Source organism: Sinohyriopsis cumingii, chromosome 5, assembly GCF_028554795.1.
Source record: "Sinohyriopsis cumingii isolate HCF-2022 chromosome 5, ASM2855479v2, whole genome shotgun sequence".
Lineage (NCBI taxonomy): Eukaryota > Metazoa > Mollusca > Bivalvia > Unionida > Unionidae > Sinohyriopsis > Sinohyriopsis cumingii.
This window is the reverse complement of record NC_142965.1, coordinates 146,730,443-146,874,621: the sequence shown is the minus strand read 5'-3', so window position 1 is coordinate 146,874,621 and position 144,179 is coordinate 146,730,443. Positions and strand designations below refer to the sequence as shown.

The window sequence follows — 144,179 nt, the reverse complement described above, 5'->3', positions numbered from 1 at the left end:
AAGGTTCCCGTTGTTCCCGTTAGAGGAGAATTTCAGGAAGGGATTAGGAAGCAGGTAACTGATGCAGCTGCTCAATACAATGGTCCACAATTGTTTGTCTCCTTGTTGCAAACTCAAATTGGCGATGGCTGCACCGATGACACAATACACCACGAAGGTTTGGCAGAAAAAGACGATTTGCGTTATAGGCACACGTTCTCTATACCTCACCCACAAGGGTTGTTTTTGTAAATCTTGCAGAGAAGAATTGGGTGAAGGAGTGATCGCAGTAGCTAAATCTGTGTGAAAGGGAATGATGGTCACTTCTTTTTATAGTCGATGACGTGCGAAGCGTCGATCCAAGAATGATAACTGGTCGGATATCCTTTCCAACGTACTTTGACTTATTTGACACGTCGTTTGCCCACTTTATGGTTTCTGCCTTTGACAATGCCTTTGATGTCGTACACGTCGTCTTTTTTGGTGACACGACTTGATTTGAAATAAGTACGGGCTAGCGTTTTGGTGAGTACTTAACATCCATGGCTGACTTGCTGAGCACCTTTTTCCTCCTTTACCACGCTCGGACAGAAAAATGAGTGTAGTGTGTAGGTCCCTGTATATAAGGAGAGTGTCTTAGCGTCAGAGTATTCATTCCGCTCTCAAACGATCAAGAAGATGGAAGAGTCAGCACAGATCGACCTGCTGGTCAAATATTTGCTAAAAGTCATACGAAAGCATAATTCACATGCGAAAGTGGCAACAAAACTTACTTTTTTGGTCGTTGATTTGATGAGAGTCATACGAAAGTGTGTAAGTGCTAATGAAGTTTGCTATATCTGCAAAGGTAAATGGGTATTTGTCTCCAGAATACCTGCTTCGTCTAAGAAAAGAGACAAAAGTCAAGATACCTAATATCGTTGTCAGGAGAAAGGACACTGGAATTCAGAGTGCCCTACGAGAAAAGAGAAGAAACAAAAACAAGACGAAACAGAGAAGAGGGATTCAGAGGAAGAAGAAATTGAAGATGATGAAGAACTTGTGCCAGTAAAGACATGGAAATGGAAAAATTGACAATGTGAGCCGATGCGTTGGCCCTGATGTGAAATTTCATACTACCTTCTAAAAGAGAATAGACCAAAAGAAAATGTAAGTGTCTCTTGGTCTTGACATTGTATAATAAGGATGGCGTGTTTTGTTTTTACTCACACTTTATGAAATTGTGCTCTTTCACCTCTCTCTATCCCTCTGGATCATGTTTTAGTTAGAATTGAAATGGAAGGATGTTTTCCTTCACGCACGCTCTTTAGGCATGCAAGTCGGTAAACAATAGTCAGTCTATTCATCCATCATTTTGTGTCTTGATGTTTCCTAAATCACACATTGATGCCATAAAATAACGGGTTAAATGGGTTTTGTAGTGTTGGGAGTGGGGGGGTGGGGTGTAGGTGTTTGGCAGAGTTGGTCATTGCAGGTGAGGGCTTAGGTGCTTTCAAAAATCTTTTTCTTCTTCACTCTGTGTTGATGGAATATAATGGGTTATTTTCTTCACTCTCTGTTGATAGTATATATAAAGGGTTATTTCTTCACTCCGTGTGGATAGTGTATAATGGTTTTCTTCTTCTTCCCTCTGTGGTGCGTGTGTGTGTGTGTGTGTGTGTGTGTGTGTGTGTGTGTGTTCGCGTACGTTGTGTAGATCATATATTTGGTTGTTTTTTTTCTTCTTCCTCCCGAGTGTGGATAGTATATTTGGGGTTTGTATGCGTTAGCGACGTTGTGTGGATAGTATATTTGGCGTTTGTATGCGTTCGCGTACGTTTGTGTCGATAGTTTATTTGGGGTTTGTATTATCTCCCTTCTGTGTTGATAGTATATTTGGGGTTTGTATGCGTTCGCGTACGTTTGTGTGGATAGTTTATTTGGGGTTTGTATTATCTCCCTTCTATGTTGATAGTATATTTGGAATTTATTTTTTCCTCTTCCCTCTGTGTGAGTGTGTGTGTGTGTGTGTGTTCGCGTACGTTGTGTAGATCGTATATTTGGTTGTTTTTTTCTTCTTCCTCCCGTGTGTGGATAGTATATTTGGGGTTTGTATGCGTTAGCGACGTTGTGTGGATAGTATATTTGGGGTTTGTATGCGTTCACGTACGTTTGTGTGGATAGTTTATTTGGGGTTTGTATTATCTCCCTTCTGTGTTGATAGTATATTTGGGGTTTGTATGCGTTCGCGCACGTTTGTGTGGATAGTTTATTTGGGGTTTGTATTATCTCCCTTCTGTGTTGATAGTATATTTGGGGTTTGTTTTTTCCTCTTCCCTCTGTCTGTGCGTGTGTGCGTGTGTGTATGTGTGTGTGTTTGCGTATATCTGCGCGCGTACGTTGTGTGTGTGTGGGTGTGTGTGTATTGGTCTCTGTTTGTTCCTATAAAACTCACTTTGTCCCTATCAGATACACTCTACCTACCTACCTGCAGTAGCGTGTATTCAGGTCAGCCACTTGCAGCACTGTTGACATTCATCCCCTAGTGTTCAGTACAGTGACGTCACTGACGCTGCCAATTTCGAGATTATTAATATGGACTTGGGGATTTCCATAGGTTGTAGCTATACATATGTACTAGAGTTCATAACAGGAACGTCACTCAAGCTGAGGCTATGAAAAGATAATGGGATTTTCCAAAGGAATAACCCACAAGTTGTAGTATAAATAGATAGTGAGATTTCATAGGAATTTTAGCTGATTATAGCTATAAATAGATACATGGGTGTTTATCCATGATCGTCACACAAGTATATATATATATATATATATATATATATATATATATATATATATATATATATATATATATATATATATATATATATATATATATATATATGTATATATATACGTATATATATAGGTATATATATATATATATATATATATATATATATATATATATATATATATATATATATATATATATATATATATATATATATATATACAGATGTTGCATTATGATAAAATCAATACCAAAGTGCCCTATATGCAAAAGAGCTTATTTTACTAAAAACCATGTAATCACACAATGCGAAAAAAGGAAAGACGAAATAATACAATTAATTATAGCGATCTGCAAAAGAGAACGGTACCGAAGGAATGACATACTCTACCTAGATGGAGATTTTGACAAAAGCACAATTTTTAAGCGCATTGAGTACATAATAGTGATCAGGATGGCATGCAGGCAAATAATACAAATAAACAAGTAGGCTTAATAAATATATGTATAACTTTTATGGAAGGGGTGTGAGACACTATGAGAGGTGGGTGGGAGGGGGAGGTTTGGTTTGCTACCAATTAGGGGTGTGCTACTGCCAGTCTGCGGGCCAGAGCCCCCACCTCATCCCTCAACTCAGACACGTGTTCTCACTCTCTTTAAGCATCCAAATGATCAAATTAAGAGCCAGTTTAAATACAAATAAACAAGTAGGCTTAATAAATCTATGTATAACTTGTATGGAGGGGGTGTGAGACACCATGAGAGGTGGGTGGGAGGGGGAGGTTTGGTTTGCTACCCGTTAGGGGTGTGCCACCGCCAGTGTGCGGGCTGGAGCCCTCACCCCATCCCTTAACCCGGACCTAAATTAAAATGTACTTACGTTATATTAGGGTTAAGAAAAAGAAACCAATGGATGGGACAGGGAATCTATGTGTGGGGTAAGTACGAGGCAATGACGTCATGGGGCTATGTCACACAGCGCTACGCGAAGTGAACAGGCCCAGGAAATAGTCTGGGGTGAAATACCCCACGTAGAAAACTAGCAGACCATACAAAAAACAGGGGAATAGGCTACTTTGCAACTAATAATCTTATATACCTTTCCTATCTAACTATACAGCTCCCTTACTGTATAGTTCTTTTCCCTCCTATGGTAATTTCTTTAAACCAGTTTGGATCTTTTGGTTAATAGGTTAAATAATAAAGAGGCGGTGTAAATGGAGTCGGGAGAAATACAATTAAATAAAGAAAGTGTTGACCCCCACTCGAGCACAGCCGGCCTCATTCTAGAATTTAACAAATGCGAGGAACGACACATACCAACACGCATATAAAAACAATAGTTTTTTTTTAATGACAAACCTTTAGTACACCTTTCACTCGCCGGAATTCAAAAATATTAATAAAAATTTTTAAATATCTAAATTTTATTAAAATTATCAAATAGATCTGTGATAGCCAAATACAAATATATATTAAGACAACTGAGATGAACTGAAAATGTCGTGCTGTCCCAACACGAAAACTATGTAGCACACACACAACATAGCATATATACACACAGCACACAAGGGACGTAGTAGATCCCTAGCCAAGGTCAGCTAAGAACTCAGGGGAGGGATTTCGAGCAAGCTGCTAGAAACCGAACTCGGATGAACAAACCTATAGATAACACTAGGACATAAATACCCCATCACAAATTTCTTGCAACATTTTTCTTAAATCAAAATTCTTTTTAAAAACAATAAACAATCAACATACCTGGTGGAAACAACAACACATTAAACACCTTTTCTTGTGTTCTGGGTAAGGGGGGGGGGAAGCATCTGTCCGGTGTCCCCCCCCCCAAAAAAAAAATGAATAGAGTTACACTTACATACATGTCAGTTGTGCTAAGTAGACTTACTGGTTTTTCGGTTGTACCTATATAAATGTCAATTATGCCAAACAGACCCACTGGTAGAAACAGGCCAAAAATAAGATTGTTAAACTTATCCTAACATTATCACCTTTCCTTGAGATCCGTGTGTAAACAAGAAAACAAAATGAGTGGGGTTTCATCGATTAGCCAATTTAATAAATTCTCCAACAAAAGCGATTCCTTGACTTCTGTGAGAGACATATATTGAGGCAGCTAATGAAGAGGAATGAATTATAAGTTTCGTTTGAAAATCGAACAATACAAACAGATCCCGCAAGAGAAATATACGCGAACTTTGTATGTGCTGTGAATAAAAGATCATTTATAGTTTTAAATCGATTCAGATAATGTACAATGAAACGGGACAAGGTGATAATTAGGTGTCAAGAAATTTGCCTCAATCCACTTCTAATAGCCCATTTGATGGAATAACTATTCATTTATTCATATACTTCTATATAAGTTCAAATACAAAGTAAGGACAAAGCATTTGAATTATAGTGAACTTTTCGTAGATATGGTAGCACATGTATTGCTGGCCGTTGGATATATCGCGTGTGTCGAATGATATGTGTTAGTCTGTATAGCATTTTCAGTTACCAGTCAGTGAAGTATATTTTCCATCACGTCATAACTTCTATCGGCAGTACTTGTGATCGTAATAGAAGTGAACTGAAGAGGTGATTCAAACTTTATATTTTTTTATTCGCTATCGAAAGACCGAAAACTCAGTGGAAGCCAAGGCGCTGTTATAAATATTTCGTACAAAACATTGCAATAGATATTTGGAAAGTGAACCTTTGAACTCTGTGTCTGAACTATTACTGCAAAAGTTGCATACAAAAGGTAAGAAAATTTACGATATCACAAAGTACGTATATCAGTCATTAATCAATCAATCAACCAATCAATCAATCAATCAATCAATCCACCAACCAACTAACAAATCGATCAATCAATCAATCAATCAATCAATTATGTGATCAATGAATTATGTAATCAATCAATTATGTGATCAATCAATCAATCAATCAATCAGTCCGTTGGTTTGTTGTAATTTAAATTTAGCAAATCACCATTCACCTGATAGATTCAAATATTTATATAGAAAACAATACAACACGGCAGGGATGTACACATTTTGTAAAAGTTAGCTAGCCCCGGGACAAGCTGACTGGCAAATTGATTTTGCTTTTGGGAAAATTGAGCTTGCCCCAAAAAATCATTCTAATCAAAGTTCAAAAGGATCATGCAGAATTAATTATGCATCCGGGAGGAAAACAAGAAAAATATGTCCATCACTGAAATAGCCAAGAACCTGTCAATTATTTTATTCTATGAGGTTCTTCTGGGGTTTGTTATATACACTCACGTGTCTGTCAGTCCTTGTGGTAAATGGATTTGCTATCCCGTTTTCGCCTTGAACAGTTTAGGGATAATTCCTGCAGTGGCTGCAGAACTGATTCATTTGCTGAGGCATGGTGTAGCCATTGATATTCATTAATCCACAACGACGGAAACTTTCTTGCACGTTTGGCAGTATCATGCTGCTTATATTCTGAGTAAAGGATTCATCAGAGCTAGAAACTTCGTCACGTTTGGCAGTATCATGCTGCTTATATTCTGAGGAAAGGATTCATCAGAGCTAGAAACTTCGTCACATTTCAAATCTTGCCTAAACATATAGCAGACTCGTTTTATCAACTGCATCAAGAGGAGTGAAAACTAGACTACTTAATGATTACGTTATACTTGCAAATGAAAGATTTGTGAACTCTTGACTTTATTAATATTCTTCACAATTGTGATATAAATACCATGAAACCACCGACATACATGATACTATTTGACAAGCCAACTTTTGAGATTGAGAACATTTATTTTTATCCATTTAATTGCTTCCCAAACAATATTTACTTATTGGACTCCTATTAATTACCACATAAACAAATGATCATAAGCACTTCTTATGGGTGATACATTTCCGGTTCATCGATCATGCTTTGCATGAATTCCTGCTGGATACTCGCTGGTGGCGAGTGTCTTTAATATTCAAACACACCTGTCAATGAAATCTCGCAAGTTGTATTATTAACAATTAATGTCTTACCTAAAGGGGGCGACATGCATCAAAACATTCTTTATATTTGGCAGTAGTTATGTGGGATAGGATAGCGACAATGGGAATTAGCATTACAGGACCCCTTGGGAACATATAGCGACAATGGAAATTTAACATGGAGAAAAATCGTGGGAACATATAGCGACAAGGGAAATTTAACATGGAGAAAAATCGTGGGAACATATAGCGACAAGGGAAATTTAACATGGAGAAAAATCGTGGGACTGTTGAGCGACAAGGGGATTTGAACATGGAGAAAAATCGTGGGAACATATAGCGACAAAGGAAATTAACAAGGGATTTTTTTTTTAAATTTTAAAAAAAATAAAAAAAGGGGTAGGCAATTCAAAGACTATCTCTTTTCGAGAAATATGGCTGGCCCTGAAAAGGGCCTTTGGTTTATGTTAATATGCCCTTAACATAAAGGGCATTTGCGACATCTTCTTGTCCTCAAACTTCGTCTTACAGCAGGGCCATACATCAGAGTCCTCTTGAGGCAACCTTGTCTCTCTATATAGACTCTTCTTATCCACAGGCTGCTGCTGGTCCTGTGGACAACGGTCCACTTGGATCGGACATACATGAGTATGTCCGTCCTGAACATCATTGTTGACACAAGGGTTGAAGATTCAACGTCGGTCCACATGTTGAGGCTCCTACAATAGGTGAATCAATGCACTGAACTGCGCTTATTTATAGGGACAGGTAGGATTGAAACGGATTGAATTCATTCACCAATCCGAACACGCGTTACAGAATTCAGTCAGCCCGCATCCAATCCGAAGAGAGCAGTCTGTGACGTCACGTAGTCAATATAGATCTGTTAGCGCTTGTGTGCAGTCAATCTATGCGACAGTGATTCAACATGACGGAAACTCAGAAAACGATCCAATGGGGTGCACCAGCAGCGGAGACCGCCCAAGGGAACCCGGACTTACTTTCAGAAGAGGTGAATTGGGATTTTGTCGATTTTCTCTCCTCGCAAGAATTTGTTCCGGAACCTTCGTTACCTTCTTCATTACCGCAAGTGGAGAATTTTAGACAGAGACAGAAAGAAGAATTGGAGAAATTTATGCAACGACAAAAGGAAGCGGAACAGGCTTTTCTCTTACAGCAACAGCAACAAGAAGAAGAGGTAAGAAAAAAACAACAGCAAGAAGAAGTAGCAGCAAAGAAACAAGAGGGTGAAAATCAAACGGTCACGGTACTGTTGGATATTTTAGCGGAGTTAAGAAGTCTGAAACAAATGTATCAGACTTCTTTATCACGACCGAAGAGAATACGACCTTCCCGAGCTAAACACGTCAACCCTGTGACTAAGCCTACCGTACCACCCTTAGTGATTTCAACCCAATCATTATCATCATCATCAACATTACGCAGTCCAGAAGTAGGCCTTGGCCGTGGCAAAGGCATAAGACAGTTAAAGTTGATTGCTTAAACTCACCCCTACATCGTAAAAAAGGCCCTTTTCAGGGCCACCCACATATCTCGAAAAGAAATACAATTTCAATTTGCCAATAACTCAAAAAAAAATAACCCACCCATTTTACCCTTATAGTACGTGTCTGTGTATGAGTGCGTGAGTGTAGCTTCTTATTTTAAAATCATAACTCAAAGACTCTTACCTTATATCATTCATTTATTCTTTTCTCCATTTTTTACAATCCAATTCACAATTCACAACACAACACTTTAATATAAAGTTCATTGACTTCTTCTTTCTCCTTGTTTAGTCTCTCTGTTTTTTGAATTTCTTCACCGTCACACTCTTTTCCTCTTCTTCCTCCTCACTTTCTTCCCTTCTTCTTTTCTTCTCCTGTTTCTTTTTCTTCACCTGTCTGCTTTCTTCCTCTGAAGAATCCCTCTCTTCTTCTGAAGAATCCTTCTTTTCTTCTGACTCCTCTTGTTTCTTTTTTGGGCAATCTGGAGACCAATGTCCTTTTTCTTTACAATAATAACAGGTATCTTGACTTTTGTCTTTTTTAGCTCCTGTTTTTTGACGGTCTGGACACTCTGAAGACCAATGCCCTTTCTTCTGACAGATATAGCAAGTATCTTGACTTTTATCTCGAAAGGAAGGAGAGTAGTCCGTAGGCTGGTCTGAAGAGAATTTTCTAATGACCCCTCGCAAAGCTCTGACGAAACGTTCCATCTGGTTAGTCTCTTCCATCGTTGTGCTCGGCTTGAGAGTGAAATGAATAGTGAAAGGACAAGACACACACCCTTTTATATACGCTGGTCTGCTATGACTATAAAGTAGCTCATGGTGTTTCAACTTGAGTCATTTGACTTTTTGCTTTCAAGATGAAACGATCCCATTCATTCGAGAAGAAAGAAGAAAAAGAAAGTAAGAGGCAGAAACGTGATCTATCGCCTCGTACCAGGGCTGAAATCTTGGCACAAATTCATGCCAGTGATTTTGAAGAGGACATGAGTGAACCAGAATCAGAACCCTCTAAACCAAGTTCACCACCCTTAGTCAACCCTGAAAAATACTATTCCATTCGAGAGACGGAAAAGCGCTCCTCTAGAAAATTTAGAACCACGGCTTACAAATACACGGTGAAGTTTAAAGATTTCAAGTCCGAAGTACCGTTAGAGAAAGCAGAAGGGTTCATCACCGGAGTGTGGGATTCTCTGCTCACTGCACTCAAGCGACAATGTCAACCCAAAGAAGACGATCGCTTGAGACTTTCCATACAACACGACGGTTTGAAATCCCCTGTTTGGATCGAGTTTAGCACCCCTGCAGAATTGACCGCTTCCAAAGTCATGGACAAGATTCAACACGTGCAACAATCTAATGACCAGTTTGACATCACCGATGGAAAAGCCACATTGGACATGACCCACGTCTCTCCTCCTCAAGGAACCGGACGCAAAAAGATGTTATTGGTGAATGACCTTCGCAGCATTAAGCGTAGCCTTGTCCAAATTCACAATCCTCATGACCAGATGTGTTTAGCCCGTGCCATCGTGGTGGGACGAACCTATGTCAACAAGAACGACACGGTAGAATGGAAAAGAACCTGGAAAACTATTCAACGATCCGATCGAGCCAAACAACGAAGTGAAGCAGAACTCCTGTTACGACAAGCTGGCATGTCCAAAGACACACCCTGTGGCATACCTGAGATGCAAAAATTGCAAGATGCCCTAGCTCCACGATACACCTTGAAAGTGCACCCTCAAGAAGTGCGCGGGTCTTTGTTGTTTCGAGGGCAAGATTTTAAGGACGGAAAATACATTCACGTTTATCATCACGATGACCATTTCGATACCATTACCAGTATCACTGGATTCCTAGGATACGGTTATTATTGTGAGAAATGTGATTATGGTTATAACAATCGAGAGCAACACAAGCATTGTGGATCGAAATGCCCAGGATGTTTGGCCTCTCCACCCTGTCTGAGCGAAGAACCAGTGCCTTGTTCAACTTGTCTGCGCACGTTTGTCAGCCCTACCTGTTACCAACAACATTTGAAAACACGAGGTTCACAGAAGAAATGTGCTTGTCAACTCCTGAGATTGTGCTCTACGTGTGGACAAGGCATACTTACCAACAATGCCAAGGCACACGTATGTCGAGGAAAGAAAAAATGTCACATTTGTCACCACATCGTGGACTTGGAACACCAATGTTACGTGCAAAAATACCAACCCCCACCAGAGAAAGAGGACGGTCACAAGAAGAAAGGCAATTTCATCTTTTTCGATTTCGAATGCATGCAAGAGACTGGCATTCACATCCCTAATTTCTGCGTGGCTCATCGAGCGTGCGAGAAGTGTATTCAAGAACCTATCTTCAGTCATTGCCCTCACTGCAGCAAAATTCCTGGAGGGCGTGAAAAAATCTTTCGAGGACCGAACACGTTAGCCGATTTTGCCCAATGGGTCTTAGACCCCGTCGACAAGACATGGAGCCAAGAGGACATCGAACGTTACCGAGATTGTCATCGTCATGCCACAGTGATGGCTCACAATTTCTCCGGATACGATGGACAGTTTCTTTTGAGGTACTATACGGAACATGGCACCGAACGTCCTAAAGTCACTTTGAACGGAGCCAAAATCATTTTCATGCAAGTGGGACAAGTGCAGTTTAAAGATTCGATGAGCTATTTGGCCATGCCTTTGAGCCGAATGCCTAAAACGTTTGGAATGACAGAAATGGCTAAAGGGTACTTTCCACACTTTTTCAATACGGAAGCCAATCAACACGCCGTTCTACCCCATTTACCTGAGGCTCACTATTACGACCCCGACAACATGCGTACCGAACAACGAGAAGCTTTCTACGCTTGGTACCAGGCTCACGCCTCGGACCCTTTCGACTTTCAGGAAGAAATGCTAAAGTATTGTCGTTCCGACGTGGACATTTTACGGCGTTGCTGTGGAAAATTTCGAGAACTGTTCATGGAACACGGAGGGGTGGATCCTTTGAAAGAAGCTTGCACCATTGCCAAAGCGTGTTCCCTAGTGTATCGACAACGATTCATGCCTGAAAACACCGTGGCTGTCATCAGCCCTCAAACGACCCACTTTGTCAAACGTCAATACTCGGTCAAAGCCCTACGTTGGTTACATTACTTGTGCGACAAGGAAGACAAGTGGATTCAGCATGCCCGCAACGGAGGGGGCGAAAAGACCATCGGAACATATTCGGTCGATGGCTGGGACTTAGAAAACCCCAAGATCGTGTACGAGTTTAACGGTTGCTTATTTCACGGATGTCCCGTTTGTTATCCTGACCGTGGCACTAAAAATCAGTTTTTGCAACGAACCATGGAAGACTTGTACCAGGACACTTGTCAGCGACGCCTAAAGTTAGAACAGCAAGGATACCAAGTGGTGGAAATGTGGGAACACGAGTACGATCACCGTATGAAAACCGATCCCGAGTTTAAACGCCTCGTGGAAAGTTACCAGTTCATGGACTCGCTGAACCCGAGGGATAGTTTGTACGGAGGAAGGACCAATGCCACCTGTTTGCTGTACCAAGCCGACGAAGAGAACGGAGAAGAAATCAAATACTTGGACGTGTGTTCGCTGTATCCCTACGTGTGCAAATATTGTCGCTTTCCCGTAGGGCACCCGCAATTGTTGACGGAACACATCGACCTGGTCAACATTCGACAATACGAAGGCTTGATCAAGTGTAAAGTTTTGCCTCCCACGAACCTATACCATCCCGTCTTACCTCACCATTGTCAAGGCAAACTGATGTTTCCCTTGTGCCGTACTTGTGCCGAAACGTGCAACCAAGACCAGCCTTGTCATCACAGCCAGGAAGAACGGGCCTTGACGGGAACCTGGGTCAGCGTAGAATTGTTCAAAGCTCTGGACATGGGATACCAACTGTTAGAAGTGTACGAAATTTGCCACTTTCCCAAGACACAACAATACCACAAGGGTGACCCCACTCAGAAAGGCATTTTCGCAGACTACGTGGATGCCTTTTTGAAACTGAAGCAAGAAGCCAGCGGCTATCCTTCCTGGTGTCACACTCCCGAAGACCAAATACAATTCAAAGAGAAATACTACGAACAAGAAGGCATCACTTTAGACCACATCGAGAAAAACGAAGGCAGGCGATCGTTTGCCAAAGTGATGTTAAATTGCTTGTGGGGTAAAATGGCACAACGCCCGTGTTTACCCAAGACGGAATATTTGACAGAACCTTCCCGCTACTTTCAGATGATTCACGACAAAACCAAATTCATGAAACACGTGGACGTCGTTCGCGAGGATTTGATCTTAGTCAATTACGAAGAAGATCTGGACTTTGTACAAGACGACCCCTTTGGAAATGTCATCATTGCGGCTTACGTGACAGCCCATGCTCGCTTAAAATTGTACGAAGCTTTAGAACTGTTAGAAGAACGCGTCCTGTACTTTGACACGGACAGTTGCATTTACATCCATCACCCGATTCAACAGCACCCTGACATCGAAGGAGACCGTTTAGGAGCCTGGACAGACGAGCATCCCGACGACAAGATTCTAAGTTTCGTCAGTGGCGGTCCCAAAAATTACGGCTACGAATACCGGGACAAACAAGGAGAAGTGCACACGACGTGCAAAGTGAAAGGACTGACTCTGAATTATCGTACCAGTCGAGTGGTCAACTTTGGGGTATTGAAAGAAGCCTTGCAATCGGGAGAGGATGGAAACTTTAAAGTGACCACCTATCAACCGAACAAGATTGTACGTTTACCCACTCACCACATCGTCAGTCGACCTTTGGAAAAAGTTTATCAAATCGTGTACCAGAAGCGAGTTCGACTTCCCAATCATTTCACCTTACCGTACGGTCACGTCGGTATTGGTCTGTATATAAAAAGGAACCCTAGGCAAGATCGATAGTTCATTGTGACTACCAAGACCGAGCAAACAAGATGAATACTTTGAAAGAGACATCGTTCCAGTTTGGGGATTGTAAAAAAGTTGTATCTTCCTCTAGTGTGACTAATACTGGATGGATAAGACCCAGGCATTGCGACGGAAAATGTCCGGAAGGAGACTGCGATTGTCCATGTGGTTACCATTGTAATTGCGTAACGGAGTTTGCAGACGAGTGCGATTGTGAGCCTTGCGATGGATACAATGCTGTACGTTGTGACCTGAGCGATGCCGTAAAGCATCATGGGAACTTTAGTACCCCTACCCCTGTCATGGAAAGTGATGCTGTGCGTGTCAAACCTGTCGGATGCGAAAGTGATGCCGCTCGTCCTCTTGGACATTTTACTGGGTTTCGTTTTAAAGGGGAATGTTCACCTTCACGTCTACCCCCCTACGGATGTCATCCAGCCTTGAGCAAACTCCTACCCATGTCACTCAACCCTCATCGAAACGAACCTGTGAAAAACGAATATTCGTTTCCTGTGCGTTTGTCGGAATACTGCGACTTTGAAAATCGTCTTCAATCGTTCAAAGGAAAATGGCCAAAGTATCTGGGAGGACCGACCCCCGAAGAATTAGCCAGAGCCGGATTTTTCTACTTGGGCGAAGGAGATAAAGTCAGGTGCTTCAGTTGCGATGTGACACTTCACCACTGGGAACCGCAAGATTCGGCCTACGTAGAACATGCTCGATGGTCACCGAATTGTCATTACTTACCCTTAGTGGGACCGAGACATTGAAGTAACTTCTTACCATAATCATCTGTTCATGGATACTTTACAAGAGAACATTCGTGCTTTGCCTGTGGAGTTGAGAGAACGCATTTACCGAGAGCTGGTCAAAATACAAGTGAAACGTAAAGAACAATTGCATCCGTTACGTCACCGGTGTTTGAACCACTGGTACCTGAAGGCTATACAAGGACTGATTCAATTGAAAGTGTTCCATCGGACAGACATTGATGAACGACCTCCTGGTTATAAAAAGGATTGGTTTGGTATGGACGATTGTAGTTACTACATTGTAAACGTACTGCATCGAATTCCAGAGGAAGAGTTAACGAATTACCAACATCTTGAACACAATGTCAACTTAGTGAAAGAGGAAACTTCTGAACGAATTGTCATGTGTAGATTAGTGACTCAACGATTTAAATTCGACACTGAAGTGAAACCATGTTTGTGCAAAGAGTACATTTCTTGTGTCAGACCAAAGAGGATTTAGTATGACCTATTCATGGATACTTTGCTAGAGAACATTCGTGCTTTGCCTGTGGAGTTGAGAGAACGCATTTACCGAGAGCTGGTGAAAATACAAGTGAAACGTAAAGAACAATTGCATCCGTTACGTCACCAGATCTTTAACCACTGGTACCTGAATGGTATAAGAGAACTGATTCGTCAGAAACTGTTTCAGTGGTCAGACCTTGTTCAACACTTTGAGTTAGTGAATGATCGAAATGTTCATGATTTTGGTTACTTCGAGATTCACCTACAGCAATACATTGAGGAAGACAAGTTAAAGGATTATCAACATATTTTACGTGGAATCCACTTAGAGGAAGAGGAAACTTCTAAACGAACTCTGAAGTTTCGGTTACAGTATGCAAGATTTAGATTCCCTACTGGAGAACGAAGATCTCTGGCTAGAAAGTACGTGTATTGTTTCCGAAACAAAGAGACTATAAAAACAGGCTGCCATGCCACGACTTATGTCACATGTCATCCAACAGATTCCGTGGAAGGAACTCAATGACCATATTCAAACCGTGGATCATTACCATCGATTATTACAAGAACTGTATCCATTCAATTTGGGACGACAAGTGGTGTGTGTCTTAGTGACTTGTTTTTTGGGATTTCGTTTACCAGCCGATTCTTTGTGGACTCTTTACGATCAGTACTTACCACCTCCATGGCCTTAAATGGTCACGAAAAACTCCTTTTGCTCAAAGCCTTGCGTTTTCATCTGGATACTTCTCGACCTCTACGGGAAAAAAAGATTCGTCAACTTTTAGCTACCCAAGACGTGTATGACGATGTGTGTGTAGCTTGTGACTTACATCCCCATTGGACAGATGTCCGTGCCTGGAAAGAATGGGATTTTGAGGCTTGGACCCAAGAAGTGGCCCAGTATGCACGAGAGTTGTTCAAGGAAAAAAGTTACTTTTCAACCCGTGTTAGTGACGGTGCCAGAAGAACCCGTCACCCAGGACAGGACTGTCGTGGACAGACCTGAAAGACCCTTTCGGGAGGACACTTGTGTGACCTTACCCCCTGTTGAACTGGTTAGAACATTACCCAAAAGATGTGATTGTTGTACAGACACTTGTGTTTATTCCACGTTCATCGTTATCATGTGCCTTTTATCCTTGTACTTAAGCCTTTGGCTTTTATGTATTTTTGTCTTTCGTATTCATGTTTGATAAAAAAACATTCAATAAACGTGTTCTGAAAAAGTATATAAACTCTTGTCTTGTTTGTTTTCGTGTCACAAGTGACATTTCTCACACCATGGCTACCTCTGCTGTCTCTGCTCCCTCTTCCTCTACTGTCAAAGTCATCGACGAACACTTAGATCGTGCCAGTTGGGAGGCTTTGTATCTTCGCCATCCCTTTAACATGCTCATTGCTGGACCTAGCGGTTCAGGCAAAACCGAATTCGTCAAACGTTTGATCGAACATAAACATCATTTGATCGATCGGCCCCCTCAACGGATCGTGTGGTGTTACAAAGAGTGGCAATCGGCGTACAGCCTCTTGCGAGAAAGTCAAGGCGATTCCATCGTGTTTGTGGAAGGCATTCCTAAAGAAGACGACGGCATCGTCTCTGACTCCCGTCAAACCCATTTGGTCATTTTCGACGACATGTTAGGAGAAGACGAAGAAGAAATTAAATTGTGGTTCACGCGCAAAGGGCATCACCGTAATGCCAGTGTCGTTTACATCACCCAAAATTTGTTTCAACAAAGTAAAGCCCATCGCACCATCAGTCTCAATGCGCATTACGTGGTCTTGTTTAAAAGCCCTCGAGATAAATCGCAAGTGCAAGTCTTAGCCAAACAGTTAGGAACGCCTTGGCTGACTCAGGCGTACGACGATGCCACTCAAACGCCACACGCCTATTTACTCGTCGATTTGAAACCTACGACCCCCGAGGATTTGCGATTTCGTACCCACTTGTTTCACCACTGGTGCCAAGACGGAGGGCTTGTCCTGTACACGTCTCCGTCCTCGACTTCATTTCACTCCCCATAAAAAATCTATAAAAACCTCAGACCCTTTTTCGTCGGTCTCACACAGTGTGAACATGACGTCCCTTCAGTCGCATCTTCCCGTCAAATTGATTCGTGCCTTGTATGGCATCAGTCGAGAAAAAAATCCACAAACACGAGCCCGTGTCTTAGAAGCTAGTCTCAAAGAAGTCTTACGATGGTTCACGGTGACGGCACGTCAATTACTCCAAGGAATCATTCAGATTCCTCATCAAACCAAACGCTTTTTCGATCGAAACAAAGTCGCTTTGGTCCAACTGGCCGATCCCCGCATCGACACTCAAACCAAAAAACAAATCATTTTGAAACCTGGAGGGAGCGGTACTCTAGGAGGGGTCATCATTCGCTCACTCTTAAGATGGGATCCTAATGCCCCCAAAGTTATCCCCAAGACAAAAGTCCAACGAAGCCCCAAGAAGAAAAAGAAAAAGACCAGGTCCCCAAGAAGAATAACTTCTCCAGTGGCAGGACCCTCCTCTTACCAGACACCACCCCGGAAAAAGAAAAGAAGCCCCCAGAAAAAGAAACAGAGAAAAAGTCCCCAGAAAAAGAAAAGTCCACAGAAGAAAACTAGTCGCAAGAGAGGCACTTCGGCCAGGACGCAACCTTACACTCGCAAACCACGACCTGCCACGGTAGTGACTGCGTCTCCGGCATCCTCACGTTCATCCACTTCTCCGTTGATGACACCCAGAACTGAAGAGTACTTGGAGACGTTGATCACACCAAGAACATCTCCGTTGATGACCCCCAAAAGAACTTCCCCAGTGGCAGGACCCTCCAATTTAGTGGCAGTGGCTGCTGCTCACAAAGTACCTTCTCCCAAAATCAAAGTCCAAGAAAGATCGGGCATGTTACAAAGTTTACTGGATTTGTCCAAGCAAGAACTGGCTCGATTTAGTCCGTTGCGTACCCCTGCACGACGTGTCATGCCTGTCCTCAAACTGATAAAACGTAAAGACAATCAGTGGCGACGCGTTCCAGTATAAAAAGAGCCTGTGACCAAGTCGGGGTATCAGTGAACTTGTAAAAAAGATGTCACCTCCAAGAAGCCACAAAAGAAAGAGACAAAGGCAGACGCGTCATCCGACAAAGCGCTTAGCCAAGCATCGACATTACCCTAAGAAAAGACACAGTCGTTCCAAGAAAAAGAGGCGTCAACAAAGGGGAGGATTCCTTGGCGATTTTGGGAAAAACATTGTCACCTTTATGACAAAGCGATAGTCCCAAAAAAAAGATAAAAGGGTGTGCGTTAAGTCATCGACGTTAGTGTCTGTTCGGTGAATGTCCCGGAACCCACAAGCAAAAAATGTCACCCTCCAGAAAACCCCAAGGAAAGAAAAGGAAAGGACTGCCACCACGTTTAGCTAAACATGGGGACCTGTTATCTGTCCTGTCCAAAGCTTCTTCACCCCTACGAAAAAAACTCATTCAAACGGCCTCCAAAGAGGTCATCGATACCGTGTGCGAATGTTGTTTGAACGTTTTGAAAGGCACGATCCCTTTGTCCAAACACCAGAAACAATGCTTAGGCAAACATCGTCACGTTCTTCGCCAAATGGTTCAAAAGAAAATTCCCATTCGTCAAAAAAAGAAGATGTTGGTCCAACGTGGAGGTATTTTACCTCTCTTGTTAGGCCCCATACTGAAAGGAGTCTTGGGAACCATGTTGGGAGGACTGATGGGAGCAAGATAAAAAGGCCTCGGAAGTTCCAAGATCTCAGAATCGACCCCTGACAACCCCATGGAAGGACGAAAACTAGCTTTAGTGCCTTACAAACGATGGATGGAATACCATCGGTGGCAAGAACAACGCACCCCGCATTTACCTCCCAATCCCCATTTGAGCGAGATGTCCCAGTTACAACACGAATTGCAATCCTTGATGGATCGCCAAGATTTGTCCGAAACAGAAAAATCGCAAAAGTACGGTCAACTCTTGCAAAGACTGCAACTCTTTCACCAGAAAGCTTTAGACGAAACAGCTTTACCCACTCTAAAAGATTTTAAGACCTTGATGAAAAGTCCAGCACCATCATCATCATTACCACCACTACCATCCCCATGGGTCACCAGAGATGCTACCCCACAAAGACCTGAGGAAGAAGAGATGCGCGAAGTGTTTCAAACACCGTCAGCAGCTCCCATTTCGAGTAAGATTGCAGCATCCTTGTTGACTCCGTCCCCCACACCCCAACGAGAAGAAATGAAAGCTTGGGTTAAAAAGATGATGTCCACGCCTCCTTCGACAGAAGTGAAAAAGAAAGAAGGGAAACCAGAAGCGAAAAAAGAAAAGAAAACCAAAGCCATTCCATTGCCACCTCCACCACCACCACTACCTTCTACTTCTACTCCCGTAGCCCATCGGACACGTAAATCCGTTTCCAAACCACCCTTTCGACCCACCCAAAGTAGCATCACCGAAGAGTGGGTGACTTATTAACACAGCAAAAAAAATGGAAAAAGTCTTAGCTAGCATTTACTACGATCCCTCGCATCCTGCAGGTTACGCAGGAGTTCAAAAATTGTATCGTGCTGCCAAAACGCGACTGAAAAGTCTCCGTTTACCTCAAGTGCAACGATGGTTACAAGAACAAGCTACCTACACTTTGCACAAACCCATTCGACGCAAGTTTGCCAGAAGTCGCACCCAAGTGGAAGGCATCGATCATCAATGGCAAGCCGATTTAGCCGATGTCTCTCATTTGGCCAGCTACAATCGTGGCTACAAATATTTGTTCTGTGTCATCGACGTCTTTTCCAAATTTGCTTGGGTCGTGCCCTTGACTTCCAAATCGAGCAGCGAGTTAGTGCGAGCCCTGCAACGGGTGTTGAAACAAAGCGGTCGTCACCCTCTTCGATGGCAAACGGACAAAGGCACCGAATTTCTGAACCAAGCTTTCCAAAAAGAATTAAAGAAACGTGACATTCATTTTTTTACCACCGAGAATCCCGAAACCAAAGCCAGCATCGTGGAACGTTTTCAACGCACTTTGAAAGAACGCATGTGGAAATATTTTACGCATCACCACACTCTGAAGTACATCGACATCTTACCGCATCTGGTGCAAGCGTACAACCAATCTTACCATCGAAGCATCGGACGTGCCCCGCAAGACGTGACTCCCGACAACGAAGTGCTGGTGTTCGAGCGTCTGTTCGGTACGTCCCCGACGAGGGCTGTCCCCAAGAAAAGTGGAGAGTTGACCGTAGGAGATTGGGTGCGCATTGGCAAAACCAAACGCACTTTCGACAAAGGTTACTTACCTAACTGGACGACCGAATTGTTTCGCGTCACTGGACGAGTGCATGGCCGTCATCCTGCCGTCTATAAATTGGAAGACATGAACGGAGAAGTGCTCAAAGGAACGTTTTATTTGCCCGAGTTACAACGTGTCACCAAAAAAGAAGACGACGTGTACGACATCGAAAGCATTCTCGAACGCAGAACCCGTAAAGTGGGCAAACGACGTGTCAAAGAAGTCAAAGTACGTTGGAAAGGATATCCACCCAGTTTCGATTCTTGGATCGACGCTTCGCAAGTCATCGACTATAAAAAGAAGTGACCATCATGCCCTTTCACACAGCAGACGCAGCTACGTCGACCACTCCTCCTTCACCTAGTTCTTCTGTGCAAGATTTACAAAAACAACCCTTGTGGGTGTGGTGTGGAGAACGTGTGCCTAAAACGCAAATCGTCTTTTTCTGCCAAATCTTCGTGGTGTATTGTGTCATCGGGGCAGCCATCGCCAATTTGAGTTTGCAACAAGGAGACAAACAATTGTGGACCATTTTATTGAGCAGTTGCATCGGTTACCTGCTTCCCAATCCCTCCCTGAAATTCTCCTCGAACGGGAACGTTGTGTCCAGTGCCAGTGCCAGTCACCACTCCAACAACCACAACCAGAACCCCATTTTGGGCGGAGACACACCTCTGACGTCCAGTAATATCCCCTCGGACAGCCACAGAACTCTGGAATTATGAGTCACCAAAACCAATTTTACTTAACTTTACCCAGTGACAGTTCCATGGAGGTGTTTCCCCACAACACGTTGTGCTGTTACACAGCCAAATTACCTCAAGCCATCCCCTTAGATCACGAAGCCCATTGGGAAGTGGCTTTAGTAGAAATGATTCACCCTACACAAATCCAAAACATCACCGAAAAACAAAACTTTTTTGAGGTGGAAATCCTGAACCAACAATTACAAGAAGCCATGACTGACATCGGGTTTTCAGGGATCACAAGACCAGCCAGCAAACCAACCTTCAGTATCTACACCGTGAAAATTCCAGCAGGGTTTTATTTTAGTGGTCAACATTTGGTGGACACTATTGTGGACAGGTTCGAGTTCGCCTTTGGCAAAGCCCTGAACAAAGCCAAAAAAAGTGTCACCCTGGAGTACCATAAAGTGGCTCGTCGCTTACTGATGAAATTTCCAGATACGGACACATTGTCCTTCAGGTTCAATGGTATTTTGTTTGAAATTTTGGGTGGACATTCAACAATGGTCACAAACAATTGGAGCCCCAAGATCAACAGTAATATGGATTTTTACAAAGCTTTTGGAAAACCGGTAGAACTGAACCAAGGAATGAATTTAATGTTCGTGTACTCCGATGTGGTGGAGTATAACGTGGTGGGACACACCTCTGTGCCATTACTGCGTGTCATTCCTTTCAAAGTGGATTCTACCACGAACGTTGACGAGGAAGGTGGAAACACTTACCACGTCCACCGCGAATTTGTCCATCCTCACTATTTGCCGGTCAGCAAGTCGTATTTGGACACGGTCAACATTAGTATAAAAGGAGATTTGGGACAAAATATTCCATTCACCAAAGGAAAAGTCACGGTGAAACTCCATTTTCGAAAACGGTTCTCTCACGACTCGTAAGTCATGTATCCAGTGTACCGAGGGGTGGCTCAGCAGCGAGGACACGGTTTAGGAGACATGTTAAAATCGGCCTTTCGTTCGGTGGCCCCGGTGTTGAAACCGATGGTGACACGCGGATTGCACGCCTTGAAAGATGCGGCACTGACGCAAGGCAAAGAATTTCTCCAAAATGTCATCATCGACAAACAAAACCCTAAAGAAGCCTTCATGAGGGCAGGCAAAAATGTCTTGCTGCAAACGGGCAAAGACATTTTAGGCCGACGAGACACACCTATAAATGCCCTGCACGCTACCGAGTCAAGCATTCAGCAAGGACAAGGCAGAAAGAGACGAAGAAGAAAACACCCTTTCACCAGACTTCAAGCTAGAAAGGCCAAGAAAAGAAGAACCGTTCGAGACTTAGACGTTTTCGATTATTGAGAAAAGAGACAAAAAAAATGATGCACCGAGAATCTTGCGCTTGTTCCAAGACGGAACTGGATCTGTTTGCCATGCCCCCTACCATGATGACGATGCAAGAATCCCAATGGGTGGAATTTCACCCCGTCTCCTCATTGACAGCCTCAGCTCCCATCGAGTTTGAAATCAAAGGACAGCCCGAAGATTACATCGATCTGAATAGCAGTTACTTGTACTTGAAAGTCAAAGTTGTCGATGAGGACAATTCGACCCTAGATGGCGATGAGGTAATAGCTCCCGTCAACAATTTCATGCATTCCTTGTTTAGCGGAGTGGACTTGTACTTGAACAACAAACTGGTCAGCAGCAGCATGGATACTTACCCTTATCGAGCGTACCTGGAAAATCTCTTGACGTACGGAATAGATGCCAAGAACACTCATCTCAATGCCTGTGTGCTATGGGAAGCTGACGAAGCAGGCCAGTTTGAAGAATTCGAAATTATTACAAAGGATAAAGATAAACCATACAATGAGGGATTTACAGAACGAAGAAACAGAATCAAAGATGGACAGAGTTTAGAACTGATGGATCGTTTACATCTGGACATGTGGTTACAAGAGAAATATTTGCTAAACGGGGTGAATGTCCGCCTGAGACTGAATCGTAGCAGTACCGCTTTCCATTTGATAGGTAAAACTGCTTGCAAAACTGTCATCGAGGAAGCCAGGCTCTACGTACGACGCGTAGAAGTGTTACCTAAAGTGGGTAACGACATCAGTCAGACGTTGAGCAGAACGACCGCTAAGTATCCCATCCGACGCGTGGAAGTGAAAACCTTCACCATTCCCAAGGGACAACGATCCATGATCGAAGATCATCTGTTTCAAGGACAGCTACCCAAACGTTTGATCGTTGGTATCGTCGAAAATACAGCCTTCAACGGAGATTTGGGTAAAAATCCTTTCCACTTTCAACACTTTGGCGTGTCCAAGATCGAAGTCAGTCGCGATGGCAAGACCTTGTGTACCCGACCTTTCGAACCTGACTTTGAGAAGAAGAATTACTTGAGATCGTACTTGTCCCTGTACGAAGCCACCGGCCAGTTAGGAACCAACACCAGTCACGGTATTACGTACGAGGATTACACAGGAGGCTATGCTTTGTGGGCTTTCGATTTCACTCCTGACCAAGGCAGCGACGAGGGACATTTCCACCCTATAAAATCTGGCCAGATTCGTGTGGAAATTCAATTTGCAAACCGAATCCCTGATGAAACGGTGAACGTCATTCTGTATGCAGAATTCGACAATACCATAGAAATCAACAGTTTGAGAGAAGTCATTCTAGATTACTAGAAACCATGGAAGACTGTTATCCCTCTTTACCTAGTGGAGAAACTTTGGACATGAAATGTGAGGAGACTGTGGAAGAAGTGATCATGATGAAGTCAAGATGGCCAGAACAAGAAGCCCATTTAGTCTCCTGTTTTGCCAAACACTTGGTCGACAAAATGACGGAATTGATCAAGAAAAATTGTTATGGATGTCAAAACGATCATCCCAGTCAAATTCAACACGATAAATGCCTGATGTTGAGTCAAGAAGAAAAATTGGACGAGTATCTGGACGAAGCTTGGAGTCTCATCTCGAACAAAGACGTGTTGCACCAGTGGTATAAAGACTTGCGTGAACATTCTTGTCCACCATTAACCACTCAAGAGATCCATCGTATCGAAGCTCTCCTGAATCAGAGTGAGGAAACAGAACGAATAACCGTTTATTCGTCAGACATTTTCAAGCAAAAAGTCAGGATCGAATTGACGACTTATTATTACCTGTGAAGAAGAAAAAAACACAAATCAATGGATACCTGGGAACTTTATTACCTTTTGAACCATAGTTCGTATACGGCTTCTTGGAATCCTGTCGTCTGTGCTAAAGATGAACTCCCTCATCGCAAACCTAAAGACCATCAAGCTTACGTGATCAACACGGACGAAAGTCATCTCCCAGGAACCCACTGGGTAGCCGTCTACTTTCCTCAAGAAGGATGTGTGGAATATTTCGATTCGTACGGATTGCCCCCTTTGGAAGACGATATCATCGACTTTATGAGAAGAAATGCTCAAACCACCCGATTCAATAATGTGAAATTACAAGGCACAGATTCCTTGGTGTGTGGACAGTACTGTGTGTATTTTCTGCATCATCGCAGCCTGGGCTATTCCTTAGAACATTTAGTGACTCATTTTGATCCTCGTTCTTCTGCTAGAAACGATGTGAAAGTAGATCGATGGTTTTGTGACCATTATGCTTATCTTTTGTCTCAAGCTAGGAAACGTAGTGTCCATCAATGGCCTAATGATTTCCAACAGTGGAAATCACAATTTCATTCACAATGTTGTCAGCCCTGTTTAAAGTAGATTGTATTTGAAGAAAAAAATGTTTGTGATTTGAAAAAAATTGTTTGATGTTATAGTGTTGGATTATTGTTAAAAATGTTGTTGTTTAGTGTTAAGTGATTTTTGAATAAAAAAATGTTGTGTTTTGAAAAAATGCTTTTGTCTTTTGTTTAGCTATAAGAATGTTGAATTGATGCTCTTTCATTTCTTACTATCCCTCTCATGACACTCACTGAACGTTGCGGCTCGAAAACCGTGTGGGGGATGTTTTCCTTCACGTCCGCGCTTTCACTTTAAGAACCGGGGTTGTTTCCAGTCTAACCATCCATTGTCGACTCATCCTCCTACGAAGATGTGCTCCAAACTAGCTAAGCTCAACGAAGCCTACGTGAATTTGCATAGGGTCAGACACAGTCTGATACCGAAGCCAGAAGAAATAGAGAATGTGAGAATGTTAAAAATCACTGAAGACCTGATAGAAGAGCTCTTCAGAGAAGAAGTGAACAGGGAGAAAGAAGAATGGACAGAGAAGTACAGACTTCAAAAACAGCAGCAACAGCAACAACAACAGCAGCAGCAGCAACCTGAACCTGACAGAGGCTTTGTCGATTGCCGTATCGACACCAAAGAGTTCTTCTTCTCTTTCCGAAGAAGCAGACCTATTGCCAGAAAGTCTATAATCAGAGGACATCGCATTCTTAGAAACTAAAAAAAGAATGCCATAGCAAAACAAAAAACAGCCCTTTTCAGGGCTACCCAATACTCTAGAAAAGAAATAACTATTAATTTGCCAATGTGTGTAGGTGGAGTAGTGTGTATATAAACACTAACTCTTTTATAAAAAATGTGAGGGTATGTGTTTGTGTGTTTGTGAGTTTGTGTTTGTAAGAGCTCACGTAACTTGGTATGGATAGTAGATTAAAATGATGTTAGTTTTTTGGCTGTTAGAGGTGTATATTTGGGGTTAGATTGGATTGCTTTGCGTATGTGGATAGTCTATTGAAGTGATTAATAAAAAATTTTAGAATAGTGAGTGAGTGTTTCTTTTAGGTCCGCGCGTTGTTGTTGATTTTGGTCACGATCTAGGTAAGATCCATTTTATGTTTTTTAGGGGATGTTTTCCATCACGTCCGCGCTTTCACTATAAATTGAAACTCGTTCGGCAGTCCAGCTACCCTTGTTGATTGATCAACACAGCCAGAAGAATGACTAGCAGAATAGTGAAACTGTTAGAACTCCAGATGCACCTGGAATATGCCAGGCGGATAGTAAACGAACTATCAGCGGAGGCTATAGTAGAAGAAGCAAGAATAAAGAAGGAAGAAGAGGAGAGAAGACAGAGGGAAGAAGAAGAAAAGAAAAGAGAAGAGAGGATGTCGTTCAATATTCCCGAGACAGAGGATTGGGGTGTTGAAGCGAATCATCCTCCCTCTGCGCTCCCCAGAAGAAAGGTGAAAGAAGACTGGGGAAGAAGATGCGTGTGCGGCGCCAGGCCAGGACGGTGCAACCATTAGATAGGTGCATCTGGAGTTTAAAAAAACAGCCCTTTTCAGGGCTACCCAATACTCTAGAAAAGAAGTAACGATAGATTTGCCAATGTGTGTAGGTAGAGTAGTGTGTATATAAACACTAACTCTTTCTTAAAAATTGTGAGGGTATGTGTTAGTGTGTTTGTGTTTGTAAGAGCTCAGGTATGTTAGTGTGAATAGTAGATTATGGGTTTCTTAGCGTATGTGAAGAGTATAGTTGGGGTTATATTATATGAAATGAAAAAAGTGGGGATGTTTTCCTTCACGTACGCGCGTTGTTGGGTCATGATCTAGGTAAGATCCATTTTATGTTTTTAGGGGGATGTTTTCCTTCACGTTCGCGCTTTAAGTATAAAACTAACAGTGTTTGCCATTGGAGCCCATTCTACGGAATAAGCAAACAAGAAGATGCCAGCAGCTTCAGCTTTGTACAACAACCTTATGGGAAGTTGGTATTGGATGGTGGATGGATTGAATGTAGCAGAAAGGCTTGAACAGGAATGGAGGCATGCAGTGACAAAAGACTTCGTCTCAAGACAAGTAACCAGCCTCCACTTAGCCATCGATATAGTAAAAGAAATGATAGAGGATGAGGAGAAGAGAATCAGAGGTTTAATTAACCCACCGTATGTGAAAGTGGGTAAGTTGAAAGAAGCGATAGTTTATGTGACAAGTGTAAGGTGTTTTTTAGAAGACATTGTGGAATGGACAGATTGGTGTTTCGCGAAGTGGGGCTTAGACAAGCTTAAGAAAGCGGAAGAAGTAATGAGGAATGTGCTGACCGAAGAGGTCAAGAAGATCAAAGAAAAGTGGTCAAAGGAAAGAAAAGAAGAAGAAAATAGAAAGAAAAAGGAAGAACTAGAGAAACTAAATGCAAACTGGATGAAAATCCAAGAGAAGTTCCGAGCCATGGGTCACCCGGACTGGTTGCCGGAAACAGAAAAGAAAAAGAAGAAAGGAATGATGGACAAAATAAGAGGATGGTGGAAGAAGTTAAGAAGTTAAAAGAAGAAAAAACCCAAAGGCCCTTTTCAGGGCCAGCCATATTTCTCGAAAAGAGATAGTCTTTGAATTGCCTACCCCTTTTTTTATTTTTTTTAAAATTTAAAAAAAAAATCCCATGTTAATTTCCTTTGTCGCTATATGTTCCCACGATTTTTCTCCATGTTCAAATCCCCTTGTCGCTCAACAGTCCCACGATTTTTCTCCATGTTAAATTTCCCTTGTCGCTATATGTTCCCACGATTTTTCTCCATGTTAAATTTCCCTTGTCGCTATATGTTCCCACGATTTTTCTCCATGTTAAATTTCCATTGTCGCTATATGTTCCCAAGGGGTCCTGTAATGCTAATTCCCATTGTCGCTATCCTATCCCACATAACTACTTTTGGCTAACAAACTGCCTGAGGCTAGGTAGGAGACCTGAACGTCGGCTAATCCTGGTTACGACCACATATTACGATCAAAATGTTACTGATGAATTAGAATAGCCATGTTTATTCCTTTTTTGTCAAAACTGGCTTGGATTATTAAGGGAACAATGATAAACCCCAACTCATTTATTTGGACTTGCCCGTGGGCACGTTTCTTGGAAACTTGAGCTTGCCCGAACCGAATAGGTGCTTCCCAGTAAGGTCACTAGCAGACGATGTTCAACCCATTTACCTGGACGATGGACACCGTGGCAGTTTCTCCTTTTATGGAATCCCCCAAACCGATCACTTTGAACAAGGCACATTGAAGCAAAATCAACTTATAAATTAAAAATATAGATACTAACAGAAAGCCTGATTTGCGTTCCGTTTATGTATGTGTTTTGTAACAGTATCTTCACAATCAGTTAATTTATTTCAACTTCCAAACACCATATAAACTCAACGGTAGATCTGCTAGCATACCACAAATACAGCTGATGATGACGTCATTCGGGGTCTATCTATATGAGCTTGTTCCAGGAGTCGAGCAGCGAAGTCATGGGGGGGGGGGGGGCGGGGGGGGGGAGCGGAGGACACTGAATTTGCATGTGCTGTAAAATGTAAAATTGCTGTTGCCTATATACGATTATTAACAAGCCCGTCAAGTTTTGCGCCCCCCCCCCCCCCAAGTTTTCTTTAATTAGCCTCTTAACTGCGACAGAATACATAGCCCGCTCAGGTGTTCTAGTGGGTAGAGCGTCCGTCTCGAAAGCGGGAGGTCGTGGGTTCCCGGCCGAGTCATACCAAAGACTTACAAAAATGGTACTAACAGCTTCCTCGCTTAGCGCTCAGCATTAAGAGGTTAGTGTTAGGACTGGTCGGCCTGGTGTCAGGATAATGTGACTGGGTGGGACAGCATGCTACATGTCTGCGGCATGCTGCTCCAGTGCTGGATATCACTATAAACTGCCACACTGCAGACATCGTAACAATATGACTGAAAAATTGTTAAAGCTGCGTTAAAATCCTAATCACACACACACACACACATACACACACACACACGTACACACACAACCCGTTCTTCGCTAGCCAAGAGTCGTCGAGGCTTTATACAGTAATGTAGAGTTTAGCGTCATAGCGGGTCATGCCAGTGATATATTGTTTTAATCTTTATTTTAATATAAATTCTAAAAAATTGGTTGATGCTGTTTAAGCCAGGCTATTCATTCTTTAATAAACTTAAGCATGCGCACGGCACGTGTCGTTATATAGCTTCCATCGTTACTTTCTACGCTTTTCGTTCTTTCAAAAGCAAAATCGTGTCTATCTTTAGGGAGATCCTTTGCTTGACATATGACCCTGACCTTTTAAATCAGTAGCTGGAACATGTTGACGAAGAAAAATGTAATAAGTTTCGAAGATATGGTTCTTCGGCAAAAGGGGTGAGTGTTGGAGTGCAGGAAGGCCTGTGCAATTACATTATTTTAACTTCTAATGGTCGATTTTAATCTGGGGTTTGTAAATTTTGATAGGATATCACAGGCGTGGGGGTTGTGGTTTGTTGTTTTTATTAGGGTTGAGGCATTGATATAAATAAAAGATCGCATCAAATGACCTGGAATCAGGGAACGAAAAGTAGTCTGCAGAATTTATCGATGTATACAAAATTCCAGATAATTATCACGTGGCCATTTACATCCATTAATACACACACACACACACACACACACACACGCACACACACACACACACACACACACACACACACATATATATATATATATATATATATATATATATATATATATATATATATATATATATATATATATATATATGTATGTATATATATATATATATAAGAAGACCTTTATTATTGTATAGACAGTTTAAACAAATTCCATCCAACAATAAAATTTACATTATATATAAGAAGACCTTTATTATTGTATAGACAGTTCAGACAAATTCCATCCAACAATAAAATTTACATTCAATGTGTCTAAAATTAAAGTATCATTTTTGGACGTGGAGGTCGTGAAAAATGAAAATAATGACATCACTATCATGGTTAATGTTAAAAACACGAATATTCATCAATATGTTGAATATTCTTCAAGCCATCCTAAATCATGTAAAACAGGATACCATATAGTCAAGCAAAACGATATAGAAGAATTATTTCGGATGACGCTGTTTTTAAATCATCTTTGACAGAGTTGGGTCAGCATTTGTTAAATAGAAATTACCTATTGACAACATGAATACTGCTTTCCAAAATGTATTTTCTCTTATACAACTTGAATCTTTACAATACAAAATCAAAATAGAAATGAAGATATCATTCCTTTTGTTATTGAATATAATCCAAGTTTGTCTAATATATGTAAGATTATCAATAGATATTGGGATTTATTAAAATTATCATGTAAAGAAAGTGTTAAATCGCTACACGAAAGCAAACCCACACTTGCTTATAAAAGGACTTAAACTGTTAAAAGATTTCCTAATTAATTCTAAATTAAGAAACATCATACAAAAAGGATCATCAACTAAATGTAATAGACCTAGATGTTCCCACTGTTATTTTATCAATGAAAATACTCTTTCAATAGTAATAATACGAAAGAAACTTTTAACATGCGTTGTGATACTAACTGTGCATCCAATATATTGGACAAACCAGTCAACAAATATCTAAACGTATGAACCAACATAGATCAGATATAAAAAATTATATCGATCAATCATTTTCATCTCATGTTGCAGCACATTTAAAAAAAAATTTCCGTACATTGCAAGATTTCTCCTTTCAACCTATTGTTATTGCTTATTCTGAGATGGAACGTCTGCTAAAAGAAACACATTGGATTCACTGTCTTAATACGGTATATCCAAAAGGTCTAAATTCCGAAATACTATACGACGTCCATTAATCATAGTATTATTTATTTAATTATGTCCCCGTTTTACGATTAGTTAAGGATATTTTTATATTATTCTAATTTACAGAATAACTTAAGCATTTCTAAATTAATTCTCAATACATTATGATCAATTATTTATAAAATACTTGATTATAAGTATTATGTACACCGTAATTTTTTACAATATAAATTGAGTTCTGATGAAATATTGTGCATTTATCAATAATATATCAAGATATAATATATTATTGTTTTGTCATATTTATTTATTGATTTTATTTTATGTTTGATATTTTTTATAAATGTGCATTATACATAATAAAACTAAAAATATTAATAGGACCGTTTATCTCAGTTTATTCATAAATTTTAGAGATAGTTATCAGTAGCAATATATGCATCTTTAAGATCCAGTTTTATGTATTGCTATGTATAAAAATATCATTAATCTGTGCTGTATATACATATTTCCATGTCACTTATTCGTTAAAAAAATAAGACAGTTAGGTTAAAAATGTAAACTATGACGTCATCTTGTTTATGTCATATTGGTTATATCATTGATCACTTAGAAACAGAATATATTTAGTGACGTAAGCAATGATATTAAATTCAGTTTGAATTCAGTCTGATGAAGCAATAAAGAAAACCGGTCAGACATTCTGCGTGTTGGTGTTGTTTATTATATATATACATGGTGGGAGGGTGATAAAAGGAAACGTAAACACTGATAGGTAGCGTAGTGTGATACAAGTCATCTTCAACACATAAATTAGCTGTGAACTGCAACATACTTTATATCAAAGAATGCAATTATTTTAAAATACCGTAATATCAAGTTAAAACAGCCATTGAACCTTTTGTATTTCAATGTCCCCATTTTACATTAGCAGTTGTAAAAACGTGATTAACATTTCAGTCTTTCCTGCTATCATTGTATTTTTAAGGAGAGTAGTTTTTCCGTCTTCCTTTGCCTTTGCAAAAATGAAACAATATTATAACACCTCCAAACAGATTTTATGTCTATTGCATCTTATTTCAACATACAAGCGATGTAAATTTATATTGTCAGTGTTAAGCATGGTCGTAGTTGAAAATAAAAGTGATGGGAATGCCTTTTGTCAGTATTAAATATGGTCTCATTTCAAAGATAAGCGATGTAAATTTCTATTGTCATTAGTAAACATAGTCTTATTTCAACATATGAGCGATGTGAATGTCTATTGTCAGTGTTAGGCGTGGTCTCTTTTAAATATGAAATCAATGTAAATGTCTATTGTCACTGTTAAGCATGGTCGTTGTTCAACATATTTGTGACGCGAACTCCTATTATTACTCTTCAGCATGACCCTTTTACAATATACAACCGATGTGAATTTATATTGTCAGTTTTAAGCATGGTCTTCTTGCAACATATAAGGGATGTGATCTTCCATTTTCTGTTTTAAACATGGTCTTCTTCCAACAAATGAGGGATGTGATCTTCCATTTTCTGTTTTAAACATGGTCTTCTTTCAACATATGAGGGATGTGATCTTCCATTTTCTGTATTAAGCATGGTCTTCTTTCAACATATAAGGGATGTGATCTTCCATTTTCTGTATTAAACATGTTCTTCTTACAACATATAAGGGATGTGATCTTCCATTTTCTGTTTTAAACATGGTCTTCTTTCAACATATGAGGGATGTGATCTTCCATTTTCTGTTTTAAACATGGTCTTCTTTCAACATATGAGGGATGTGATCTTCCATTTTCTGTATTAAACATGGTCTTCTTTCAACATATAAGGGATGTGAACTTCCATTTTCTGTATTAAGCATGGTCTTCTTTCAACATATAAGGGATGTGATCTTCCATTTTCTGTATTAAACATGTTCTTCTTACAACATATAAGGGATGTGATCTTCCATTTTCTGTTTTAAACATGGTCTTCTTTCAACATATGAGGGATGTGATCTTCCATTTTCTGCATTAAGCATAGTCTTCTTACAACATATAAGGGATGTGATCTTCCATTTTCTGTATGTTCTTCTTACAACATATAAGGGATGTGATCTTCCATTTTCTGTATTAAGCATGGTCTTCTTTCAACATATAAGGGATGTGATCTTCCATTTTCTGTATTAGACATGGTCTTCTTTCAACATATAAGGGATGTGATCTCCCATTTTCTGTTTTAAAGATGGTCTTCTTTCAACATAAAAGGGATGTGAACTTCCATTTTCTGTATTAAGCATGGTCTTCTTTCAACATATAAGGGATGTGATCTTCCATTTTCTGTATTAAGCGTGGTCTTCTTACAACATATAAGGGATGTGATCTTCCATTTTCTGTATTAAACATGGTCTTCTTGCAACATATGAGGGATGTGATCTTCCATTTTCTGTATTAAGCGTGGTCTTCTTACAACATATAAGGATCTTCCATTTTCTGTATTAAGCGTGGTCTTCTTACAACATATGAGGGATGTGATCTTCCATTTTCTGTATTAAGCGTGGTCTTCTTACAACATATGAGGGATGTGATCTTCCATTTTCTGTATTAAGCGTGGTCTTCTTACAACATATAAGTGATATGATCTTCCATTTTCTGTATTAAGCGTGGTCTTCTTACAACATATAAGGGATATGATCTTCCATTTTCTGTATTAAGCGTGGTCTTCTTGCAACATATAAGGGATATGATCTTCCATTTTCTGTATTAAGCGTGGTCTTCTTGCAACATATAAGGGATGTGATCTTCCACTTTCTGAATTAAGCATGGTCTTCTTGCAACATATAAGGGATGTGATCTCCCATTTTCTGTACTAAGCATAGTCTTCTTACAACATATAAGGGATATGATCTTCCATTTTCTGTATTAAGCGTGGTCTTCTTACAACATATAAGGGATATGATCTTCCATTTTCTGTATTAAGCATGGTCTTCTTACAACATATAAGGGATATGATCTTCCATTTTCTGTATTAAGCGTGGTCTTCTTGCAACATATAAGGGATATGATCTTCCATTTTCTGTATTAAGCGTGGTCTTCTTACAACATATAAGGGATATGATCTTCCATTTTCTGTATTAAACGTGGTCTTCTTACAACAGATAAGGGATTTGATCTTCCATTTTCTGAATTAAGCATGGTCTTCTTGCAACATATAAGGGATGTGATCTTCCATTTTCTGTATTAAGCGTGGTCTTCTTACACCATATAAGGGATATAATCTTCCATTTTCTGTATTAAGCGTGGTCTTCTTACAACATATAAGGGATATGATCTTCCATTTTCTGTATTAAGCGTGGTCTTCTTGCAACATATGAGGGATGTGATCTTCCATTTCCTGAATTAAGCGTGGTCTTCTTACAACATATAAGGTATGTGATCTTCCATTTTCTGTATTAAGCATGGTCTTCTTGCAACATATAAGGGATGTGATCTTCCATTTTCTGTATTAAGCGTGGTCTTCTTCTAACATATAAGGGATGTGATCTTCCATTTTCTGTATTAAGCGTGGTCTTCTTGCAACATATAAGGGATATGATCTTCCATTTTCTGTATTAAGCGTGGTCTTCTTACAGCGTATAAGGGATATGATCTTCCATTTTCTGTATTAAGCGTGGTCTTCTTACAACATATAAGGGATGTGATCTTCCATTTTCTGTATTAAGCGTGGTCTTCTTGCAACATATAAGGGATATGATCTTCCATTTTCTGTATTAAGCGTGGTCTTCTTACAACATATAAGGGATTTGATCTTCCATTTTCTGAATTAAGCATGGTCTTCTTGCAACATATAAGGGATGTGATCTTCCATTTTCTGTATTAAGCGTGGTCTTCTTACAACATATAAGGGATATGATCTTCCATTTTCTGTATTAAGCGTGGTCTTCTTGCAACATATGAGGGATGTGATCTTCCATTTTCTGAATTAAGCGTGGTCTTCTTACAACATATAAGGGATGTGATCTTCCATTTTCTGTATTAAGCATGGTCTTCTTGTAACATATAAGGGATGTGATCTTCCATTTTCTGTATTAAGCGTGGTCTTCTTGCAACATATAAGGGATGTGATCTTCCTTTTTCTGTATTAAGCGTGGTCTTCTTTCAACATATAAGGGATGTGATCTTCCATTTTCTGTATTAAACATGGTCTTCTTACAACATATGAGGGATGTGATCTTCCATTTTGTGTATTAAGCATGGTCTTTTTTCAACATATAAGGGATGTGATCTTCCATTTTCTGTATTAGACATGCTCTTCTTACAACATATGAGGGATGTGATCTTCCATTTTCTGTATTAAGCGTGGTCTTCTTGCAACATATAAGGGATGTGATCTTCCATTTTCTGTATTAAGCGTGGTCTTCTTACAACATATAAGGGATGTGATCTTCCATTTTCTGTATTAAGCGTGGTCTTCTTACAACATATAAGGGATATGATCTTCCATTTTCTGTATTAAGCAATGTCTTCTTACAACATATAAGGGATGTGATCTTCCATTTTCTGTATTAAGCGTGGTCTTCTTACAACATATAATTGATGTGATCTTCCATTTTCTGTATTAAGCATGGTCTTCTTTCAACATATAAGGGATGTGATCTTCCATTTTCTGTATTAAGCGTGGTCTTCTTACAACATATAAGGGATGTGATCTTCCATTTTCTGTATTAAGCGTGGTCTTCTTACACCATATAAGGGATATAATTTTCCATTTTCTGTATTAGACATGGTCTTCTTACAACATATAATGGATGTGATCTTCCATTTTCTGTATTAAGCGTGGTCTTCTTACACCATATAAGGGATATAATCTTCCATTTTCTGTATTAAGCGTGGTCTTCTTACAACATATAAGGGATGTGATCTTCCATTTTCTGTATTAAGCGTGGTCTTCTTACACCATATAAGGGATATAATTTTCCATTTTCTGTATTAGACATGGTCTTCTTACAACATATAATGGATGTGATCTTCCATTTTCTGTATTAAGCGTGGTCTTCTTACACCATATAAGGGATATAATCTTCCATTTTCTGTATTAAGCGTGGTCTTCTTACAACATATAAGGTATGTGATCTTCCATTTTCTGTATTAAGCGTGGTCTTCTTACACCATATAAGGGATATTATCTTCCATTTTCTGTATTAGACATGGTCTTCTTACAACATATAAGGGATGTGAAGTTCTATTGTCACTGTTAAACATGGTCTTATTTTAATCGACGTGAACTTCTATTGTAAGTTTTAAACATGGTGTTATTTCACCAAAAGAAAGCGATATGAACTTTGATTAACATTCGTTAAAAACCATCTTATTCCAGTTATTATAACGAGAAACAATTTTTTTTACATATTCAATGTCATCTTAATCGTCTTGTGTAAGGTGTGTCGGTTCTTAAGATTTTATTTTCTTCACATGTGAAGCCCACAAATGTTTATACCTGTCGTAAAAATCGATCTCCACGAGCTGTAATTAATTATCCTATGACACGCGTGTGTCATTAAACTGATGTAACAATTTTGAAGATACATTTATTGACTGGTATTACCGTACGATTATTTCAATTTCATTGGTATGATTTTCACCAAAACAATAAATAATCATATCGTTAATATAATATTGCATGTGATACATGTTAGATTTATTACCATATGAAACCGTATATTAACAAAATAATTATATAATGAAGATATACGTTTTCATAGTCATTAATTTATTATTATATGAATGAGCCTACTTATTCTGCAAAGTCCGACTAAAAATTACATTTTTTTGAAAAATGTTTTATTTCACATGTTTTATTTCACATCTTGAGGTTATCGCCCTCACCTTTGAAGATCATAGTATTTATGCAAATACCAATGGAGATCATTACCACGTTTTAGCAGGCAGACTTAAAAAGGGACTTTTTCAAGCTTCAAACCTTGGCTCCAACAGTATATCACGCACCTTTCAAAAGGTTCCGAGTAGCAACAGAGACATAAAGGCACTTTAGAAAAGACATTGTTCGCTCCAAATGAAAGACATTCATGACTGCAATACATTTTATTCTCCAGCATAGGTCATAGTGCCTTTAGAAAGGTAATGTTTGCTCAAAATGAAAGACATTCATGACTGCAATACATTTTATTATCAAGCGTATATCAGGAGTATGTAGTATCACAAAGCTGTTATTTACACTTACTATTGTGGTCGGTGCAGAGTGTTCCGAATGTCGCCATGTACCCGAATGACCGGATCCATGAATCGAATTTACCGATCTCCTTTTAAGAGGGCCAGTGCCATAGCTATAAGCGCGACATAGAAAATAGCTCGCCTAGCAGCATACACCTTTCTTGCAAGATTTGATTAGACGAATATATAATTTTTACGGGAAGCTGTTTTCATGAATTTCTAAATAATCATTCAGGCATTATTTTATATATGTTTGAGGACACGTCGCTTTTTCCTATGAATCTCTTTGAAATGTTGGTATTTTGACAAACAACATGCCATGTTTTAGTTATTTCCTGGCGTTTGTGAAAATGTTAGGTATATACGTATATTCTTTTGTAAGGAAGCTAATCATCCCACATTTTTCAGGAGCGCGCCTGTTTTGTATCTGAACTTTACGCACTTTTTTCAAAACCACAAAATATGTTCTCATTTTTGAGTAAGTGTGTTTCATGGTAAATCTCATGTTTCTATTACATCAATTGTGTAGCTGGTAAATTGTTAGCTTCAATATCGATACTTTCTATTTCTACAAAAGGTTTTCGAATGTCAGCACAATGTCTTTCCCAGCATCAGGTATAGTGTAAGCCCACTTTACTACAGCTTTTAGATTGCTGTTGTTGTTGTTGTTGTTGTGGGGTTTAACGCCATTTTTCAGCACGATAGGCTATACATGACGGCCAGTATTAATGGTGGAGGAAGAACCCGGAAAACCCTGGAAAGAACCACCGACCCACGAGAAGCTACTGACAAGCTTTCTCACATGCCCACATTGGCTGAATCTTAGACTCGAACCGCCGCAGACAGAGGTGAGATGGCAGTGATCCGTAACGAAGAGCGCTTTAGACCACTCGGTCACTCGGGGCCCCTTTTAGATTGCAAGTTATACAACAGTTTTACATGGAATATTCATGTCTTATAAGGTTTCGTCCATTTGATTTTCGGGGCGTTGGCAGGACTGTGATTTTCTCTTGCGCTGAGATATTTTGTCAAGACCATATCGTCTTTCAAAATAATATAATGGATATAATATTGTATTATTTTGATTTAAATCAGAGAGATATATTTTTTCCAACTATTGCCAGACAGAAATGAAACAAAAACGTGCCAGGCCCCTGTCTCATTGAAATGTTGGTCCTTAATATAATTGCGGTATACCGTGGTACTTATCGCGGTATGTTCTGAAACTGTTTGCGGTACCCAGCTCTAATCAATAGTATCGCTAGAAAACTACAGACTTCGGTATGAACGCTTCATATTTGTATCGCTAGAAAACTACAGACTTCGGTATGAACGCTTCATATTTGTATCGGTAGAAAACTACAGACTTCGGTATGAACGCTTCATATTTGTATCGCTAGAAAACTACAGACTTCGGTATGAACGCTTCATATTTGTATCGCTAGAAAACTACAGACTTCGGTATGAACGCTTCATATTTGTATCGCTAGAAAACTACAGACTTCGGTATGAACGCTTCATATTTGTATCGGTAGAAAACTACAGACTTCGGTATGAACGCTTCATATTTGTATCGGTAGACTCTCGAATGTCTGGACAACGTGTATCATAACAGTATTCACTATGGTGTAAGCTTAATCATTGCACTTCCGTGGCTGCTTTCCCTTTTGTTCAACAATTAGCATACACATAGCAAATTCATCTACTGGACATTTTTGGGGTGGGTGGGGTGTGAATTTGAGCTGAAATATTTTCTCTCCTTTTATGTCAAGATAATCCATATTTTGTCCAAATAATATAATGGATATAATATGGTGATATTTTTCTCTAAAACATAGCAATACAATTTTTTCAGCTTTCTGGGCATACCATATTTTGTAGTTCGCATGTTACTAAGTATTTATGTGTGTGTGTGTGTGTGTGTGTGTTCTGAACGAACAATCTAGGCTTTTAGTGGCGCTTGATTCCAAAACAGATTGCATATTGACACACAAGTTGGAAACCGGCACGCATACAAAAACTACAGCAGCTCCCCACCCCCCGAAAAAAAAAAAAAAAAAAAAAAAAAAACACGTTTCTCTACAATTCAACCTAAAACAAGATTTTCCTCACAGATCGGGACAGCATATCTGCTCAATTTTAAAATACATGTAAAGAAAATATTGCAATAATAGCATAGGTTCTTTGGATAATTAGAAGATTGAGAAGATTGCATGTTCTTGACTAACCCATAAATACCAAGAACGATTTTAAGCACTTATCCTCTTTATGCCATCCTAATTTAATGATCCTCGTTACGCCTTATTGTAAGTATGACCTTTTAACATTTCTGTCAAACCTAAACTACTTATCCAGTCGATTAATAATAAATTCATTTACCTTTCCTAGTGACGACTGAAGTGTCACTTGGCTTTAAAATGACATCAATGCAACTTCCGTCTCTATTACAACTGACTGAAGCAATTATCCATATCATGTCCTTTTCTGAAAGTTGTCGGTCACTTTACGTATGTCAAGATTATTATTGCTAAGCATTGCGTATCGAGCATAAACAAGATCAGTTCATAAAGCACAGCGCTTTTTTGAGTTTGAGTTCGAATGGACCGACTCACGCCCGATAATTAACTTCACTGCGTTTCCGTCATACAGTATCGTACTTGTTGCTGACTCCAAGTTCAGGAAGTGGCTAAAGAATATTTTAGATCTTCATTACACACTGTTTACAAAAATGTATTCAGGAATTCGAAGCTGTCTTATAGGCAATGTTCTCTATCCTTTGAGAAATGTCTTAATCTTTTGAACATTTAGAAAGACAAAAAATGACTAACTCGTACATCAGTGATTCATGCTCCTTTTTCCAAATTGTAATGTCTGAACTGAACGCTTTGACTTGAATTAAATCAGATTACAAAGACGATTGGACAAGAACCTGATGATGCTTCCACGTTATTAGAATAGCTCTGCGTCACAGCCACATTCTTACGTCGCAGGCGGCATCCATTCGTTTCGGTTTTGGTACCATTCTCATCGGCCTGTATACATACTGTAATTGATGGATTTTGCTAATACTGTGGATGATGCATTATAAGATAGTTACTTACCTTATGAATACACCTTTATTTTCCATTTGAACTTAAGGTCAAAGTCATGTATACAGAAGATTTATGATAAGGTTTCCGTTACATGTTTTCGTTGCTTACATTTCCTAAATCAGTTAATGGATGTAGTTCATACTTAGTACAAATGACTATTCAGGAATGATATTGTAGTAAATTTAGAGTATGTACACTTGGTTGTAGTGCCCCGTTTTAAGCAATTGTTAGATTTGTGTGATTACTTGTTTGATTATTGGAATTCAGCGCCATGGAAATATTCCTGGCCCGAACTAATGAGCTAATGAATAGGAGCAAACGTCACGGAGTGAAGTGTTAGTGTGTTTCCATGATGTCCCGGTTCATTAGTAGTGAATTCCGACCAAAACCGAATGAATGTCCCTGTCTTAAAATAGTACATATTAAAATCTAGTGGTATACATTGGTAGCGTGACTGCAAGGACAGTACTTACGGTACCCTTAAATTACACAAGGGCATAAATAAAAAGGGACTTGACAGACACCGTTTATGTCGCCATGTGGGCGAATATGGTGCAGTTATATCGGCGAAATGTGCCTGGAAAGCATCATTGACTGGCCTAAGGTGGCGGAGTTAAAATAGTTCCCATTGTTAGGGAGTACTCATATATGTTCTAAGGCGTGAACGGTTGGTGGTACGAAAACATAATGATGCCAAAACACGCAGATGTACGGTTGATAGATAGCTGGCAGTTTGGTTTATCTGTGGTCTTGCATTAATTAGAGGAAAATTTAGGTATAGAATGGACACGTCGGGCTTTCTGATTTACAACTGAGGTTGTATGGAAGTCTTTGGAAAGTCGGGGAAACTTATGACTTCTAGCGAGAATCGCGCCAGGGTTTGACAACCGCTCGGTCAAGTAAATACCCGTGTGCGTGTAACAATATTTCACACTAAGTAGTAATCGCTAGTTCCTTTTAATTTTTCATTTCCTTATGTTTTCAGTGGCTAATCGAGAAATAACAACCATTGAATCGATCGATTTAGTTCCGAGAATGCGAAAACCAAGAATAGCGAAAAATCCCAAGGAAGTTAAACGTTTTAAGACAAATATAATGAAGAGGAATTTCTGACGTGCTTTTAAAATAGAGTATATAATGATATGTATGCCTATCTATGCGATAGCATCCAACGGCACAAAAATTAAAAGTTAAATTACCTAAAGTAAAAATCAAACATTTTAAGGAAACCGTTAAAAAAAAATAAGCGCAAACGTGATGAGGAAATGGATTTCTAGCGTGCTTTCAAAATAATTATGTATATACAGTGGCACCTCACCTCAGCAAAATATTGGTTATATGGTACCTTTTAAATGCAACGTTCCATGTCTGTAAAAATAAAAACTAAAAACACAGAATCACTAAAAAGTTAAACTTTTCCAAACAATCGAAAACCATGAAGAAGGAAACTGGATTTTATTATTTTTCACTCAAGCTGATTGGAACGTGAGTTCTCAGGCAGCGAATCCAACAGGTCTCCTTTTATCGTCTGGTTTCAAGGTTCCAGTTTTGATTGCGAGCTATTCCCGTCCGAATAAAATAATAATAATAACTAAGACTGGATTCTTGTTTGCCAGGAAATAATGTGAACGTGTTACTTGGAAATCAAATAAATACGGTAAACCAATACAGTTTAGCAGAAAATGGTTTGCAATCGGCTCCACAGCTTGTCTCAACACAATAATCCGTTGTATATTTGATTGGAAGTGTCCTTGATCAATGTAGGTGTTTTGGTCTGTATACGTGCGTACCTGAGAGAGAGAGAGAGAGAGGTGAATGTAAATGTAAATCATTATATACATTGAACAAATCTTCGCTGAGTTCCTGCCAAAACTTTCTTATCCATGTCTTTGGATTTCCCTGTTCCAGACTGACGCTTAGGATAGAGCATTCTTCTATTATTTCTTACAAGGCACTGTTGTTGGGAAATATGGCGTCCCATCAACATTTTTATCGTCTTGGAAATGCTAAATGTTTCTAAAGGGTTTTATATCCTTCTATAGAGAATACATAAATTTAGTTCAATCAGATTGTTACTTGTTAACAAGGATTACTGTTTACATTTGTTAACAAGAATTACTGTTTATAGTTGTTAACGAGGAATTTTGTTTGTAGTTGTTAACAAGGATTACTGTTTTAGTTGTGAACAATGATTACTGTTTTTAGTTGTTAACAACGATTACTGTTTTTAGTTGTAAACAAGGATTACTGTTTATAGTTTTTAACAAGGATTACTACAACAATTACTGGGATTTTTTAAAATATCGATTACTGTTTTTAGTTGTTAACAAGGATTACTGTTTATACTTGTTAACAAGGAGAACTGTTTATATTTAACAAGGATTACTGGTTATAATTGTTAATAAGGATTACTGTTTACACTTGTTAACAAAGATTACTGTTTATTGGTGTTAACAAGGAACACTGTTTATAGTTGTTAACAAAGTTGACTGTCTAAACTTGTTAACAAGGATTACTGTTTATAGTTATTTACAATGATTACATTTTATAGGCTGGACAATTTGTCCTTTTTATAATAAAGCCACAAAGAACATTGCTTGCACCCATGACGCTTAATGGCATCATCAAAGGTGTGGTTTAAATGTATTATTTGTATACATCGGTGTAGGATAGGAACATTCCACTCTAGGGTCAGACATTTACGTCAAAATACGAGATTTCTTTCTGTATGTCGTTCCTCTACAGTTACTGTTGGAATTAATAAAATGCCCAGATCACCCACTTAAGATACTGTCAAAATCAGAGATATATAGAAAGGTTGTTATAAACAAGTTCTACTAACTTATAATAGTCCGTCCCCGGCAATCATATAAGGATGAATTAAGTTATTGAAACTTAAGTGTAAGATGATATCTGACCAACTCTATTGTCATTCATTAATTGGAAAATACATACAGACAGTGAATGAAAGAAATTTATAAGTTGTGTATAATCTTTCTAAAGAAGATAAGTATATTTTTGTACTTTTAGTTTTTGTATGACAAAACAGTATATGTCGAATTTGAAAGGTGATCCTGGTATGTAACGAAATTTATATTGATATATTTACATCGCCTTTGTCCTGTCAAGGGCAAGCATTTGAGTGGGATATATTATTGTGAATAAAAGTTGCCTATGATATTAAGCTCTCTGAAGATGAGCCGACATAAATGGACAGGTCCTGGATTCGTATACATGGTCTGGTCCAGGATTCTGGATTAATATATATGGTCAGATCCTGGATTCTTTTATATGCTCAGGTCCTGGATTCGTATATATGGTCGGGTCTTGGATTAGTTTATATGGTCCGGTCCTTGATTCGTATACACGGTCTGGTACTGGATTCATATATATGGTCTGGTACTGGATTCATAAATATGGTCTGGTCCTGGATTCATAAATGTGGTCTGGTCCTGGATTCACGCATATGGTCTGGTCCTTGATCCATATATATTGTCTGGTCATTTATTGTACTGTTTTGGTTTAAAACGTGTCATCAGCAGCCCATATGACGTTTACAATTGCCAGTTTTTAATATTGCACTAAGCAGTCTATAATGTATACATATCACAGTATATCTCTATAATATATACATATCACAGTATATCTCTATAATATATACATATCACAGTATATCTCTATAATGTATACATACCACAATATATCTCTATAATGTATACATACCACATTATATCTCTATAATGTATACATACAACAGTATATCTCTATAATGTATACATACAACAGTATATCTCTATAATGTATACATACCACAATATATCTCTATAATGTATACATACAACAGTAACCTATAATGCATACATGCAACAGTATATCTCTATAATGTATACATACCACATTATATCTCTATAATATATACATACCACAGTATATCTCTATAATGTATACATACAACAGTATATCTCTATAATGTATACATACCACAATATATCTCTATAATGTATACATACAACAGTATATCCCTATAATGCATACATACAACAGTATATCTCTATAATGTATACATACCACAGTATATCTCTATAATATATACATACCACAGTATATCTCTATAATATATACATACCACGGTATATCTCTATAATGTATACATACCACAGTATATCTCTATGATGTATACATACCACAATATATCTCTATAATGTATACATACCACAGTATCTCTCTATAATGTATACATACCACAATATATCTCTATAATGTATACATACCACAGTATATCTCTATAATGTATACATACAACAGTATATCTCTATAATGTATACATACCACAATATATCTCTATAATGTATACATACAACAGTATATCCCTATAATGCATACATACCACAATATATCTCTATAATGTATACATACCACAGTATCTCTCTATAATGTATACATACCACAATATATCTCTATAATGTATACATACCACAGTATATCTCTATAATGTATACATACAACAGTATATCTCTATAATGTATACATACCACAATATATCTCTATAATGTATACATACAACAGTATATCCCTATAATGCATACATACAACAGTATATCCCTATAATGTATACATACAACAGTATATCTCTATAATGTATACATACCACATTATATCTCTATAATATATACATACCACAGTATATCTCTATAATGTATACATACAACAGTATATCTCTATAATGTATACATACCACAATATATCTCTATAATGTATACATACAACAGTATATCCCTATAATGCATACATACAACAGTATATCTCTATAATGTATACATACCACAGTATATCTCTATAATGTATACATACCACAGTATATCTCTATAATATATACATACCACGGTATATCTCTATAATGTATACATACCACAGTATATCTCTATAATGTATACATACAACAGTATATCTCTATAATGTATACATACCACAGTATCTCTCTATAATGTATACATACCACAATATATCTCTATAATGTATACATACAACAGTATATCCCTATAATGCATACATACAACAGTATATCTCTATAATGTATACATACAACAGTATATCCCTATAATATATACATACAACAGTATATCTCTATAATGTATACATACCACAATATATCTCTATAATTTATACATAACACATTATATCTCTATAATGTATACATAACACAGTATATCTCTATAATGTATACATACCACAATATATCTCAATAATTTATACATAACACATTATATCTCTATAATGTATACATACAACAGTATATCTCTATAATGTATACATACAACTGTATATCTCTATAATTTATACATAACACAATATATCTCTATAATGTATACATAACACAGTATGTCTCTATAATATATACATACCACAATATATCCCTATAATATATACATACCACAGTATATCTTTATAATGTATACATAACACAGTATATCTATAATGTATACGCACCACAATATATCTCTATAATGTATACATACCGCATTATATCTCTATAATGTATACATACCACAGTATATCTCTATAATGTATACATACCACAGTATATATTTATAATGTATACATACCAAAGCATATCTCTATAATGTATACATACCACAGCATATGTCTATAATGTATACACACCACAGTATATCTCTATAATGTATACATACAACAGTATATCTCTATAATGTAACACACCACATCATATCTATATGATATATACATACCACAGTATGTCTCTACAATATATACATGCCACAGTACATTAAATATTACTTTATTGTTGTTCATAAACCTCATTTCGGTGTTTGTAAGCAGAATAGATGTGCATTCTAAAGGAAATGAACTCCAGGTGGCATTATCTATTTTAATTTATCTGCATAACAGACAAATAATAAATCTTCGGGAGTTGTTGCTCATAAGACTTCGAGATTAAATTTGTGATAGCGACCAACACCTATAAAGAAATTTGACACTCTTGGTGTTTGATAAGTTGAAGAAATCAGACGTGAGAGAGGTGGAATACTTCATTTACTAAGTGATAAGAAATAGTAAGGTACAAAACACCTCTGTCTGTCTGTCTTTCTGTCTCACGTTTGTTGTTATTTTTTTAAGTCTACAGTAACTAGCGATTAAAGATATATAGACATAGGACATTTGTTTCAGTCAGATGGTAGATATTGGTATAACATTATAGGTTATACAGTCAGGACAAAAGACCGACGTGTTTATTTATAAAAAGAGAAGTATGTTTATTCGAATAGGTAAAAGCAAGCCATCTGAAAAGATACGAAACTATCATAAAACACAACAAAAAAGGTTTAGCTAAGTGATTAAAAGACTTTAGCGTAGCATTCACAATTATGTTACTGAAGTTGTGATCTTTTATCCGTACTAGACTTACCTGTACTAGACTTACCTCTACTTACCTGTACAACCCTTACCTGTACTAGAATTAAAGAAAGGATTTTCATTATGTGTCTATATGATTCCTCCTTGCCTTAACAGTTAAACTGGTATTTCTTACATTATAGTAATTTTAACAGAAATCAATTACATGAGAAATCGATATGCATTTTGTTAAGGACATTTATAATGAAGTGGTATTCAACCCTGTCATACCTAGATGCATCTAGCGTCTTACTAAGAGATATTCTAAAAGCCTGTAAAATCTACTCTCTTTCATTAAAATAAAATCAAACTGCATATTTGTTTTCCCAAGATATTCCTATATCCCATGGTGTGTGACATTTTAAGCTTTTATTGATTTTAGTGCTAGGTCATTCCTAATTTCAAATGCGACGCAGTTTTGAGTTTTGATATGAAGTCAAAACAAGTAAGTGATTACTGGATTTTGTTATCTTGTCAACATTATATGCATGAAGATAAATGACATATAAGTACGTAAGTATGAAATGTTCAACATACATCAACATTTTTAAATAACACATGCATTTTCCAAATAGTAACAACCTGGTTAATAACCGGCAGTGCTGTTAAATTACACATTTTCATTTTTCTAAATTGTGTTAGGTCTGACACCATTATAATTTTAAAAAGATACAAATAGTAATGAAACGCATTATTTAAAGGTAGAGTATGCATATATTTTAAAATTCATTCGAAGACAATTTGATAATATTTACAATAGTTAATTCCTAACCGTTTATACTGCTAAGTAGATTCTTTATCATTTTTTTAATACTCTGAAACCTCTCAGTTGCATTACTTGCCTAGGTCACTGAAGGTAATCTTTAATTGATTTATACTTACATGTAAATCTGGTATGTACGCTGCGGTATTCAAGTTTAAAGATTTTTTTATGTACTTTTTCATTTACAATTTCTTGATTAGAATTAATCCTTCCTGTATTTTTTATTATTGTTTTGCAATGTGTTATTTATTTATTTATTTATTTATTTGCCTGCACCAAATTTAGCGACTTGATTGATACTCAAATAAACGATGACAAATGGTGATGAACTAGGAATAATCAATCGATTTGTAAACTGACGTTGTATGGACATTGTATTATATGTGCAAAAAAAAATGCTTCACAGTGACTAAAGTTAACGAAAGTTATTGAATTTAAAATCATATGCAAGTGGGGAAGACTGAGGTCAAATGAGGTCAAATATCCTCAGACGGAGGGAATAGTTACCTTGAACGCGTAGGCATTAGTTAATGGTAGCTAATTAAATAGTACCTTAATCTCAAATTGACTTTAATATTAATTAGGATTTATAGTTGTTGATTACCTTTGATATAATTATTCCATTCCAACTATGATTCCAAAATTAAAACAACTATGTTAACTAATAATCAATTACTTGACCACTCCTATGTTAAACACGTCTGTCATATTGTACTGTATAGAAACTGAGAGTCCCTTCTCGACCTCTGCTGACAAAAGCAATCATTCTACTTGCGTTATTTTACTCTTTGCTTCTGTCACATATGATAGGTATATAACATTATCTGAAGTATGTTCAGACCATTTAAATAAACTTTTAAAAATGTCGATGACTTTAAACACGCATATAAATCTGATAAGAAAGGTGGATAATGCAAATGTCATTACACCAAAAGAAGAAATTCCTTGACAATACATTGGCACAAAGAAAGGGCATATAAGATACGATTTGCATGTTTAAAAACATGTATTTTATATATATATATATATATATATATATATATATATATATATATATATATATATTTCTAGTACATGTAATAACTGCAAAGAGCTAAATGATACGAAATACAGGTGTGGTTGTGTAATTCATATATTAGTCTAAAGTACTTTTTGATAATTTTATAAAGGTTTGCACTGTGAATATATATGTGTGTTGATTTTATAATAGTACATAGATTAACCGAATAACAACGACTTAACTGTGAGTCACTAAGGTGATGTTAAAAACAATAGAATGCCATTGAGATGTATACGTTTAACATTCTAATGAAAGTATCCAGATATCTGGATATTGCCACTTGCATGGTACCAACAGTTGGAAAAATGATTGAAGAAAAATAATTATTTATACCATTAGATTTAGTTCTAAATCGCGTATGCCGGACCAACGTATAGCCACAATCAAAGGAGTTATGTATGTGTCCCTATTCACTTGACATGTGGAAACTTTGAATAGATGAATAGCTTATATTTTTTGTTGCCAAAGATTTCCACATTTGAATCTAACAAGACAGAAATGAACTTTGATACACGGTTGTTCAACATAAATGGTTTCGAAATGTCAAACAGCATTTGATGACCGAGCGATGTAGATATCATTGTCACCAACACGGCCAGTCCAGTGGTAGGCAAACTATGACCTTAGTAACCCCAACCCCCACCTTAGAGAAAGAAAATTTAATTCCGTCAAACTTGGCGCCGTTTAAAGCCTGGCGCCATGGTTGACCGCCTAATTCACCTATAAGCATGGGCCAGCCCTGGTCACACATAAAAAAGGTAGAGTTACAATTTGCATTTTTGGATCTTAATTTAATTTAAAGGCTGCTCCGTGGAAACTGAAAGAGAAATGGAAATGAAAGTATTGAATCCTTGATACATTTGATGAGGATGCTTTACAAGAAATATTATCATTGTTAGAACGTCAACAATGGTCATGAAATTGATATAAATTCAGTTATCGTTTTAGAAATACGGTCCAATTTTCAATAGCGGTCTCCTCTATAATTCGGTTACCTGTGTTTACAATGCAGACAATATAATGCCGTTTTAACCTAATTAAGTACAAAATTAGGTGTATATAAAAGTCAACTGTGTATATTGGTAAGTAATATACGTGTTTTTTCTTAACATATCTTAGTACACATGAACCCGTTTATTAAGGTCACCTGTGTTTAAAGGTCAGTTAACAAAAGTTCCTTTTGAAGGTAACTCAGTGCATATTTACCTGTATATAAAGGTCACCTGCGCATAAATAAATCAGTTTTTTGTTTTTGTTCTTATGGCTGGCTGTTTTAATTAAGCTGACAGAGAACGTTCAGTTCATAGTTTTATACTTAGGAAAAGTCACTTCAAAGCTCTGCCGAAATTCCATCATTATATAATACAATATTCCTTTAGCGTTTTGACTGTCACCATCAATATACATTCCCATTCACCTGCCGCAAAAATGCTGAACAAATTAATTGGGTACGTAATATGTTTGTGTTGTTTTCTTTTCTCTTGCTTTAGGCAAGATCAATAACTCTTTAAAATACGGAAACAATTCCTTATATTAAAGCTCACACAAAGACTTGACCAGGTGACAATTTACGGTAAACTGCATTCAGATCAGACAAAACTATGACAAAGAGTTAGTCATAAAGAGATTCATTGAAGATTAAGGGCCACAAAGTTCTTAAGCTGAGTCCAAATAAGAACACATCTATAAAACTGGTTATAGTTGTCTCTGATTTCGAACATTAAAGGCATTTGAAACAGTTATAGCTTTAGCTTTGCATCAGATTATGTTGAGATCCGACATTTTTTATTAGGGGCCACCATGAGTAGATATACGATCCAAATCAGCCCATCTCCTTAGTAACATCAACTAATTTAAGGTTTATATTCGCACATAAATTAAAGAAAACCTAAGAACAGCTGAACAAATGGTCACGAACCTTTACAATGTCTATACTAAGTCGAGTAATGCAATATTTCTGTAAAATGTAGTTGATATTTTTTGATCGTCGAACTCAAACAATACATTTGCTTGAAATCAAAGGAAATACATTTATTTGTTTTTAAAAATAGCCCAATTTAAAATATTATAAATAGTAACAAACGCATTATACCTCTTTAAGACTTTCATGCACCACTTTTTGACTGTTCCATTAAGTAGTACGTTTTGTATCACTGGTCTGTAAATGAATCTAACGAAACTATTTGTAACCTTCAAACTCTATTGGTTCTTTTCTTCTTTATTTTTTTTTCCACTGTGCCTTTGGGGTGTTTTTTGTCTCAGGTGGTGTTTCCATGGAATCCAGATCTCATTTGTCTATCTCAAGTGTTGTTTCCATGGAACCCTAATTTCATTTATCTCTCCCACATGTTGTTTCGATATAATCCAGATCTCATTTAAATTTTCTTGGCATCAGTCCGTCTGCGTAAGATGATTATGCTGTAACCGTTGGTGATGACTTATTTGTTTGCTTATACTGCATTTCCTATGTTACAAACAAATATTATGTCCTGGAAACAGGACCTGTAGCAAGTGTCACAGCTGTGGCCCGTCGTTTGATAGATCTGGGGGGCACATTGCTTCTCGCATTGGCATTTGCAGTGTAACTGGTCCAGCCACTGTTATACTTGATGCTGCTCGCCATCCCGGAGCTTGCGGTTTTAGTCGTCTCTGTTGCTTGCCAGTATTTGTCATTCCACGCAACTTTTGAAGCGTTTTTCTTTGCACTGGCGACTTCGCTGTACTTCCTTTAAATTTGCGTGACCAAAATATGCTGAGGTTTCACAAAGCAACACCAAACAGAATGTTTTCTTTTATGGAATAATTTGCTCCTGTTTGTTAAAGGAGGGTGTGACATGGCTTAAACACAGCATGCGTAAATGGTGCACTTAAAATACTTGCAACATGAAATTACTGATTTACTTAGCGTCGAAATACGCCAACAATTGAGTATTAAACGATACATTTTATCATTCAAAACGTTATTGCTATGCGGTTGTAAATTGGACACGTAAAATCACTGCAAAAATGATATACTACTTTAGCAAGTGTTATACCATTAGGAATACACATGCAAAATGAGGATGACCAAAACTCCCTTGTAGCGTTCTATACAGAGCCATCAGTGTGGTCAGTGGTATTGTTACCATTAGTGTGGTCAGTGGTATTGTTAAATTGGGGAGAGACAAATGGGACTTAATCTTTCACAAAGAATTTAAATGTTGTACTTTATCTTTCCAATTGTGAATGTTGCCTATCTTTTTTTAGCGACAGAAAATCGATATGTTTTATTATACACGTTGTCGCTATTTGTATTTCAATTGTGAAACACATTACACTGAGTTCGATTTAATATTTAATTTGTAAAATCTGTTATGCCACTATGCTCATTAATAAATAAATATATAAATTTACGTCAGTTGAAAAATTATCATCTCATAAGAGGAAAAATTGCTCTTATTGCTTTCTCGCTAAATTGTTCGAAACCTTTCGAAAGCAATAGCCAAAGTGTTAGAGATCTTAAGTGTATTTGATGCGAACATTGCAACTGGCTAAGCCCAACCAAACCACATAACTGTGTTTCTCTGAAGCAACAAACCGTGCAACTGGCTAAGCCCAACCAAACCACATAACTGTGCCTCTCTGATACAACAAACCGTGCAACTGGCTAAGCCCAACCAAACCACATAACTGTGCCTCTCTGAAGCAACAAACCTTGCAACTGGCTAAGCCCAACCAAACAACATGACTGTGCCTCTCTGATACAACAAACCGTGCAACTGGCTAAGCCCAACCAAACCACATTAATGTGCCTCTCTGAAGCAATAAACCGTGCAACTGGCTAAGCCCAACCAAACCACATAACTGTGCCTCTCTGAAGCAACAAACCTTGCAACTGGCTAAGCCCAACCAAACTACATAACTGTGCCTCTCTGATGCGACAAACCTTGCAACTGGCTAAGCCCAACCAAGCCAAAACACTGTGCCTCTCTGATGTAAAACTACACATTATAAAGCCAAATAGAAGAAAATAATGAGGTTTAGATTATCCAAAATTATGGTACAAATAACACATGAATAAATAAAATGTCATCTTGACATACGTTTTATATGTTTGTTCGTAAATTGTTTTATATAATAAAAAGTTCTGATTCTGTCTTTCGGTGTGTGATGAAATGGGCTTGAATGAATACTAGTCTTAATTTAAAATTACGAAGACACGAGGACCCAAAGGCGAAAAACATTAATGAGCTTAAGATATTTCTCCGTTAGAATCTCATTGGAATACACGCTGGAGAGAGTACTCGATGAAACTGAATCTGGAATGTGATTGTATGTGCGGAATGTGAATTCGTTGTGCGATACTTTGACAATTCTGACCGCATTAAATGCATGTCCGCATTAAATTCATGTCCGCGTTAAATGCTAGTCCGCGTTAAATGCATGTCTTTGTGATGTGACGGCATTTTCCATATCCTCATATCCCTCTATATTATAGGCTAGACCAATCCCAATCACAGACATAATTGCAGCTTATGTTGATGGCTGGCAAGCCATGCTTTGTATGTTGGTGGCTGATGGGACATGACTTGTATACTGACGGTTGATGGCCCATGATTTGTATGTGGTTGGCTGATGGCCCATATATGTATATTGATGAGAGCTGTCCCACGATTTGTGTGCTGCTGGTAAATGGTCCTTAATCTGCATGTTGGTGGTAGATGGCCCATGATTTGTATATTGCTGGCCGATGGTCCATGATTTGCATGTTGTTGGCTGATGGTCCATGATTTGTATGTTGGTGACAGATGCGGTAAGATCTGTGTGTTGGTGACTGATGGCACATGATATTATGTTGATGGTTGATGGCTCATGGTTTGTATATTGGTGGCTGAAGACCTATGATCTTCATTTTCGTGACTGATCGCCCATCATTTGCATGTTGGTGGCTGATGGCCCATAATTTGCATATTGGTGATTGATGGCCTATTATGTATATGTTGGCGTATGATGGCCCATAATGTGTATGCTGGTGGCTGGTGGCCTATGATTTTTACGTTGGTGACTGATGACCGTTGATATCTATATTGGTGACTGATGGCCTTTGATTTGTATGTTGGTGGCCGATGGCCCATGATTTGTATGTTGGTGACTGATGGCCTATGATTTTATGTTGGTGGCTGATGGCCCATGATTTGTATGTTGGTGGCTGATGGCCCATGATTTGTATGTTGGTGGCTGATGGCCTATAATTTTATGTTCGCGGGTGATGCCTATAAGTTTTGTGTTGGGAGCTAATGGCTTGTGATGTGTATCCTGGTGGCTGATTGCTCATGATTTTATGTTGGTGAGTGATGGCCTATAATTTGTATGTTGGTAGCTGATGGCCGATGATTTTATGCTGCTGTCTTATGGCCCTTCATGGGCTTGAATGTTTTTCGATACTTTGGTTAAGTTGAGTCAGACTCTTTAAGAGCTGTCGGTATGAAATTTATAATTGTCAATCAGGAATTACATTTTATTGTTGTTCTGGCAGTAAACGCTTGCGGCGTTTTTAAAATAAAATACTAACAGGTGACATTTTGACCCGGAACTCGTGTTCAACGGTGCAAGAGTTTAAAAAATATGGTCCCTTCGTAGAGAGAACAAATATCATTTTGGATCACGTAGACTCGAAACAGTTCACTCTAGGATTTCTACTCAACATAGGTAAGATAATATAAACTGTACACACTGACATGACTATCTCTGTCTGTTCGTCTTTGCATCAGAATATAGATATTTAATCAATATTTTAATTGATGTAGATAAATAGAAAATGAGACTTTTCTGTGAATATGTACATTGTTGAGCATAGATTTCAGTAAAAAGCGGGTTGACTGTTTCTTAGAGCAATCGTCAATACATTTGTCTCCTGGTCAGATGACATAGTTAGAGCATACAAATGTACTATATATTCTGGTTAGGGTGACATAATTAGATCATACCTATGTAATATATAGATGATCTGGGTGACATAATTAAAGGATACCCATGTACTTTATAGTTTGGTCAGGATTACATAATTGGAGCATACTATGTAATATATAGTTTGGTTAAGTTGACATACTTAAATTATACCCATGTAATATATAGTTTGGCCAGTATGACGTAATTGGAGCATACCATGTAATATATAGTTTGGTTAGGATGACATAATTGGAGCATTGCAATGTACTGTATATTCTGGTTAGGGTGACACAATTAATTCATGCCCATATAATATATAGTTTGGTTAGGGTGACATAATTAAAGCACACCCATGTAATATATATTCTGGTTAGGGTGACATAATTAGAGCACACCCATGTAATATATATTCTGGTTAGGGTGACGTAATTAAAGGATACTCATGTAATATATAGTTTGGTTAGGGTGACGTAATTGGAGCATACCAATGTACTGTATATTCTGGTTAGGGTAACATAATTAATTCATGCCCATGTAATACATAGTTTGGTTAGGGTGACATAATTAGAGCATACCCATGTAATATATAGTTTGGTTAGGGTGACGTAATTAGAGCACACCCATGTAATATATAGTTTGGTTAGGGTAACATAATTAATTCATGCCCATGTAATACATAGTTTGGTTAGGGTGACATAATTAGAGCATACCCATGTAATATATAGTTTGGTTAGGGTGACGTAATTAGAGCACACCCATGTAATATATAGTTTGGTTAGGGTGACATAATTAGAGCACACCCATGTAATATATAGTCCGGTTAGGGTTAATTAGAGTATACCCATTATTTGATTTACCAATGCATGAGAGTACCAGGCATTTGTAACTTCCAGGGCGTGGGCTAGATAGCTTTTGTAAAATGTACCCGTATGATATATATATATATATATATATATATATATATATATATATATATATATATATATATATATATATATATATATATATGTATGTATGTTACGGCATAATACAATACGTTGCACATGCCTATATTTGATGATTCCAGTGTAACTGCATCTTGACTCTTATTTATTGTTTAATAGCACATTCTCAGTTTGGAATGCACCCTGTACGCTTATTCCGAACTTTCGAGCAAGATAATAAACTCACAGTCAGTAAGTGGATATAAGATTTACAAGTCTATATAAATAACATACTATTTATTTTGGAGGTATATTACCTCTCGATATCATGTCACAGGTACATATGAAGGCGCTAATGACACATACGTATACAAGTGTTCGATAATATAATAACGTATAGATGGCCCGGTCTTTGAAAATATCTTTCATTTTTTTAAGTCATCAAAGTGCTAAATGAAAAGTAATCTGCTTAAATTAAGGATTTTTTAAACCTATACATTGCTTTGTAACTAATACATGAATTCACACCTCCGATCCTTTCAGTGCCCTACCAAGGGTAAATGGCGCCCGGGGCGATGATGATGGCCCAAAGGGATTTTTGCGCCCAAAGAAATGTGGTGCCCGTGATTTTGGTGCCTCCAGATCTCTGGCATCCGGGGCACCTCCCCGTCCCCCCACCTCCGCTACTGGATCATTTTTATAAATACAACTTTTAAAGGCAGTGAGTGTACATGTATGTTAATTGTCAAACATTGTATGTATAAATCAGTAAAGGTTTTTCAGTCCAAACGGATTAAGTTGAATGCACGATTTTTAAATATGAGTATGTCTTCAGATGATACTGCCGTATTGTTTGTTTCAATCACTGATATGCATTACTAATTGCATTATCTGTACATGTTAACGAGTACCTTACATACCCACTCTTTAATTTAAAACAAATATATTGAGTTCCATGAGAGCTAGCATAATTACAACAACAACAACGAGTTCTCAACATTGCAATACAAATATGTTGTAACCATCAGAGCACACTCGGGCCATTCCACAAATGATCGAGGGGAAAACTCGTAAATAAAACAGTAGCCGCCATCGTATGTACATGTTTATCACATAGTCGGTGCACTTTAATACTGTTTATATTTTTTTCGTAGCGTTACTTCCTATCAATTTGGTTGGTCGAAATAAGCTCGTAAAATCCTTCCGCAGTATTATTGTTACTTCTCAGCTGAAAATCGTGTACATTTTCGTCACTCTGTCTATAGAAACTACTAGATTTACAATCAACAATATGGCGGCCGTCTGTCAGATAGATATCTGACTGAACTCGGGAATCAAACTGACATATACACGAAAAGTGGATGCGAGGTAGTCGGAACATAACAAATTTACACTACACAGAATTATAAAAACACCAAACTAATACTAATCAAAAATGAACTTGAATGACGTTCTCCTAGTTAATCTGAAAATGTGGGTGAAGAGAGAAGGCCAAGCAATTGTAAAACGCGAATGTATAGTGCATATGTTTTGAAATCCACGGCAGCCGATTTTATTGCAGACAGTCTGCTTTGCATTGCAACTAACACGCGCTATTGATCTTGCACCCCACCTCCATGGTTTAAATGTCAGCATAGACTCGATAAGGTGTAAATATACTTAGCTGCCTTATGAGGGATATGTTGACAAATGATAATCAATCAAATGACAAAGAGTTATCCAACCACAATGCCCAGAACTATTTAATCTCGGAATTGAATGTTTGCTGCGTTCGTCCAAATAAAATAATGCAAATATCCAGTCACAAAGGCATTAAGTCTGTGAATAACACTTGCTTATAATTTATTCCATATCTGTTGTTAAATGTTTTTGTTTTATTGCTGCGTAAGGATTATATTTTCTAATATGATTAGAATATATTGAGACTATTTTCTTTCCCTACGCCAATACAGGATGTATGTATTTCCCTACGTCAATACCAGATATATTTATTTCCCTACGTCAATACCGGATATGTTAATTTCCCTACTTCAATACCGGATATATTTATTTGCCTACGCCAATACCGGATATGTTTACGAGATTTACATAATGTTTGAACTGCAACACATATTCATTTTACCGACTGTATTGACATTTTCCCATTAATACAACAACACTTACCTGATTTAGCGGTTATGTGCTTCAGACTCAACAAGCAAGAGTTACCCTCCTTTAACGTCCTACAATACTCCAATAACTGATTGTTATGAATTTCGTGAATTCCGTGAAAGCTCTCACGAAAACAATATACACGTCTTTTGCTTAGCCGTTATTTATGAAACACCTTTGATCTACAATTGGCTGCAGTTGTGAGTTACATTTTATTTCACTAACTGAATCAGAGGAATAAAAACGAGTGCAAAAAGGCAGAAATTATTTGCTTACATCTGTGGAAAATCAAAATATGTAATCCAACAGAAATGTATAAAACTTTTGTTTCAGGCTCACTAAAGATTAAATAAGGACTTTTAATATCAAGATGTAGTACAACAAAGTTAAGTATGATGCTGAAATAAAGCTAGGGTATGTGCTATTTGCATTTAAGTCGCCGTTTCCAGGTCTGTTGTATTTTAGTGATTATTTGTTGTTTATGGAGAGTCGGTTATGAGAAGATATTTCTCAAACCGACTAATTAACCAGTATCTAAGAGAATACAACATAATGTATAATAATCACAAGATGTTATGGTATCTTGGATCAGTTTCGTATAATAGTCCCTCCCTAAATTCTAAGTTATCTGTGTTTAGTAAGTTGAGGTAGGAATAATTCTTTGTATTATGTGTTTGAGCCGTATTTCGTTATAATGACGTAAAGTACTCATCTTCGGCTTGGAAACGCTTGCTAATTGTTCATACAACTGTGCAAGGAAACTTTGCACGTGAGCAATTAGAGGTTCGTGATTTGTGGTGATTATGTGATTAGAGAATAATTAGTTGTAGTTTTTGCGCTTTTAAGAACCCTTCGGCTTACAATGATAGCTATCCTGATGTTTTGGGAAATGGGGAAACATAAGAGAAGATTAGACATCGACCCAGGCTCACACATGGATTGTTTGATGTCGTTTCGATAAATGTATTAAATTGTTCAGAAAGTTTTACCTGGATTAAAACTGATTGCGATTTATCCGCATTAGTCACTTTACTGACCGAATCGATTGTTATACTATTATACCGTTTCTCCGCATAAGTCGTTTTACTGACCGAATCGATTGCAATACTAGTATACCTTTTCTCCGCATAAGTCGTTTTACTGACCGAATCGACTGTGATACAATTATACACTTTCTCCTCATTAATTATTTTACTGACCTAATCGATTGTGATACTATGATACCCTTTCTCCAAATAAGTCGTTTTACTGATCGAATCAATTGTTATATTATTATACGCTTTCTCGACATGAGTCGTGTTACCGTTATTGGGTTTGAATGTTAATTTAGATATATCAAGTTCATAAATCTGGAATCGCACTAGTGGAGTTAGCCTATTATTTATTCACTGCAGTGATATTTTTCTTTTCTTACCCTAAGTTGATAGAGCTACGAAACATTAGCTCAGCTAATAGTACGCTCCATTCTACTGTATTCATTTGGTTTAATAAAGCCTCGAAAAATACGTCAGTTATTATAGACCTACAAGTAAAAATAGACACACAAAAAATTAAGTACTTTTTGTACCATCTGTTTTTTTTTAAATTACCAAAAACATGCGAAAAGATTGAAAAAGCTTGAATATTTATTTTTAAATTCCAATTCACATCTTTAATACAAATTTATAACGTGTAAAATGATTCCCTTTTGACAAAATAAAGATCGACTATACTTTTAAATATAAAATATTCAGTCGATTTAATCAATTGAAGCAACGTGCGTCAGTGCCAGGAGAAAGGTGTGAGTCTAGCCTAAAGATAACATCTAACTGAGTTACATTTCAAGAAAATTACAATATTAATAAAAGTATAATAAAAAAGTCATTTGATCGCACGTTATTGACCTAGCATAGCAGTCGAGACATGATTTGTTAATTATACAAAACGCAGAGTCATTTTCCTGATTTAATATTTAATCAATTATCTGGTATCGAGTAACGCACGACTCATGTAACCGATTGTATATATGACAGTTCCGTCTCTTTAATACCTGCCTGAATCTTATCATTTTGCTTGTACCTTTCTACACGAGTTATTTATGAATCATATCTTTTTGCTTGTATCTTTCTACACGAGTTATTTATGAATCATATCTTCATACCAGTAATATAAATGTTATGTATCACTTCGAATTTTCAGTTAGACCCAATTAAACTCGTTATAGACTTTTCCAAAAATGTTCTTACTCCAATATAATATGAGAAATATACCTAACATAAGAAATTTAAACTATTGAAGAATGTAAAGATGTCTGCTCTTGTAAAAATAACGTGTACAGAAGAACTCAAATGGGTAACGATTTAATATTGAATTTAGGAAACCAGTTGAATAATGTCCATCTTTTGCTAGCATTGGACATTATTCAATGAGTTTCGTAAATTTAATATTAAATCATTACCCATTTGAAATTCTTTTTATCACATAGTTTTAATTTCAGTGGAAATTATTTAGATAGAAAGAAGTACGAATAATTTCGTTCATTCTGACAGATGGTGCACCTTTCATTTGTTGTGCATAAAATATAATCCCAAACAAAGTTAAACTACTAAGTAAAAGTAGATTGTACATTTTTGCAAACTATAAATCAAAGAAAAAGCTTCCATCCTAATAAACAGAACATTTTATGACGAAAAAATCATTTTTCAAAACAGAATGATGAATACGATGTAATGCCACATTGTCTGATACGGTAAACAGTATGCCTAGAGTACATGTTTACCATAAAATGTCACTTTCAGAACTAACTATTACATTGTTGCGATTATTATGTGGAAATATGGTTACTGGATGCAGAAATTCTCACACTTACTGCAATGCATTTGTGACCGGATATTTGCAGTATTTGACCGAAACAATAGACTGTACAGAAGACGTAAACAAATTTCTTTTTTAGTCGGATTTGCATATCATAGATACTGCGTAAAGATGATGTGGTTGGATAAAGTTCTGTCAGTTAAGGGACCCATTTATGTCCTAATTCTTCGGTGAACAGAGGTGAGTTTATTTACTTATGTAAGTTTACATTTAAACCACGCTTGTATATACGGTGGATTCTATATATTACAGATATACCGCTCCCTCCCCCACCCCGCCATCAAATAAACAATGCCCTTAGTTTTCCTTCTTATTGTTATTCTTGTCTTGTAGTTTTACGCCATTTTTCTCGTTATGATATTGTAATTCATGACACAACAAACCCCTGTGGGGGTAACATATCCATATTCAGACAGCCGAGATAATTTTTCCTCAATTTCCTTTCGCGATTAGAGTTAAAAAATGGCCGCCAAAAATGTTCAGTCAAAAAACATTCCAGAAGGCGGGGTTAAAAAACGTTTTCCCACGATCCCAGCCAATCAGTAAAGAGGATACTGCACAATAATTTCATGGGCTTATTTGGACCAATCAGAATCACATAAAGTGATATTTTAACATGTGGTAATATCAGAAATATGAAACTGCACATACTATAGGAAAACTATACCTACTAAATAAATTGCGCATATTAGAAAAACGTGCACATTACATTTTGACGTAATTGATATTACGTCACCTGTTACCCAAGTGTATCGTAGTTATATGAAATTTAGGAGCATTTGGACATAAAATCACACATATGATACTTCTGTCTCTTATTTAATAATGAACAAAAAAACTAACTTTGTAGTGTAATTTTAGTAATCGCAATATCAATGTTGTCAAAGAAAATGGGCACAGTTAATGAAAAGCTTCCAAAACCATGGAAAATCGAGTGCAGTTTTTCCTATAGAAGATAGAAATTTCACCTCGCAATCAATGGATTTCTACGTTTGCAAATGTTTTTTTCTTTCTAGAAAAACATCACAAATAACAGCAATCATAGCCCAATCGAGGGAGATAATGCACTTGTCATATTTGGAAAGTCTAGCTCTCCACGAACGGTAAATTCTGGAATTCGGTTAGAGTACATTTTACCAGATAAATGTATTTTTTAATCTAAAAATATCTTGTATAGAAAGCATGGAAATATAATATTTTAAAGATTTTATCCATAATTACCTTTTTGAAGGTCACTGGCGCTATGTGAGTTCATTAACAACACTTGTCATTGGATATAAAGGCTTCTATTTAGCATGAATTAGAGAAACCAAAATAACTTTGAAAATATGACAAATCTTTCATCCTGTGGTTAGCAATATAGTTAACAAATTCGACTTACATCAATAATAGTATTGTAATGTTAAAATTATACTGAAATCTTTACGAATGAAGTTACTGTGTTTGGTGTACATCGATGTATGTTTTACTATTCTGTTATTTTCAAAAGTCCCTATTGCATTCTTCCTATAATTCTTAGCATATATTATGTCACTTGACGATTACCTGTAACCTTTCCACCTTTCTTTCTAAATATTAGATCAAAATTTGCTTTTTTAAGGACTGGAAAACGTTTATAATGACCCAAGTTGTAAAGAGACAACCTTTAGATTTGTGAAAAGGACAATGAAACATCAATAAACACGTTTTGCATGAATACTATCTAGGTTGGTAAACAAGAATACGCATTTGCGTGACGTTTAAAAGCCTTTGTCTGACTGATGTTCCTGTGGGTTGTGTTTGCCATCATCCAAATCAAACATTAAAACGATAAAACGGGTTTAATGGTTTCAGATATATGGTTGTTCTGAGATAGAGGATTTGTTTTCTGTAAACAGCATGCACATAAAAAATGTACATTTAGACTATATATATATATATATATAGAGAGAGAGAGAGAGAGAGAGAGAGAGTGGGATAAAAAGATGGAAAATTAATATCAAACAGATTCCACCAAAAGGAAATCTATTGTATCCTATGTAACGTCCTCGCTTACAGATGATGTTTGTTTTAACTTTAGGAGAAAAAGATGACAACGATTTGTAATCTATACATGTCTTTGCATTACCTAGTTTTGCTATTATGTATGGCATGTTTACTATCGTCTTTATAACATGCATATGTTGCTGTTATCTATTTTATATTAGGCATTGTCAGTGTAACATGTATTTTGCTATTGTCTATTAATGTTTGATATTGTCTATTAATGTTTGATATTGTCTGTAATATGTATTTGATATAGTCTATTATTGTTTGATATTGTCTATTAATGTTTGATATTGTCTATTAATGTTTGATATTGTCTGTAATATGTATTTTGATATTGTCTATTATTGTTTGATATTGTCTGTAATATGTATTTTGATATTGTCTATTAATGTTTGATATTGTCTGTAATATGTATTTTGATATTGTCTATTAATGTCTGATATTGTCTGTAATATGTATTTTGATATTGTCTATTATTGTTTGATATTGTCTGTAATATGTATTTTGATATTGTCTATTAATGTTTGATATTGTCTGTAATATGTATTTTGATATTGTCTATTAATGTTTGATATTGTCTGTAATATGTATTTTGATATTGTCTATTATTGTTTGATATTGTCTGTAATATGTATTTTGATATTGTCTATTATTGTTTGATATTGTCTGTAATATGTATTTTGATATTGTCTATTATTGTTTGATATTGTCTGTAATATGTATTTTGATATTGTCTATTAATGTTTGATATTGTCTGTAATATGTATTTTGATATTGTCTATTAATGTTTGATATTGTCTGTAATATGTATTTTGATATTGTCTATTAATGTTTGATATTGTCTGTAATATGTATTTTGATATTGTCTATTATTGTTTGATATTGTCTGTAATATGTATTTTGATATTGTCTATTATTGTTTGATATTGTCTGTAACATGTATTTTGATATTGTCTATTATTGTTTGATATTGTCTGTAACATGTATTTTGATATTGTCTATTAATGTTTGATATTGTCTGTAACATGTATTTTGATATTGTCTATTAATGTTTGATATTGTCTGTAATATGTATTTTGATATTGTCTATTAATGTTTGATATTGTCTGTAATATGTATTTTGATATTGTCTATTAATGTTTGATCTTGTCTGTAATATGTATTTTGCTATTGTCTATTAATGTTTGATATTGTCTGTAATATGTATTTTGATATTGTCTATTAATGTTTGATATTGTCTGTAATATGTATTTTGATATTGTCTATTAATGTTTGATATTGTCTGTAATATGTATTTTGCTATTGTCTATTAATGTTTGATATTGTCTGTAATATGTATTTTGCAATTGTCTATTAATGTTTGATATTGTCTGTGTAATATGTATTTTTCTATTGTCTATTAATGTTTGATATTGTCTGTAATATGTATTTTGATATTGTCTATTAATGTTTGATATTGTCTGTAATATGTATTTTAATATTGTCTATTAATGTTTGATATTGTCTGTAATATGTATTTTGATATTGTCTATTAATGTTTGATATTGTCTGTAATATGTATTTTGCTATTGTCTATTAATGTTTGATATTGTCTGTAATATGTATTTTGATATTGTCTATTAATGTTTGATATTGTCTGTGTAATATGTATTTTGCTATTGTCTATTAATGTTTGATATTGTCTGTGTAATATGTATTTGATATAGTCTATTATTGTTTGAAATTGTCTGTGTAATATGTATTTGATATTTTCTATTAATGTTTGATATTGTCTGTGTAATATGTATTTGATATTTTCTATTAATGTTTGATATTGTCTGTGTAAAATGTATTTTGCTATTGTCTATTAATGTTTGATATTGTCTGTGTAATATGTATTTGATATTGTCTATTAATGTTTGATATTGTCTGTGTAATATTTATTTTGCTATTGTCTATTAATGTTTGATATTGTCTGTGTAATATGTATTTTGCTATTGTCTATTAATGTTTGATATTGTCTGTGTAATATGTATTTGATATAGTCTATTATTGTTTGAAATTGTCTGTGTAATATGTATTTGATATTTTCTATTAATGTTTGATATTGTCTGTGTAATATGTATTTGATATTTTCTATCAATGTTTGATATTGTCTGTGTAAAATGTATTTTGCTATTGTCTATTAATGTTTGATATTGTCTGTGTAATATGTATTTGATATTGTCTATTAATGTTTGATATTGTCTGTGTAATATTTATTTTGCTATTTTCTATTAATGTTTGATATTGTCTGTGTAATATGTATTTGATATTGTCTATTAATGTTTGATATTGTCTGTGTAATATGTATTTGATATTGTCTATTAATGTTTGATATTGTCTGTGTAATATTTATTTTGCTATTTTCTATTAATGTTTGATATTGTCTGTGTAATATTTATTTTGCTATTTTCTATTAATGTTTGATATTGTCTGTGTAATATGTATTTGATATTTTCTATTAATGTTTGATATTGTCTGTGTAATATGTATTTTGCTATTTTCTATTAATGTTTGATATTGTCTGTGTAATATGTATTTTGCTATTTTCTATTAATGTTTGATATTGTCTGTGTAATATTTATTTGATATTGTCTATTAATGTTTGATATTGTCTGTGTAATATGTATTTGCTATTGTCTATTAATGTTTGATATTGTCTGTGTAATATTTATTTTGCTATTTTCTATTAATGTTTGATATTGTCTGTGTAATATGTATTTGATATTGTCTATTAATGTTTGATATTGTCTGTGTAATATTTATTTTGCTATTTTCTATTAATGTTTGATATTGTCTGTGTAATATTATTTTGCTATTGTCTATTAATGCTTGATATTGTATGTGTAATATTTATTTTGCTATTGTCTATTAATGTTTGATATTGTCTGTGTAATATTTATTTTGCTATTTTCTATTAATGTTTGATATTGTCTGTGTAATATTTATTTTGCTATTTTCTATTAATGTTTGATATTGTCTGTGTAATATGTATTTGATATTGTCTATTAATGTTTGATATTGTCTGTGTAATATGTATTTGATATTGTCTATTAATGTTTGATATTGTCTGTGTAATATTTATTTTGCTATTTTCTATTAATGTTTGATATTGTCTGTGTAATATTTATTTTGCTATTTTCTGTTAATGTTTGATATTGTCTGTGTAATATGTATTTGATATTTTCTATTAATGTTTGATATTGTCTGTGTAATATGTATTTTGCTATTTTCTATTAATGTTTGATATTGTCTGTGTAATATGTATTTTGCTATTGTCTATTAATGTTTGATATTGTCTGTGTAATATTTATTTGATATTGTCTATTAATGTTTGATATTGTCTGTGTAATATGTATTTTGCTATTGTCTATTAATGTTTGATATTGTCTGTGTAATATGTATTTTGCTATTTTCTATTAATGTTCGATATTGTCTGTGTAATATGTATTTTGATATTGTCTATTAATGTTTGATATTGTCTGTGTAATATGTATTTTGCTATTGTCTATTAATGTTTGATATTGTCTGTGTAATATGTATTTTGATATTGTCTATTAATGTTTGATATTGTCTGTGTAATACGTTATTTTTGCTGTTATCTGTTACATGTTTGGGGAGTCGTCTTTTGGGATGATATGAGCTGTATATACCAGCGTCTTTTGGGATGATATCAGCTGTATATACCATCGTATTTTGGGATGATATCAGCTGTATATACCAACGTCTTTTGGGATGATATCAGATGTATATACCAGCGTCTTTTGGGATGATATCAGATGTATATACCAGCGATATTATCAACATAACCAGCTCGACTGTTACTTGACTAAGTGCTTTGTGTCCCTTATTGGTCGCGCTTCTTCACGATCAAATGCAATTCTTTTAATTACTTCCCATACAATGACTAATGCATGTAGTGCCGTAGTACGTAGTAGGCTTTGTACTTGAAAAATCGTGTTTGTCGTTGTGGTTAATGCCTCCAATAAGATTTTAATGCACTGATAAATGTATGTTTATATGCTGTAAAAGTGTCGGGCGATGATCCCATCAACAGTATCCTGTCATGAATCAGCATGTACAGTAATAGTTACATAAAACTACTTGACGGGTAATATCGTAATACCAACCATTTTTACAAGAGAGAGAGAGAGAGAGAGAGAGAGAGAGTTGAAAACAAGCAATTGCATGTACAAATTAATGTACCTACGTACTTTATCCATCTGAATATAAATTCAACGGATGCAATTCATATATATTACTTTATTAATCCATCTGTCAATCAATTAATTAATCAACAAACCAGCCAGCCAGCCATCCAACCAACCAAACAACCAACCAAACAATCAATCAATCAATCAATCAATCAATCAAACAATCAAATATTCGGTCAATTAATACAATCACTAAATTAATGGTTTAATGCTTGTCAATCAATACATTTATCCATCCTAACTATGTCTAGGTCTCTTTTGTCTCCTCCGTCCCTTTTTCATTCCATCTGCATAAACAAATGGGTATCACCATATTATTTTCTCAAGGCCTGTATATGTGCCAGGTTGGTGCTGTGTTTGATGTCCATGTTTCTCGCACAAGGTGTTCCAGAATCTAGCCTCTATGTTGTTATGTATGTCGATATCAATACTTATGATTTGTGGATTCTTTTGCTTTTCGATTCTTTATCACATGTGTTTATAAATATCCACAGCTGGAAACTGGAGAGTATTGAATGTGGTAGATGATTGTACAATTTAGAGAAATATATTTAAAAAAAGTAATTTCCTCTAAATCAGCGACACTCATGTACTAACGCAGCTTACATTTTAGTTCCAATAACCCTTCGATTAAATATCGAATGAAAATAATTTTGGTTTTAAGCTATGTTAAAAAAGTTTTTTTTTCCTGATACGCAAGAACAATTTACTGCGAGCCTAGCCCATAGGTAATCGTAAAGGTTACGTGTCAAGCTGACCACAACAGAAGGTGCTGTGAAATTATCTACAACATTTTGCACCATTATACTGTTGTTCTGTATTATTCTTTGGTGACACACAAGGCTTTAGTTGCTCATTAATCTGCATCGGCTACCTTTGACTTAATTTACCTCTAGACGTAATTTTACCTTTCGACGTATTTTTAAAAAATGTCGCGGTGATGAGAGTTTTACCTTTCTGACAGAGAGTTTGTCACTTGTTGGATACAAGCAGGGGGAGGGAGGCATTAGCTACTGAAACGAGATTATCGGCTGAGTTTTCAGTGCCTAACATTGGGCAATAATGCTCTTGGCCGATAGTGGAATGTCCTTTTACTAGATAAAATATGGTAGCAACAGTTTTCTCTAAAGCAGAGAAAACCACGCCTTTACGTCAGCATAGCATCTAATACATACTCAAAGTATGTTATGCTGACATATACCCCATATAAATCAAGTCTTAATGGTTTAGGGCATACTGAATATTTCATGAAATATGGTTAATTTACGTTGAAGCTATGTACGATTGTCATTTTTGTAAAATATGCAGTGGCAGTCAGCTATGTGACGGACATTGGACCTCAATGTTTGACATGTTTCTTCCACTGCGTCTGCAAATCAACTGATACCTCACACCCTGCCAGCGATAGTATTGGTCGGCAGTCTATACTTACCGGCGCATGTTAGGGTTTCACTAAAATACAGCGATAGGTTAATTATTCCCGATTATGATTCTTGTGTGTCCGGGACATCTGACTTCACTGCTTACTGAAACCGGATATTCAGTTTCAAAAGGTCTGTCTATAACGGTGTGCCAAGACCTGTCTGAAACGGGGTAGGGGTACAGAATTTTTTACTTGAGTTTCTCTTCCTATTCTTGGCGGAATATAATTTACTTTCAGTATACTTATGGGGATCATTGGGTAACTGTGTAGCCTTCATTCAATAAAGGTGCTTGGTCTCGCAAAATTTAGAAGGACAATAGTGGAGAACATTGGATGAAGGGAAGTACAATAGGCCTATAACACTTTAATCCAATCATAACACGTAAGGGAATTAGAGAGGAATCATTCGATCTGACCTGTGAGTATATCGACGGTTGTTCACACAAATTGTTTTTCGAAGGAAACGAGGACATAAGAAAGTATTAAGCGCTGTTTATTAATGGTAATACAATTGGAATAAAACTTAACTTCTCGTCATATTTAAATGACAGATAGATAGTAAGCATCAGGTAAAATATCTATCATCCAATGTACAGCAAAGGGACATAATGAAGTACTTATCTTCTCATGTATGTAAACCCGATTCTAGGTAGCGGATATATTTTTTCTAGCGATATTTGTTATAAATGAAGGAATTTCCGAAGTTAACCATGATTTTTCGAAATGCTTTAAAGGAAGTATTGTTTCAATAACTTCGAGATCAGTCATGTAAATTTAAATGTTAGTTTAGAATATGCGTGTGGTTTCGACAGGTATATTCTGACTAGCGTACATTTTCGATGCTACGTGGTGAGGCTACATGGATATCTTAGAAGTAAGGCTGCAACGATTTATCGATATACTGATATATTGCAATACGCCTCTGCCGCCATATAATATCGCGATACAATTTTAGCGGTCCGCGATATTTTTCTCCTATTCGTGCAGTATGAAACTTAATATTTAAGCTTTAAAAGCTTTAAAATGAAGGCAACGGCTGCAAATGTAGAAAATTTAAACTTCAAAAATAAATTTACAGGGGTTGTAAAAAGTCAACAAACATTTATATGTTATGACCTTCTGTGAATCTAATTTTCTATCACGTGTCTAACTAACTATTGCATTTTTGTGTCCACATCGAATCAAATAAACGAAAAGTTAAATAGTCTTCTTTGTTTTAACTTTAAGGATGCCGCTTTCTTAAATAGTAATTAGGCTAGATGAATACCTCGTAAAATATATATATAAAAACTTGGTGAAAAACTGAGTTCATTTTATGCCAGACAGTTCAAGCGGACTGTCATGGAAACGGAATAAAACATATTTCCAGAAATTAAAGCAGAAGACCATGTTTGGAATTATTTTGGAATGAATGAAAAAAGAACTGATAAAATTATTACTGACATCACCGTGTACAAACTGTATAAATATGATGTCATTTTATTTTAATTTGTACTAGTGTTAGTATTGTATATTAATGTTTCAGAATATCTATATAGTATCGCGATGCAAAATGATATATCGCAATACAGCTGAAGGCGTATCGTTGCAACCCTACTGTGAAGGAAGATTTCCACTTAAGCTGTGAAGAAGGCATACGATCATTTTGTCTGTGTACATCGTGTCTTTTTCATTCATTTACTTAATAAATGTGCAACTGTCGAAACGTTACGTTTTCTCCTTGTGCTTATATTTTCATTGCTTTATTTATAAAATATTTTTGGGCTTGCGATCGGGCAACAGGCGGTGTCTATGAATACCGTCTCCCAAGTAGCTTAATTACCAAGTGCACGTAATGTGATATATTTAACTGAAAAGAGCACTAGGCGGAGGACTGAAAAATAATCTCATGTAGTCGTTATTTTTTCAAAAGATTATGATGACAAATATGCTGAACAAAAAAAAAAACACATTAATACGTATAACTAATTTAGCGTCAGATTGAGGGAATACAGTATTAAGTCTACCTTCTGTCGGGGGTAGGGGTTGTGGCAGGGGAATTGGGGTGGTGGTGAGCAATAGTTTAAATATGCGCATGAAGAGATTATCACAAACAAAGGTATTGTCGAAGCTGGAGTAAAGTTAGACATCTACAGTCCCATCATCATAAGGCTTGATGAAGGTACATGGTGTTTACAATTCACTAAAGAATGCCACTACAGCCATTATTTTTGATGCATTTGATGGCATCGCGTCTGACATACCATTTCATGAAATCTTAGTTAGTATTTTTGCATCTGACGGAAAGCATGTTTTCATTTCTCAGTTGTAATGTTATGACTCTAGGTCTTAAACTATGTAAGAGAAAGAAGTGAAACCAACAATTTAAGTAAACTCTGCATGCAATTTATTTGTCTACAATATACAGTGGAAATACAAGACATATTAGCAGTATTGTGAACTAAATGAAAAAAAAAATCCCAAATGTCATATCACACGCCCCAAAATATAGCATATTCCAAATGAATTACAATAGTCTTGAATGTCCTGATATAACAGAGTGATACAATCAAGAATGTCTTTGAAAGAGTTCACATTTTTATAACGTGTTGTGGATAAACCCAATGAGCACTTTAGTTGTGACACTGAAGATTCTAAATAAATATTTGATCTAAACACAACTGTAAATTCTCATTACAGATGGGTTCCCCCAGACTGATCTAAACAGGAATTAATTATTTGTTCATTAAAACCCTATTTATATACATTTTCAAATAACCTACAACGTAATATAATTGGAATTAATCCAACGGAAAATGCTAGTCTAATTGTAAAAATACTAAAATTGAACTCAAATGCATGTAAAAATTTGTTTACAGCTTACAGGCATAGGCAAAAGTTAGTGAGTTTCCATGATGCCATGGTTCACTAGTTGTGAGTCCAGGTCCAAACCGACTGAGTGTTCCTGGCATACCAGAGTTCGTATTAAAATCTGGTGGTGCACATTGGTGGTGTGACTGCAGTGGCAGTATTTACGGTAGGAAACCGGTAAATCACACAATGGAATCAATAAGAAGGGACAAGGCAGATACCGTTTATGTCGCCATGGTGGCAAATGTGATGCAGTTGTCCTGGCGAAATGTGCCTGGAAATCGTAGTTTTACTTTCCTAAAGTGGCGCAGTTAAAAGAGTTCCCTGTGTTAAAGGATAGTTGTATAGTTTCTACGGCGTGAACTCTTGGAAGTCTTTGGAAATTCGGGGTAAACTTATGACTTCTAGCGGGAATCGCGCCAAGGTTTGTCACCCGTCGGTCAAGTAAAGACCCCTGGCTTGTAGCAATATTTCGTTTATAACTTACAGTCGTGGACAAAAGTTAGCTATGTACATATTCGTTTATAACTTCTAGTCGAGGACAAAAGTTAAACACACTATTAAAAAACACATTACAGTGGTAGACCAATATAATTAGGTTTGTGGCTAATAATCATTGGACAGGATTCGTCAATAGCATTCATTCTAAATGGATAATTGAATAAGTTCAATGATGTATAAAATAAATAATAATACATACGAATTAAATGACAACACAACAAATAATGTCTTGGTCGTTTGTATATTGAATTCAAAATTAAAGGAGTTTTCTTAAAAGTAACAAGTTCATCTCTTTAATATGAAACAACGTAAAATCCAAACAAACAAACCAAACGAAATAAAAACAAACAAAATACGACAAACTCATTCTTTTCATAGTATCGGTCTGAAGATCATACAATTAACTTGATTTTTGTTTAGATGCTACATTCTATCTTTCAAAAATGTATCACATTTCTCCACCTTTAAAAAAAATGCAACAATATGTACGATAGGATTGTAAACCACGTGGTAACGTTTGTACAGGAGTGGCGCCTTGTCTGACTATCACGTCAAACAGGCACGACACCTACCAATCGGTACGTGTTTAGAGGTTTGTTCACATCTATATAGATATCATCAGGCACGACACCTACCAATCAGTACGTGTTTAGAGGTTTGTTAACATCTAAATAGATATCATCAGGCACGACACTTACCAATCGGTACGTGTTTAGAGGTTTGTTCACATCTAAATAGATATCATCAGGCATGACACTTACCAATCGGTTCGTGTTTAGAGGTTTGTTCACATCTACATAGATATCATCAGGCATGACACCTACCAATCAGTACCTGTTTAGAGGTTTGTTCACATCTACATTGATATCATCAGACATGACACTTTCATATCGGTACGTGTTTAGAGGTTTGTTCACATCTACATAGATATTCGACAAATTTAGTAATTCTTATATAACGTAGCCTCGATTAAACATTCTATTTGTTTTCTACATTATGCAGGAAGCATGTCACTTCCACAGATGAACCGGCCAGACGGTCGCTTGGTGTCGCGAAAGGTTGAGGTTACCCCCAAAAGCGAGGATGAGAACGTTTGGAGTTCCCCGCGGAAAATCACAGGCCTAGGTTTAACGGTTAATGTAGCCAGACTCACACATAAGGCCAAAACGAACTTTCTTCAAAACAAAGCGACCAAATCCATGACAAATATCAAGCAGTTTGATCCCGAGGCTGATTATAATTTTGACAGTAGTGACGGTACATTGTCTTTTTTCTTACAGTTTTTCTTTTAGTTATATTGAATTATTACTTTCTGTCATATGAATGTATGGAGACTGTTAACTGTTGAACTCGAAGGTCCTTTCATACGACTGTATGAAGTTTGTTTATTGATGAATTCATATTTACTTTTAAATGAATGTATGGAGACTGTTATTTGTCGAATTCATGTTTCCTTTCATATGACTGCAAGGGGGATTGTTGTTAAATTCATTGTTGGGATATTCAGTTGTTACTGCATGTGTGCTTTCGATCTATTTCAATCAATTTAAGGTTCTAACCGTTCGCTTACACAGTCATTTTTTATTCAATCGCTGATCTTGTAGAAGTTTACATGTTTTTCTAAATACAGTGGTGTTCCTTCAAACAAAAATAACACAGTTCATGACAGTTTTCCTCGGTATATTCATTACACTGAAGTTAAATTTCTACCGGAATATTATAGATAATTACATTATAAATGTTTCATTTTTATTCATACTACGTTATTGCGTGTTTCTGTTCAGAAGTCGCCTTAGAAATAATTGCAACAATTGTAATATTCCTTTCTCCCAAGAGAACCGTTCTCCTGTAGTGTTGTATGGTTGGTACAACGCCTTGAGCGGACACCATTATAAGTTGTGGATATAGTGCCCATTTGCCGACAACATTATACATTGTGGGTATTACATTGTGACTATAGTACCCCATAATACAACATTGTATGTTGTGGGTATAGCACCCAATAATACAACATTGTAAGTTGTGGGTATAGTACCCCATCATGCAACATTGTATATATGATTATAGTGCCTTATCATGCAACATTATATATTGTGGTAATAGTGCCACATCATTAAAGATTGTATGTTGTAGGTATAATGCCCCATCATGCAATATTTTATGTTGTAGGTATAGTGTCCCATTATGCAACATTGTATATTGTGGGTATAGGGCCCCATCATGCAACATTTTATGTTGTAGGTATAGTGCCCCATTATGCAACATTGTATATTGTGGGTATAGGGCCCCATCATGCAACATTTTATGTTGTGGGTATAGTGCCCCATCATGCAACATTGTATGTTGTGCGTATAGTGCCCCATCATACAATATTATATGTTGTGGGTATACTAACCCATCATACAACATTGTATATTGTGGGTATAGTGCCCCATCATACAACATTGTATATTATGGGTATAGTGCCCCATCATACAACATTGTATAATGTGGGTATAGTGCCCCATCATACAACATTGTATAATGTGGGTATAGTGCCCCATCATACAACATTGTATATTGTGAGTATAGGGCCTCATCATACAACATTGTATAATGTGGGTATAGTGCCCCATCATACAACATTGTATATTGTGGGTATAGGGCCCCATCATGCAACATTGTATATTGTGGGTATAGGGCCCCATCATACAACATTGTATATTGTGGGTATAGTGCCCCATCATACAACATTGTATATTGTGGGTATAGGGCCCCCATCATACAACATTGTATATTGTGGGTATAGTGCCTCATCATACAACATTGTATATTGTGGGTATAGTGCCTCATCATACAACATTGTATATTGTGGGTATAGTGCCTCATCATACAACATTGTATATTGTGGGTATAGGGCCCCATCATACAACATTGTATATTGTGGGTATAGGGCCCCATCATACAACATTGTATATTGTGGGTATAGAGCCCCATCATACAACATTGTATGTTGTGGGTATAGTGCCTCATCATACAACATTGTATAATGTGGGCATAGTGCCTTGATCAAACAGCATTTTATGTTCTGCGTATAGTGCCCCGCCAGATAACGTTATGCATTGTATAAGAAGAATAGTTCTGAAAAGAAAATGACATAACGGATTCAGTATTTTACAAGATGTAATGTGACGTTATTTAATATCAATGCATGGAATAGTGCCCGCTGGAACAGGCATAATGCCAGACGCCAGGTATAATATAATATCCTGAAGCCAAGGAAAAATGCGAACTTCCTACTATAAATCAATATATTTAGCCAATCGGAACTCAGAAATGTATCACGTGATGTAATAATTAGACATTTTTGTAGATGAGGAGCATGGAGGACAGAAAAGTCCTGGCATTGAAGAAAAATACGAGGACTACTATAGAAAAGTATGTAAGAAACTGAAGGTCGTGCCTTGTAACAGTGTTATTAAACAGCTCGGACATTCATTTGTAAGCATTAAGGATTGTAATCTACACTCCGAGGAACTAAAGGCGTTTTTCATGGCTATTACGGTAAGTAGCCTTTTTATTATTACCAGGTTTTTTTTAATAAGTCTTCTTGTTGAAGTATATGCTAAACATTTTATGAATTATATTTATATTTTAAATTTCGAAATTCGTGGATGATGAAGATGAAGAATATTAAAAGACAACGAAAGCAAACATTTTTATTTAGCAAACTCTTAGATGTTAACATTGAATATTTGAATATTCTTATTAATTAATTGTTGACGTTTCACGCCCCCACCCCTTATCTTACGCAAAACGATCATGTTGAGAATTCATACAACATTTCTCAAGAATGTTACGATGTGATGTGATGTGATTTTTTATTTTTAACGTAGCTTTAACAATTTTTCCGTCTTAACGCTACGATGTCTGCAATGTGGCAGTTTATAGTGATGTCTAGCACTGGGGCATCATGCAACAGACATGTAGCATGATGTCCCACCCAGTCACATTATCCTGACACCAGGCCGACCAGTCCTAACACTATCCTCTTAATGTTGAACGCCAAGCGACGCACAGCTGTTAGTACCATTTTTGTAAGTCTTTGGTATGACTCGGCCGGGGATCGAACCCACGACCTCCTGCATCCGAGGCGGACGCTCTAACCACTAGGCCACCGGAGCGGTAGAATGTTACGAATAATAGCATATGTTATATATGTTCCTGGGTCTAACTAAAATAAGCAGAATGTGTTAAGAATTGGTTGGTATTGCACGAAATGACTGTGTACTGTTCCTGCTTGGTATTGAACGAAAGGACTGTGTACTGTTCCTGCTTGGTATTGAACGAAAGGACTGTGTACTGTTCCTGCTTGGTATTGCACAAAAAGACTATGTAATATGCCTACTTGGTATTAAACGAAACGACTGAGTACTGTCCCTGCTTGGTATTGCTCGAAAGGACATTGTACTGTTTCTGCTTGGCATTGCACGAAAGGTGAAATATGCCTGCATGGTATTGCACGAAAGGTGAAATATGCCTGCATGGTATTGCACGAAAGGTGAAATATGCCTGTGTGGTATTGCACGAAAGGTGAAATATGCCTGCGTGGTATTGTACGAAAGGACAATGTACTGTCCCTGCTTGGCATTGCGCGAAATGTCTGTTTGGTATTGCACGAAAGGACTTTGCACTGTTAATGCTTGTCAAAGTCCAAATCGCACTTCGAAATATACAGCAAGTGGTCATATCACTTTAGGGGCCAATACAGAAACATAAAACATTGCAGAAAAAAATCAAACAGACGTGTGCAACTTGTTCTAATACGCATGTTCCTTTATAATCTATCTTCTGTTTGTAAAATACGCTATACATGGATTCATACAAATATTGAATAAGTATCTCACAATAGTTTTTCGAGGTTTTTGCCTACATTGTCGAGGAAATATTCTAGGCATCATTTTCTCAGATTTTAAATAAGTTCAACGGTATTACGCATACAATTCAAATCGTTGCATTATTGTGAATTTTTCAAGGAAAAGAAATGAAGACAAAATTTGTACCTAATGTATAAGCTCGTCATCACCAGTATCAACAATCTGTACATCGTTGTCAAGAAACATCATCACCAGGAGGCCTAATTTCGAGTTCGATCACTGGAGTGACGATATGTCTTGAGCATTAAACTTAAGCTATCATTTAAACTTCGAAAATATTTACTTTTAATAACTTTACTCTCAATAAATGTAGAATTATCCAAAAGATCGTCAGCTTGCGTTGAATATATTCAAAATATCTTCTGCGAGGTATTATTTACATCGATTAGATTCCATTTATTTAGCCCGTCTTTATCCTTGCTCGCAAATAATGTCACTATCATAAAACTAGGAAATGTGAAACATTTCTAGTCCGTCTACACCGTATAAAAGGAGAACAATCCTTCGTGTGACAATGCCAAGCATGTCATGAAAGAAGTACAGTTCTTTGCTTGACCATTCCCAGCATGTCCAGATGGCATGAAAGAAGTACAATCCTTTTAGTTAACAGTTCCCAGCATGTCCAGAACGGCATGAAAGAAGTATAGTACTTTGGCTGACAATTTCTGGTGTGTCCAAATGGCATAAAAGAAATACAGTCCTTTGGTTGAGAGTTAATAGTCATTCCAAACGGCCTGAAAGGAGTACAGTCCTATTTCTAGTTAGTCCAAAATGGCATAAAAGAAATACAGTCCTTTGCTTGACAAATTCTAGTCAGTCCAAATGGCATAAAATAAATACATTCGTTTGGTTGATAATTTCTAGTCAGCCTAAATGGCATGAAAGGAGTACAGTACTATTTCTGATGTGTCCAAAATGGCATAAAATAAATCTAGTCCTTTGGTTGATAATTCCTGGTCAGTACAAATGGCATAAAAGAAATACAGTCCTTTGGTTGATAATTCCAAGTTAGTGCAAATGGCATAAAACAAATCTAGTCCTTTGGTTGATAATTCCTAGTCAGTCCAAATGGCATAAAAGAAATACAGTCCTTTGGTTGATAATTCCTAATTAGTCCAAATGGCATGAAAGATGTACAGTCCTTTGGTTGACAATTTATTGTGTGTCGATCATGGCATAAAATAAATACAGTACTTTGCTTTACTATTCCTAGTCAGCCTACATTGCATGACAGAAATAAATCTTTTGGTTGATATTTCCTAGTCAGTCCAAATGGCATTCAAGAAATACAGTCATTTGGTTGATAATTCATAGTCGGTCCAATAGGCATTCAAGAAATACAGTCATTTGGTTGAGAATTCCTAGTCAGTCCAAATGGCATTCAAGAAATACAGTCCGTTATTTCATAATTCCTAGTCAGTCCGAATGGCATTCAAGAAGTACAGTCCGTTATTTGATAATTCCTAGTCAGTCCAAATGGCATTCAATAAATACAGTCCGTTATTTGATAATTTCTAGTCAGTCCAAATGGCAGTCAATAAATACAGTCCATTATTTGATAATTTCTAGTCAGTCCAAATGGCATTCAATAAATACAGTCCGTTATTTGATAATTTCTAGTCAATCCAAATGGCAGTCAGTAAATACAGTCCGTTATTTGATAATTTCTAGTCAATCCAAATGGCATTCAATAAATACAGTCCGTTATTTGATAATTTCTAGTCAATCCAAATGGCAGTCAATAAATACAGTCTTTTATTTGATAATTTCTAGTCAATCCAAATGGCATTCAATAAATACAGTCCGTTATTTGATAATTTCTAGTCAGTCCAAATGGCATTCAATAACTACAGTCCGTTATTTGATAATTTCTAGTCAGTCCAAATGGCATTCAATAAATACAGTCCGTTATTTGATAATTTCTAGTCAGTCCAAATGGCATTCAATAAATACAGTCCGTTATTTGATAATTTCTAGTCAATCCAAATGGCATTCAATAAATACAGTCCGTTATTTGATAATTTCTAGTCAGTCCAAATGGCATTCAATAACTACAGTCCGTTATTTGATAATTTCTAGTCAGTCCAAATGGCATTCAATAAATACAGTCCGTTATTTGATAATTTCTAGTCAGTCCAAATGGCATTCAATAAATACAGTCCGTTATTTGATAATTTCTAGTCAATCCAAATGGCATTCAATAAATACAGTCCGTTATTTGATAATTTCTAGTCAGTCCAAATGACATTCAATAAATACAGTCCGTTATTTGATAATTTCTAGTCAGTCCAAATGGCATTCAATAAATACAGTCCGTTATTTGATAATTTCTAGTCAGTCCAAATGGCATTCAATAAATACAGTCCGTTATTCGATACTTTCTAGTCAATCCAAATGGCAGTCAGTAAATACAGTCAGTTATTCGATAATTTCTAGTCAGTCCAAATGGCAGTCAATAAATACAGTCCGTTATTTGATAATTTCTAGTCAATCGAAATGACATTCAATAAATACAGTCCGTTATATGATAATTTCTAGTCAATCCAAATGGCATTCAATAAATACAGTCCGTTATTTGATAATTTCTAGTCAATCCAAATGGCAATCAGTAAATACAGTCCTTTGGGATTAGCTTGCTTCACATATCAAGCTGAAAGACAAGCTATAAATATTAGTAGTCAGAACATTTGTCTTTGTATAAGAATCAGAATGAGACATACAAGTTAAAGTCAGATACCACACGTTGCTTCTTTTCACATAATAATAAAGTCAAAAGCCACACGTTGCTTATTTTCACATAATAATCAGTTTGCAGATATCTAAAGGAAACAATATTAAACTAATTCGTAAATTTGTTATGATTATATCCCCCTAGACAGGTAAGTCATACGATTTTGTTTTACTTTTCGCCATTTTGTATATGAATGACAAACGTTGTACTCATGATTATGGGAACTGGTCAGATCTCATACGTTTGAAACGAAATGATTTAAATCTCAAGTTCAAGCACACAGTTCGTATATAGAAACCTTAAGTTGTGATGTCGGTCGTTTTCTGTTGTTATATATATATATATATATATATATATATATATATATATATATATATGTGTGTGTGTGTGTGTGTGTGTGTGTGTGTGTGTTCTGTATCATGAATTGTGCTGTACTGAAGTAAGGTATAATAACTGTCAATAAAATGTTTTTATTCGTCTTTTATATTGCTAACCTTTATGTTACAAACCTTCATTTTATACAGCTTTACTTTACACAAAGCTAGTGGTATCTTAATGTGGGTTTTACACCCATGAGAAGGGGTAACATATTTCAGGGCTGGTACAAAAATATTTGTTCATACTAGGTTTAACTATTTTAAAAAATATAAATGATCAATGATCCGCTTACTGGTCAACCCTATAATTACTGGCACAACTATTTAGTAAAATATCAATTATCCGCTTTCTGACACAAAAGATTAGATCACTCATTATACATTTTGTGTAAAGAAAGAAACATTATGAAGGTTTGCTTCAGAGGGTATGGATTATTTCTTTTATACATATGAGGCCATGCCACCTGCAATATTTGTCAATTGGTAGACGAAAAATGTATTTACTTTGGTAGAATGAACTTATGAAAAGGCTGGACCAATTATCGTTTTAAAAATTTCCGGTAGAAGTATTTGAACCCTTCATATTGCAGAGCGACTGTCAACTTAAGGATCAAATTTAATAAGTAAGGGAGTAGTGTCACGATGGATTCAATTTCGTGTTAAGTGATAGGAGCATTAATTCATAGATTCTTATCTCGTGAAAACGATTTGGACTCCAATCAGAGAAAAACGGTTTGAGCTTGAATAACCCGTGTGAGCATTAAAAAGAAGAGGAACAAATATCAGATTCACTATATACTAATTTCAAACCAATTGCAGTAATGAACGAATTATTCCAGCATAAGATGCGCTAGAATGAAAGTGCCGTTAAATATTCTAACATAACATGCACTAATATTACAGGGCCATTAAATATACTTACATAATATACACTATTATTACAGTGCCATCAACCAATGTAACATAATATGCACTAATATTACAGGGCCATTAAATATACTTACATAATATACACTATTATTACAGTGCCATCAACCAATGTAACATAACATGCACTAATATTACAGGGCCATTAAATATACTTACATAATATACACTATTATTACAGTGCCATCAACCATTCTAACATAACATGCACTAATATTATAGTGCCATTAAATATACTTACATAATATACAATATTTTTACAGTGCCATCAACCATTCTAACATAACATGCACTAATATTACAGGGCCATTAAATATACTTACATAATATACACTATTATTACAGTGCCATCAACCATTCTAACATGACATGCACTAATATTATAGTGCCATTAAATATACTTACATAATATACAATATTATTACAGTGCCATCAACCATTCTAACATAACATGCACTAATATTACAGGGCCATTAAATATAATTACATAATATACACTATTATAACAGTGCCATCAACCATTCTAACATAACATGCACTAATATTACAGGGCCATTAAATATAATTACATAATATACACTATTATTACAGTGCCATCAACCATTCTAACATAACATGCACTAATATTACAATGCCATTAAATATACTTGCATAATATACACTACTATTACAGTGCCATTAAACATTCTAACATAACACACACCACTATTACCGTGCCATTAAACATCCTAACATAATATACACTACTATTACAGTGCCATTAAACAGCCTTACATAATATACACTACAGTTACAGTGCCATTAAACATCCTTACAAAACATACACTACTATTGCAGTCATTAAATATTCTAACATTATATACACTACTGTTACAGTGGCATTAAATATCCTGACATAATATACACTACAATTACAGTGCCATTAAACATCTTAATATAATATACTCACTATTACAGTGCCATTAAATATCCTAACATATATTAATGTCAAATGTACTAAAATGAAATTATGTTACATATCCGAACATACTATACACTAATATTTCAGTGTTATTAAAAGATAATGTTTTCGGAATGTACGGTGAGCGCAACTAATATTGCGTATTACAGATCTATATGAGTCTTACATACAGATCTATACGATTCTTACCTACAGATCTATACGAGTCTTACTTACATATCTGTACGAGTCTCAAAAATCTATATGAATCTTACTTACAGACCTATACGAGTGTTACCTACAGATCTATACGAGTCTTACTTGCATATCTGTACGAGTCTCACAGATCTATACGAATCTTACTTAAAGACATATACGAGTCTTACCTACAGATCTATATGAGTCTAACGTAAGATCTATATGAGTCTTACGTACAGATTTATATGAGTCTAACTTACAGATCTATATGAGTCTTACTTACAGATCTATACGAGTCTTGCTTACAGGTCTATACGAGTCTTACTTACAGATCTATACGAGTCTTATTTGCAGATCTATACGAGTCTTACCTACAGATCTATACAAGTCTTACTTGCAGATCTATACGAGTCTTACCTACAGGTCTATATGAGTCTTATTTGCAGATCTATATGAGTCTTACGTACAGATCTATACGGGTCTTACTTACAGATCTATACGAGGCTTACTTGCAGAGCTATATGTCTTTCTAACAGATCTATATGAGTCTTATTTGCAGATCTATACGTGTCTTACTTACGGATCTATATGAGTCTTACGTACAGATCTATACGAGTCTTACAGATCTATACGAGTCATACTTACAGATCTATACGAGTCTTACGGGCAGATCTATACGAGTCTTACGTACAGATCTATATGAGTCTAACTTACAGATCTGTTTGAGTTTTACGTACAGATCTATACGAGTCTTACAGATCTATACGAGTCATACTTACAGACCTACAGATCTATACGAGTCTTACTTACAGATCTATATGAGGCTTACGTACAGATCTATACGGGTCTTACTTAAGGATCTATATGAGTCTCACAGATCTATATAAATCTTACAGACCTATACGAGTCTTACCTACAGATCTATATGAGTCTAACTTACAGTTCTATATGAGTCTTACGTACAGATCTATATGAGTCTTACGTACATATCTATTAGAGTCTTTCTTACAGATCTATACGAGTCTTACTTGCATATCTATATGAGTCTTACTTACAGATCTATACGAGTCTTACTTACAGATCTATATGAGGCTTACGTACAGATCTATACGGTCTTACAGATCTATACGAGTCTTACTTACAGATTTATATGAGTCTTACTTGCAGATCTATGTGAGTCTTACTTACAGATCTATACGAGTCTTGCTTACAGGTCTATACGAGTCTTACTTACAGATCTATACGAGTCTTATTTGCAGATCTATACGAGTCTTACCTACAGATCTATACAAGTCTTACTTGCAGATCTATACGAGTCTTACCTACAGGTCTATATGAATCTTATTTGCAGATCTATATGAGTCTTACGTACTGATCTATCCGGGTCTTACTTACAGATCTATACGAGGCTTACTTGCAGAGCTATATGTCTTTCTAACAGATCTATATGAGTCTAACTTACAGATCTGTTTGAGTCTTACGTACAGATCTATACGAGTCTTACAGATCTATACGAGTCATACTTACAGACCTACAGATCTATACGAGTCTTACTTACAGATCTATATGAGGCTTACGTACAGATCTATACGGGTCTTACTTAAAGATCTATATGAGTCTCACAGATCTATATAAATCTTACAGACCTATACGAGTCTTACCTACAGATCTATATGAGTCTAACTTACAGATCTATATGAGTCTTACGTACAGATCTATATGAGTCTTACTTACAGATCTATATGCGTCTTACGTACATATCTATTAGAGTCTTACTTACAGATCTATACGAGTCTTACCTACAGGTCTATATGAGTCTTGCTTACAGATCTATATGAGTCTTACGTACAGATCTATACGGGTCTTACTTACAGATCTAAACGAGTCTTACTTGCAGATCTATATGAGGCTTACGTACAGATCTATACGGTCTTACAGATCTATACGAGTCTTACAGATCTGTACGAGTCTTACTTGCAGATCTATATGAGTCTAACTTACAGATCTATACGAGTCTTACTTACAGATCTATACGAGTCTTACTTACAGATCTATATGAGGCTTACGTACAGATCTATACGGTCTTACAGATCTATACGAGTCTTACTTACAGATTTATATGAGTCCTACTTGCAGATCTATATGAGTCTTACTTACAGATCTATACGAGTCTTACTTACAGATCTATACGAGTCTTATTTGCAGATCTATACGAGTCTTACCTACAGATCTATACAAGTCTTACTTGCAGATCTGTACGAGTCTTACCTACAGGTCTATATGAGTCTTACTTACAGATATATATGTGTCTTACGTACAGATCTATACGGGTCTTACTTACAGATCTATACGAGTCTTACTTGCAAATCTATATGTCTTTCTTACAGATCTATATGAGTCTTACTTGCAGATCTATACGTGTCTTACTTACGGATCTATATGAGTCTTAGGTACAGATCTATACGAGTTTTACAGATCTATACGAGTCTTACTTACAGACCTATACGAGTCTTACTTGCAGATTTATATGAGTCTTACTTACATATCTATACGAGTCTTAGCTACAGATCTATACGAGTCTTATGGACCTATACGAGTCATACTTACAGACTTACAGATCTATACGAGTCTTACTTACAGATCTGTATGAGGCTTACGTACAGATCTATACGGTCTTACAGATCTATACGAGTCTTACAGATCTGTACGAGTCTTACTTGCAGATCTATATGAGGCTTACGTACAGATCTATACGGTCTTACAGATCTATATGAGTCTTACTTACAGATTTATATGAGTCTTACTTGCAGATCTATATGAGTCTTACTTACAGATCTATACGAATTTTACTTACAGATCTATAGGAGTCTTACTTACAGATCTATACGAGTTTTACTTACAGATCTATAGGAGTCTTACTTACAGATCTATACGAGTCTTACTTACAGATCTACACGAGTCTTACTTACAAATCTATACGAGTCTAACTTGCAGATCTATTTTAGTCTTACTTACAGATCTATACGAGTCTTACTTACAGATCTATACGAGTCTTACAGATCTATACGAGTCTTACTTACAGATCTATACGAGTCTTACTTACAGATCTATACGAGTTTTACTTACAGATCTATAGGAGTCTTACTTACAGATCTATACGAGTCTTACTTACAGATCTATACGAGTCTTACTTACAGATCTACACGAGTCTTACTTACAAATCTATACGAGTCTAACTTGCAGATCTATTTTAGTCTTACTTACATATCTATACGAGTCTTACTTACAGATCTATACGAGTCTTACAGATCTATACGAGTCTTACTTACAGATCTATACGAGTCTTACTTACAGATCTATATGAGTCTTACGTACAGGTCTATACGAGTCTTACTTACAGGTCTATATGAGAAATAGTGTTTTATTGCTTACATTCAAAATATTGCATTAAAAAAATCAAACGCAGAAATTTACAAAGGAGCTACTGTGTGACAACTAGCCGAAATAATACTTCGTCTTCGTCTTCATCTTCGTCTTCGTCTTTGATTAATGGCTCTGATGCTCTCAGCTTTCTACTGAAACCTTCATTACCATTTTTTTTTAGAATTTAGTAATTTGACTGACTTGTAAAATGGTAGGTCTTAGATAGATACGTGATGGCCTTTGGCCTCATTATGCTTTCTTATGCTATTAGTATAGACCCTAGAGTGTAATCGTCATAATCCGAACCGTTCTATTTGCGATGCGAATAGTTACGAATATCTATCCTAAATAATTTGTTTAATTAACAGAATGGTATTTTCGATGCTTCGCCTCTCACGTTTGTTGTGAAGTTGCAAATATCACGATTATTCGTTTGCTTGTTTGAAAGTTTCATTTGGGTCTCAAGGAACTCGTACACATCATTAAATTTGTCATCTCTATTTTCAAATGGAAAAGACATCTTGTTTAGTTTAATTAGAAACAAATATAATAAACCAAAAGCTAAACCTCTTCTACACGAGCTTACATTGGTTCGTTTACAATCAAACTAGTTTCTAATACACGATACTATTTTTAGACACATGTGTCGTCTAATATGAAGCAGTGCAGTGTGGACAAATACTGCACGTTTCTGACAATGTAAAGTTTGTAGAGGAAACAAAATGAGCATAAAATATTAAGGTACATTGAACACACTTACGATAATTATTTCATTAGTATGAACGTACACTGAGGCATATAATTATCTAATTATCAGATATTGGGCTGTGATGACCTTGATTTATTTTCTTATTCTTTAAAGTCTGAAATGGAGCTGACGAAGTTTGAGCTTGGTGGCAACAAGTTGGGTGTACGGGAGTTAACATACGCACTCAATGTGGTATCCCTACACAAGTCCCTCGTGAATTTGGTGAGTACTGTGGGAGAAGCAGGAATAAAATGAAGCTTTTTCAAGTATATTCCCCATCATGACAACGAGAAGAACAATTATGTAACGAAGCAACATAAGGGAGGAATAATAACGGCGTTAAAAACATTAATAATAATTATTGTGATAAAAATATTTTATTAATAATGTCACAATGGTAATAAAAAAATCTTGAAGACAATAATGGTGATAATGGGATCCAATATATTAATGATGATAAAGTGTCGATTATTTTGTTGTTGTTGTTGTATGGTTTAACGCCATTTTTCAGCACAAGATAGGCTATACATGGCGGCCAGTATAATTGGTGGAGGAAGAACCACCGACCCACGAGAAGCTATTGGCAGGCTTTCTCACGTACCCACGTCAGCCGAGCCTGAGACTCGAACTCACACAGACAGAGGTGAGATGGCAGTGATCCGTAACGGTGAGCGCTTTAGACCACTCGGCCACTCGGGGCCCCAAGTGTCGATTATAAACAATAACAAAATCAAGATATTGAATGGACACTGTATGGAAACCTAACAAATACCTATTCACACAAATACATATATTCATCAGGATGTATTGAGTATATTTAATGATAAACTTCAATCGAAGTAAAAATGTTTTTTTTTTTTGGAAGGTCCTAGAAAACTGTGACGTGAATGGACAGGTGTTGAGGTGTCTAGCCGATTTCATGAAGACAAACGATACTCTGCAAGTGCTTGACCTCAGTGGTACGTGTTTCCATCATAAATCTTTACTCAACATTTTGCGTTAGGAGTCTTTACTCCCAAACACTTTGTAAAATTACTCTAAATTAATAAATGCAACCTTTTCATTGGTCTGAATAAAATCTGGAGTTGCGTACATTTGTTTATGATATTGTTAGTTTTACTTATGAAACAGAAGAACAATTTATAGTAGAAATACTTTGGAAATGGCATGCCCTTGTATACTTTTATTATGGGTCATTGGATATTGCATGCCCTTGTATACATTTCTTATGGATCATTGGAGATGGCATGCTCTTGTTTAATTTTAATATGGGTCATTCTAAGTGGCATGTCATTGTATGTTTTTATTATGGGTCATTGAAAATGGCATGCCCTTGTATGCTTTTATTATGGTCATTGAAAATGGCATGCCCTTGTATGCTTTTATTATCGGTCATTGGAAATAACATTCCCTCGTATGCTTTTATTATGGGTCATTGGAAATGGCACGCCCTTGTACGCTTTTATTACGGGTCATTGTAAATATCATGCCATTGTACGCTTTTATTTTGGGTCACTGGAGATCGCATGCCCTTGTATGATGTTATAAGGGTCATTGTAAATGGCATGCCCTAGTATGCTTTCAGTATGGTTCATTGTAAATATCATGCCCTTGTATGCTTTTATTTTAGGTCATTAGAGATGGCATGTTGTTGTATGCTTTGATTATAGGTCATTGGAAATGGTATGCCCTTTTATAACTTTATTAAGGGTCATTGGAAATGGCATGCCCTTGTATGATTTTCTTACGGATCATTGTAAATGGCGTGCCCTTGTATGCTTTTATTATGGATCATTGGAAATGGCATGCCCTTGTAAGTTTTTATTACGGGTCATTGGAAATGGCATGCCCTTGTATACCTTTATTAAGGGTCATTGGAAATAGCATGCAGTTGTATGCTATTATTAAGCGTCATTGGAAATGGCATGCCCTTGTTTGCTTTTATTATGGGTCATTGGAAATGGCATGCCCTAGTATGATGTTATTATGGGTCATTGTAAATGGCACGCCCTTGTATCTTATATGCTTTTATTATGGGTCATTGGAAATGGCATGCCCTTGTATATATTCATTATGGGTCTTTGTAGAAGGAATGCCGTTGTATGCTTTTATTATGGGTCATTGGAAATGGCATGCCCTTTTATAACTTTATTAAGGGTCATTGTAAATGGCGTGCCCTTGTATGATTTTATTATGGGTAATTGGAAATGGCATGTCCTTGTAAGATTTCATTATGGGTCATTGAAGATGGCATGCCCTTGTATAAATTTATTATGGGTCATTGTAGAAGGAATGCCCTTGTATGCTTTTATTATGGCTCATTGGAAATGGTATGCCCTTGTATGCTTTTATTATGGGTCATTGGAAATAGCATGCCCTTGTATGCTTTTATTATGGGTCATTGTTAATGGCATGCCTTTGTATGCTTTTATTATGGGTCATTGTATATGGCATGCCAATGTATGCTTTTAGTATCGGTCATTGGAAATGGCATGCACTTGTATGCTTTTATTATGGGCTTTGGAAATTGCATGACCTTGTATGCTTTTATTATGGGTCTTTGTAGAAGGAATGCCTTTTTATGCTTTTATTATGGGTCATTGTAAATGGCATGCCCTTGTAGGCTTTTATTATGGGCTTTGGAAATTGCATGACCTTGTATGTTTTTATTATGGGTCTTTGTAGAAGGAATGCCTTTTTATGTTTTTATTATGGGTCATTATAAATGGCATGCCCTTGTATGCTTCTATTATGGGTCATTGGAAATGGCATGCCCTTGTATGCTTGTATTATGTGCCACTGGAGATGGCATGCCCTTTTATGCTTTTATTATGGGACATTGTAAATGGCATGCCCTTGTATGCTTTTATTATGGGTCATTGTATATGGCATGCCAATGTATGCCTTTAGTATGGGTCATTGGAAATGACATGCCAATGTATGCTTTTATTATGGGCTTTGGAGATGGCATGATTTTGTATGCTTTTATTATGGGTCTTTGTAGAAGGAATGCCCTTTCATGCTTTTATTATGGGTCATTGTAAATGGCATGCCCTTGTATGCTTTTATTATGGGTCATTGGAAATAGCATGCCCTTGTATGCTGTTATTATGAGCCATTGGAGAAAGCATGCACTTGTATGCTTTTATTATGGGCCATTGGAGATGTCATGCCCTTGTATGCTTTTATTATGGGTCATTGGAGATGGCATGCCCTTGTATGCTTTTATTATGGGTCTTTGTAAATTGCATGCCGTTGTGTGCTTTTATTATGGGTCATTTGAGATGGCATGCCCTTGTATGATTATACTATGGATTAGTGTAAATGGCATGCCTTTGTATGCTTTATTAAGGATCATTGGAAATGGCATGCACTTGTATAATTTTATTATGGACCATAGGAGATGGTATGCCCTTTTATTTTTTTATTATGGGTCATTGTAAATGACATGCCATTGTGTGCTTTTATTATGGGTCATTGGAAATGACATGCCCTACTATGCTTTTATTATGGGTCTGTGGAAATAACATGCCCTTGTATGCTTTTATTATAGGTCATTGGAAATGGCATTCCCTTGTATGTTTCTATTATGGGTCATTGGAAACATCGTGATTATGTACGGATTGATTATAGGTCATTGGGAACATCATGCCCTTGTAAAATTTTTTACAGGTAATTGGAAACATCATGCCCTTGTATGGTTTTATTATAGGTCATTGGAAACATCATGCCATTGTACGGCTTGATGTACGGTCATTGAAAAATCCATGCCCTTGTACGTTTTATTATGGGTCATAGAAAACGTCATGCTCGCGTACTGTTTTATTATGGGTCAGTGGGAATATCATGCCCTTGTACTGTTTTATATATGGGTCAGTGGAAATATCATGCCCTTGTACGGTTTTATTATGGGCCATATATTTGTATGGGTTTTATTATGGGTATTTGGAAATATCATTCCTTTGCACGGTTTTATTATGGGTCATGTATTGGTGCGGTTTTAATATGGGTATTTGGAAATTTCATGCCCTTGTACGTTTTTATTATGGATCATTTGAAACATCATGCCAATGTAAGGATTTATTACTGGGGATTGGAAACATCATGCCCTTGTGAGGACATATTACGAGTCATTGGAAATACCATGCTCTTGTACGGTTTTGTCATGAGTCATTGGAAACATCATTCCCTTGAAAAGGTTTATTATGGGTCCTTGGAAATATCATGCCTTTGTACGGTTTTAGTATGGGCCATTATACTTATTATAGCCTTGTACGGATTTATTATGGGTCATTGGAAATGTCATGCCTGCGTTCGGTTTTAATATGCATCATATACATGTGCTGTTTTATTATGGGTCATTGTAAACGTCATGTCCTTGAATGGGTTTATTATGGGTCATTGGAAATAATATGCCAGCGTACGGTTCTCATATTGGACATGCCCTTGTATGGTTTTATCATGGGTCAATATAAATATCATTCCCTTGAAGGGTTTTATTTTGGGTCATTGATATATTATGCCCTCATGTGTTTTATTATGGATCATGTCCTTGTGTGGCGTCAATATTGGCCATTGGAAACATCATGCCCTTGAACGGTTTTATTATGCGTCAATGAAGACATCATTCCCGAGTTCGGTTTTAATATGGGTCATGCACATATACGGTTTTATTCAGGTCATTGGAAACATCATGTCATGGAATGGTTTTATTATGGGTCTTGCCCTTGTATGGTTTTATTATGGCTCATTGGAAACATCATGCTCTTGTATGGTTTTATTGGAAACATCATGCCCTTGTATGATTTTAATATGGTTCTTTCGAAACATCATACCAAAGGAAGGTATGTCATACCTTCCTTTGGCATTAGAATATCATCCAGCCTTGACACTACAAATATAGATCTTTCTAAAATTCAGAAAACGTCCATCTCCGAAACACCACCCTGGCTAATTAAACAACCAAAAGTTCTTTTTACGCTACACGATGGAAAAAAATCCGAAACAAACCCTTCTGTCTTCCACAACTCTTACCATGAACTCCTCACCGAATTTAAAAACTACACCAGAATTTATACTGATGGATCAAAGAATGAGGAAAAGGCTGCTGCAGCCTTTGTTTGTGGAAATCACACAACGCAAGTTCGCTTACCAAATGGAGCATCAATTTTTACAGCCGAAATCAGAGCAATAGACCTTGCTCTGCAACATATAGAAAAGAAACATATTTTAAACAGTATCATCTTCTCCGACTCGCTATCAGTACTCCAGTCACTACACAATAGAAAACTGGAGAACCCATTATTAAAAAATATACTCTTCAAAAATACCGAGCTGAGTGTCTCCCACAATATAATATACTGTTGGTTACCTAGCCACATTGGTATTAAAGGTAACGAAAAAGCAGATCGCGCTGCTAAAATGGCCCTTACTCAAGAATCATCTGATTTTAAAATACCATATACTGATTTTAAACCTTGTATCAGAAAGTTCTTTCGTCAGAAGTGGCAGGCATCATGGAATGATGCCGTGAATAACAAACTTCATGCAATCAAGCCAACTCTAGGAGAATGGACTCCTTCCTAAAGAACCATTCGTAGGGAGGAGATAGTCATTGCAAGAATCCGAATTGGTCATACTTATATCACCCACACCCACATACTAAAAGGTGAAGACCCACCAGGGTGCGTTTCTTGCAATGAACCATTCACTGTCAAGCACTATATGATAGAGTGCTTTGACCTACAACCTACGCGTGATCGTTATTACAATGTGCATGACATGAAAGAACTTTTTGATACTATAAACATCACTCGTATTATAGAGTTCCTGAAAGCCGTAAATATTTACTCTAAACTCTGACTTTTATGCTATCACCTTGTGCAGTTTTATGCAATATATATACCGTCCCATTTTAATACCTATTCATCTTTTTTACATCTCCCGTTGATCGGGAAGCTTTATTTTGCACCGTTACCATCTTACCGTTTTTAATTTCAACCATTTGTTCTTTTATATCGCTGGTCGATATAGGACCTTTTATAAGTTTTAAAAGATTATACAAATAACACTTTGTTTGGCGCTAAATAGCCTAACAGTGCTAATGTGCCGTTAAAGATCAAATCAATCAATCAAATCAATCAATCAAATCAATCAATCGAAACATCATGCCGCTGTGCGGTTTTTCTATGGGTCATGTCCTTGTCTGGTTTTACAATGGTTCATTGGAAATATCATGCCCCTGAACAGTTTCATTATGGGTCATTGAAATATCTTGTCCTCGTGCGGTTTTGGTATGGATCATGTACTGGTCTGGTTTTATTATTGGCCATTGGAAACATCATGTCCGCTTAAGGGTTTAATATGGGTCATGTATTTGTGCGGTTTTATTATGAGTCATGCCATTTTGGGTTGTAATATGGGTTATGCATTTGTATGGTTTTATTAGGGGTCCAAGATAAACAACACTAGTAAGAGTGATCATTCCAAAATTTCTATTTTAAACTGTAGCATTCTGGAGGATTTTAAACACTCCAAAAGGAGACCTTAAATAAATATATTTGCACTAGAAACGATACAACATATAAAGTTACGAAAAGTGTGTTCCTGTCAATGTTGTTTCTAAAGAATGGAAACTCTTTTCGAGACGAAAATTACAAGTAATTGGGCAGTAATCGTATCATTATAACACTGAATCAAAGTTTCACCTGCATTTGTAATGACCACATCAGAATTGCAACTTTAGCAATGAATGGAAACTCTTTTCGAGACGAAAATTACAAGTAATTGGGCAGTAATCGTATCATTATAACACTGAATCAAAGTTTCACCTGCATTTGTAATGACCACATCAGAATTGCAACTTTAGCAATGATTTTGTTTGAGAATTTGTTTATTTTATAATTTTGTGCTGAAATGTGCACGACGATTTGCTTACTTGTTTGGCGGGGTTTATTGCGTGATTACCGTTCATTTCTAGATAACAATGTAATTATCATTCCTTTCTAGAAATCACTGTAATTATCGCTCCTTTCTAGACAACAAAGTAATTATCATTTCTTTCTAGATAATAAAATAATTATCATTTCTTTCTAGATAACAAAGTAAATGACAGAGATGCTGAACATATTGCTGCCATTATTCAGGTTGGTAACTAGAAGAAACCCTTTTAGTTATTTATCTGTTTATTGTAATTTTTCTACGCTGTGTTATCCATTTATTTGTATTTATTGGTTATTATCCATTGACTTGTGTATTATTCATTTATTTGTGTATTATTCATTTATTTGTGTATTATCCATTCACTAGTGTATTATTCATTTATTTGTGTATTATCCATTGACTTGTGTATTATTCATTGACTTGTGTATTATTCATTTATTTGTGTATTATCCATTCACTTGTGTATTATTCATTCACTTGTGGAATGCGAGACAACATAGTTAGTAGGAATACCGGTACAACGAACTGACGGTTGGTACAGAGTGATTAACTAGCGTACCCGCTGTGGTCTTATGTACAAATTATGATATGAATATAACAAATTATCAATCAAATAAAAAAAAAATTACGTTTAAAAAAGAATTTCACTGTATCTTTTTACGATAAATGTTATATTGACCCGATTAATGATGGCAACTACTATTTTCATCCAAGGTGTCGAGAGAGAGAGAGAGAGAGAGTCAGAGACAAAGTGATCCTAATTGTGGGAGAAGCTTTTAAAGCCTTTAGGTTTGATAACCTTACTCAATATTCACCTTTTTTTAGTCCAATGAAAGTATAAAAGAATTGATTCTACGCAGAAACAACATCGAAGACGGTGCTGAGATTATTGGAAATGCATTATGTAAGTCAATTTTACCTTGTTATTATGTAATTCAATTTGACCATGCTATTTTATAAGTCAATTTGACCTGCTTATTATGTAAGTCAGTTTGACCTTGTTATTTCGTCCTTGTTTACAGCAATGCAGTAGAATTCTTAAGGACCTGATGTTGTTTAATGTTAAAAGGATTAAGAACATCGGCATGGCAAAACCTGTTGCTCTTCGTTGACATTTCTCAAACTATCGTAATTTGTACAAAAAGGGTCACCATAATATGTACAGAAAAAGCCATTGTAATTTGTACACAAATAAGTGAGCATAATTTGATTCATATATCCACTATCCGTGAAAGAAGTCGCTGTCAAGTTTAGACAACTCGTGGCAAAGTGACAGGTTTCAAAACTCGTAGCTACTTTATTGGTAAACACGATTCGTAGCTATTTTATTGGTAAACACGACACAGTCTATTTTGTTGATATGAATATTAGTCTAAGAAAATTGTGGGTGTTGTAAGCTGACTGTTGTGGATTTCTGTGAATCGTTTTGGTGTCGTAAGACGACTGCTGATGATTTATGTGAAGGTTTTGAGTGTAATAAGATTTCGATGAATATTTTGGATGTTTTATGACGATTGTTGTAGATTTATATGAATAGTTTAGGCGTTGTAAAATGACTGTTGATGATTTCATGTACACGATAATTAATTCTTTTGTCAAAGTACTTGCAGCTGGTTTAATTGAAATATTTTGAATGTTTTGCAAAGACTTTTCTAAACCCTCTTGCTGAACAGAGGACACAATATATATATATATATATATATATATATATATATATATATATATATATATATATATATATATATATCTGTGTGTGTATGTGTTGGATTTGGATTTTTAACGTAGCTTTAAAAAGGTTTCAGTCATATCGCTACGATGTCCGCAGTGTGGCAGTTTATAGTGATGTCTATCCCTGGGGCATCATGCCACAGACATGCAGCATGATGTCCTACCCATTCACATTATTCTGACACCCAGCCGATCAGTCGTACCACTAACATCTTAATGTTGAACGCCTACTGAGGCAGATGTTAGTGCCATTATTTTTATAAATCTTTGGTATGACTTGGCCGGGTTTCGAACCCTCGACCTCCTGCATCCGAGGCAGACGCTAGAGCGGTCGACACAAATGGATATCTATCTTTAATAATGCGGACGACTCCCACCCTCCTTAGAGAAGCACTGAAACTGTAACTCTAGCAAAATAGTTGCTGATCTGGTTTAATCATGACTCGTAAATGTTCATGCAATGAAAGTCATTTTAATAATAATTGAATTTTTGGTAAATATGGCGGTGGGATTAAAAATTACCATTGCCAAATCTTTTGTCTGTCTTTTCTCTAGCATTACATAACACTGCTATTAGTTCCAACTGACTTGTGTCTAATTTCAGCACATAATGACACCATTGCCACCATAGATTTAAGCTGGAACTGCATAAGAAATAAAGGTGCCATTGGTCTTTGCCATGGTTTAATGGTAGGTACAAAATCATCGTTTTCGGTTTTTGATCATCAACAATGTCTAAATACAAAAAGATATATGTTTAATGCAGCGTCGTCTCATTTGTAATGACATAGATTACAATATGACCTTCTTATAAAGAACTCTGTCCTTAGATCCGAATTTCACCACTGAAGTCTTGAAGCTTAAGCCTGGTCTTAAAAAATGGATTTTAAACTTAAGTTTAAGTTTCCTGGTGGAATCGAGGCCAAGGTCAAGGTCGTTAAATGAAACTGGAAGAAGAAATGTGCAAGATATGGCATCTGCATCACCATCCATAAAAGAAATAACAAAGTTTAAATTTTGCCTGAACTAGATTTATCAGTATTTCAATGTTCGAATACGTGCAATATATTGAAAAGGGTCACACAAAGTTCTGTTTTGCCGAAATTTAACAAAACATAAAGTTCTTAAATAGTTGTAAATTTAATGCTGTGTTATATAATGCATAATTAAGAATGTTGTAAATTTAATACTGTGTTATATAATGCATAATTAAGAATGTTGTAAATTTAATACTGTGTTATATAATACATAATTAAGAATAATGTAAATTTCATACTGTGTTATATAATGTATAATTAAGAATATTGTAAATTTAATACTGTGTTATATAATGCATAATTTAAAATATTGTAAATTTAATACTGTTATATAATGCATAATTAAGAATATTGTAAATTTAATACTGTGTTATATAATGAATAATTAAGAATGTTGTAAATTTAGTACTGTGCTATATAATGCATAATTAAGAATGTTGTAAATTTAATACTGTGTTATATAATGAATAATTAAGAATGTTGTAAATTTAGTACTGTGCTATATAATGCATAATTAAGAATGTTGTAAATTTAACACTGTGTTATATAATGCATAATTAAGAATATAGTAAATTTAATACTGTGTTATATAATGCATAATTAAGAATATTGTAAATTTAATACTGTGTTATACCATGCATAATTAAGAATGTTGTAAGTTTAATATTGTGTTATATAATGCATAATTAAGAATATCGTATTACATGATACTGAAATTTTGCTTGGAAACTTCTAAAAATTACTCTTACTTTTAATTTTTTATCATCAACAGAAGGCGAGGGACTTACTTCGCACCTATATTCCACCTGTCTCGGGATATAATAAATTCAGCCCCAAAATATGTACCTTGTGATGTGTAACAATGTTTGGTGTTTTATTCACAGTGACACAGACATATGACATTGTTTGGTGTTTTTTAATCACAGTATAACTGACACATGGCAATGCTTGGTGTTATTTCACAATATGACGCTGACAGTGTTTGGTGTTATTTCATAGTAGGTGTGACATGTGGCATTCTTGGGTGTTATTTCACAGGATAAGAAACAATATTTATGACAACCAAAAAGTTAATCTTGTCTAAAAAAAATAACTTTGCTTTTTTCATTTTTTTTCAAAGCATAATACGGGTTTGAAGATATTTATTGTGGCATGGAATGGTTTTGGATGCGAGGGTTGTAAGGCTTTGGCCCATTGTCTGATCCACAACACTACCCTAACCACCGTGGACCTAACGTGCAACCAAATTCATCCACCTGCATTGTTTGAACTGATAAAGGGCTTGGAGAAGAATAAGACTCTGATAACACTGAAGGTGAGCCATTCTATCCATGTTATAACCTTATATAATCCATTCTAGCCATGTTATAACCTTATATAATCCATTGTATCCATGCTATAATCATCATATTATCCATTCTATCCATTCTATAATCATCATATTATCCATTCTATCTATGTAATAATCATCATATTATCCATTCTATCCATGTTATAATCATCATATTAGCCATTCTACCCATGCTATAATCATCATATTGGCCATTCTATGCATGAAATAACCTTATATAATCCATTCTACCCATGCTGTAATCATCATATTATCCATTCTATATCTGCTATAATCATAATATTGGCCATTCTATCCATCCTGTAACCTTATATAATCCATTCTATCCATGCTATAATCAAGATATTATCCATTCTATCCATGCTATGATCATCATATTATCCATTCTATGTGTGCTATAATCATCATATTATCCATTCTATCCGTCCCATAATCATCATATCATCCATTCTATCCATGATATAACCATCATATAATCCATTCTATCCATGTTATAAACATCATATTATCCATTCTATCCATGCTATAATCATCATATTAGCCATTCCATAATGATAATATTGGCCATTCTATCCATGCTATAACCTTATATAATCCATTCTATCCATGCTATAATCATGATATTATCCATTCTATCCGTCCTATAATCATCATATCATCCATTCTATCCATGATATAACCATCATATTATCCATTCTATCCATGCTATAATCATCATATTATCCATTATATCCATGATATAACCATCATATAATCCATTCTATCCATGTTATAAGCATCATATTATCCATTCTATCCATGCTATAATCATCATATTAGCCATTCCATAATGATAATATTGGCCATTCTATCCATGCTATAACCTTATATAATCCATTCTATCCATGCTATAATCATGATATTATCCATTCTATCTGTGCTATAATCATCATATTATACATTATATCCATGTTATAATCATCATATTATCCATTATATCCATGTTATAATCATCATATTAGCCATTATATCCATGCTATAATCATCATATTATACATTATATCCGTCCTATAATCATCATATCATCCATTCTATCCATGATATAACCATCATATTAGCCACTATATCCATGTTATAATCATCATATCATCCATTCAATCCGAGCTGTAATCATCATATTATCCATTATATCCATGTCATAATCATCATATTATCCATTATATCCATGATAAAATCATCATATCATCCATTCTATCCATGATATAACCATCATATTAGCCATTATATCCATGTTATAATCATCATATTATCCATTCTATCCGTGCTGTAATCATCATATTATCCATTCTATCCGTGCTGTAATCATCATATTATCCATTATATCCATGTTATAATCATCATATTATCCAATCAATCCGAGCTGTAATCATCATATTATCCATTATATCCATGTTATAATCATCATATTATCCATTATATCCATGATAAAATCATCATATCATCCATTCTATCCATGATATAACCATCATATTAGCCATTATATCCATGTTATAATCATCATATTATCCAATCTATCCGTGCTGTAATCATCATATTATCCATTATATCCATGTTATAATCATCATATTATCCATTCAATCCGAGCTGTAATCATCATATTATCCATTATATCCATGTTATAATCATCATATTATCCATTATATCCATGATAAAATCATCATATCATCCATTCTATCCATGATATAACCATCATATTAGCCATTATATCCATGTTATAATCATCATATTATCCAATCTATCCGTGCTGTAATCATCATATTATCCATTATATCCATGTTATAATCATCATATTATCCATTCTATCCATGATAAAATCATCATATTAGTCATTATATCCATGTTATAATCGTCATATTATCCATTCCATCCATGCTATAATCATCATATTATCCATTCCATCCATGCTATAATCATCATATTATCCATTATATCCATGCTATAATCATCATATTATCCATTATCTCCATGTTATAATCATCATATTATCCATTCTATCCATGATAAAATGATCATATTAGCCATTATATCCATGTTATAATCATCATATTATCCTTTCTATCCATGCTTTAATCATCATATTATCCATTGTATCCACGCTATAATCAACATTTTAGCCATTCTATCCATACTATAATCTTATATAATCAATTCTATTCTTGGTATATTGATCATATTATCCATTCTATCCATGCTATAATCATTATATTATGCAGTCTATCTGTGTTATAATCATTATATTAACCATTCTACCCATGCTATAATCATCATATTGTCCATTATATCCATGCTATAACCTTATATAATCCATTCTCTCCATGTTACAATCATCATATTATCCATTCTATCCATGCTATAATCATCATATTGTCCATTATATCCATCCTATAATCATCATGTTATCCATTCTATCCATGTTATAATCATCATATTATCCATTCTATCCATGCTATAATCATCATATTATTTATTTTATCCATCCTATAATCATCATGTTATCCATTATATCCATGTTATAATCATCATATTATCCATTCTATCCATGCTATAATCATCATATTATTTATTGTATCCATCCTATAATCATCATGTTATCCATTATATCCATGTTATAATCATCATATTATCCATTATATTAATGCTATAATCATCATATTATCCATTATATTAATGCTATAGTCATCATATTATCCATTCTATCCATCCTATTATCATCATATCATCCATTCTATCCATGATATAACCATCATATTATCTATTCTATCCATGCTATAATCATCATATTATCCATTATATCCGTGCTATAATCATCATATTATCCATTCTATCTGTGCTATAATCATCATATTACCTATTCCATCTATGCTATAATCATCATATTATCCATTCTATCCATGCTATAATCATCATATTATCCATTCTATCTGTGCTATAATCATCATATTATTTATTTTATCCGTCCTACAATCATCATGTTATCCATTATATCCATGTTATAATCATCATATTATCCATTATATCCATGCTATAATCATCATATTATCCATTCTATGTGTGCTATAATCATCACATTATTCATTCCATCTATGCTATAATCATCATATTATCCATTCTATCCATGCTATAATCATCATATTATCCATTCTATCTGTGCTATAATCATCATATTACCTATTCCATCTATGCTATAATGATCATATTATCCATTATATCCATGCTATAATCATCATATTATCTATTCTATCCATGCTATAATCAACATATTGGCCAATCTATCTATGCTATAACCTTATATAATCCATTATATCCATGCTATAATCATCATGTTATCCATTCTATCCATGCTGTAATCATCATATTATCCATTCTATCCATGCTGTAATCATCATATTATCCATTATATCCATGCTATAATCATCATATTATCCATTCTATCCATGCTGTAATCATCATATTATCCATTCTATCCGTGCTATAATTATCATATTATCCATTCTATCCATGCTGTAATCATCATATTATCCATTCTATCCGTGCTGTAATCATCATATTATCCATTATATCCATGCTATAATCATCATATTATCTATTCTATCCATGCTGTAATCATCATATTAACCATTATATCCATGCTGTAATCTTCATATTACCTATTCCATCTATGCTATAATCATCATATTATCCATTATATCCATGCTATAACCTTATATATTCCATTATATCCATGCTATAATCATCATATTAACCATTATATCCATGCTGTAATCATCATATTACCTATTCCATCTATGCTATAATCATCATATTATCCATTCTATCCATGCTGTAATCATCATATTATCCATTATATCCATGCTGTAATCATCATATTACCTATTCCATCTATGCTATACTCATCATATTATCCATTATATCCATGCTATAACCTTATATAATCCATTCTATCCATGCTATAATCATCATATTATCCATTATATCCATGCTATAACCATCATATTATCCATTCTATCCATGCTGTAATCATCATATCAACCATTATATCCATGCTGTAATCATCATATGACCTATTCCAAATATGCTATAATCATCATATTATCCATTATATCCATGCTATAACCTTATATAATCCATTATATCCATGCTATAATCATCATATTAACCATTATATCCATGCTGTAATCATCATATTACCAATTCCATCTATGCTATAATCATCATATTATCCATTCTATCCATGCTGTAATCATCATATTATTCATTATATCCGTGCTATAATCATCATATTATCCATTATATCCATGCTATAATCATCATATTATCCATTCTATCCATGCTATAATCAACATATTGGCCAATCTATCCATGCTATAACCTTATATAATCCATTATATCCATGCTATAATCATCATATTATCCATTCTATCCGTGCTATAATCATCATATTATCCATTCTATCCGTGCTGTAATCATCATATTATCCATTCTATCCGTGCTGTAATCATCATATAATCCATTCTATCCATGCTATAATCAACATATTGGCCAATCTATCCATGCTATAACCTTATATAATCCATTATATCCATGCTATAATCATCATATTATCCATTCTATCCGTGCTATAATCATCATATTATCCATTCTATCCATGCTATAATCAACATATTGGCCAATCTATCCATGCTATAACCTTATATAATCCATTATATCCATGCTATAATCATCATATTATCCATTCTATCCGTGCTATAATCATCATATTATCCATTATATCCATGCTATAATCATCATATTATCCATTCTATCCATGCTATAATCAACATATTGGCCAATCTATCCATGCTATAACCTTATATAATCCATTATATCCATGCTATAATCATCATATTATCCATTCTATCCGTGCTATAATCATCATATTATCCATTCTATCCGTGCTATAATCATCATATTATCCATTATATCCATGCTATAATCATCATATTATCCATTCTATCCATGCTATAATCAACATATTGGCCAATCTATCCATGCTATAACCTTATATAATCCATTATATCCATGCTATAATCATCATATTATCCATTCTATCCATGCTATAATCATCATATTATCCATTCTATCCATGCTGTAATCATCATATTAACCATTATATCCATGCTATAATCATCATATTATCCATTCTATCTGTGCTGTAATCATCATATTACCTGTTCCATCTATGCTGTAATCATCATATTATCCATTCTATCCGTGCTGTAATCATCATATTAACCATTATATCCATGCTGTAATCATCATATTACCTATTCCATCTATGCTATAATCATCATATTATCCATTATATCCATGCTATAACCTTATATAATCCATTCTATCCATGCTATAATCATCATATTATCCATTCTATCCATGCTGTAATCATCATATTATCCATTATATCCGTGCTATAATCATCATATTATCCATTATATCCATGCTATAATCATCATATTATCCATTCTATCCATGCTATAATCAACATATTGGCCAATCTATCCATGCTATAACCTTATATAATCCATTATATCCATGCTATAATCATCATATTATCCATTCTATCCATGCTGTAATCATCATATTGTCCATTCTATCCATGCTGTAATCATCATATTATCCATTATATCCGTGCTATAATCATCATATTATCCATTCTATCCATGCTATAATCATCATATTATCTATTCTATCCATGCTATAATCATCATATTATCCATTCTATCCATGCTATAATCATCATATTATCTATTCTATCCATGCTATAATCATCATATTATCCATTCTATCCATCCTATAATCATCATATTATCCATTCTATCCATGCTATAACCTTATATAATCCATTATATCCATGCTATAATCATCATATTATCCATTCTGTCCATGCTGTAATCATCATATTATCCATTCTATCCGTGCTGTAATCATCATATTATCCATTATATCCATGCTATAATCATCATATTATCCATTCTATCCTTGCTGTAATCATCATATTATCCATTCTATTCGTGCTATAATCATCATATTATCCATTCTATCCGTGCTGTAATCATCATATTATCCATTCTATCCGTGCTGTAATCATCATATTATCCATTATATCCATGCTATAATCATCATATTATCCATTCTATCTGTGCTGTAATCATCATATTAACCATTGTATCCATGCTATAATCATCATATTATCCATTCTATCCGTGCTGTAATCATCATATTACCTATTCCATCTATGCTATAATCATCATATTATCCATTATATCCATGCTATAACCTTATATAATCCATTCTATCCATGCTATAATCATCATATTATCCATTCTATCCATGCTATTATCATCATATTATCCATTCTATCCATGCTATAATCATCATATTATCCATTCTATCCATGCTGTAATCATCATATTATCCATTATATCCATGCTATAATCATCATATTATCCATTCTTTCCGTGCTGTAATCATCATATTACCTATTCCATCTATGCTATAATCATCATATTATCCATTATATCCATGCTGTAACCTTACATAATCCATTCTATCCATGCTATAATCATCATATTATCCATTCTATCCATGCTATAATCATGATATTATCCATTCTATCTGTGCTGTAATCATCATATTACCTATTATATCTATGCTATAATCATCATATTTTCCATTATATCCATGCTATAACCTTATATAATCCATTCTATCCATGCTATAATCATCATATTATCCATTCTATCCATGCTATAATCATTATATTATCCATTCTATCCGTGCTGTAATCATCATATTATCCATTATATCCATGCTATAATCATATTAGGCAAAGTATTTTATATTTTTACCTTGTATAAAGTAATTCTATAGTAGACTTATTAAAACTTCATTTACTTTTTTACCTTTCTGATGGATGATTTAAATTGTACCACTACTATTTAGAACTTGGTTACAAACAAATTTAAGCTTCAAAGGGGACGAACACCATGAACATATCCTTGTGACATATATTTTCTCAAATGCAGTATTATATTTGTTTCTAAATATTAATAAATAAAAGTTAAAATAATCAATAAATAAAAGGTTCTCTTTTTCCAAATGATCATGAACATAATCAAACTGTGCTCAGCAAGAGTATAAATAAAAAATGAAATTTCTTCATTGCACCAAATATCGCCTGTCCAGGCTTTGGCATGCAAACATAGATATATAGCTCTGTCTAACAAATATGATAAAATTATCAGATATGTATCTTCAAGATCAATGTCCGGATTGTATAATGTTTAAATTAATGGATGCTCTACATATCTATGTCTAATTAAAGAGCCATTAACAGCTACCTCTACCCTTTCAGCTGCAATTCAATCCAGTTACTGCTATATCTAATCTTTCAGTTGGGATAGAATCCAATTACTGCTATCTCTACTCTTTCAGTTGGGATACAACCCAATAATCATACCTCTGCTCTTTAAGTTTGGATACAATCCAATACTGCTATCTTTATTCTTTCATTTACGATACAATCCAATTACTGGTATATCTACTCTTTCAGTTGGGATACAATCCAATACTGCTATCTCTAATCTTTCAGTTGGGATACAATCCAGTACTGCTATCTCTAATCTTTCAGTTGGGATACAATCCAATACTGATATATCTCATCTTTCAGTTGGGATACAATCCAATTACAGCTATCTCTACTCTTTCAGTTGGGATATAATCAAATTACTACTATCTCTATTCTTTCAGTTGGGATACAATCCAATACTGCTATCTCTATTCTTTAAATTGAGATACAATCCAATTACTTCTATCTCTATTCTTTCAGTTGGGATACAATCCAATTACTGGTATCTCTACTCTTTCAGTTGGGATACAATCCAATTACTGCTATCACTACTCTTTCAGTTGGGATACAATCAAATTACTGCTATCTCTAATTTTTCAGTTGGGACACAATCCAGTTACTGCTATCTCCACTCATTCAGTTGGGATACAATCTAATTACTGGTATCTCTAATGTTTTAGTTCGGATACAATCCAATTTCTGGTATATCTACTCTTTCATTTGGGATACAATTCAATTACTGCTATCTCTACTCTTTTAGTTGCGATACTCAGTTGGGACACAATCTAATTACCGTTAGTTCTACACTCTCAGTTGGGATACAATCCAGTTACAGCTATCTCTACGTGTTCAGTTGCAATACAATGCAGTTACAGTTATATCTTGTCTTTTAGTTGGGATACAATCCAGTTACAGTTATCTGCTCTTTCAGTTGTGATTCAATCAAGTTACAGCTATCTCGACTCTTTGAGTTAGGATACAATCAAATTACAGCTATCTCGACGTTTTTCAGTTGCAATACAATGCAATTACAGTTATATGTTTTCTTTCAGTTACAATACAATCCAGTTACAGCTATCTCTACGTTTTCAGTTGCGATATGATCCAGCTACTGCTATCTCTACTTTTTCAGCTTGGATACAATCCAATTACAGCGCCTATGACAAGAATATTTCTGAACAGACTCTTGAAGGCCCATCAGAGTGGATTGAAAGAGCTAGATTTGGAGGTGGGTGGTCAACATATTTTAATTGTTAGCTTGTATACGGAAAATCAATTAGGATCACTCAAAGGCTGGGACGTTTACATTATACTAATTGATAAAATCCTGCATTTATGCTATCATTAACCATACTTGTATAAAACAATTCAGAAATGAAGCTAGTGCACTTAATTAAAGAGGTTGAATGACTGAATCATGATCGTCTATTGTTTGCTAAATACATTTAAGGGACAAAGACAAGGCAGGCATCTTTATCACAGGCCGAAAACTAGAACAGTTAAAAGGTGTACATAAAAAAAATTATGCCCGACAGTGTAGTAAAAGGCGAACACTCTGACACGTTATGTAAAATCATTGTAAACTTGAGAAGTGAGTGCAGTTGGTCAATAATGAATGAGTATATGTCCCCTTTGCCTGTATATTACGCTGATTGCGTCCCTTCAATACTTTACTTGTATTTACACAATCTTGAACAAGAAATGGCTGACAGGTGCGACGTTGCGTGTGTACGTTACTATCCTACGGTAAACATATGCATATGATCTAAAAATAGTCGCCTCGCATTTACATGAAACCTCAATCTTATAGTACTCTGATGGTGATATATTTTCTATCAATCATGCATCTAACCAGGAACGAGAGTACAAAATTAAATTTCAAAATTGGAGTTGTCATCCTAAGTAATGGACCTAATTTACCTTTGAATAGATGACATGCTTTTCACAATCACATTTTAAAGACGTTATGCGTTAAAATAATCTGATTTTAAAAATTTTAAAGACGTTATGTGTTAAAATAATCTGATTTTAAAATCAAAATCTATTTTATGTGAAGTCAGTCCGCATTCTTAAAATCAAGATATATTTTATGTGAGAAGTCAGTCCGAGTTTAAAATCAAGATCTTTTTTATCAGTAAGTAGATATGACAATGATTTATACGACGTCATGTTATACTGACCTTCAGATCCGCCAATCAAATTACAGCGTTCACACTGCTGAAAGTGTCGCTTAGGACAACTCTCCCTAACATGAAATGCAACGATTTATCTGATAGGCTACAAAACGTAAGTGGACAGAGAATAATGAAGGTCACAAGAGCAAGAACTTTTACGGATGCCTGTCAGATTAAATTATTGATTATTAGTATCCTTGGATCTGATTAGTGACAGCTTATTCTGTATGTGGTGAATTTTTAATATATTTTTGATCGGAATACCAACTAAGAACCATAAATATGACCAATTAACTCATCACTTTCATCTTCGCACATGCAAAATATATTATTATAACCAGTATATTGTTAAACCCTGATGCCGCCGTTACGTTCAAAAGGTCGTATTTGTCAAATCTTCTGAAATATACGGAATCTTGAAAAGTATTGGTCCTAAAGATCTTTGGGTTTCATTATAGCCAGATAATAACGAAGTTTCATCACATTATAAGCCTTGTAATTTCTCCCTGTAACTGAGAAACCCGGCCATTTTTCACAAATGTATGAATTAATTTGATGCTGATCGTCGACACGCGTGGGTCAACAGATTTCAGTCGAAAGTTGTAACACAAGTTTTGATAATGTTTCCATTGTAAACATGAGACGCCAACACCACGATATGTCAAAATGTCTTCAGCCAAAGATCGTCATTCGAATTATTCAGCACCCCATCTGATCACTCACATTAACCCGAGTCTAATTTTTATCTTATGCGCGCTTTATATTCTCAGATCCACTTAAAAGCAAGTGGACCTGCCTCACTTCATTCCCTTTGGATTTGTGATCCACGTCAGAATGTTCTTGTTATTAGATCAGACAGTAATAGAATTTGTCGAATGTATTACGTCACTAGTTCTGGAGTACTCTCGACAAAGAACGGAATTACAAACAACTTCGTTGACTGAAGTAAAGGGCGGCACCTCTTATTTCTAAACGTAATATTTGAACGTCGTTTAAATCTAACATCTTAATTATTTCAAAGAACTGGTTATGCCAGATAGCTTTATAATAAATTATTTTCTTCCGTCCAAACTGTACTTATACTGAAAGAATGGTGAAATATTTTATAAACGGCGGCATTGAGGCTTTAAATGCATGAACATTATCAATGCTCTGACGCAGGGTTTATAATATATACAGGGAGTTACAGTGGACAAAGAATTCCAAACTATACTAGATACAATTCAAGAGAAGCGAATCTTCTTGGTTCGGTTCAAGGAGGCGTTGCCAATGAACAAAGGGGAAGTACACAAGATTGATCCGAAAAACATTTTCGACATAGACCCAGTCCGTATCCTGATGTTCATGAAAGAACACATGCGGTCAATAGACTTTTTTCTAAAACTGGACAAGGATAGCAGCTCCCAGTTATCGAGGGAGGAAATGGAGTATGCATTTGAAGTAAGTAACCAGTAGTTAACACTGAAATTACAAAGTAACCAGTAGTTAACACTGAAATTACAAAGTAACCAGTAGTTAACACTGAAATTACAAAGTAACCAGTAGTTAACACTGAAATTACAAAGTAACCAGTAGTTAACACTGAAATTACAAATTCAGTAGTTAACACTGAAATTACAAATTCAGTAGTTAACACTGAAATTACAAATTCAGTAGTTTTTTATATATAAAAATGTTAATTACATAATCAGTAACTTGAAAATAAGCGTTGACTGCTTAAGGCTAATAGGTTGGAATCAGGGGCGGATTAAGGCTCACTGGTGCCCTAAGCACTGACAAATCTTGGTGCCCCCCTCCTTTCCACGTACACTTGGGAAGATAACCCTAGGGTGCACCATAATCAAGAAACAGAACATTATGATCAATTTGCACTAATTTTATAAAAAAAAATTTACAAATCTTCATTCGTGTTTTTTTTTTCTTTTCACCCTTTTCTCAACTTTGTGGTGCCCCCTTTGGCCCTGGTGCCCTAAGCACGTGCTTAGTCTGCTTAATGGTTAATACTACCCTGGTTGGAATAAAGTAAATCTGTCAGTATGCATAGTTTTGCTTTACGAGGCAAGCATATTATGATACAAGTTTGCTGTTTAACTAGACGAACATGAAATGACATCAACATTTTAAACTTCCTAATCCCAAAGAACATTAATCGAAAAGCAGTGGCAAAGTAAAAAGAAGTTGGTAATTAAATATATATTTGTGGAAAGTGCAAATTTTGTATAGTACGAAACACACACACACACACACACATAAGCGGGTGTGCATTGTAGTGGGCCTTGAGAACTTGGCCTTATCTAAAATGTAGACAACAGGTGGAAGAGGGACGTCATGTGTTATTTATACGTGGCATGTTTAACACAGAAAGCCGATGCTGCGCTCAATCTGAATTTATACTATTCTGTTTGCATTAGTTACATAACGTCATGCGATCATAGATTATCTAACGTTGACCGTGATTTATCAGCTGTGGACGTTCACCATAAATTCTTTTTCATACGAAGGAGAAATTGGTGTAAAGACCCATTTAGAGGCAAACTTTGCATTAATAATGTTACTTTTCATGCAATAAACTGAAAATATTGTAATTGAAAATTGGCAGTCTTGTTATTAAAATAATCATTCACAGATACCTCATTGTAAAAAGACAGTGCCCCAATATAATAAACGTCGATAGTTTTTTTCAAGAAAAGATTTCTGACGATAAAGGTTTTGTTTGATTATGTCCGATCCGCGACGATGGAGGTTGTATCTTGATCATGTCTGACACTGAATAGTATTTTGAGTTTTCTTTTTGCTTTTCCTATTACTCAATATCATTCACATTTACCTTTTTTAAAAAAAATGCATTAGATTTATGAAGTTTTAGCCTGTCTAATCATTTAAAGGGCAATAATTCAAACTGGACTAGTTAGAATATTTTAATGAGGTTATATTTCTTTCAGTACCTTTAAGGTCTAGAACATCTGTCTCAAAATAATCAATTTAATTAAAATGTAGATAGTAGTATACAACAGGAACATCCAAAAGTGCAAATATTATTAGGGCAAAAATGCAAGTGCAGAAAGCGTCATAATAATAATCACAACAACATCAATAATAATAATAATAATAATAAAAATAATAATAATGCTATTATTATTATTAGTAGTAGTAGTAATAGTAGTAGTAGTGTGACAATTTTACGTAAGTGTTTTCATTGCTGCTGTTGTTGTTATTATTATTATTATTATTATTATTATTATTATTATTATTTCTTAGTAGTAGCAGCAGTAATAACAATAGTAGTAGTAGTAGCATTAGCAGCAGCAACAGTAGTAGTAGTAGTAGTATTAATAGTAGCATCGAAGCTCTAAAATAAAAGCAATATGAAGTATTATAATGATTAAAAAGTTGACATATCAACAGCTCTTTCTGATTGACACAAATAACTCTCTTAAAACTGTGTCTGTATCCTATATTTGTGTCCTCTATCTACAGTTGGAGGGATATCCAGTCAGTAGCTCCGTCCTGGATCAAGTAATGACGTATCTTGAGGAAAACAGTGACAGCGAAATCGATGTACTGTAAGTTTTTTCTTTCCGTGTTTTCTGATAAAGCACACAATGAAATATGGGAATTGACAAATTTACAAGGTATTAAAATCTGAAGATAATCGAATTTCGGATATTTCATCGCGGCGCATTGCTGATATATATATATATATATATATATATATATATATATATATATATATATATATATATATATATATATATATATATATATATATATATGAATAATGAGGACTAATATTGTATGTTACCATTCCTCAGCTTTTAGCGCTCTGGATGACAATTGTGAGATCAAATTCATCAAAATTGCAAATATTGCACTATTATTGAATATGCTCACGTATATGGAATATGATCGGCACTCCAAAATTAAGTCAAGGGAGATCAAAAATTTATTATCACTGGGAGAATTTGTTCCTCTTCATTAAATAAGTGTAATCATGGTAAAGTAGTGTACTCTCTGTCATCATGGTCAAGTAGTGTACTCTCTGCCATCATGGTAAAGTATTGTACTCTCTGCCATCATGTTAGAAATAGTGTACTTTCTGCCATCATGGCAGAGTAGTGTATTCTCTGCCATCATGGTAAAGTATTGTACTCTCTGTCATCATGGTAAAGTATTGTACTCTCTGCCATCATGGTAAAGTATTGTACTCTCTGCCATCATGGTAAAGTAGTGTACTCTCTGCCATCATGGTAAAGTAGTTTATTCTCTGCCATCATGGTATAGTAGTGTACTCTCTGCCATCATGGTATAGTAGTGTACTCTCTGCCATCATGGTAAAATATTGTACTCTCTGCCATCATGGTAAAGTAGTGTACTCTCTGCCATCATGGTAAAGTAGTGTATTCTCTGCCATCATGGTAAAGTAGTGTATTCTCTGCCATCATGGTAAAGTAGTGTATTCTCTGCCATCATGGTAAAGTAGTGTATTCTCTGCCATCATGGTAAAGTAGTGTATTCTCTGCCATCATGGTATAGTAGTGTACTCTCTGCCATCATGGTAGAGTATTGTACTCTCTGCCATCATGTTAGAAATAGTGTACTTTCTGCCATCATGGTAGAGTATTGTACTCTCTGCCATCATGGTAGAGTATTGTACTCTCTGCCATCATGTTAGAAATAGTGTACTCTCTGCCATCATGGTAAAGTAGTGTACTCTCTGCCATCATGGTAGAGTATTGTACTCTCTGCCATCATGTTAGAAATAGTGTACTTTCTGCCATCATGGTAGAATAGTGTATTCTCTGCCATCATGGTAAAGTATTGTACTCTCTGTCATCATGGTAAAGTATTGTACTCTCTGCCATCATGGTAAAGTATTGTACTCTCTGCCATCATGGTAAAGTATTGTACCGTCTGTCATCATGGTAAAGTAGTGTACTCTCTGCCATCATGGTAAAGTAGTGTACTCTCTGCCATCATGGTATAGTAGTGTACTCTCTGCCATCATAGTAAAGTAGTGTACTCTCTGCCATCATGGTAAAGTAGTGTACTCTCTGCCATCATGGTAAAGTAGTGTACTCTCTGCCATCATGGTAAAGTAGTGTACTCTCTGCCATCATGGTAAAGTAGTGTACTCTCTGCCATCATGGTAAAGTAGTGTACTCTCTGCCATCATGGTAAAGTAGTGTACTCTCTGCCATCATGGTAAAGTAGTGTATTCTCTGCCATCATGGTAAAGTAGTGTACTCTCTGCCATCATGGTAAAGTATTGTACTCTCTGCCATCATGGTAAAGTAGTGTACTCTCTGCCATCATGGTAAAGTAGTGTACTTTCTGCCATCATGGTAAAGTAGTGTACTCTCTGCTTTTTTTGTTGTTGTTGTGGGGTTTAACGCCATTTTTCAGCACGATAGGCTATACATGGCGGCCAGTATTAATGGTGGAGGAAGAACCCGGAAAACCCCGGAAAGAACCACCGACCCACGAGAAGCTACTGGCAGGCTTTCTCACATGCCCACATTGGCTGAATCTTAGACTCGAACCGCCGCAGACAGAGGTGAGATGGCAGTGATCCGTAACGAAGAGCGCTTTAGACCACTCGGCCACTCGGGGCCCCTGTACTCTCTGCCATCATGGTAGAGTATTGTACTCTCTGCCATCATGGTATAGTAGGGTACTCTCTGCCGTCATGGTAAAGTAGTGTATTCTCTGCCACTAATGAACTTAGTTTATATAATTATATTCTAATTTTACGAATTGGAAATAATAACAAATGTTTTGTCTCCATCCCAATACAAAACGTATTTATCTCATTTATAAATATCTCATCAATTTATATAAATCCTGGGTTATGAGGAACACACTGTTGCAATAGTATCCATATCTGTTTGGTAGAATAATGAGGTCAGAAGTTATTATAGAATGAGTGAGCTAAGACTTCGTAATTGAACTAGAAAGGTATGGGATGGAGAGAAAGGACAAACGGATGAAGACCAGGTCAGATAGCTTTAGGCAACCTGGATCTTTCTGAATCAAAGCAATTCCTCCACTGTATAGATGTAGACTTTGAACAGTTGTTTAGTCTTCATCGTTGTGATATAAATCTTAGCATTGATGCTGTGTATGCTTAATTTGTGTTAATTGTTGTCTTTTCTACATTATTATATTTTATGTTTATTTGCAATTTATAATCGACCTTTCTCCAAATACAAGTTCACTGTGTACCTGACTAGAGACATTGATTATGTAACCAACATAATACATAGCCAAAATGTTCTCTGTGAGTGTAGACTAAATATTTAGATCATTATTAATGTATGCATGTTTATATTAATCTATGTCTAATACATTGGAATCACCCCATCCCCCTGTAAAACCTGGTCTGCCTCATGTTTGCTCGGTTTATTATTATAATTTTTGCAGTAGACGTTATGTTTTTTGACAACTTAGAATGTTATAGAAATGAACTTTTGACCCTCATCCTGGTTCTATTTATGTGTTTTACCTTTTTTAAAAATGGTGTTTACTTGAGAAATTACCCACTGTTGCAGTATCGTCTTTTGCAGAAGCAATCTTATTGTTGTGTTAAGTATTCAAATTCACTGGAAATACAAATTTTCCAACAATAATATTATTGGATAGAAACAATAATTTGGAACTGTAGTGAATTCAGAAAAGAGTATTTTGGCATTATATTAGCATGATTCACCAAAGGACTTATCACATTGTCCCAGTTCAGACTACTGGTACATTAGCTAATTCGAGACTACAGGCACATCAACACATTCAATATCAGGACCATGTTGGGAATACCATTCGAATTCAGTTAAAATTTTATGGAATTTTGATTAAACTTTAAGGACTTTTTGGTATTTAATTTACAATACTGTAAATTCTTTCTCATTTTGTAGTGTAGGTTAGTAAATTATTTGTTGAATTTTATTGAAGTTGATGTTTTGCGCTCATTTGTGTTAATTATTTTAATACCACTGAGTTGTGACATTGATCAATTGTGTTGTCTTCATCTTTGTGATATAAATGCGATCATTTTTTATCGGTTGTGTTGCTTTTGTCATTGTGATAAATATGTTATCATTGATCAGTTGTGTTGTCTTCATCGTTTTTTTTTTAATATACAAATTTAAGCATTCTGCCTATTTATTACAGCCAGTTAACTAAAGAGAAAATCATCGCTGAAGCGGACCATATGGAGAAATGTATATTGGACAAATCTAACTATTTTCTTGGTAAGGTTGCAAATAAAATAGACTCTATCAACTTAAATCATTCGGCCCCAATCCCGCCTGTAGGCGTGATGAGGCTAATCCCTGTTTCCGAGCTCTGCAGCATCAATGTCGTTTAAGATACACCAGAGTGGGTGGTATTACAAAAATTCAGACAGATTTAGCTCTACAATGATACCAAACAATCTGTAAGTTCTAGCTGCACTACAAAATAGAGAGGGAAAAACCTCATTTTTGGACCCGGTTTTTTTCCAACCAAAATTCGCTCGTGGTCGAAATGCGATTTTGTGTCCGAATTTTAGACCTTTTGGCCTCGGATCTAAGGCAGACCGGTCTGAACTGCACACAGACAGGTTAACCTTTGCAAAAACTTTATGAGATGGGCTTTTGGAACAAAGAGCAGTCTCCATACGAAAATGATGGGTCCATTAGGCAAAAAAAAAATAATTAAATAGAATAAATCAGTACCCAACCTTTACCCTTCTGATCATGCGCAAGCAAATAACCAAAGGAAAATGATATTTCTAATACAACTTGGCATTAGTCTCATGGAAAATCTGTTGAAAGCCGATATATTACGATGTATTCAGAAATAGCCCCCAAAATGTCTTTCCTACGCGCATTTCAGGCGCAAACGACGAAAACATCTGGGACCGAATGAGTTAATAGAATATTGTTTATGTTGCTGCTTTCTTTACGGTTTATTTCCTGCATGGCTCACGTAATTGCAATTGTAATTTGAAAGTGCTTTTTCAGCCATATTTGTTTTGTAACTGGATTTGGGGGCTTTTTGGCTAAACGAGTATAACTTTCATTGTAACACGAATAGGTTAATGTCTATACTGCTTACAATGAACGATAGTTAATAATTGTTATATTTTCTAATTCAGCTGTCACACTGATATAGGTTTGTACGTGTCACATAGATATTGGGCTGAACGATCATATCCAACACCCAGTTGTCACACATATATTGGGCTCCATGACCATATCCAACACCTAAGTGTCACATAGATATTGATCTGAACGACCATATCTAACACCCATTTGTCACACATATATTGGGCTCCATGACCGTATCCAACACCTGAGTGTCACATAGATATTGATCTGAACGACCATATCCAACACCCATTTGTCACACATATATTGGGCTCCATGATCATATCCAACACCTAAGTGTCACACATATATTGGGCTATATGACCATATCCAACACCCAGGTGCCACACAGTTTACGATATAACCATAACTAACACCCAGTTATCAGGTAATCTACAATCTACAACACCTAGACTGGTATATCCTATGGATAGTATAGTACATTTATGCTGTCTGCTTCGTCGTAATGTGCGTAACAATGGGGGAAAAAAATTCCAAAACTTTTCGGATTTTGCATAAAGTTTTAGAGTTTTCCTTCCAGATATAACATTGAAATTCCATGATTGTTTAAACACTAATATATTGTGACAAATTTGTTATATTCTTTTTAACTTGTCAATTTTAATTCGTGTAAAAAAAATTTAATTGACAAGCATTGTACTCGTTAACACATTCTCTTTCAATATTTAATTCAAGGGAGCCTATGTCATTCGGAAACTATTCAAGGGAAATACTGAGTTATCTTTCCTTGGTCAGACTGCAAATCACATTCAAAACCTATCACTTAAAGTATCTAAACTGTATTTGTCTACTTTTAAGGTGACCACATTTGTCGGTTTTAATGTGCCAAACTTCAAGCTGTCAGTTTCTTTTTAATGTTCCCAAGTTTGTCTGTTTTTAATGGTTAACTTTTTTTCTGTTTTAATGTACTCTTTCAATGCTGTGTTAGTAAATTCAGACGAATTTTCCACAGTACTACAGAAAAGGGCGTGCATGACATACGTCAACAGTTTCATATTTTGCATGTGGCTAGACTTTTAAAGAAAAAGAATTTCCCCGACTTTCTTCACTGGTTACACTGGCTATTTAAAAAAGACATGGTATATCTTAGGTATAGTTCAAAGAACCTTTAATTCCCTTTATGTTGGTGTACGATTGATAGGTGTAATATGGGATATAGAGTATACAACTTGGCCGTACTCCAGATATGCACCTTTCAAAAAAAGTGCTAGCTCCACTTGGTCATTTCCACTTCCTGAACTTCAGAGGTAAATTGTATAAAAAAAAGAGCCGATAACTTTTTTTTCTTCATTTTATGTATTGGGTAATTTATTCATTGTACTTTCAGAAGCTGGTGTTGTCTAGTCTGGCCAAATTCATTTTCACTATATTAATAGCTGCTAAGGATAGTGTACTTTAGACAAATTCAGACTGATTTTTTAGCACAAGGGAGCAGTCATTTTAGTTAGCAGTGTGTTTAGATAGCAGCAGGGGGGGGCGAATCGGACATTTTGTCCAATCGTTATTTTGCTTAATTATTACTTTCTGCACTCAACGATCTAGTGTCGTCAGCGCCTGGTAAAAAAAAAACGACGACGTCGTTGGGGGATCGTCCAATCGTCATTTGGTTTAATTAACACCTTCTGCGCGCCGATCCCCAGCGTCGTCAGCGTCCGGTAAGCACATCGACGACCGCGTCGATGTCATCGCCCCCCTGCTGCTTACAATGAAAATTATTTACAACTAACCGAATATTTGGTCAAGTCCGATACGATATCGTGTCCGAGGGTCATGTAAATTTATCGTTACAAATCCATGTGGGGTCGACTGAGCATGACTAAAAAAGTTTCGAAAAACATTAAAGTCCATGTCACCGCCGCACCATGTCTGCCAAATATTTCGTAGCGTGTGTGTATCAACGCCGTTGAATACAGCAAGAATATTACAGTTGTCTCTGATTACTTTTGGAATCTGAGTGTATCGTTGAGTGACATATATCACGTCAGTGTTTTTATGCCTGCCTCTGGAAAATATCCTAGCTGGGTTTTTTTGATTGTCTAACATAACATCATCGTACACGACTAGATTGTTAACGTCGCCATCAATATCATCAATACCTGGTGCATCATTGATATCTGTAATAAACTCAATAACATTTTTTTTAGCGATCGCTGATGCATTCTCGTTGAAATCTTTCAACACCTCGTAGCATCGTTGATCATCTACGCTAGGAGCAACCAAATACAACTTATCCCACTTCATCCATCTCATTATTAAATTGAGTAACAATTGCGTCTTGCCGGATCCAGATGGTCCGATGATAATCATCCGGATCGAGTTTGGTAACGCTGCAACATGCTTAACTGGTTCTCTTGTTTTAGTCGCCGAAAAATCAATTATATTCATATCTCTATACATAAATTATGGATCTATATTGTGTGAAGTGTAGAGTACGTACTGGCACAAATGATATGACAACCGCTACAACAAGAAATAACAGATCGGCCCTTACTGGTAAGTGTACACAATGCGGTACAAAGAAATTTAGATTTATTTCTATTAAACCCGGGGATGTTTTAAAAAAAAGCGAGGAGGTGATATTGCAGCCAGGTTATCAAAACTCCCCGGAACCCCGTGGGCAAAGTATCCAGGAGAAAAGCACCTCCCAGGATATAGCTACTGTGGCCCCGGAACACGATTAGATATCAGACTCGATGATCAAAATCAACCCAAACCCGGTGAGTACCCAATAAATGCTATCGATAAGGCGTGTCATGCTCATGATGTTGCTTACAAAAGTAGCGATCTGCAACAGCTTCATATCGCGGACGTAAAATTAATTCACGCGTTAAATGCTATTCCTGATAAATCCGGCAAAGAAAAATTGGCTTCATGGTTGGTAAAATCGGCTATGAAAGGTAAATTAATGATGGGCGCTGGTAATTAATAACAACATGGAATCCATCTATTATTCTCCGAGAGGATACTGGAAGGGGAAGGCCGCAATTGGTAAGCTTGCAAGCGCTGCAAAGGTAACAAAGGCCACTGCGGCTAATTGGTTATCCAAACAGGCTATATGGCAAATTTATCTACCACCGCCTAAACAAATCAACTTCTCGCGCTTTGATGTCAGCGTACCTAATGAAGTTCATCAGGCTGATATACTATTTTTGCCGCATGACAATGGTTACAAATACGCGCTAACCCTAGTTGATGTTGCGAGTCAATACAAACAAGCGGAGCCGTTAAAAACAAAGTCAGCAACTGAAGTAGCCGCTGCGTTTGAAAGAATTTATCAAAGAGGTCCTCTGCGCTGGCCAAATCTATTACAAGTTGATCCCGGTAGTGAATTTCGCGGCGCTGTTTTATCAACGCTGAAACATCATAGCGTCGCGATACGACGAGGTCATACTGCGCTACATCGTGATCAGGCAATTGTTGAACGATTCAATCGGACTCTTGCTGAACGGTTATTTGGATATCAATACGCGAAGGAATTCATCCAAGAAAAACGATCTCGTGAATGGGTTAAAAGGTTGCCAGGCGTAATTGCAGCGTTAAATAACGAGATTACCCGAGCAATCAACATGAAGCCCAGCGACGCGATTAAATACGAGTATATACTCGGAAAATCAAAAATAGATAGTGTTTCCAAGCCGATTCTTGGCGATGTCACTGTTAGATATCTATATGAACCAGGAGAGCTTGACGGCGGTAAAAAAAGGGCTACTGATCCTATTTGGAGTGTTACCACACATAACATATCAACGATAACACGATCAACTGGTAGACCACCGATCTACAGACTGGATTCAACTGCCCCACAGCGCGGATTTACACGCGAGCAACTACAAGTGATACCTGACGATACTCAATTACCCCCGCGTGGTCTTAACTAGCGCCGTTGCGTCTATTGCACTCAAGACAGGTCAACCTCACATTGTTTTTAACATGACCGAGACTGTTATCGATTCTGTCCACGGTAAATTGGCGAGCGTCTTTATCCGAATAACGCCAGCGCATTACACAATTACAACTCGCGCAGTGATTATTCTGTTGTTGTCGTAGCGAGATTATTAATTCGGCATCAATATCAAAACGCCGCTGTTTTTTTTATCCTGTTGGCGGTAACCCGAGAGTTTTCTATCAATGACGCTTGCATCGATGATGTCGTTGTCATTGGTGACTCCGTCACTGACTTCGTCAATAACAATTCTTCGAAGCTGATTTATCCTTCGTACTCTGGACACTGCAAGATAGACTAGATTTGACCATTCGATGCGATTATCAACTATCCAAACAATTGTGTCCGTGATAGTCAGTCCCTGCGAGGAATGTATTGTTGTTGCGTATCCTAGCGTCCACGGGGATTTATCAGCACGTAGCGCGTCCTCGACGACGCTGATATCAACGAGCACGATATCATTCAGCACGAGAATTTGTTTTTTTGTCCCTGACGCTGTCGGGGCCGGGATTTCAACTTCAATGTTCTGCCGCCGTGTGTCCGCGGGTCTATAACATAACGGCACTGGGCGCGTTGGAAACTTTTCCTTATGCAACGTAAACAACCTCCGCTGAAGTGTGTCTCTGACTATCTTTCTACTCGCTACAATCAAATCATTTGGTCTCCATGTTTCCCAGAATTCATTTAACGGCGTTTCCGGAATCACCTCGCGGATTATTTCACACTGAATTCTATCCGGCTGTAATCTGATTAATTTTTTAACCTCGCGCAGTTGTTCATCAAGTGCCCGGTAATCAGTATCGGTTTCTTCATAATAGCCCACAAAACCCTTTAGCCAATCATGTGGGCCCTCGCCGACAAATGGTGGTGGTTGACCATGGTCGCCACACATGATCACCGCTGTATTCGCGAGCAGCAACCAATCAAGAAACATTTGTAAAACATCTAACGAAACAGTACATATTTCGTCCCAGATGATAACCTCAGGAATAAATTTTTCACCCATTCGATCAGGAGTCCACTCACCGCCGCTGTATCGAAAAAAGCTGTGATAAGTAACGGCGTCAACATTTCGTTGTTTTATCTCTCGCGCTAGTCTATGGGTCGGTGTAAGCACGATTATACTTGCCCGCGTTCGAAATAATTCAATTGCCCGAGTCGTCTTTCCCGACCCGCCACAGCCGCTTAAATAAACTGTTTTGTGTCTACAAATTGGATCAGAACACGATGGTGCATTAGACCATTCTGACAATTTATCACCGCGTAAGTAGTTGTTCTCAACGGTGACATCTGCTGACGGGGAATAATCGCGTCGTATTTCATTTTTGATTCTCCATGTACCCCAACTCTCGTCCGGACTAGTAAACCCGGCTACGTTTTCCTTGTACTTTACGTCAACATAAAACGAATCAACGGCTACTCTAACCGCGGTGTCGGGAAATCTATTTATCATCGAGAATAAATTTATGCAAGCATAACCCAGCATAGACGCCCTCAAATGTGGATATGCCGGGCTGTCTCCATCGCTGTAGGTAACAACTGTACCCAACTTTGTTCCATTGGACAAGAAAGCTGTTTTGCAGTTCACGTATCTATTTTTTGCCACTGCGTCCTTGATTACGAAATCATATTCTGCGTCATCTATAATCAGCCGTGAGCAATATCGTTTGTAGTCGTGGTTTTTTCCACCTTGTGTGAACTTACCAATTATTCTTCTACCGAGATCTTTTGCCTCGCGGTTTCGTTGGTTAAATATCCTCCTGGACCATTCGATGATATATTCCTCGTCGGCATCAATGTTTTTTCTGGACTCGTCAATTATGCTATCTAGACGCTCCGGTTCTGGTAACCAGACTTCAGTCTGCGCCCGGTATGATATAATTGCGTCACTGACAATCAACGAAACTAGCATGCTACAATCAATCATATACCGTAGCAGCGCTATTGGCAACCACTTCTTTTCAGCCATGTGTCTACCGATCCAAATATAGCAACAGCGATGGAGTCCTGCCGCGAATTCAAATGATACTATGCGAGCGAATCCGGTTAAATCAAAATCAGGCAGTGGTCCATTAATAGCAACACGAGTCATTTCATGTCTGGGGTGTCCAAATCGTTTGAAATACTCAGCTGCGGATCCATACCCGAGAAAACTCGCTGGATAACAGGCAACCATATCAACCGAGATCATAGCGTCGCGGCTGTATTCAGTGTTCCATAGTCCACCGTGACAGTATTCCAAACAACTGGATTGTACATCCGGCAGAAATTCCTTGCGCGTTGGTCTCCACGCATTTTTCCTTGCTGCAACATGAGCTACAACCGATGGAATCGTAAAACAATTTGTTAGCAGTTGTTCATCATGCTCTTCAAATTCCATGGCGGTTTTTTTCATCCTGTTGTGAAATGCTTCAGTACGATATAATTCGCCGTTTGGTCTTACAAACTGATCAAAGGTATCCGCATCGTTTTCAGCGCTGCGAAGTAACCACACTGATACAGGGTCGTTTTTACACAAGTAGGCAATAGCATCAAATAGTTTCCTCTCCGCGAGAAAACCATCCCGGGAGAATTCTTCGGGTATATACTTTACTGTTCTATCCCGTGGAAATATTGTGATCGCGGGCGTCCATGCGTGTTCGTTATGATCAATAATTTTGATTGGGGCTCCCTTCGATTTATACTTCGATTCGTATAATACTTCACCGGTTATCGTTGTAACGGTTATTGGAAATCTCAACGACGTTTCTAATCTCGCTATGTCGCTGATGGTCGCTCCACGCTCTTTTACGGTTAGTTCCCACTGGTTGATTTTGCTACGTCGTAAATCAGTCAATTTGTTTCCTCGACATGCATTTGTAAAATGCTCTATTATTCGTTCTGCTACACAATTTATCCCCGTTGACTGTTTCATCGGTTTCAGTTTTCCGATATCAGGTTTCTTATTTAACGGGTATATTCCATAAACAACTGCTGTTTCAGGATACGCTCGTTCATAGTATGGTCTGTCAATTCCGGTTAACAACCCCGGCTTGGAGTCGCGGCTGACAGTGACTGTTTTCTTGTCGCTGAGAACTGGTTCAAATTTATCACGTATGATCCAATCGCCTGATTCCACCCGGACAATGAATTTTACTCTGAAGAAATACCTTTTACCGTCAAGTTGTGATATTATCGTTGCTGCGCGGTTGTCGTTCATGGTAGCATCAACAACACCATGAATTCGAAATGTTGACCAACTATGAGATGCACCATCACGTTTGAATTCATTGATACAATCGCGTATTTTACTCAACAGGGTTTTATCGTTTATTAACGCTTTTGGTGTGTCCTTGAGGACTCTATCGAGATTGAACTTAATATTTTTCCAGGGTTTAATTACTGCTAATCTCTCAAACTCATCCATATAATTAAAACAAGTATTTAAATAAAAGAATATAGTATAATGAACAAATGCAAATGGTTGATGATTGGGTCGATAACCCCGTGCAATAAATCATGTAGAGGTGAATTCTGCGGGTATCATTTACAAAGCGTTCGTAATGGTTCTCTTGGCCCCTCCCGTGCTTGGTTTGCCACGTTGGTGTAAGAGGAAAATCGCAGTTGTGTATTAATTGTGGCGGAAAGCGATACAGGGAACTAAAACGCTATTATGACAAACGAATTAAAAACGCCGTCATTGACCCCACCGCTGACTCCGTCATCAAAACCCCCCAAGACTATGTTGAAAGATTTATAATTAAACCAAATAATAAATTAGACAAGTAGTATTATTATATAAATGGACCAAGAATTTCAGCCGCATCCCCTGCTCGTCAATTACGAGGCATCTCGCGACGGTATTGTTAGAAACCGCAGACTGAAGAAGCCGGTTGGATGGAAAAACAATCACGGGTATTTAATGTTTACTGCTGGAGGGAAAAAATATCTCTGTCACAGAATCATCTATGAATGTTTCCACGGATTGATCAAAGATAGTCTCGTTATTGATCACATTGATTCTAATTATCAAAATAACAGACTGTGTAATCTGCAAGCTATCTCTCAGAGTGAAAATATTAAAAAAGGCCAGACTGGTAAGTACTCAAAAGCAGCAAGGGGCGTCAAATCATTTGATACGTCAACGCACGAGGAAAAAATATTTCAGTCCATGAATGAGGCAGGAAAATATTTTGACATTTGTAGCGCCTCAGTACGATTTGTTGCAGAACGAGTATATCAAACAGCTTTCTCAAGTAAAAACGGACATAGAATTCGATTTTCATATTTGAAGGGGGATAACTCGTGAGGGTATGACGAAGTCACCATGATAGAGTTATGCTGTCACGTGATTTGCAAATAGTCGTCTGTTTCAATGTAAATAAGTTACCTATGCGCGTTCACCTGGAACGCATTACGTGCTTATATTTTTTAAAAACTCGTTATTTGTTAGGTGCGGTCCGTAGTCCAATGCAAACATGTTTGACTATGAAACTCGAGTCAACAATTTACGGGTTCGCGCCTCGCAGCGGGCAATTGCCTGGCGGGAAACGGTCAAATGTTTTTTTTTTCTATATAATTGGGGGGGAGGGGATAAAGCCCCCTTCGTTGAAGTTCAAAACGAACCAAAACGCAGCCCACACTATCATTCATAGTGTGCGCGGTTGGTTTTTTCCAACTACGCAACCATGATTGATTTTCATGGGTTGCGTTTTGGTTCGGTTGAGTGCAAACCACGCCCCCGTCATTGTTTGTACTGTCCATGTATGCCTGCAATCTGCCACAACACTCGAGTGGAGATTTACGGCATTGTACTGTCCATGTATGCCTGCAATCTGCCACAACACTCGAGTGGAGATTTACGGCATTGTACTGTCCATACAAAAAACGGGGTCAAAAATGACCCCCAATAATTTTATTAAACTTAAATTTTATTAAACTTTAAACTTAAATTTTATTAAAATTTTTGATATTAGAAATAAGATGTTTATAATAATATGGATCCCCAAGACATCAATAATATATTAACTGAGATTTCAAAATTAAAAAATCAAGGAATTGTATTATCTGATAGGCTCAACAGCGAGGAAATACTATCCGATTATGAGGCTATAAAGGAACAATCGAAGCGAGGGCGTTTTACGCTAGCCCGCGAGTATTCTTTTATAAAACGATTACAACATACAATTAATGAGAACCTGTATGGCAATGACGTAAGCGTATTCATTGGGTTATTCACTGCCGTTGAAACAATACGAAAAAAACTCGGGCAGCTTTATGAAAAACGCCGCGAGATCTCTAGTAAGATTAAAAACATTAGGAGGATCATAGACGAAACCCCTGTGGGGAGCCTCAGCTTGAAGTTACCTGTGCCCACGTCGCGTGACGAAGTCGGCATACAAATGTAACATTATATATATGTGATGTACACAATGACACGATATATTTCTGCCACCATGGAAAGACCCGGCGGAAAATTTTATTTGAAATTGCGGATCAATTTACAATAATGGTAGGTGAATCACTTACTACTCGGCTAGCCAGAGAGCGGCTAGCAGCGCTTATAAAGTTTATACCGTTACGAGATAGAGTGAGAGAGAAACTTCAAACGCGACAACAAATGCAAACTGATTTTGCTGTTGGAAGTGAACAGTTATTTGCCCCGGTAACTAAAGCGACTAAGGATGTTACGGCGGTAACTGTACCCGTTCTTGGTGCGCTTGAAAAGATAGCGGCAGAGACAAAACAAACAAAAAGGTCTTTAGAAACACTCCCTGCAAAAATAGCGGCTGCTACAACACGGAGGCCACCACCACTCGCTATAACCGAACCACAAGAACCTTATGTTACAATGGCCGACGAGGAAGAACTAGGCGCTACTGCGAAAGAACCAGAAGAAGAAATACCAGAAGAAGAAATACCAGAAGAAGAAATACCGGAAGAAAAAGAGGGGAATATACCCCGTATTGTACTCAAAAAGAGCACAATAGATCAAATTAGAGGCTTCAGCAACAGGGAAGAATTAATTAATTTTGCTGCCAACAATTTTGCTAAGAGCATACGAGATAAGAAGCATATCAATAGCGGTTACGAGAAAAATATAAAGTCGTTAAAGGACTGGGCAAGAATAGTGTATTTAGCAAGTAAACATAAAGATGCATTACCACATCGTAGTAAATCCGATTACGACACATTCCACAAGGAAGTTAAGAGTATAACACCAAAAAAAGGAAAAGGATACCCTGTTGGTAAAGAATCCTACGGCGTTACCTGCCCTAATAGTGTTCTCAGTGATATATCACGGCAGGAAGTACTAATTGGAGGAAAACGAGCCGGAAATAACTCTACGGAAATAATCAATGAGGCCGCTGATATTTGCAAGCGGTTATTTACAGGCGGTATTATGGACATTAATGCATATCGAACGCTCATAGACGAGCTCGTGGATGATTAAAAAGATTATAAAATTATAAAATTATAAAATTATCGTTTTTGTTAATTTTTTGACTGTTTTTGGCCATTTTTTGACTGTTTTTGGCCATTTTTTGAGGGCAGAAACCCAAGGAAATCATTTAGAGAAAATCGATGTTTTTCTGAAAAATCGAGAAAAAAAACGACTATAGGCAACAAAAAACGACCAAAAATGACTAGAAATCAAGAAAAAACCAGAAAAAAACCGGATTTTTATCGAGGGCAAAAACCCAAGGAAATTTTGATAAAATTTATTCCGGTTTTCCACACGGCGGTGGGGGGGGGGGGTAATCAATCACTGGTGATCACAATCACTGGTGATCACAATCACTAATTGGAAAACTGGTGTTTTTAATAAGGATGATCATACACTACAACCATGATAAACCAGTACTCGTCTACGTGGTAAACTCGCGATTGCCTGTTTACCGCGCGTACTATGGAGATGGTCTCGGTAGCACCATTGCGGGGTTATTTACAAGAATGGCTCCAAAAGTAGCGCCGTTAGCCAAACAATTAGGGATGAAGGCTATTGATGTTATTCGTGATAAGGGTATTAGTGCCATTGGAGATGTTGCCGGAAAGACGCTTTCAGCCGCGCGGGACAAACTAATGTCATTGGTGAAATCTAAGAGATTCTCAAAAAGAAAACAGAAACCACCGGTAATGCCATCAACGACAGTGATGCCTGCAAATGTCAGTAAAGTAATAAATAACGCCGTGGAAGAAAAATTAGAGTCGTTGGCGGCGACGACTCCGTCGTTGGCGACTTCGCCATCAGCCGATGCGGCAACCAACGCGCTCATGAACGCGATAGCGGGGAGTGGTTTAAATTCAAAGAATTTACGACGAAAAAATCGCAATTGAAAACACCAACATGATAAATAATAAAATGTTTGCGCGTACCGCTGATCCCGCGTTTGATATGAATGCCCCAGTGCGCAGGGATGATTCTGTCCGTGATTATCAATATTATTCTTATTATGCAGCGCAACCTGACCTACGATCGCGAATTGAACTTCAAGTCCAAGATACCAGTAAATACTTTCTGCCGTGTGAAGCGTTTATCGAAATTGAGGGAGAACTCGTGACAAATGCCGCCGATAATGCACCATACGCAGATGACCATCGTGTTCGAGTTGGCTTCGTCAACAACGGTATCATGGCGTTATTTGAGAGCGCCAGATATCTTATTGACGGGCGAGAAATTGAATCAATAGAACGCGAGGTTGATGTTGCAACGACGATAATTGGGTTGGCGAGATACTCGGATGATTATACAAGATCGGCGGGCCCATCTATAATGTTCGCAAAGGACACCACTAATAACGCTGACCATCTTCAGTACATCAACGTGCTGGTGGAAGGAGATACCGCAACTAACCCACAAGCTGAAGCAGCCAATCCAGACCGCAGAGCAAGACCAGACGCTAATTTCAATATCATAAAAAGTACTAACGATAATTTCAATCTAGGGTTTGCAACACGAGTAGGAATGTTGCAAGGACCACGCCGAAAGTTTTCATGCGCGATTCCACTCCATCACATATTTGGATTTTGCAGAAATGTCAGGAAGGTTATCTATGGGGCTAAGCATACAATCGCGCTGACGCGAAGGGGCGATGATAACAATGCAATATGGCGTGCTGCTGGCGTCGCTGCCGGTAAAGTCGTTTTAACTAAAATGGCATTGTGGATGCCGGTGCTGACTCCATCAGTTACCACGGAAGCACGATTGTTAGCATTTATGGAACAGGGAGGGAAATCGCTGTTGAGTTGGCTAGCGGTAACAACTGATGCTAAAGAGGATAACGTCGCCGATACGTTTACATGGCACCTAGCATCAAAACAGGGTGTTTCAGCCCCGCGTCATATATTCATAGCGCTACAGAATAGGGGACGATTGGGCAGTCAAGAACACAGCCATATGATATTTGATCAATTAGGAGTCAGGGATGTTTCGCTGAGAATAAACGGACAACAGGAACCATCCGAGGATATACAGCTTAATTACGGCGACAACGATATCGCACGTGTGTATCATCGATTGCTGTCGTATATGGGTCGTGATCAAAACGTCGACACTGGTTTGCAAATATCACAACTTGATTTTAAAAACCTGTATCCGATTTATTATTTTTCGCTGGAACATCTTGATTTAACGAGACAATCCGTCGTTGATATACACTTCCGAGCTCATATAGCCCCGGGTAATGTTAATTATAGAGCGGTTGCTGTCATTCTCAGCGATAAATCAATGCTGCTAGAAGGTGTTGGTGGACGAATGAGAATCGTTGATGCGCCAGTGGAAAACATGTAATTGAAAACATAAACGCGTTTACAATAAAATGTCGTATAGTGTCGTCAGTGTAGAGTTGACCGATGGTCAAGTCAAGAAATTACGATCAAAGTCGGCTAAACAATGTGGAACCACAATAACGCTGAAGCCGTCACAGATGGCAGGTGGTAATCATAAGATATCATTGACGGCGCGTCAAATAAAACATTTCAATGATGCGATGAAGAATAAAAAGGGTGTTCAAATAGATTTTTCAGCCGCAGCAATTAAAAACATGGAAAAGACCGGTGGGATATTTCCGCTGTTAGCTGCGATTTCAGCGTTAATTGCCGCGGCGGCCCCAGCAGTGGCTAAGGCGGCGGCGTTAGGAGCCGTTGGTACCGCGGCGGGAATGGCATTAAAGAAGGCAACCGGGAAAGGCTACAAAAAAAACGACCCGTGGCCGGAAAGGGTCTAAGACTACCGGGAACCCCGTATTCATGGTACTCGGGAAAGGGTCTAAGACTACCGGGAACCGTTTATTAACGCAAGAGTCTATGACTCCAATGTCTAATTTTGATTTAATAGACGCCGCAAACGCGTTAGCGATAAAAAACTTCAGAGGTGTTTTTATGAGGGATCAATTACCGGCGGCCCCAAGGAATACTGAAACAGGCATAATTAACCTCGATGGGTCCTCCGGAGCGGGAACTCATTGGGTTGCATACGCGATTGATCCGCGTGCAATCGTCTATTTTGATTCATACGGGTTAGCCCCGCCGAAAGAGTTCATGCGGTATATCCGGGCGTGTTCAACCCGGGCGTGTTCAGCCCGGGTTTTTTATTCCACGCTGCCAACACAGCAATTAAGTGACCCACCGATATGTGGCCGCGAGGTATTGAACGTACTCGCGGCGATTTCATCATCGCGGAAACCACCTCATGTGGTTGTAAACGAATACACTAGTGGGAAATTTAGAGACAATTACATTAGATAATAATGATTGATATTTGGGGACGACCGGTTTCGGCGCTGAAAAAGCCCACGGAAACGCCTACCACCGATGACATAAAAAAACTAATCGAGGATGAAATCGCCGATACGTTGAATTTAACAAGTGTTGACCCAGGTGAAATAGTTGTATTTCAAGACCGCCAGGGTAAATTGAAATCCAGTAATGTGTCGCTGGATGACGTTTTAATACGACATCCTAATGTCGCCAATGGCACTATCGCGTTGTATACCGGCGACGGACGACTCAAACCGGGTAAACATATATCGGAGGTGATGAATGAGATAACATCCGTTCGAGACAGACTTACATCGTTGAATATATCTATGATCGAATTCGACGCGCGGGTGAAAAAATCTGTCACCGAGGTGAAAAAATCTGTCACCGATATACAACTCACTACCGCTAGTTTTTTTGGAACCCCGACGGTAACCGAACCGAATCTTGCAACAATAAAAAATACTATTTTGGAGTTTACGACGCTGTCGGGCCAATTTACCTCGTTACGAAAAAATGTTAACAGGATCGATGACAACTTTGATAAATTCCTTGGTAAAAAAAATGCCAAACCGGATGAAATCACAATAACTATAAATGATATCACTGCGTATGGACAGGAAATAGAAACAATCAAAACTGATGTTGCAACGAACAAAAGGAGTGTAGACGCGCATGAACGGGAAATAGAAATAATCGGCGCTAATGTTGCAACGATCATAAATAATGTAGACTCGCATGGACGGAAAATAGAAACAATCAAAACTGATGTTACAACGATCATAAATAATATGGACACGCATACACAGGAAATAGGAACAATCAAAACTGATATTGAAGCGAACAAAAAGGGTGTGGACGCGCATACACAGGAAATAGGAACAATCAAAACCGATATTGAAGCGAACAAAAAAAATGTAGACGCGTATTGGCGGGGAATAGGATTAATCAAAACTGATGTTGCAGCGAACAAAAAAGGTATAGACGTACATACATATGAAATAGGAACAATCAAACTTGATGTTGCAGCAAACAAAAAAAGTATGACCGAGAATACACGGGAAATAGAAACAATCAAAACTAATGTTGCAACGAACAAGAATAATATAGACGCGAATTTGCGGAGAATAGAAATAATCAAAACTGATGTTGAAGCGATTAAAGACGGACTACCGAGAATAACAGAGCAACTCGAAACTAATATTGAAGCGAACAAAAAAAATGTAGACGCGTATGGAGGGGAAATAAAAACAATCAAAACTGATGTTGAAGCGATTAAGGACAGACTACCTAGAATGACAGAGCAACTCGAAAAAATGAAAACACCTCATGGGATCATCGGCAGTGGCGTATACACGGTTCAATACGGATCATTCGATTGGACTCCTACGCGTAATGCAATAGATGTCACCGCAATTGTTAAGGGTATTTATCGATTGACATTGATTTCGGCGATGCAGTTCAGTATATCATCGCCGAGTTCATCCGGGTTTAACAATACAATATCAACAATCATTGACAAGGATACAATCGAACGGTTTATAATTAAAGCCGTTGATAGCAGTCTATTTAGGGCAAACATCACATGGTATGCGGAATTTGTAGTGGATCTAAGTAATTAAAAACACTAGCTCTTTTAAAATAAAAATGACCACCAAGGTAATTGAATCAGAGGTATCACCGACGTCACATCAATATCGATTCGATACCGCAAAAGAATTCTCCGCGAACTTGAAAACGCTTTCCGAACAATACCGTGCAAAAATAAAAAAATACCGCCGAAAAATAACCGCCATCGACGCGGTCGTGTACTCGGTGTCGGGTATAGTGGCCGGTACCGGTGTTATTTTATCCACGGTGACCACGATAGCCCCGATCGCTGTTCCAATCGCTGTCTCCGCGATGACAACAGTTGCTGGAGTCGCCAACGCAATCACTAGGAAGATATCTTCGTGTTTTCAGAAAAAACTCAACGAGTATACAGTAAAACATCAAATAGTATCCGACGCGTACTCGAAATTATCCGGGTTGATCTCGTTATCGATTGATAATTTGTTCGTATCCGATGTTGAATTCTCCACGATGGTCCAGTTGTATAGCTCCGCGATGTCAAAAATCGAGGATTTTTAACTGGAAGCCGGAACCACCTGGTTGTTGAAATTAGACACTAAAGACAACGAATAATAATAATGTCGCTGAACCCCGAAGGGTTTCAATTACTTCAGCGGATCGCGGAGAACACCACTCCGGTACAAACAAGTATGATATCGATAACGTCAACGAAACCCGAATTCAGTGTGAACTTCCCATCGCCGGTTCCAGTGAAGGAAATAGCGCTGGCAAAATTGCGAGTATATCACAGTTGGCCTAATATCCGAGCGGACGCATTTAACGGACAACAACCTAATAACTCGCTGGTTTTTGCACGGACAAATAAACCCGATGGGACCCCAGACTGGGAGGAGGTTACAATACCAACTGGGTCATACCAAATAGAACAAATCAATAAAGAATTTCAACGCAGGATAAAATCGATCACAGGAAAAGAATCAAAAATCGCTATTACGGTTCATGAACCGACGTTATCGTCGACGATTGAAATAAGCACACCGGGGTATATGGTTGATATTTATAACAGTTCAATAAGAACCATACTAGGATGGCCTAAGAATCCACCTCATGAAAGTCCGCGGGAATTTCACACGAATGAGCAATCGTATCATGAAATTAATCCCAGTTATCGAGATAGTTGGTCTATTATAAAAAGCACGTTATTACCCAGCTGGTTTATATTTCAAGAAAGGAATACCATGTATTGGTATTTTATATATAAGGAAACTCCTGAATCAGACGTCGAGATCGTAGTCAATTTAAATGATATCACTGATACGTTTGCCGAGATTAATCGTATTTGCCAATCACAACTAGAACAGCTACGGAAAACAAAAGAACGAAAACACGTCGAGGTGTTAAATCAACTTATATCAGACATGGAATATATCAATGAACGAATCGTCGGGATAATATCCGCTAACAGAGACGGTAGTAAACAAAAATTCCTAACCGAGTATAATATCGCAGAAGCCGATTTACCCGATTTCAAGTTTCCAGGATACAACGCGCCAGAACTAAGAAAGTCTCTTAATGATTTTCTCAGTCCATCAACTCATATCCTCAGACACGATAACGGGGATGATGGTAGGCATATTGCCCCGTACAACGTAAATATCGCATCGGTGATAGCAATCAATCTAGTGTGTGATGTTATCGAAGGGAGTTACCAGGTAGATACCAATCAATCAAATCAAGCTCAACAGGGATATATCCTTTATTCATTTTCACCAACAGCCCCTCCGGGATTTTTAACAGTTGAGAGTCCGATTAATCCGGTTTATATGCGATGCCATGATCGGTTTTTAACGAGAATTAATTTTAAACTCACCGATCAGTCAAATAACCTAACTGATCTACAGGAGGAGGAGTTAGTGATCACTCTGTTTGTAAGATCATTGTAAATAACCACTTAGCAGCAGAGGGGGCGATGACATCGACGCGGTCGTCGATGTGCTTACCGGACGCTGACGACGCTGGGGATCGGCGCGCAGAAGGTGTTAATTAAACCAAATGACGATTGGACGATCCCCCAACGACGTCGTCGTTTTTTTTTTTACCAGGCGCTGACGACACTAGATCGTTGAGTGCAGAAAGTAATAATTAAGCAAAATAACGATTGGACAAAATGTCCGATTCGCCCCCCCTGCTGCTTAGATCATTTACAATTTCCAAAAGTACAATATCCAAAGAAATGTCATCCACATTACATCAAAGCAGCATAGAGGTGTGCCAACATTATCTCCATTGTGCATGTTTTAAATGCAAACAACTTCACCTTACATACGTCACTCTCTGAAAAGTACATTATAACAAGTGAGCGTTCCCATAATAAACTATTTGTTCTACAGTCACTCTATATACACGTCATGACGTAAATATTGCTAGTTATGGGAGTTTCCATCTCACGTCAATGATGTACCCTTATGTGTTTCACAACATTGGGTTACTGTATCAGTACCACTTAAAATTGATATCAATGTTCCTTGTTGGTGGAATAAGGCTGTTTTAGTAAATTTAAATACATTCTACACCAATCTAGTGGATGTAAATGCCAGTAAAAGTGTTGAATACTTGTTAATATATTGTTACGGGGTAGCGTTGCCGGTTAAACTTCCGGTGACCACTGAATGACACAATATGCTCTTTGTGGCTGATAAACTCTTATCAGAGTAAAGGCCCAGTTTAAATTAGGCCTTAACTCCAAGAGGTCACTGTGATTCTCTGACGAAGTGGGGAATCCTTACAGAAAGACTGGAACTAGGGATGAAATTCAGACTCAGCTTTAAGTTTCATCTTGTTTATTGACAGTCAAAACTTGTACGGAATTAAAATGGCAAGACTCAGCTATCAGGTACATCAATTCCAAATAATAACTCCTTGATTTTATATCACCGTGGTAGTGTGCAGTTGGATAAACATCAATAATTTAGGTATCAGTTTGTATGATAGAAGTTGATAGTAACATTTATCAATGTCAAAGTTTAATGTTCAGATGTTATATTAAAATTATTGTTTGGTGATAGATTTTGTAACACTGGCCATCTTTTCATTTAAATTCGTATTGGTTAATTTCAAACAGAGCCTCGAGAAATAGTCAATGGCTGTAACAATAATAACTAACATGTGTATTAAACCATGAGAAACACTCAACAGCTTTACAATATAACAGATAACTACAGGAAAGAGCTTTGAGAAACACTCATTTGCGCTTTATTAAAACCTGCATTTATTATTATTATTATTATTATTATTATTATTATTATTATTATTATTATTTCTATTGAATTGTAATAAATATCATTATTTGAAAAAGGTCTGCAAGAAACACCTGACTTGACCTCACAGGATCATAAAAATACAGTCTGAATACTATTTAACTGAAAAGCAGATATTTAAGCTGAAGTTGCTTTTTAAAACACAACAATGAATGTATAAATATCCGTAAAGGTCTTAGAGCGCAGATGTAAATTTCAAAACTAAGTTTTTGAGCTATCAGAAATTTGCTGTAAAAGAAACTTTATTTCCTTTGCATTTACTTATGTAGATATCGCGAAATAACTATGAATTCTGATTCACGGAAAATAATAAACAAAAGAATTACCTCCTCTTTACACGCTTCCTTATTATAGTAAAAACGTAGCAAATGATTTTCTCACACTCTTTCTAAACGTAAGAAGCTGTTAATATGACCCTCGGAAACCCGAACAGGTCCTAGTAGAGACACTGACAAGCCTTTTATACCTCCGGCGGAATTCTGGAGAATTCTGCGCTTGCAGGAAAAATTCTGCCGTTTGCTGGGGCAACCGTACTTTGCTACCGACAGCAACAAAACTACACCTAAATTAAAAATTGTAATTGAAAACCTATATAACCCAGCGTGTTAGCTAAGTGTGCATGCAACAAATTTATTTTTCAGTGCTCAACATTTGCAATTCGAAAAAATGTTTTAGCTTTAAAATTAGTGGTGTAAGCGACCTTAACTGTTATGCGAGAAAACGACGAAAGTGTTCCAAATGTGTCGAATCGGAAACGAGGCTAATACCTAGGAAAGTTACATTTATTCCCGGCATAATAACATCGTGAAATGAAAGAGTTAAATGGATGATTTATTATCAGTTTATATGGGAATATGAAATAAACCCGAGAATCATACCAATCGTCGTTTGGTATTGAATAACAATAGGTATTAATGACAGGGTTCCCATGCTACCGGGAAATCGGGAAAAAGTCGGTAGAAATGATAATTTTTTTCCGACTGTAAAAAGTCCTTGAAGTTTGCAAATATTGACGAAAGTCGGGGATAACCAGGGAATTTTTCCTCCACAACTTGACGCACGAAACAATTACGTAATTGAGTCGTAACTGAACTGATCGTGAGTTAAAACTATCGAGTTCTAACCAGAATATTAGGAGGTTGCAGTATAGATCGGTACAGTGCTTGCCATAAATATATTTGTTGAGACAATCCAAACTCTCAGTGGATTCAATTCGTCTAGTGGACATTTTGTTTCACAGACAGCTCGATATCCGTATATTTTTATATGGAAGGTATGAAAACCAGTCTAGCATCACAAGAGGCCAACATGGAAACGTTAAAGCATAGCCGCTTAACGGATGGGCTATCAAACTTAAACTTTGTTAAATCGAGTTATATTTGCATAAAATCGATATGACAATTATTAATTTCTCAGAAATTGCGAGTTTTAAAATCGTTATGTCTTTAATCTGCTGAAAGACGATGAAACTAGTGCGTTAATGAAATCTGAGCTGGCACTAGCGATTTTGATTGCAAGTGGCACGAGCACACACAATCTAACAGCCATCATTTTTAAGTATTGTAGAAAAAGAAATTACATGAAAGTCTTATACTAGCTGAAATACAAATACAGAAACGAAAGATCACAAAATTCTTTATATTTATTCCGAGACCAACTTCCGGAGTTTTGTTGCGTCACGTGACTGCCGCGTTGACATGTGCTCTGTCATGCAGGGATCATACGAAGCAGGGAACCAGACTGTTCTGCTTGATGAATCAGACTGGCCAGGTTTTTGTAGTTGTTCTCGAAATAAATATATTGAAAATTATATGTTCTTTCGGGTTTTTACGAAAGGTATCAGACTTTTATTTAATATAATTTAATTTATTTTACAAGGACATTAAAAAGGATTTTGTTGTTGATATCATGTGACTATTAACGCAAATGGCGAGTACCGAGATTCAAATTTTTTATATGTAATTGCTCTGAACCCACATTACATCCTAAATGCCCAGATGTGAAAATTTGGGATTGGAATATTCAGAGGAAACCCGGATTAGAAACATTTCGAATCTTCTTAGCTGAACTTTGGTGCGAAACTTATACACAGTGACATGTAGCTTGAAGCACTGGTTTCAGATCTTAAATAGAACGTAGGAGAAATGGAAAATTGTCGTCCCTTTTATTATTTATTAAGAAACGATAAGAGCCCATATATCAATACAGGTTTGGGGACTGGTTTATTGAACTACAATAAGACAAGTTGATTTTACAGAATGTTCAGTCCTTGTTTATATAATAATATATAATTTTGAAGGTCTATTGTCAAAATTTAAATCAACCCTCTTTTAAATATCTTTAAATGATGGAATGCTTTTACCAAATCGTCTTAAGGAGTTTAGGTTGGTTGAAAAAATATTGTTTGAGATTTTATTGGCACACATAAATCCAGGGTTAAACTTTTTTCGTTACAAGATAAGATCCTAATACTTTGCATTTATTGGGTTTTTTCATACTGTGATAGGAAATGTTTACTTTGCATTACAAGCAAATACATTACTAAAGAATTCTTTGGAATTAAAGGTTTGAAAGGAAGCAAAAAATGTATGCCCATATGTTGTTTCCACATAGCAATATAATGCAGGTCAGCAAAGCAAAATTAGAATTTGTATTCTGTACATAGAAATGCCTTTAAATGTCAATTATAGGAAGATGGTCAGATTTGTTTCGTGTGACTCATTTTGTGGTTTTGTACATGATCATGTTTTCGGACATATATGTTTTGGAATCTTGAAAGAGAAATATCTTTATAATCCAAAATGTTCTTTAATTCCATTCAGTAATGGTCATAGGTTAACTCTGACAAAATTAATTGCATCCATCAGTGTTGACAACACCTACCCACCTAGCTACGATGTCGTAACCCCGTCTATAAAGTTGTTGTTGTTGTAGGGTTTAACGCCATTTTTCAGCACCAGATACGCTATATATCGCGGCCAGGATCAATGGTGGAGGAAGAACCCGGGAAAACCCCAGAAAGAACCACCGACCCACCTGAAGCTACTGGCAAGCTTTCTCACATCGTCTACGAAGTAGAGGCACCCGTATTAGTACTACCACTCACGCTGCCTTACCATCGAATCATTTGCGATGAGTGAACTTAATTTAAAAATGTTTTTATAAAAATTGGAGGCTGTATTTCCTGCCCATTAAATATGTTTAAGAATGGAATAATATTGTTTCAGTTTTTGCAAATTGGATTTTGCGGCATGTACAATGTTCATCATTCTCTCTCTCTCTCTCTCTCTCTCTCTCTCTCTCTCTCTCTCAAATTACTATATTTTGCTGGATTGATGAAGTCGTGAAACTTAACTACGCACTGTATGAAAGGCCTGGCGAAAATCAACTACACACTGCCTGAACGACCTTAGCCGAAATCAACTACGCCAGGGGTTTCAACTACGCGGCCAGCCAAGCCGTATCCTGTGGCCCGCAAGGTGATTGGCATCACAAGGTGTCATGAGAGATAACAAAGGGGGTGCGGCCCTTCGGCCGTCGAAGATGTCCTCAGGGTGGCTTGAGTTTGAGACCCCTGAACTACGCCCTGCATGAACGGCCTTAGCGAAAAACAACAACACGGTGCCTGAAGGGTCTTAGCGAAAACAACCACGCGCTGCCTGAAGGGCCTTAGAGAAAAACAACCACGCACTGCCTGAACTGTCTTAGCGAAAAACAGCTATACGCTGCCTGAAGGGCCTTAGCAAAAAAAACAACTGCGTAACGGCCTTAGCGAAGCGACAGCTATTCATGCAGTGTTTAATCGAACTGAAAAAAATATAGTTCAATACAAAGAATGTAGTCGAATTGAAGAGTGTGTAATCAAATTGTAAAATATATAGCACAATTCTTAGAATATCAGACAATTATAAACATAGTAGCGAATACAAAATTATGCATAACCATGATTTTAATTTTTCAACACAAATATTATAAAAGTGGTGTTATGAACTGATACATTATGTATTTTATTGTCACATGATACGATTTGAAATAGCCTTGATGTTTTTACAATGACTTTGTACAATGTGTAATCATTTGTTTGTTTTCTTTATACAGTCACAACTTGTTTACATTACCAATAAATTGAAAGTTACCACAATAACATCATTCGCTTACTTGAACTGGGGCTATTTTCATCTTCCAGAGAGTTTATCCACAGAGAAAGACAGCTGAAAAGTCCACTTATGAATAAGAGAGAAGAACTGTACGTACGGAGCGACGCCGGCACAAGAGCTGATGATGATGCTAAGCTACGAGAGCAGCCGTGTTCTCAAATTACGTTCTTTCTAAACTATATCTACCACCTGTTGCTAGAAATACACATGGCCACATGAAAAGCAATTCTTTATTTTACTTTAAATTTACATTATTATGTTTGATCTTGCCAGTTCTAGCAAGTTTGACAGACGTGACTTTGTGATGAAAGCCATTTTCAAACACAAGAATTGTATGTGCATATAGAGCATATTTGATTCAAATAAACTCTATGCCATGCCACAAGTTTATTATGCTCTTAAAATGATGACTCTAAAAATAGCAGTACTATCTTGTGCGTGTCTTAATGAAAGATAACTTCAAATATTTGAATAATTTTAGTATTTAATAACTGTGTAAAACTAATAATAAATTATTGTATTGCTTATCTCAAAACATGCGCTCAAATACTATGGAAAGACTTGTACTTCTCAAGCCGTGCATGCAGATGGAAAATCTTTCCCTTGGCTTCTTCAACTTTTCTAACTTTGTACACCATGTTCTAACCACATGTATAATTAATTACACAACATGGTCTAACCACATGTATAATTAAACAACTTGGTCTAACCACATCTATAATTAAACAACATGTTCTAACCACAGGTATAATTAAACAACATGGTCTAACCACAGGTATAATTACACAACATGTTCTAACCACAGGTATAATTACACAACCTGGTCTAACCACAGGTATAATTACACAACATGGTCTAACTACAGGTATAATTACACAGCGTGGTCTAACCACATGTATAATTACACAACATGGAACTTTATGTATACATAACAGATTTCTCTACCCAAAAGACAAAAGTTGGAAAGTACTAGAACCTTTGATATTGAAACTTTACAATGTCTGTCTTTAGAAATTTACTAATAGACGTACTTATTTCCCTACTGGCTAATACGATTTTATGTTTGGATGTTTAGATGATTTGACATATAGCAAATTAGCAAAACGTCAACACCAACAACCAAAGAATATATACGTCAGTTTATACTACCATTAATGGTCACATGACTTGGGATAAAGTAGCTGCTGACAATCATTCCATCTGTGTAAGTGTAGCTTCTTCGTGGATCCAGTAAAAATTGCAAATATCAGGCCAAATAATGACAGAACAAGTAAAATAACACGTTATTCATAGAAATAAAACAATCACAGAAACAAAACAATCATAGAAATAAAGCAATCATAGACATAAAACAATCATAGAAATAAAACAATCATAGAAATAAAACAATCATAAAAAAGCAATCACAGAAACAAAACAATCATAGAAATAAAACAATCATAGAAATAAAGCAATCATAGACATAAAACAATCATAGAAACAAAACGATCATATAAATAAAACAATCACAGAAACAAAACAATCATAGAAATAAAACAGTATGTCAACTTCTCTTAACAAACTTGTGAAACAAATAATAACACCTGGCAATGACGATGCTACATTTTTTTGTAATTTAAATAATTGACTATATGTATCAATTGACTATATGTATCATTGACTATATGTATCAATTGACTATATGTATCAGTTGACTATATGTATCAATTGACTATATGTATCAGTTGACTATATGTATCAGTTGATACAATGACGATGCTGCATTTTTTTTGTAAGTTAAATAATTGACTATATGTATCAATTGACTATATGTATCATTGACTATATGTATCATTTGACTAGATGTATCAATTTCTCAATGAATAAATCATGTTAGCCCCTTGATGCACGTTCATCTTATACCAGTTTCAGTATTAGCAAAAAGCTATCACTGTGATAGTATTTGCATTGGCTACATCAGAAATTCCCTTTTCTTTAAATAGTTCTTTAGCATTTAGCTAATAGGATATTGTTTTTTTATTTATTGAATTAAGTTTCAAATATTTTGTCCAGCTTAAATATTCAAGTAATTGCACAAATGTTCTTGAAACATGTAAACTATTATTGTAATACTGCATTTTTATTTTAATGTTTTGTCGATTTTTAGGAAAAAAAATGATTCTGTTTTCATGCATTTGAACATCAAATTTCATCAAACAAAATATCTCTTTGATTTTGAATAATCTTTTTTACTGCAGTAGTTCTCTCTATCTATAGGCTTTTAATACTTGGTGATCAAAGCATTTAGTTGCGGATCGTGTGCACATTCCTGAACGTCATAGACTTGCATTACCTCTCAGATGGTTAGAGATGTTTCTAATGGGAATTTAGATTGTGTTCTGTCTATCTGATGCCCATTTGATTTTTGCAATATAAGACAGATATGATATGGATTTTGAACCAAAACTTTGAATAAACGTCGGTTATTTTGTTCCAAATATTATTTTCCATAGTCTTCTCTCAAATAATCTTTAGGAATCGTGTTCTCTTCAAAATCTTGTTTAATTTGGGCTGATGTGTACTTGAGTTGGGGCAGTTATTTAATTAGTATGCTGCTATGATAAATAAATGGATAAAGCCTACCTGGAATACAAATGAGATTTATCGAAAACTGTAACATCGTTTTACAGTATTCGAAGAGTACAAACAGCTATAATAATAATAATAATAATAATAATAATAATAATAATAATAAACCATGTTAATGTTTCCTTAATGCAAGAGTTGCAACAAAAAAATCAAGCCATTGTCATCACAAAATAAAAGCAATATAAAATTTCACAAAGTTCAAAGTTCAAATGAAGTTTAAACAAAATATATTGTATGGAAGGTTGTGGTATGGATGGTTTCTTGTGCACTTTTTTCATCTGGTAAAAACTAACGTTTTTTTCTTCTTCATAGTATCTTCAGAAATCCAGTTGTACAATATGCTGAAATTGAACAAATGGAAAGCTTCTTTTTTAACAAGCAATAATCATCCAAAGCACAGCAAGAACATCAAACGTTCGAGACTGGATTCATACATTTCCAATATGTTACTAGTCTTTACAAGAATTAATTAGTATATCATTTTCCTGCATACTAATGTAACATCAAGCAAAACGTATAACTACCCATGTTTAACTAGCACTTGAATTTGTTTATTACTGCACGACCAAAGCAACATCTTTAACATCGCTCAAGCAAACTTATAGTCCAACTTATAGTCAGACTTATAGTCCAACTTATATTATAGTCAAACTTACAGTCAAACTTATAGTCAAACTTACATTCAAACTTATAGTCCAACTTATAGTCAGACTTATAGTCCAACTTATATTATAGTCAAACTTACAGTCAAACTTATAGTCAAACTTATAGTCAGACTTATAGTCAAACTTATAGTCAGACTTATAGTCCAACTTATATTATAGTCAAACTTACAGTCAAACTTATAGTCAAACTTACATTCAAACTTATAGTCCAACTTATAGTCAGACTTATAGTCCAACTTATATTATAGTCAAACTTACAGTCAAACTTATAGTCAAACTTACAGTCAAACTTATAGTCAAACTTACTTATGAATAGTCATTAAATTTCTTGGGTAACAAATATAAAAGACTTTGATTAAATATAAAGATAAATGCCGACCAAAGCAATAATCATTATCAGCAAATTTACCATTCAACAATAAACTCTTCTCTTGCTGCAGGTGCTTTGAAAAAGGTATTGAAGTCTAAATTTGGTCTATCATCAAACATGATTAACGAAGACGTTAAACGAATTGTTCCAATATATTTTGGTCATTTCACAATTGACCATCTTATTAGCACGTAGACTTTAACCTGACACAAAAAGTACAAAATAACAGAGTAAGTGTGGTCAATGGAACTGCACATCCGTTCTGGGAACAAGCCAAAAGAACTTGTTAAATCACAAATGCAACAGTACGGCCTAAAATATCTAAATCCGTAAATAAAGTTACCACTCCATCTACGTCCGTAAATAGAGTTATCACTCCATCTATGTCCGTAAATACACTTACCACTCCATGTACGTCCGTAAATACAGTTACCACTCCATGTACGTCCGTAAATACAGTTACCACTCCATCTACGTCCGTAAATAAAGTTACTACTCCATCTATGTCCGTAAATAAAGTTACTACTCCATCTACGTCCGTAAATACAGTTACCACTCCATGTACGTCCGTAAATACAGTTACCACTCCATCTACGTCCATAAATACAGTTACCACTCCATCTACGTCCGTAAATACAGTTACCACTCCATGTACGTCCGTAAATACAGTTACCACTCCATGTACGTCCGTAAATACAGTTACCACTCCATGTACGTCCGTAAATAAAGTTACCACTCCATCTATGTCCGTAAATACAGTTACCACTCCATGTACGTCCGTAAATACCGTTACCACTCCATCTACGTCAGTAGTGAAAGGGGATACTTTACGGACAATGGGAATTAGCATTACAGAACCCCTTGGGACACTTTACGGACAATGGAAATTTAACATGGCGAAAAATCGTGGGTCAATCTACGGACAAGGGGAATTTAACATGGCAATAAATCGTGGGACACTCTACGGACAAGGGGAATTAACATGGGATTTTTTTAAAAAAAAATTTTTTAAAAAAGGGGCAGGCAATTCAAAGACTATCTCTTTTCGAGAAATATGGCTGGCCCTGAAAAGGGCCTTTGGTTTATGTTAATATTCCCTTAACATAAAGGGCATTTGCGACATCTTCTTTTCCTCAAACTTCGTCTTACAGCAGGGCCATACATCAGAGTCCTCTTGAGGCAACCTTGTCTCTCTATATAGACTCTTCTTATCCACAGACTGCTGTTGGTCCTGTAGACAACGGTCCACTTGGATCGGACATACATGAGCATGTCCGTCCTGAACATCATTGTTGACACAAGGGTTGAAGATTCAACGTCGGTCCACATGTTGAGGCTCCGAGAATAGGTGAATCAATGCAGTGAACTGCGCTTATTTATAGGGACAGAAAGGATTGAAACGGATTGAGTTCATTCACCAATCCGAACACGCGTTACAGAATTCAGTCAGCCCGCATCCAATCCGAAGAGAGCAGTCTGTGACGTCACGTAGTCAATATAGATTCGCTAGCGCTTGTGTGCAGTCAATCTATGCGATAGTGATTCAACATGACGGAAACTCAGAAAACGATCCAGTGGGGTGCACCAGCAGGGGAGACCGCCCAAGGGAACCCGGACTTACTTTCAGAAGAGGTGAATTGGGATTTTGTGGATTTTCTCTCCTCGCAAGAATTTGTTCCGGAACCTGCGTTACCTTCTTCATTACCGCAAGTGGAGAATTTTAGACAGAGACAGAAAGAAGAATTGGAGAAATTTATTCAACGACAAAAGGAAGCGGAACAAGCTTTTCTCCTACAGCAACAGCAACAAGAAGAAGAGGTAAGAAAAAAACAACAGCAAGAAGAAGTAGCAGCAAAGAAACAAGAGGGTGAAAATCAAACGGTCACGGTACTGTTGGACATTTTAGCGGAGTTAAGAAGTCTGAAACAAATGTATCAGACTTCTTTATCACGACCGAAGAGAATACGACCTTCCCGAGCCAAACATGTCAACCCTGTGACTAAGCCTACCGTACCACCCTTAGTGATTTCAACCCAATCATTATCATCATTACGCAGTCCAGAAGTAGGCCTTGGCCGTGGCAAAGGCTTAAGGCAGTTAAAATTGATTGCTTAAACTCACCCCTGCACCAAAAAAGGCCCTTTTCAGGGCCACCCACATTTCTCGAAAAGAAATACAATTTCAATTTGCCAATAACTCAAAAAAAACTCACCCATGTTACCCTTATAGTACGTCTCTGTGTATGAGTGCGTGAGTGTAGCTTCTTTTTTTAAAATCAAAACTCAAAGACTCTTACCTTATATCATTCATTTATTCTTTTCTCCATTTTTTTACAACCCAATTTACAATTCACATCACAACACTTTAATTAAAAGTTCATTGATTTCTTCTTTTCTCCTTGTTTAGTCTCTCTGTTTTTTAATTTCTTCACCGTCACACTCTTTTCCTCTTCTTCTTCCTCCTCGCTTTCATCCCTTCTTCTTTTTTTCTCCTGTTTCTTTTTCTTCACCTGTCTTCTTTCTTCCTCAGAAGAATCCCTCTCTTCCTCTGAAGAATCCCTCTCTTCTTCTGAAGAATTCCTCTTTTCTTCTGACTCCTCTTGTTTCTTTTTTGGGCAATCTGGAGACCAATGTCCTTTTTCTTTACAATAATAACAGGTATCTTGACTTTTGTCTTTTTTATCCCCTGTTTTTTTTCTTTTTTGACGGTCTGGACACTCTGAAGACCAATGCCCTTTCTTCTGACAGATATAGCAAGTATCTTGACTTTTATCTCTAAAGGAAGGAGAGTAGTCCGTAGGCTGGTCTGAAGAGAATTTTCTAATGACCCCTCGCAAAGCTCTGACGAAACGTTCCATCTGGTTAGTCTCTTCCATCGTTGTGCTCGGCTTGAGAGTGAAATGAATAGTGAAAGGACAAGACACACACCCTTTTATATACGCTGGTCTGCTATGACTATAAAGTAGTTTATGGTGTTTGAACTTGAGTCATTTGACTTTTTGCTTTCAAGATGAAACGATCCCATTCATTCGAGAAGAAAGAAGAAGAAAGTAAGAGGCAGAAACGTGATCTATCGCCTCGTACCAGGGCTGAAATCTTGGCACAAATTCATGCCAGTGATTTTGAAGAGGACATGAGTGAACCAGAATCCCAACCCTCTAAACCAAGTTCATCACCCTTAGTCAACCCTGAAAAGTACTATTCCATTCGAGAGACGGAAAAGCGCTCCTCTAGAAAATTTAGAACTACGGCTTACAAATACACGGTGAAGTTTAAAGATTTCAAGTCCGACGTGCCGTTAGAGAAAGCAGAAGTGTTCATCACCGAGGTGTGGGATTCTTTGCTCACTTCACTCAAGCGACAATGTCAACCCAAAGAAGACGATCGCTTGAGACTTTCCATACAACACGACGGTTTGAAATCCCCTGTTTGGATCGAGTTTAGCACCCCTGCAGAATTAACTGCTTCCAAAGTCATGGACAAGATTCAACACGTACAACAATCTAATGATCAGTTTGACATCACCGATGGTAAAGCCACACTGGACATGACCCACGTCTCTCCTCCTCAAGGGACTGGACGCAAAAAGATGTTATTGGTGGACGACCTTCGCAACACCAAAAAGAGTCTCGTCCGAATTAACAACCCTCAAGACCAGATGTGTTTAGCCCGTGCCATCGTGGTGGGACGAACCTATGCCAACAAGAACAACACGGTAGAATGGAAAAGAACCTGGGACACTATTCAACGTTCCGACCGAGCCAAACAACGAAACGAAGCAGAACTCCTGTTACAACAAGCCGGACTGCCCAAAGACACACCCTGCGGCATTCCTGAGATGCAAAAATTGCAAGATGTCCTAGCTCCACGCTACACCTTGAAAGTGCACCCTCAAGAAATGCGCGGGCCTCTATTGTTTCGAGGCCAAGATTTTAAGGACGGAAAATACATTCATGTTTATCATCACGATGACCATTTCGATACCATTACCAGTATCACCGGATTCCTGGGATACGGTTATTACTGTGAGAAATGTGACTATGGTTATAATAATCGAGAGCAACACAAACATTGTGGATGGAAATGCTCAGGATGTTTGGCCTCTCCACACTGTCTGAGCGAAGAACCAGTGCCTTGTTCCACTTGTCTGCGCACGTTTGTCAGCCCTACCTGTTACCAACAACATTTGAAGACGCAAGGTTCACAGAAGAAATGCGCTTGTCAACTCCTGAGATTGTGCCCTACGTGTGGACAAGGCATACGTACCAATAATACCAAGGCACACGTATGTT

General features: G+C 36.4%; 1 protein-coding gene across 1 annotated transcript; it reads left to right on the top strand.

Annotated features, from left to right (window-relative positions):
• Positions 1–53,205: 53,205 nt before the first annotated feature.
• Positions 53,206–138,704, top strand: LOC149800417 (uncharacterized). Its single transcript, XM_089960056.1, has 14 exons — positions 53,206–53,235; positions 71,442–71,696; positions 73,792–73,982; positions 84,814–84,921; positions 85,565–85,658; positions 91,795–91,844; positions 92,467–92,545; positions 93,974–94,059; positions 95,527–95,721; positions 104,313–104,408; positions 106,534–106,794; positions 108,832–108,917; positions 112,519–112,598; positions 136,255–138,704. Exons 2-14 carry the CDS (start codon positions 71,447–71,449, stop codon positions 136,281–136,283), a joined length of 1,605 nt encoding a protein of 534 aa, XP_089816182.1. The 5' UTR covers positions 53,206–53,235; positions 71,442–71,446; the 3' UTR covers positions 136,284–138,704.
• The last annotated feature ends 5,475 nt before the right edge of the window (positions 138,705–144,179 follow it).

Coding starts and splice junctions, on each gene's coding strand:
- LOC149800417 (XM_089960056.1), top strand. CDS start 71,447: ATGTCACTTCCACAGATGAACCGGCCAGACGGTCGCTTGGTGTCGCGA. Junction 94,060..95,526: donor GTCTTTGCCATGGTTTAATG/GTAGGTACAAAA, acceptor TTTTTTTCAAAG/CATAATACGGGTTTGAAGAT. Junction 112,599..136,254: donor CAAATCTAACTATTTTCTTG/GTAAGGTTGCAA, acceptor TTCATCTTCCAG/AGAGTTTATCCACAGAGAAA.